A 100,988-nucleotide genomic window follows, 5' to 3' on the forward strand; every position below is an offset into this window, starting at 1 on the left:
GGCACAAATTAAAAAGTTCAGAATCTTCAAACTAGGTGAGGTGAGGTGAGGTGAAATTGGGTTTAACGTCGCGTCCAAGATTGTGCACTTATATAGCGACGTGCATGCACGTGTGTGTGTGTGGCTGCTTGTACTAGTCCGGATGCCGATTTATAGTGCTAGCTCACTGAGATACCATGCCGCAGTTTAACATGAATACCCCACTCAGACACAGTATACTGACTCCGAGCCGACCAGTCCTTGTTTTAGCCCCCTAATGTCGAGCGCCAGACAGGGTAACAACAAATACCATCTTTTAACGTCTTTTGGTATGACGCGGCCGGGGATCGAACCCCGGACCTTCCGCTCTCTGGGCGGATCTTCAAACTAGCAAAAGGCACAAGTACTCATTGTGGTAAATGTGTGTAGCAAGTTTGGTGAAGCTAGGGTGCATGGTTAAAAAGTTATGGGCCGTACAAAAGCTCGGACGTAAGGACAGACGGAAGTACGGACAGACGGAACGCTATAATAAATATGTGGCCTGAGTGAAGTCTGTTCAAACCCAACTCCTTCAATCATACATCACGGCGAGACTCACTTAGGATGATTTTACTGCAGCTTCCTAAAGGTAGAATCCTTCACTATTGTGAACCTCAGATGTCCTCTTCATGACCCAGCCATCTTACTTTGTAAGACCTTGTGATGTGTTAAACATGTCCCTTGTAAATATTTAGCAAATATACAACTCAAAAGAAGTTAAGGTTCACTTGATTCTTTCATATTACTATGGTTAATCTGTCATGTCATGCCATGCCTTCACAGATTAACAATAGTAATATGAAAGAATTGAGTGATCCTTGACTTCTTTTGAGTAGTGTTGTACCTCCTTCTTACATTCATCAGATTGTGTTAGTTTAGTGATATAGCGAGAACAAGATCTGATTTTAATGAGATTGAACGTAAAGACAATCCTATTTCCCATACCTGAACAAAGACAATCGTAATTCCCATACTGTAACAAGATTTGTCACAGTTGTAGCGCTAAGATTGATTTGTAGAATGGCACCCTGCATGGTTTTCTTCAGTTATTCAATTTGAAGTGTTATTTTTGCCTCGTTGTAGTACCAATGTTATTCTCAATCCTACGTTTGAAATAAAGTTATAAATCACAAAAAATCACAAATTACAATCAGTGTACATAAACAATGATCAGAAATAGATCTGAAGCTCATTAACGAGGAATCATATCACAAACAATATAATATTTTCAAAACAACCTTTATTATAGTGATGTTCAACCGAAACTCACAGGATTCTGGATTTAAAAAATGTGGTGAAACTTTGTAACAAGACACTATGCTGCACCACAACCTTGTCAGAGTGTAAGCACATTCGTGACCAATTCGTGTTATTCCGGGACAAGCCGAACAGCGACTCATGTCCCACTCATGGCCATTTTTGCGACCGGGTTCCGTCTTAGCACAAACAGGCACACCTAAAACAATTGTCAACTCATTGCGTAATGGTTCACATATATTTCCCCATATATTATAAATATTTCAGATGCAATCTAAAGCACATCTGGACATGCGGAATTATACAGTATGATTGAACACATTTAACTGTGTCTGGGTTATATTTTTAGATGCAAGACATATGTAAAATCAAAAATTATTTCTGAGGGATTCTTTGACCAAGAACTTGAAATGATACGCGCATTTTGATTGGGTTGTCGTATTTTCGCACATAACATTCATCGATAGGGGGACTAGTCTTCTTGCAGGTTACGGAAAAGGGCGAGTGGTGACGAATGAGTGTAAGCAATGAAGATAGTACCAAGGCACTGAGGCTCACCTGACCCAAGATTCTGAAATGTGGAAAATTTCTAATATACAAAATTATTTATAGATATCAAACATAAGAGAAGGTCCAAACAACAATATTAATAAATGGCAGTCATACTGAGTCAATCATTCAAAAATGTCGCAATCTTAGTTCGTAAACATCACAAGAATAACTTCAAAATAGAAAGTTGTAAATAAAGATGTTCCAATATTTAAATGGTGAATACACTGCTTTGTTCACAAACTTTATTGACGTAAACAGTAATTTTGAAGTGGCCTTGACTTTTGATAGATCTTAAATAACTTTGTTTATTAGTTTTGGAGAAAGGCGTTTAATAAACTCGCTGTTAAGCGATAGACAACATATGGATGGTATTAACACAAACTAGGAAGGTACAAAAATATATATACCGTATTCGACGTAATAAGAGCTCAGGGCGCACTCAAAATTAGTAATAGGGGGCTCTTATTAGAATATTACTTTGGTGAAAAAAACAGCGTTGAAAGATAAATTTCGTGGTTTATGCTGACAGCCTGAAATGTTTATATACAACATATATTTTTCAGAATTTAATTGCCCATAATTAAGGGTGCATGTAGCACACGAGTGCGTATTATACGTGAATAAATAAGTCTTGTGTACATTGATCAATCGGAAGGGGTGCTAAATGAGATTGTTCACTAGCCAATATATAAGCAAATATCGCTGTGGGCGCTTATTAGAGCAGAGCGCATATTACATCGAATGAGTTAATTGGATTCTCATTTGTGTTATAGTGCAGCTGCCCAAATGCATGATTAGAATTATCAAGGAACAAGATCCCATGAAGCACAGGGCAAACAGATGTGAAGTCCTGCTCTGTGGCAACATTGCTGCGAGATAAACCTCTCATGCTCTTGTGGCATAGACACTCTTCAATAATCTAATACTATAAAAAAAAATGCAAACAAAACATTCAATAGAAGCCAGATTATGACCCAAACAAGACAATGAGACAAAATAATATATCATACTATGATACATCTAATGTTTCACACTGATTCTTTAAAGGGGGACTCTGATCACCAGGGTGGTGCCTCCCATGTTCAGTGTAGGTCTAGATGTGTTAAGGTTGTCATTAAGTGATTAATTGAAATACATAATAAATTTGACTTACCAGATAACAAAATGTATTTCTTGAAGGCCTTAATAAAAATGCTAGGAGAGCCAAATTGCCCTAGTATCTCTCTTAGGGCGACCTATGTTTGGGTGTCAACAGACAGTTTGTAATGACAGGATTGAAGCAATACTCTGGAAGTAATATGATTATTCATATCTCAAATATAATTAAAAGTCAATTTTTTATAGAAAATTTATTTTAGATAGTATTACCTTAGGTGGGCTTATTATGTTTTATTGATGTAAATGAAAAACCATAAAAATATAGAAAAAATAATTGACTGGACAATCTATTCATTTATTTGGTGATATAAACATTAAATGGTAGTTATTATTTCGATTCTGCATCAGAATGTGTCGAAAGTTGATGTTTTTCATTCATCAGAAGATAAATTGCATAATGTAGAGCCAACATTCTTGTAAACCAGTTAATAAGAAAATAGGCTGAAATAGTAAGAAAATAGATGTTCCTAAATCCATCAACCTCCCGTAGTGGGATGACTGCATAGACTGGGGCTCTGAGGTTTTCTTAACAACACCGGGTTTGATTTAGAGAAATGGTGCTAAGTCAATATCATATAAAGTCAATTAATTTTTTTCAACTTGACAAGAGAGAAATAAAATACTTAATAACACAACCAAACTATCATTTTTCTTCCTCCAAAAAGAAGCAAAAGTTTTCAACCAATTGCATACTCACTTGCTGTAAGTCTGTCCAATAAAAGTAACTCAAAAGTTCTAGATGAGCAAATATTCAAAGTAAGACATGATAAAAATATTTTTTGTAAAAATGCACCCATCCATAAACTAAAAACTGGTCCACAGAGATATGAAGCTATGAAAGACCCAGTTTGGTAAGAACTCAACAACAGATACCATAACAGAATACAGCACCATAATGCAAATAATCAGAATTCTCAAAATTGAAAAGAAGGATATCTTAGAGTAAAAGAATGAATTACGTAAATGCATGTGCTTTAGTGAGAATGACACGGATGAAGCAATATGATGTTGCAGTGCTGACTTGTGCTTAAGTAAGAATGACATGGATGAAACAATATGATGTTGCAGTGCTGACATGTGCTTAAGTGAGAATGACATGGATGAAGCAATATGATTTTGCAGTGCTGACATGTGCTTAAGTGAGAATGACATGGATTAAATAATGTGATGTTGCAGTGCTGATATGTGCTTAAGTGAGAATGACATGGACGAAACAATGTGATGTTGCAGTGCCATCATGTGCTTAAGTGAGAATGACATGGATGAAACAATGACCTGGGTAAAGCTATACAATGTTGCTGTGATGACATGTTCGTGAGACTGTGACCTGGGTAAAGCTATACAATGTTGCAGTGATGACATGTTTGTGAGACTGGGACCTAGGTCAAGCTATACAATGTTGCAGTGATGACATGTTCGTGAGACTGGGACCTAGGTCAAGCTATACAATGTTGCAGTGATGACATGTTCGTGAGACTGTGACCATCTTCCCGAGGCAAGGGTGTTAACTGACTATGAAAGTCCAGTTTCCACCCTTGCCGAAATACATTGGAACTCCAGGCATGATCGTAGCGCCACCATTGGCTATTAGGAGTTATGTCTCTTCTATGTTCCACCCATTGACCAATCAGATTCCATCTCTCATATCACTTGCATTTGCTTCAAAGAAAATGGCGGATTGGACTAAGCAAAGACTCGTTAGTCCAGCCAAAATGTAACTCCATAATTGCAGCACAGTTCGGCAAGGGAACTTGACTTTTATAGTCAGTTAACTCCCTTGCCTCGGGAAGATGGACTGTGACATGGGTAAAGCTATACAATGTTGCAGTGATGACATGTACAGGTTATTTGATTCTTCAAACTCAACAACAAATTTCAACAAATACAAAATACTAACAAACAACAACTTCCTTTTTCATAGCATTTAACCTTCATATACAGATAAATATCTATTCTGCATAAACTACTGTCAGAAATAATAAATATTAACAACAGTATTAACAACTAGTGTTTTGTGAAAACAGTGTTGTGTAATTTGATGAAACCTTAAAGGGCAAGTAAAGCTGAAAAAAATAATTGCAAATATCAACTTCCTTGATACATTAAGTTAAATTCCAAGAGAAAAAAGTTCATAACATTTGTAGAAAGTACAAGTCTAAATGAAAGTGCTGAAATCCCACGCTCTATAATAGTCTTAAAAAACAAACCTATTTCAGGGCGTGGTATAAAGTTATCAGCGCAGAAGAGCATGACAAATGTTTTTAGTGGTTGATACGTAGACTTGGTTGCGGTGTCTGCGGTGGATATTTTTCATTTGGGTGGCGATTTAGCCTATGTTTTTTTAGCGTCTGTTTTATGCTTTTTCAAGTTTGATTTGTCAAGCGTTTGTGATGAAGTATTAAAATCTGCACAGCTGCTAAGTTCAGATTATTTGCCCTTTGAAATATCATTCACCAAAGTAAACTAGGATTCCTTTGTACAGAAACTATGCAGTCATAGGACTTTGCAATTGCAATAACTGATAAATCTAATTGTACGTTCTCAAGGACAAATAACAGCTCTTGACTAAACCACAAGGTCACTGCCCTGCTGTACATTAGGTGGATGCGATACTATGTGCATATTGTGAAGATCAAACAGTCCTTGATCAGATCATATATGACAACATGAAATAAACACATGTACATCAGATCTTGCAGTTACACAACAGAGACAAAAAATTACAATCACAATCTTGTATCACAAAATCAAGCTCTCATACATACACTGCTCTATATCTCCTAGTACTGGCATTATGACCATTTATCTCACAACATGACGCCAACATTTAATACAATCTGTTAGAGGAGAGATATTTCTGAAAGGTTCAGTCCAAGGAGTATTTATTTACAGTGCTTGTACATGTTTGTACAAAACAGAGAACAATCAGTCTCGATGATCAAATGATCGATGACAAAACAATTAAGTGAATCATAGTGAGGTTTTACGCCGCTTTTAGCAATATTCCAACAATATCATGGCGGGGGACACCAGAAATGGGTTTCACACATTGTACCCATGTTGGGAATAGAACCCGAGCCTTCAGCGTGACGAGCGAACACTTTAACCACTCGGCTACCCGACTGCCCCAACTGAATCATAAGTTCTTACATTGAATATCACAGATATTTGGAGACTGTGTTTAAGGGCTAGCTGGCATTTTGATGGTTCTGGGTGTTTTTAAATCATGCATGAGAGTGTGACGCCACACCTTTAGGTCATGCATGATCCAATTCCGGAACCAAAACAATAGAGCTCCTCCGCACAGTGACACCGACAGCCAAAGTGCCTTGCAGAATAAACTGGCTTCGGCCATTAGAGGCCAATTAAAGAGAAAGTGTTTGTTTTCATTCAGATGAGTTACAAAATACTAATTGCCAGCTTGATTGGATTAGTGTATACCAAAGCCTAGATTACACTATAAATGCCTCGATCGTGTGAAGCAAATCACGTTGCAGATACAAGACGGGCATTCCCTGGAAAGAAGGGCTTTCTGACCTGATAATGAGTTTATACCTGCAGTGTGATCTCTCTCGTGGGATACAGAGAGCCGATCAGAGTAAGGTCAGGGGTTATCTGCTATTGTTTGCAAACATTGTTTTAGAATGGTTGAGGTCTAAAACCTAAAAAAAAGCAGACGGATGGAATGAAAACCTTCTGGGAAACAGAATATGGCAGCTAGAAGTATATTTTTAGCCTAGATAAAACAAAACAATAAAACATGCCAAATTTCATTAGATACTGACCTGAAATTGATATGGTTAGAAAAACACTAAAAAATCAATCACCATTCTGACAGTAATAATTTGATGAAAAAAGGCCTTTTCAACTTCAACCATGAATTCCTACTTTCATTCAATGATCAGTAAATAGGGAAAAGTGTCCTTCAATAATAAAAATAGATACAGGTCGATTCGGAGGCAACAGTACAATAACACATGTCTAAATACACAAACATTTGGTTATGTCATCACGCTTCAACAAGTGGCCAAGCATCAAAGATGCCATAAAAAGCAGTGCTGGCCTCATACAATATGGAAGTCATCTGTAGGCCTCAACGACATGTACATGTAATCCCCGTTAACATACGGCAGGTCTGGGGCTATACAGCTGGCTTTTACAGGGCCTTGTAAAAATGGGTTGGGGTGGGAGTCATTCTTTACAGCAATACAGTTGAGTCACTATGTGACAGTGCGGCAGAAGACATTCCTAGGACCCGGTTACATTATTTTGCCTCAAAGTGAGATTGACCAATCAGAGAGCAGAACTACTGACCCCCACATGAGCCCATATACCATCAGTAAAAATCCAAGATGGTTGATAATGATCTAATATGAGACCGTATACCGTCAGTAACAGCCATCTTGGATTTTCCAACACCCACCTCACATATTTCACATGGAAATGCTGGTACCGAAATTTGTTACTTGACACTTTTGTGTTTTACAATCTTTTATTGTGATATGCAAAGACATTAATCTGTTTTTTAGATCATCTTTGTGACTTTATTGATAAAGATTATAGTTAAACTTTTCCACAAGGTTTGGCCTCTAAGGTTTGAAGAGTGGTCTCCCTTTGACATCAGCAATGGCTGTCAAATGCTTTGCTAGTAGCACCGATGAGGAAATCTCTGACAAAAGGCAAAATTTGCAATGTGGATACCAGAGAGTGTAACCTTTTCGGCATAATATATTTGTTATGATGTCTTTATTTGCCATTTATGGTGTCATATTAGGTTGGCAGAAAAATATTTTTCTGCTAACCTAATATGACACCGTATATATGGCAATTAAAGACACCATAACTAATAATATTCCTGTACATACACAGTCATATCATACTTTCATATGAAACGCAAACAGCACTGAAGTACTCTAACATCCATAAAAAGCAAGAACATAACATGTATGAATACTTAAACATGCAACAATCTGAGTCTTGGAAATAAACGTGTTAGCCACGCCTTCATCTTGTTCTGCAACGTTTAAAACAATTAACTGAGGAGCAGCCTTACCTGCTACGGTTACTTTCCATATGGTGATCATGTTTCCATTGTTTCAATAAAATACCAGCAATAGGCTGTCTGTATTAAACAAAGATTATTTTCAACAATAACAAAAGAACTGTACTTCTTTGGATATAGTTCATAAATAAAAAAATGAAAGCAAAATTTACAGTTATCACAAGTATATATTTCATCTGGGGTGTTTGTAGTTTACAAAGTTTCATGTTCGTGAACGTCTGATCACACAGATCCTGCATGTACCTCCAGTAATTTTTCCCTATGAGTAAGACTCTTCAGATTATACCAAATTCCAGTACCGGTACTTAGGACAGGCCAAAGTAATTTGGACATGTCAAAGCAAACGGGATGTCAGCTTTTATTCTCCTGACTGACAACTGAAAACATCTGATGAGGTTTAACGAGGGTACTCATGTCGTATTTTCCCTTCTTATGACAATAAATCCTACAGCTGTTTTCCTAAGCACTGTTCTTCAGAGCGTTGATGGTCTTCCAGCTAATGGTCATCCAGAAGATGTTGTCCTGCACATTCATGATCTTCTCTTTCAGCTGGGCCATGAGGTCGCCTCGGTTCCTGATCTTTGGCGAGGGCAGCATGACTGTCTCTGGAGCACAGAAAGCAAGAATGAACCTTGAAGCAAAGTCTTGATCTGGAACAAGGGCCATTCATGCATTTCCAGGTTGAACCTTGAAGCAAAGTCAGTATCCAGAACATGGGCCATACATGCATTGCTAGGATTAACCTTGAAGCAAAGTCTTGATCTAGAACAAGGGACATGCAGAGGCACACACACATGTATCTAATGCCAGAAGTCTGTTTATTCATTGGTATATAGTATCACTCTAATCATTCATTATGAAACACTTTACATCTGCAAATACAAGGATTGTGAGTTGAATCATCTTGAAGGTTTACTTCCTACATTTAATCTCCATGTGGATGGTCTGTACTTGTGACCAATGTCTTGCTGTGTATAGATTGATAAAACAATGGTGCCATTATACAACATGAAACAATTACCACTATGAAGTGACCATTTGGATGGCGCCATCTCCTTGTCACACTGCACATCATGAAATTCCGGGCCAAATATGTCCCTGAAGCAAAAAACAGCTGAATCAGCTAATTGTTGAGGATGCAATAGCAGCTGTATCACCAAACTATCAAGATGCAATAACAGCCAAATCACCAAAGATGCATTTATAGCAGTATCACCTAATCGTAAAAGTTGCAATAACATCTGTATCACCATACGATCAAACATGCAAAAACAGCTGTATCACCATACCATCAAATATGCAATAACATCTGTATCACCTCACTGTTGAAGAACCCCAAAAGAGCTGTATCATCCAACTGTCAAATATGCAACATCTATATCCCCTTACCATAAAAAATGCAAAAACATCTGTATCACCAAATCATCAAAGATGCATAAACAGCTGTATCACCCAAATGTCAAATATGCATCAACATCTATATCCCCTTACAATAAAAAATGCAAAAACATCTGTATCACCAAACCGTCAAAGATGCATAAACAGCTGTATCGCCTAACTGTCAAAGATGCAATAACAGCTGGGGATTCTGGGTTAGCATTGGTCCCCCGCAACGTATGCTTGTAAAGTTACCACTGAGAGGATCAGGTGGTTAGTCTTGATGACTTGGTTGATTACAGTGATTGATATCATGAGTTTGACATGCATCAACTAAGTCAGGGAGTCTGACCATCCAATCCTCTTTCCTCTAACAACATGCATACGTTGCTGAAGACCAATTCTAACCTGGGACAATAACACAAGATAACAATAACAGTCAAGAAAGGTGGTACCGGTACAAAAAAGTGAAAGGTAGTAGCTTGATATGCCCCAAAAGATAATATATGTTATTCCAAAAAATATATATGATACATGCTGTACATCATATTTCATAATGACACATGCAGAAGTAACAGCCAAAATGGACAATGTATGGTCTCTGTTGCAGCCATGTTGGAAATTTTAGACCAGATTTCTCTGATCAAGTTTGAGAGACACCATAGCTCATATCATTCATACAAAGTCTTTAAGTCCATAGGCCTTGTAGTTCCAGAGAAGAGGTAAAAAATACCCCCAGACAGATGACGGGCAACGTGTCATAATATAAGCTCACATGACCTTTCAATTTGACCAGCTAAAAGTGTCTAATAGTCTAAATTAATCTCAGACTGTTGATCATAATTTGTGAAGGAAATCAAGGGCAACACAAGACTTCCCAAAACATAACCTGACAAACATCACAGTGGAATTCTGTTAGGGATGGGATGGTAAACACAGGTACTCGGGTCGGGTGTGTACTCAGTAGGACCTGGGTACCAAAACGACTACCCGGACCTCTGGTTAGTACCGTGATATATTGTTTAATCACAAATATGATATGATAACTCCATGGTTATACAAATAGCTACTATTTGCATTTCTTTCTGACTATGCACGAATTCCTTCTGACTTTTCTGACTATGCACGAATTCCTTCTGACTTTTATATGTTTGAAATAAAGATAAGCTTCAGTCAACTTCAGATAAATGGAATGTGTATAACTATGTGATCTTTTTTACATGAAGGAGATAATAAACTAAAAGAACTGTAGTTGTACACCGGGAGAGATGTCCCCACCTGAGCTGTTCCTGGCAGTCATCGGACATCAGTTTGATGTTGATGACGATGTAGCGATGCTGGTCGCGGTCCGACTGATGGCTGATGCCCCAACAGGGCATGATGGTGTGGCGGAGCTGCAGAATAAATAAATAAGGAATATGGCTGGAGTGAGTGAGTGAGTGAGTGAGTGAGTGAGTGAGTGAGTGAGTTTGGATTAACGCCCCTTTTAACAGTATTCCTGTTATATCACGGCATGTCAGCTTAATGTGGGAGGAAAGCCCGAAGTTATGCGAGTCTCAGACGTTTACCACTTCGGTGAAACCAACGAGCACGGGTATGGTGCTGAAGGTGAGTGTAGTTGCTGTACAACATGTACCATCTTTACATCTACAACAGCCATCAATCCACACATCAATCCTTTATGATGCTGTTTCATGCTGGTCACATGTCACACATTACAATCACCTGACCTTCATTTTAGTGTGCGAATTAAAAAAGCATGAATCGATTCTGACCTGGAATCCCCAAATAAGACAATCATGAAGTACGTTGTGGGGCTTGGAAAGGTAACTTGGGTCGGGTGGGTCCTGAGTAGGACCTGGTTACCCTCAGGACAACCCAGACCCGGGGTTAGTCATGTGATATATTGTTTAATGACAAAAACTCACTATAGCTCAGTGGTTACACTACAAGTCGGTAATGTTCGCATTTCTTTCTGACTTGTCTATGTTTGATAAAGCTTCACTGAATTTAGTGTATGCATGATCTGATCGTTTGATACATGAATAGTTTTTGCCAGGGCTGTGGTAAAATAATTCCCAATCAGACATTTTATTCCCAACTCTTGAGACCTACAGCAGGTACCCAGGTCGGGTCGGATAATAGGAGGTAGGGTACTCGGGTAGTAAATTTGGACTCATCCCAGCCCTAGTACTTTGGATTCTGTTCTAGTGACCTACTCTTCTCAGGAGACAATTATGAGACACTGGGGACATATTCTAATCAGAATCCCCTCAAGAAGCAAGCATGAGGACCTTCCCCACTGGGAGACAATGAAGTATACAGCACTCACCAGATCACACATCTCTCGCCAGTTTTGCCGCTGATCTGTGAAAGAATCAAAGTACGACATTAAACAGGCAGGTGGAGCATGTTCCAGGAGACTATCACTAAGGAGACAATCTCGCATATGTTCTTTCAGCAATATTACTGAATTCATGATGTACTAAAGTGATAGTAAATGAAAGCGACAAAAACATTTCCATAATCATAAGAATCTCTAATAAAAACATAGTCCATTGTACGAATCACACAAAATCATAAGCAGGTTTTTATGAATGATTATGAAAGGCCATGTGTGGGTGAGTGAGGTGATCTGCTAACAGAACTCGTTTCCATCAGGGGATACAACAAACTGGCTTCTCAAATTGTTCCATTATGTTCTAGTGGTCTAGTGGTAGAGCATCCGCCTGGAGAGAGGAAGGTCCGGGGTTCGATTCCCGGACACGTCATACCAAAAGACATTTAAAAGATGGTACTTGTTGTTACCCTGTCTGGCGTTTAGCATTAAGGGGCTAAAACAAGGATTGGTCTGAGTGGGGTATTCATGTTAAAACTGCGGCATGGTATCTCAGCAGGCTAGTACTATAAATCGGCATCAGTCCAGACTAATTTCACCACATAAAACTCCGTAGATGTGATAGCGGTGTCTTTATCTTCTCATGCTAAAAATAGGCCAAGTTCAAAGGTTACGATCTCGTGAAACGAGAGCGAGACCTAATTACCCATAAGCCCTTCTTCATCATGGCCTCATGCTAATAACACGTACGTATATCGCTGGAGATTTTTTTGGGTGAATATACAAAGTAATATGAGTAGTACTCAATCTAATATCATGGGGATCATGACAAACCTCCCGAAAGTGGAGCAGTCAGTCAAGTGTCGTTAAATCTGGCCAGTACGAGCCATGATGACGACCACGTGGGTCCGAAGGTTAGATCTACTAACCGGGGTACGTCGCAGGGCGTCAGTAGCGCAGGCAAACTAGATCAGTTACCTAAAGGTTATAGGATTCCTAGAAAAAGGAGAATTAACCACAGGATTGAACATGATATCTCAGACTGGTCTAGCTCGAGCGAGTCAAGTTCGAGTGACAGTTCGACTGATAGTGACGAGTGCGATGTGGTTGATAGTTATCATCCGCCTGGCACGTTTTCGGGGCCGGGTGCGGACGACTATATCGAACCCTCACAAAAGAGAGGTCGATTTTCAAACGTTTGTATCAATAAACTTGATAAACCCCGCTCTGAAAATGGTCCTGTAACTGTAGCCGGTTCAGCTGAACCAGTAGATGAATATGTCCCTTTTTCGATCACACAGGCAGAATCAGATTCTTGGTCCTTGCCAAGCCATCTGTCTAATCATCTCAATACTCAGTTCTCTACCTTCAAAAAAGATAATGTGTTGAATGAGAACATTCTTGATGATCACCCCATACCTGATGAGCATTGTTTGACTGCTCCCCAACTGGATGGGTATTTAGATGATCTTTTTGAAGCGCGGGACAGGTCATTTGAGAAAAAAACAGATTTCTCTTTGCAGTTTATTCAAAAGAGAATGTTAAATGTCATGGGTCCTTTGTCCCATTTATGGGGTAATCTTGACAAAATCAGACGCAGGGAGGCTTCACCTGATTTAGACATTTATGAACTTCTTGACATTGTAGAAAAGTCAGTCTGCCTTGTGGGACAAGCTAACTTGTCGATCAATTTCCACAGGCGGCTTTCAATTTTATCCAAACTGGTTAAGGATCCAAAGAAAGCCAAAAAGTTGCTTTACAAGTATGAGGGTACCTTGCTGATGCTAAAGGGAAGCTCTTCGGAGACCCCTTTTACAACACGCTACTCGCCGAGGTAAAGCATAAGCAAAAGGCCAGGGATATTCTTGGTGGGCGGCATTCGGCTCCTAAGAAAAAGATTAATTTCTTTAGAAACCAGCCTTTCTCGCAGCAGCCCTTTCATGGAGAGCCCTCAGGTAAGCCCAGTTCGTCTGGGGGCGGATTCAGAGTTCAGGCATCCTTCAATCCCAGGAGAGGAGGGAAAGACCGTGGTGGCAAAAGAGGAAGATCCTCAAGACCATATAGGTTTGTATCACTCTCTTTCAACAAATACCGATGCCGTGAAGCGCGGCATAAGTTCAAGTCCCTTGAATCTGAATGCTCAAAATCCAGAACATCCAGACAGTATGTTACCAGAAATAGAAGATCTAAAATTAGAAAGCATTCCTTTCCCGGAAAATATTTTGGGGGGCAGAATAACACATTTCTACACCAATTGGGCAAAAATTACTCTAGACCCATGGATTCTTCAGACCGTTCAGGGCTTTCAAATCGAATTCATTCAAAAGCCTATCCAGAGAAAACCACCTCCACCGTTACCTCTTTCTCAGGTGAACCAGGTTGTTCTGGACAAGGAGATTGGGAACATGATGATGAAAGGGGCGATAGAAGAGATTCTTCCGGGTGTGAATCTGGAGGATTCTCAATCTCAGTTTTTGAGTCCCATGTTCGTAGTTCCCAAAAAAGACGGGGGTCAGAGACCAATACTCAATGTGAAAAAACTGAATGCTTTCATTCCATACAATCATTTCAAGATGGAAAGCCTTTCACTCCTGAAGGATGTCATTCAGGAAAACGATTATATGTGCAAACTGGACCTGAAGGATGCATACTTCAGCATCCCAATTGCCAGGCACCAGAGGAAATTCCTCCGCTTTCAATGGAAAGGGCGATTGTTTCAGTTTCTCTGCCTTCCATTTGGCCTAGCGCCAGCTCCACGGACGTTCACCAAATTGCTGAAACCTGTGGTAAGCATTGCACGCAGAGCAGGTATTCGGTTGATCATATACCTAGACGATATGATTCTCTTTGCCCGCAGCCCAGAGAGTCTAGTTCGTTGCCGAGAGAGTCTCTTGTATCTTTTGAAGAACCTAGGTTTCGTTATCAACAAAGAGAAATCAGTTCTTGTTCCGTGTCAGAACCTCAACTTCCTGGGTTTCGAGATAGATTCTCAGTGTCTCACTCTAACACTTCCCCAGAAGAAAGTGACAGACATCCTTCAAAGATGTCACAGGATACTGAAGCTACCAGTGGTAAAGATTCGAACACTGGCCACTTTGTTGGGAAAGCTTTCAGCACCAATGAGAGCTATTGTTCCAGCCCAGTGACACTGCCGGTTCCTACAAATGCAATCATCATGGGAACTATTGGAACACCAGAGCTACAAACACAGGATCAAACTTTCCAGGAAGTGTGTGCAAGAAATTCACTGGTGGGTAGACAATCTGTCGACCTTCAACGGCAAACCCATTTCAGCAATCCACCCAGATCTGATATTACAAACAGATGCTTCCAATCTGGGATGGGGGGCAGTTTGCAATCAAGACCGGACTGGAGGTCGGTGGAGTCTGGAGGAGAGCAAATTCCATATCAATGCTCTCGAACTGAAAGCAGTTCTACTGGCTCTTCAGTGTTTCTGCAAAAGTCAGTCAGGCATGTCCCTTCTGGTCCAGGTAGACAACCGCACAGCAGTCTCTTATGTGAATCGTCAGGGGGGGACAAAGTCTCATGTTCTAGTCACAATAGCCAAAGAAATATGGGACTTCTGTCTCCAGAGAAAGATAACTCTGGAAGCACAGTATCTACCGGGCAAGGAGAACATCATTGCAGACTGGGAGAGTCGCCATTTTGCAGATTCGAGCGAATGGCTCTTGAATCGCAAGGTGTTCAACCAGTGCAATCAGAGACTTGGCCCTCACTTGATAGATCTTTTTGCATCCCGCCTATCACATCAACTGGAGAAGTATGTCAGTTGGAGACCAGATCCCCAGGCAACTTACATAGATGCATTTCGGTTGGAATGGAAGGGGGCGAGAGGTTATGCCTTTCCCCCGTTCTCCATGATCGGGAGATGTCTGTGGAAAGTAAGGAGGGAGAGGGCAGAACTGACCTTGATAACTCCAGTGTGGCAGGGCCAGGCGTGGTACCCTGTCCTGTTGGAGATGTCAGTGGAGTGTCCAATACTTCTACCAGTGTGGGCCGACTTGCTGGAATCACCACAAGGTCAAACACACCCTCTGGTAGCAAACGGGACACTGCTATTAGCGGCCTGGAGGGTTTCAGGAATCTGGTCACTTCAGGAGGCATTTCGCAAAAAACTGCCGAGCTTTTGTCACACCAGTGGAGACCAGGGACGCAAGGAGCTTATAATTCCTCCTGGAAGAGGTGGTCTTGCTGGTGTGTGGAACGGCAAATCAATCCCTTTTCAGCCTCTTTGGAACATATCCTAGAGTATCTAACCCACATGTATGAAAGTGGATCTGAATACAGAACCGTTAACACTAGCAGATCAGCTTTGTCTGCTTTTCATCCCCACATACATGGCTACCCAGTTGGTCAACATCCTTTGACCAAGAAACTTATGACAGCTATTTTCAATCAGAAACCTCCATGTCCTCGATACCACCAAACTTGGAATGTAGACGTGGTCCTGGACCATATTGGTAATATGCCTGAAAATGGTAAATTATCAGATAAGCATCTGACAGAGAAACTGGCTATTTTGTTGATGCTTACATCAGCAAGTCGCGCAGCTGAACTTACTTCCATGAACGTAAAGTTCACATCTGACAAGGGAGACAAGGTGGTCTTTCTTTTGACAAAGCCCACAAAGGTCTCTAAGCCTGGGTCAGAACCTCATAAGTTGACCATACAAGCCTATCCTAAGAATCCTTTGCTCTGTGTAGTGCAGTGTATCAGAGACTACCTTGACCGCACACTCCTGTGGAGAAAGGATGGGGATAGAGATAAGTTATTACTCAGTTATGTGAAACCCCTCAAACCTGTATCCGCAGCTACAGTTGCTAGATGGGTAACTAATGTGATGAAGGATGCAGGGATCAATGTTACAGTGTATAGGGCACACTCTGTCCGGGGGGCTTCTACATCAAAAGCTTACACTAAAGGTGCTTCGATCACTGAAATTTTAGAACTGGGAAACTGGTCTAGAGCATCTACTTTCAAGCAGTTTTACTTGAGGGAGACTAAAGAATGTGGAATCCAGTTTAAAATACTTAACTAGACCTTTAAAGCACCGCTATCACATCTACGGAGTTTTATGTGGTGAAATTGTTAATTTCATAAGCACATGTAATGTGTGAATTGAAATTATAATTTCATTAATAAAACGAAGTAGATGTGATAGCCCCACCCTTGAATTTCCCTCCCGAGCTTGTATTTTGACTGAATTGTATCTCTTTACAGAGGACGCCATTAGGAGGAGACCTGGCTGAAACTCCCACATTCCAGATGTCCAGCTTGGACCAAGATTATCCGTCCGGTTGCTGTCTTAGTTGAGACAGTTTTTGTAGTTCGCGTTCGCATTCGGGTTACTTGTCACCTTAATTTGGGACATCCCAAATAAATGTTTGATTGAAGCTCTTTTCTTAGTTGTTCTTTTAGCACTTCGGCATAATGAAGAAGGGCTTATGGGTAATTAGGTCTCGCTCTCGTTTCACGAGATCGTAACCTTTGAACTTGGCCTATTTTTAGCATGAGAAGATGAAGACACCGCTATCACATCTACTTCGTTTTATTAATGAAATTATAATTTCAATTCACACATTACATGTGCTTATGAAATTAACAATTAATACAAGCAACCACATACACACACGCGTGCATGCATGTTGCTATGTAAGTGTAATAATCTTGGATGCGACGTTAAGCCCCATCTCACCTATTATGAGAAACAAACACTGAACTTTCTGCATTAGAAACAAACACTGCATCCTGGGTACCACAAGCAGGACTTACTCTTTGTGACTGGTTTCTTGATGGTTGTGGCCCACTCATCAGCCTCGGCCACCAGGATGTCCAAGATGGCGTCCACAAGGCCTCTCTGGCCGCTCAGGAGGACTGGCAGCTTCATCAATGCTAAAAAAACACGTAGGAAAACATGATAGTTAGATGGTAACAGCCTTAGTATCTGTAATCACATTCATGGCTACTTCTTGACCCTTCATCAAAGTTGCCATTATGCATAAAGTTTCATATCCTTTGTTGAATCAACTTTTTCTAGCGTTTCACAGTACGTCTGGGGTACAATGTGTGATACACTGATGGCATAGATGTTGTGTGATTATATCATTACACAACAGTTTTAACTGTGAGCTGAATGCATAAACTGGACCAGCAAACACCTCAAGACAATAGTCATAACGCTGGATTTGAAATGTACTTAAAGACAATTGTCTATTTTGAAATTATGTACTGAGATTTGAAAACACATTTAGCTTTATAAACCTCATTTTTGGCTACATACAATCAATATTTATTTGACTTATCATCATAATCATTACAATTATTATCAATCAGCAACTGGATGGGAAAATGGCTAGAACAGCTGAGCTTACTTTGGCATTCTGTTAAAACACATCTGCTTTATCATGAAGAACATCTTTCAACCATTTTATCACAATAGTAATCTAATAAACGCGAAAATAGTTGGCTGGGACGGGTAACTCGGGTACTCGGGGCGGATGGGTACTGAGAAGGACCTGGGTACCCACAGGACTACCCGGACCCGTGGTTAGTAATGTGATATATTGTTTAATGACAAAAATGATCTAGAACTATATGGTTCCACTAAAAGTCCCTAATGTTCGCATTTCTTTCTCACTGTGCACCCATTCCTTCTGACCTTTATAGGTTTGAATAAAGATAAATCTTCAGTCAACTTCAGTGTATGCATGACTAGATCATTTTATATATGTGTATCTAAATACATTTCTACTAGGGCTACGGTCAAACTATTCCCAATCGGACATTTTACACCCATGTCTTGAGTCATATAGCGGGTGTCTGGGTAGGGTTGAGTAATATGGGGTTGGGTCCCCAGGTAGTAAATTTAGACTCGTCCCAGCCCTACCACAATATAATGATTATCTGGATATTTCTGTCCTCCAATCCAGCACCTTCACATTACACTCAATCTATGACAATGCTTTACCTTGGAGCGGAGCAATGACTGTGTACGGGCTATCTGCAACAGCAACAGAAACACAGTCTCAACACACGTTTGTATCTGAAGAGTGCCGCCGTAAGTTCAAGTCTCACACAATGTGTCTGGTGGGGTTTTATACTTTGGGGCCCTAGCGCTATGATATCTTGTTGGAATGGGTTTGTTTTAGCTTTCAGCTGTAATAACATAATCTGTTCATATTTTATAGGCACACCATTTTTGGGAGCTTTTGGCCATGTCTGTTACTAAATTGAAGTAGTTGCCAGTGATAGTGGGCCTCATCAAAGTGGCAAATGTCTACGCCTGCATCACTTAGGCTTTCCTCTCACTTCAAGCTGACATGGTCCATATATAACTGAAATACACTCAGGCAGTCACTCACTCACTCACTCACTCACTCACTCACTCACTGAAGCACTATGGCAAGAGTATTCCATGTGTTTGAATGAGACAGCAATGGTTGCCATCATTCAGTCCTGACCTGAGGTCAGTTCATTTGTCTACCATTATCACAAATATAAATGTCATCACAATACCATTTAGAATGAAGTCAAATGTAACAAATGTTATATTTGGGATAACACTTTCCGAGTAAAGTACAGATTCTCAGACTTTTTTGGGTTGAGTCCCGTCCGTGATAACATTTGAAACAAACAAACAAACAAATATCACAAATATAAAACAAGTCTTAAAGTGCATGATAACATACAAGATAGCGATTAAGGTGCAGCCCATCCTACTGACAACACATTACAAGGTGAGGCACCCCAGCATGTGTCCAGGTGTGTCTAGCAGCACTCCGTGGTGCATGGTGGTACTCACAGTCTCTGCTTCTGATGGCATCCCGGCGAACTATCAGCCCTTTATTACCCTGAGGTTCCGGAGTTATCACCCCTTGAGAGGAGCGCCGTGTGCACATCTTGGCTCTGCCAGCAGATGAAGTCTCCATTTCAAAACAGTCATAGATAGACATCGTATTGCTTGTAATAAGTGATGACAGTTTATTAACATTGGTGACTGATAACACGTTACCATTTACAATGTACAGACATATCATAAAAATACCATGATAATGGACAGCCTCATATGACTTCTTGTAAGACACATTGCCAGACTTATAATAAAAAGTACCAAAAGAAATGATTTTAGTTCAAAGTAATTTTGAAAATCTGTATATATTTCACTACTAATAAGTGGAATGCAGTAAAAACTATGGTTAACAAGTAAAAGGGACCACTAATTTTAGTTTGTTATAATCAAAGTTCATAATGAGCAACTATACAGCATATATACAGCAAATGGTCAGGACATTATATCCATCAGTTCGTTATAAGCGTGTTTGTTATAAAAGTAGATTACTGTATTATAATTCCTGGCAAAACAATCTTGACCTTACAGTTCATAGTCTGGCACAATCCCTGAGGCCCTCCCTTTCATGTGGTGGCCGGACGTGGGCTCGACCTTGCTGACCAGGAAGAAGGTCGGCTTGAGGATGTCGCTGATGTAGAGGAACTCCCCCTCCTGGATGGGGATGCTGCCATCCTTGGTCTGGTCCTCCCATGTCACATTTGATCTGAGGCAGCAACATCAACATTATCAGCATATACTATTTGAGACTATCATCCGGCTAGTCTCTCTTATATACAAATCCATTTTATTTATCAAGAAACAATTATACGTAGAACCTTGTGACCTCTCCAAATGGAAGACAAGCTACAGCCCACCTGATGTAGAAGTTCTTCATGTTCAGTTTGGCCATATTTTCTTCTGAATCTGAAAGTGGACAGATAGCCATTCAAAATGTTCAAGATGCAAATATATCCCATAATTATATCAAATAGAGTTTGTTTGTTTGTTTGTTGTTAAACGCCGCACTCAGCAGTATTCCAGCTATATGACGGCGGTCTGGACCAGACAATCCAGTGATTGACATCATGAGCATCGATCCATGCAATTGGGATATGATGACATGAATCGACAAAGTCAGCGAGCCTGACCACCCAATCCTGTTAGTCGCCTTTTACGACACGCATAGTTGCCTTTTGCGGCAAGCATGGGTTGCTGAAGACCTATTCTACCCTCTAACCTGTGGTAGGCAGTTTAAGCTATATTCTAGAATTATTCTTCCAATAATCATTAATTAACCAAACACTTCCCTGTACACACTGGTCATACAGTATCCTGTAGGAAGCCTCTTGGTAACTGGGATAAGCACAACGGTCACCGGTGGAGAGAAATTAATTCACAGACTTGATTTTGGAACTGCTTAGTAGTCTTGGCTTCACCATGCTTCGCTATTTGACAGAGCACATGTTCTTATGCACAAACAGGCTTCCAAGTTACCTGAGACATTCTTCTGTTCCCCTCCATCAGTCTCCATAGTTGACATGCCGGCCTGTGGGTCAAACCTGCGACAGAACACAACACAACATTGTACACAGAGCAAGGGTTCTATGAACACACACCCCAGAACACAACACAACAAACCTGCACCAGAACACAACTCAACATTGTACACAGAGCAAGGGTTCTATGAACACATACACCAGGGGACAACACAATATTGTACACAGAGCAAGGGTTCCACAAACACACACACATCAGAGCACAACACAATGTTGCATACCGAGCAAAAGCGCTTCTACAAACACACACGACAGAACACAAAACAACAAACTAGCACACCAGAGCACAACACAATATTGCATACAGGGCAAGGGTGCTTCTGTAAACACACCAGAACATAACGAAATATTGTACACAGAGCAAGGGTTCTATGAACACACATACCAGAGCACAACACAATATTGTACACAGAGCAAGGGTTGTATGAACACACACACTAGAACACAACACAATATTGCACACAGAGCAAGGGTTCTATGAACACACACCAGAACAAAACACAATATTGCACACAGAGCAAGGGTTCTATGAACACACACACCAGGACACAACACAATATTGTACACAGAGCAAGGGTTCTATGAACACACACACACCAGGACACAACACAATATTGCATACAGAGCAAGAGTTCTATGAACACACAAACCAGAACACAACACAATATTGTACACAGAGCAAGAGTTCTATGAACACACACACCAGGACACAACACAATATTGTACACAGAGCAAGGGTTCTATGAACACACACACCAGAACACAACACAATATTGCACACAGAGCAAGGGTTCTATGAACACACACACCAGAACACAACACAATATTGTACACAGAGCAAGGGTTCTATGAACACCAACACACCAGGACACAACACAATATTGTACACAGAGCAAGGGTTCTATGAACACACACACCAGAACACAACACAATATTGCATACAGAGCAAGGGTTCTATGAACACACACACCAGGACACAACACAATATTGTACAGAGCAAGGGTTCTATGAACACACACACACCAGGACACAACACAATATTGCACACAGAGCAAGGGTTCTATGAACACACACACTAGAGCACAACACAATATTGTACACAGAGCAAGGGTTCTATGAACACACACACCAGAACACAACACAATATTGTACACAGAGCAAGGGTTCTATGAACACACACACACCAGGACACAACACAATATTGCATACAGAGAAAGAGTTCTATGAACACACACACCAGAACACAACACAATATTGTACACAGAGCAAGGGTTCTATGAACACACACACCAGAACACAACACAATATTGCATACAGAGCAAGGGTTCTATGAACACACACACCAGAACACAACACAATATTGTACACAGAGCAAGGGTTCTATGAACACACACACCAGAACACAACACAATATTGCACACAGAGCAAGGGTTCTATGAACACACACACACCAGGACACAACACAATATTGTACACAGAGCAAGGGTTCTATGAACACACACACACCAGGACACAACACAATATTGCATACAGAGCAAGAGTTCTATGAACACACACACCAGAACACAACACAATATTGTACACAGAGCAAGAGTTCTATGAACACACACACCAGGACACAACACAATATTGTACACAGAGCAAGGGTTCTATGAACACACACACCAGAACACAACACAATATTGCACACAGAGCAAGGGTTCTATGAACACACACACCAGAACACAACACAATATTGCACACAGAGCAAGGGTTCTATGAACACCAACACACCAGGACACAACACAATATTGTACACCGAGCAAGGGTTCTATGAACACACACACCAGAACACAACACAATATTGCATACAGAGCAAGGGTTCTATGAACACACACACCAGGACACAACACAATATTGTACAGAGCAAGGGTTCTATGAACACACACACACCAGGACACAACACAATATTGTACACAGAGCAAGGGTTCTATGAACACACACACCAGAACACAACACAATATTGCACACAGAGCAAGGGTTCTATGAACACACACACTAGAGCACAACACAATATTGTACACAGAGCAAGAGTTCTATGAACACACACACCAGAACACAACACAATATTGTACACAGAGCAAGGGTTCTATGAACACACACACACCAGGACACAACACAATATTGCATACAGAGCAAGAGTTCTATGAACACACACACCAGAACACAACACAATATTGTACACAGAGCAAGGGTTCTATGAACACACACACCAGAACACAACACAATATTGCATACAGAGCAAGGGTTCTATGAACACACACACCAGAACACAACACAATATTGTACACAGAGCAAGGGTTCTATGAACACACACACCAGAACACAACACAATATTGCACACAGAGCAAGGGTTCTATGAACACACACACACCAGGACACAACATAATATTGTACACAGAGCAAGGGTTCTATGAACACACACACCAGAACACAACACAATATTGCACACAGAGCAAGGGTTCTATAAATTCACACACTAGAGCACAACACAATATTGTACACAGAGCAAGAGTTCTATGAACACACACACCAGAACACAACACAATATTGTACACAGAGCAAGGGTTCTATGAACACACACACACCAGGACACAACACAATATTGCATACAGAGCAAGAGTTCTATGAACACACACACCAGAACACAACACAATATTGTACACAGAGCAAGAGTTCTATGAACACACACACCAGGACACAACACAATATTGCACACAGAGCAAGAGTTCTATGAACACACACACCAGGACTCAACACAATATTGCACACAGAGCAAGGGTTCTATGAACACACACACTAGAGCACAACACAATATTGTACACAGAGCAAGAGTTCTATGAACACACACCCCAGAACACAACACAATATTGTACACAGAGCAAGGGTTCTATGAACACACACACACCAGGACACAACACAATATTGCATACAGAGCAAGAGTTCTATGAACACACACACCAGAACACAACACAATATTGTACACAGAGCAAGGGTTCTATGAACACACACACCAGAACACAACACAATATTGCATACAGAGCAAGGGTTCTATGAACACACACACCAGAACACAACACAATATTGTACACAGAGCAAGGGTTCTATGAACACACACACCAGAACACAACACAATATTGCACACAGAGCAAGGGTTCTATGAACACACACACCAGGACACAACACAATATTGTACACAGAGCAAGGGTTCTATGAACACACACACACCAGGACACAACACAATATTGCATACAGAGCAAGAGTTCTATGAACACACACACCAGAACACAACACAATATTGTACACAGAGCAAGAGTTCTATGAACACACACACCAGGACACAACACAATATTGTACACAGAGCAAGGGTTCTATGAACACACACACCAGAACACAACACAATATTGCACACAGAGCAAGGGTTCTATGAACACACACACCAGAACACAACACAATATTGCACACAGAGCAAGGGTTCTATGAACACCAACACACCAGGACACAACACAATATTGTACACCGAGCAAGGGTTCTATGAACACACATACAAGAACACAACACAATACTGTACACAGAGCAGGACTCCTTATGACTGAAATACTTCAAACTACAGGTAGGTAGATTAGTAGCTACTTGATATTTCAATAGCAATAGTCTGTGAAACTTTGTCGTGTTTTAACAGGCAAAAAGCATTTTTCTAGCATTTCCAACAGTACTTCAGTGAGTGTTTCCTTTCTTGTGGCTACTCTGAACACATTATGTCAAGGACATTTGAAGAAGTCCTTCATAAGATAGACACTGTTGCAAAAAAGACATTAATAATACCAGTTTCTACAGTCAAATTCATATAAAGCCTTCAAGGCAACCAACTCCTGGTTTAAGGGAGGTGTGCTTTCCATGCAGAGGAATGGAGTGAAAGCTTTACAAAGAACAAAAGTACAAACACAAACACATAATGATAACTATACTGAACAAAACAAGTCAGGGACTACAAATATTTTTAGGGCCATATTTATGCCATCTTCCCCAGGCAAGGGAGTTAACTGACTTTCAAAGTCCACACCCTAGTTATATTTTGGCTGGACTAAAGAGTTCTGTATAGTTCAATCAAAATCATGAAATGAAATCGACATCCGGTTCGTAAACTGCCGTACAGATTTCGGTCGATTGCAGGATTTGCAGAGCATCTGTACCGCCAGTTTGGCATCAACAGATATTTTCCAAATCTTTTCATTTTTAAAATCAAGGTGCTCATGTGATTTGAAGAACTTCGCGAAGTAAGACCCTTTTAATTACAATATAGATTTTGTTTATCGATCAGATCATCTTGACTGGGCACCGCCATTTTGTTTGAAGCAAATGGAAGTGATATGAGAGGTGGAATCTAATTCGTCAATGGGAAGGACATAGAAGGGACATAACTCATAATGGCCACTGGTGGCACTACAATCAAGCCCAGAAATTCCAGCCTGTTTCGGCAAGGATGGAAACTGGACTTTTATAGTCAGTTGACTCCCTTGCCTCAGGAAGATGTATTTATGCAATTGTGTGCTCAGACAGCTACAAAAAAAAATCTGTAGAGTTGTATTCTTTGGGCATACCAGAAACCCATGACTGTGGGTTCAAATCCCCATTCGCTCCAATAATGTTTCTAGTTTTTTCAACACCATATCCATGCTCTCAGGTTTCACCAAAGTGGAAGCATTCCTTCCACAATAAGCTGACACACTGTGATACTGAATACTGTTAAAATCAGCGTTAAACTTACCTCACTCACTCACCACACAAAAATAACCCCAAAAATATTCATGACCCCTTACTTATTTGTTCAGTATGTTGACTAAATAGAACATGAATAAAAAATCAGTGATGAAACAAGGTCTTTGATAAATATTGTAACCTAAAGAAACATAAGTTGCAGTGTGAAAGTCAATGAAGATGTACCAGCGTAGGTATGGGGAGTCTCCAGGCAGGAGGTTGCTGCGGATACAGTAGACATCCGTGTCCTGCTGCACATCCGATGACCCAGATGATGACGTTTCTTGATCGATGCTGAATCCACCAGCTGAAACCATAACACATATGAGTCACCAGTGCATCTCCCAACAACATCAATAGTACATGTAACTACAGGCCATCCAAACAGTCAGCATTGGCAAGGCAAACATCAGTCCATCAGTACATGTAACTACAGGCCATCCAAACAGTCAGCATGGGCAAGGCAAACATCAGTCCATCAGTACATGTAACTACAGGCCATCCAAACAGTCAGCATGGGCAAGGCAAACATCAGTCCACCAGTACATGTAACTACATGCCATCCCAACATGTCAGTCAGCATGGGCAAGGCAAACATCAGTAGTAATGTAACTACAGGCCAACCCAACATGTCAGTCAGCATGGGCAAGGCAAACATCAGTCCACCAGTACATGTAACTACAGGCCATCACAACATGTCAGTCAGCATGGGCAAGGCAAACATCAGTAGTACATGTAACTACAGGCCATCCCAACATGTCAGTCAGCATGGGCAAGGCAAACATCAGTCCACCAGTACATGTAACTACAGGCCATCACAACATGTCAGTCAGCATGGGCAAGGCAAACATCAGTCCACCAGTACATGTAACTACAGGCCATCCCAACATGTCAGTCAGCATGGGCAAGGCAAACATCAGTAGTACATGTAACTACAGGCCATCCCAACATGTCAGTCAGCATGGGCAAGGCAAACATCAGTCCACCAGTACATGTAACTACAGGCCATCACAACATGTCAGTCAGCATGGGCAAGGCAAACATCAGTCCACCAGTACATGTAACTACAGGCCATCCAAACATGTCAGTCAGCATGGGCAAGGCAAACATCAGTAGTACATGTAACTACAGGCCATCCCAACATGTCAGTCAGCATGGGCAAGGCAAACATCAGTAGTACATGTAACTACAGGCCATCACAACATGTCAGTCATCATGGGCAAGGCAAACATCAGTCCACCAGTACATGTAACTACAGGCCATCACAACATGTCAGTCAGCATGGGCAAGGCAAACATCAGTCCACCAGTACATGTAACTACAGGCCATCACAACATGTCAGTCAGCATGGGCAAGGCAAACATCAGTAGTACATGTAACTACAGGCCATCCCAACATGTCAGTCAGCATGGGCAAGGCAAACATCAGTCCACCAGTACATGTAACTACAGGCCATCCAAACAGTCAGCATGGGCAAAGCAAACATCAGTCCACTAGTACATGTAACTACAGGCCATCACAACATGTCAGTCAGCATGGGCAAGGCAAACATCAGTAGTACATGTAACTACAGGCCATCACAACATGTCAGTCAGCATGGGCAAGGCAAACATCAGTAGTACATGTAACTACAGGCCATCCCAACATGTCAGTCAGCATTGGCAAGGCAAACATCAGTCCACCAGTACATGTAGCTACAGGCCATCCCAACCTGTCAGTCAGCATGGGCAAGGCAAACATCAGTCCACCAGTACATGTAACTACAGGCCATCACAACATGTCAGTCAGCATGGGAAAGGCAAACATCAGTAGTACATGTAACTACAGGCCATCCCAACATGTCAGTCAGCATGGGCAAGGCAAACATCAGTCCACCAGTACATGTAACTACAGGCCATCACAACATGTCAGTCAGCATGGGCAAGGCAAACATCAGTCCACCAGTACATGTAACTACAGGCCATCCCAACATGTCAGTCAGCATGGGCAAGGCAAACATCAGTAGTACATGTAACTACAGGCCATCCCAACATGTCAGTCAGCATGGGCAAGGCAAACATCAGTCCACCAGTACATGTAACTACAGGCCATCACAACATGTCAGTCAGCATGGGCAAGGCAAACATCAGTCCACCAGTACATGTAACTACAGGCCATCCAAACATGTCAGTCAGCATGGGCAAGGCAAACATCAGTAGTACATGTAACTACAGGCCATCCCAACATGTCAGTCAGCATGGGCAAGGCAAACATCAGTAGTACATGTAACTACAGGCCATCACAACATGTCAGTCAGCATGGGCAAGGCAAACATCAGTCCACCAGTACATGTAACTACAGGCCATCACAACATGTCAGTCAGCATGGGCAAGGCAAACATCAGTCCACCAGTACATGTAACTACAGGCCATCACAACATGTCAGTCAGCATGGGCAAGGCAAACATCAGTAGTACATGTAACTACAGGCCATCCCAACATGTCAGTCAGCATGGGCAAGGCAAACATCAGTCCACCAGTACATGTAACTACAGGCCATCACAACATGTCAGTCAGCATGGGCAAGGCAAACATCAGTCCACCAGTACATGTAACTACAGGCCATCCAAACAGTCAGCATGGGCAAAGCAAACATCAGTCCACTAGTACATGTAACTACAGGCCATCCCAACATGTCAGTCAGCATGGGCAAGGCAAACATCAGTCCACCAGTACATGTAACTACAGGCCATCACAACATGTCAGTCAGCATGGGCAAGGCAAACATCAGTCCACCAGTACATGTAACTACAGGCCATCACAACATGTCAGTCAGCATGGGCAAGGCAAACATCAGTAGTACATGTAACTACAGGCCATCACAACATGTCAGTCAGCATGGGCAAGGCAAACATCAGTCCACCAGTACATGTAGCTACAGGCCATCCCAACATGTCAGTCAGCATGGGCAAGGCAAACATCAGTCCACCAGTACATGTAGCTACAGGCCATCACAACATGTCAGTCAGCATGGGCAAGGCAAACATCAGTAGTACATGTAACTACAGGCCATCACAACATGTCAGTCAGCATGGGCAAGGCAAACATCAGTCCACCAGTACATGTAACTACAGGCCATCACAACATGTCAGTCAGCATGGGCAAGGCAAACATCAGTCCACCAGTACATGTAACTACAGGCCATCACAACATGTCAGTCAGCATGGGCAAGGCAAACATCAGTCCACCAGTACATGTAACTAAAGGCCATCACAACATGTCAGTCAGCATGGGCAAGGCAAACATCAGTAGTACATGTACCTACAGGCCATCACAACATGTCAGTCAGCATGGGCAAGGCAAACATCAGTCCACCAGTACATGTAGCTACAGGCCATCCCAACATGTCAGTCAGCATGGGCAAGGCAAACATCAGTCCACCAGGACATGTAGCTACAGGCCATCACAACATGTCAGACAGCATGGGCAAGGCAAACATCAGTCCACCAGTACATGTAACTACAGTCCATCACAACATGTCAGTCAGCATGGGCAAGGCAAACATCAGTCCACCAGTACATGTAACTACAGGCCATCACAACATGTCAGTCAGCATGGGCAAGGCAAACATCAGTCCACCAGTACATGTAACTAAAGGCCATCCCAACATGTCAGTCAGCATGGGCAAGGCAAACATCAGTAGTACATGTACCTACAGGCCATCACAACATGTCAGTCAGCATGGGCAAGGCAAACATCAGTCCACCAGTACATGTAGCTACAGGCCATCCCAACATGTCAGTCAGCATGGGCAAGGCAAACATCAGTCCACCAGTACATGTAACTACAGGCCATCCCAACATGTCAGTCAGCATGGGCAAGGCAAACATCAGTCCACCAGTACATGTAACTACAGGCCATCACAACATGTCAGTCAGCATGGGCAAGGCAAACATCAGTAGTACATGTAACTACAGGCCATCACAACATGTTAGTCAGCATGGGCAAGGCAAACATCAGTCCACCAGTACATGTAACTACAGGCCATCACAACATGTCAGTCAGCATGGGCAAGGCAAACATCAGTCCACCAGTACATGTAGCTACAGGCCATCCCAACATGTCAGTCAGCATGGGCAAGGCAAACATCAGGCCACCAGTACATGTAACTACAGGCCATCACAACATGTCAGTCAGCATGGGCAAGGCAAACATCAGTAGTACATGTAACTACAGGCCATCACAACATGTCAGTCAGCATGGGCAAGGCAAACATTAGTCCATCAGTACATGTAACTACAGGCCATCCCAACATGTCAGTCAGCATGGGCAAGGCAAACATCAGTCCACCAGTACATGTAACTACAGGCCATCACAACATGTCAGTCAGCATGGGCAAGGCAAACATCAGTCCACCAGTACATGTAACTACAGGCCATCACAACATGTCAGTCAGCATGGGCAAGGCAAACATCAGTCTACCAGTACATGTAACTACAGGCCATCACAACATGTCAGTCAGCATGGGCAAGGCAAACATCAGTAGTACATGTAACTACAGGCCATCACAACATGTCAGTCAGCATGGGCAAGGCAAACATCAGTCCACCAGTACATGTAACTACAGGCCATCACAACATGTCAGTCAGCATGGGCAAGGCAAACATCAGTCCACCAGTACATGTAGCTACAGGCCATCACAACATGTCAGTCAGCATGGGCAAGGCAAACATCAGTAGTACATGTAGCTACAGGCCATCACAACATGTCAGTCAGCATGGGCAAGGCAAACATCAGTCCACCAGTACATGTAGCTACAGGCCATCCCAACATGTCAGTCAGCATGGGCAAGGCAAACATCAGTCCACCAGTACATGTAGCTACAGGCCATCCCAACATGTCAGTCAGCATGGGCAAGGCAAACATCAGTCCATCAGTACATGTAGCTACAGGCCATCCCAACATGTCAGTCAGCATGGGCAAGGCAAACATCAGGCCACCAGTACATGTAACTACAGGCCATCCCAACATGTCAGTCAGCATGGGCAAGGCAAACATCAGTAGTACATGTAACTACAGGCCATCCCAACATGTCAGTCAGCATGGGCAAGGCAAACATCAGGCCACCAGTACATGTAACTACAGGCCATCACAACATGTCAGTCAGCATGGGCAAGGCAAACATCAGTAGTACATGTAACTACAGGCCATCCCAACATGTCAGTCAGCATGGGCAAGGCAAACATCAGTCCACCAGTACATGTAACTACAGGCCATCACAACATGTCAGTCAGCATGGGCAAGGCAAACATCAGTCCATCAGTACATGTAACTACAGGCCATCACAACATGTCAGTCAGCATGGGCAAGGCAAACATCAGTCCACCAGTACATGTAACTACAGGCCATCCCAACATGTCAGTCAGCATGGGCAAGGCAAACATCAGTCCATCAGTACATGTAACTACAGGCCATCACAACATGTCAGTCAGCAAACATCAGTCCACCAGTACATGTAACTACAGGCCATCACAACATGTTAGTCAGCATGGGCAAGGCAAACATCAGTCCACCAGAACATGTAGCTACAGGCCATCACAACATGTCAGTCAGCATGGGCAAGGCAAACATCACTAGTACATGTAACTACAGGCCATCCCAACATGTCAGTCAGCATGGGCAAGGCAAACATTAGTCCATCAGTACATGTAACTACAGGCCATCCCAACATGTCAGTCAGCATGGGCAAGGCAAACATCAGTCCACCAGTACATGTAACTACAGGCCATCACAACATGTCAGTCAGCATGGGCAAGGCAAACATCAGTCCACCAGTACATGTAACTACAGGCCATCACAACATGTCAGTCAGCATGGGCAAGGCAAACATCAGTCTACCAGTACATGTAACTACAGGCCATCACAACATGTCAGTCAGCATGGGCAAGGCAAACATCAGTAGTACATGTAACTACAGGCCATCTCAACATGTCAGTCAGCATGGGCAAGGCAAACATCAGTCCACCAGTACATGTAGCTACAGGCCATCACAACATGTCAGTCAGCATGGGCAAGGCAAACATCAGTCCACCAGTACATGTAACTACAGGCCATCACAACATGTCCGCCAGCATGGGCAAGGCAAACATCAGGCCACCAGTACATGTAACTACAGGCCATCCCAACATGTCAGTCAGCATGGGCAAGGCAAACATCAGTCCACCAGTACATGTAACTACAGGCCATCACAACATGTCAGCCAGCATGGGCAAGGCAAACATCAGGCCACCAGTACATGTAACTACAGGCCATCCCAACATGTCAGCCAGCATGGGCAAGGCAAACATCAGTCCACTAGTAGAACATGCAGAACACGCACATGAACACCACACAGCAGGGCCATGCACTCTCTACATGTCACAATCAGAATAAATACAGGCCATGCACTCTCTACATGTCACAATCAGTATAAATATAGGCTGCTTTTGTTTGTTGCTCAACACAATGCTCAGCAATATTCCCGCTTTTCCTGCATATACTCAAGTCTGGGACAGACAAATCACTGATCCATTTTCTGAGCAACATTATACTACTTACAAGAAGTGATGGACCACCCAATTTTTTTCATATTACTGTAGTTAATCTGTCATGGCAGGGTCACGGTATGGTTTTTAACACCTTTTGACTAGTATATATGTGCACTCTGGCCGACCTGCAATTTCAGCATTGGACATTTGTAGAACATGACCGTGGAAGACTTGTAGCTTTGTATCAGCGACCAAGAGACAGAGAGAAAAACGTAGCCATTATTTCGCAGACAAAGATATTGTATCAAGGCTGGACAACCAGTTAACCTACAAATAGTTGTTATCCTTGCGGAATCCAGGACAAAGAACACTTGCTGAACTGTCAGTATTGAATAAGCATACATGCGGACATGCTTGGCTAAATCCAAAGATCAGGCGTACATGCTTGTGTGGCCCTTAACCTGGTGATGAGGTGATGTTCCAGAGGAAGAATACAGCTCTATAAGTTGCAGTTACAAGATGCAGTATCAGTGATGACAGGATTGACTTATGGCTTTCAGCTTCTTTTATTTTGTTCCATTGCATGTTTGAAGAAGATAATCATATCTGTAATAAAGCGTCAAATTGAAAATAATGAAAGAAAATAATCCTGTCATCTTTGGTCTAAATAGGTGTGGTGTTGGTGTCTTGTTGAAAGTAATACCCATGGTTATCAACTATGTCCACCTAAATAAGATATCCCTACATTATTTACTGATTTTTTCACAAATAAACTTAAAATTTGTTTCATTCACAATAAATAGAACAAATTATTTGTTTAGCATAACACTCATCCACATGGCAATAGAAATAGGCATTAGTCATATGGTCCTTGCAAAACTGCCCATAAGGACTAGGAGAAATTTGCCATTTTTAATGGTTTTGCTGTATGTTATCATTATAAGGTCTAGTGGATGAAAACTGTTAGTTTCTGTCACTGTCCACATAAATTTACATTTTGCTTTGCGCAATGTTGTGAACAGGTAATATAAATACACACAATCTTACAGCAAAGTATTCAGCACAATAAACACAATCAGCATTTATATTTACACACAAAACAAAAGTATATGCCCCCCAAAATGATTAATTATTATAAAATATTGAGCTAAACAAATTTATTGGTATAATATTTATCTACACACCTAACCAAACGCCAACAAATATTCATACATTCAGTACACAAATTCAATTGTATCATATTAATCTCCCAAAGCTAATTCTTCAGCAAAACTTCAGAGAACCCAAAATAGTAAGGAATTTGAGTCTAGATTGCAATGTTTATATCTGTAGTACACAGATATTCACTAAGGCTGTACCGCTCAGGTTTTATTTGTCAGTGGATAGCATGTCTGTTTGTTGTTTACGCCGCACTCAGCAATATTCCAGCTATAGAACGGTGGTCCGTAAATATTCGATTCTAGACCAGACAATCCAGTGATTGATATTATGAGCATTGATCTACACAATTGGGATACGCAATGACATACAGCAACCAAGTCAGCGAGCCTGACCAACCGATCCCATTAGTCGCCTCGTACGACAAGCATAGTCGCCATTTACAACAAGCATGGGTTGCTGAAGACCTATTCTACCCCGGATCTTCACAGGTTGAAGTCTCAGGTCGTTGTTAGGCAATATGGTTGTAGAAGTGAAGGATTACAGGGAATCAGAGGACAAGACAGGGTAGGTGAGGGAGTTAATGGGACTTGAACTGAAGAGGAGAACTGATTTGAGGGAAGGTTCATAACATAATGAAAGCGTGACTCACTGATTGCTGCAGATGCTATGAGCACTTCCAGTTTTTGCTTTGTGGTGTAGAAGACAATTGTATATAGATTGAATATCACTGAGTTGGGTTTTAAACCACTTTGAACTGTATTTCTGAAATATTTGTTTTGTTTGTTTGTTTGTTTGTTTGTTTGTTTGTTACATGCCACACTCAGTAATTTCCAACTATAGAACGGTGGTCTGTAAATAATCGTGTCTGGACCCCAAAAAATCCAGTGATTGAAATCATGAGCATCGATTTATGCAATTGGGATACGATGATATGTATTATCCAAGTCAGTGAGCCTGACCACCCAACAACGTTAGTCATCTCTTACAACAAGCATAGTTGCCTGGGTTGCTGAAGACCTGTTCTTACCCAGATCTTCACGGTTCCGACTTACAGTGACAAAGTAAAGATGTTTACCAATTTGGTACAACTCCAAAAGCATGGGTTTTGACGTGACAACCAAATATCATAATCGATGCAAATCTTGGATATGAACCCCTGATCAGCAGATCCTGATACAACTAAGGGATGCAACTCAGCACAGCAAATTTTGGTGCCTTAGATGGCATGGCCACTGATGCACTCTCCAGTTGAATGTGTTATCACTTACCCATCAGTCTCTAGATGATTTATTAAAGGTGGATATGAACAACACTCCAATGCCAACAGAGCCTGACATGGTATCCTAAAGTTTATCCCGAGCAGACAATCAGTGATAGAGTCCATCCATGCCTTCAGAGTACCATGGCATACTTAATAAGGTCCAGGGTTGAAACAATCTTAGCACTATGAGTAGAAGTTGTAGTAACGGCTCCTCCAAGATGCTTGATGATGACAACATAATGTTAAACCTATTTTTCTGTCCTACAATGGCTAATGGCTCCTTTGTCTCACAGTCCCTGAGCCATATTATTTTCCCTTCCACCCAGCCCTTTCCATAATGCTAAAACCCTAAATGAAACAAGTCTAGATTTTCTTCAGATTCTGAATCTTCCATCTCACTGGTGCTCCTTTTCAATATAAATGGAGTTATTTGTTTCTATCACAATTATATATTTTCAGAGACTGAGTGTTAGTCCAATGGCTCCTCCATGATGGTCCATGATTACAATGTAATGTGAAACCTGAATGTTTCTGTTGTACAATGGCCACTGCCAAAATAACTAGCCTGGTCCATCACCTACATTAAGACTGACTTTGCCGAACTCACATATTTAACAGATTATGCAGATTCTTACAAAAACTTCGTATTTTCTATTCACAAACCAATGAACCGAAAATTATTTAGTCATCATATAAATATCAGGGCCCCGTTCCACAAAGCGATCTTAGCGCTACGACTATCGTAAGCCAGTGTTAAAGTATGGGAGGTACGATCACCTTTGCGCTAAGATGGCTTTATGGAACGGGCCCAGAATATATCACAAAATCTGAATTTGTTCCCTACGACACTTCCAGACAAAGATACCTCTCAGATAAAGTCACACACCTGGGCCCAGTTCCACAAAGCCGATCGTAGCGCTAAGATGATCGTAACTCCCATACTTTAACATAGACTTACGACAGTCGTAGCTCTAAGATGATCTTAACTCCCATACTTTAACATAGACTTACGACAGTCGTAGCGCTAAGATGATCGTAACTCCCATACTTTAACATAGACTTACGACAGTCGTAGCGCTAAGATGATCGTAACTCCCATACTTTAAGATAGACTTTCCAACAGTCGTAGCTCTACAATTGCTTTGTGTAACGAGGCCCTGAACTTTAACAACAACATAAGAAAATGTAGTCTTAATTTTTATTTACACATCTTTATTTCTGCAAATGCACATCTTGATATCAAAATGAGTTAGCTTGTGTTAAATATTTGTGAGTTACATACACAATCAGCTCTAGTGTAAATGAATATCTGTTGTGTATATAAATTATCGTGTATTGAGACAATGGAGTGAGTGAGCAAGTATGGTTTTACACCGCTTTTAGCAATATTCCAGCAATCTCACAGCAGGGGAAACCTGAAAAGGGCCTCGCACATTGTACCCATGTAGGGAATCGAACCCGGGGCTTCAGCATGACAAGGAAAAACTTTAACCACGAGGCTTCCTCACAGCCCTTTGTGGTATCTGCTCACACTCTTTTACCCCGGCATCTGGGTTCAGTGCCACTTGGAACAGTAATTCATTTTAACTTACCGTATTCGTCGTATTAAGCACCCTGCTCCAAAAAGCAACCCCTGACCAACTTCGAGGCCAATCTGTAGGTAATCTTTATAAGCACCCTCTACTAAGACAGAACATTTACATGACAGTCCGTATTTTCTTGTGAATATAATACTTTTTTTTTAAAAAACAGCATCGCAGAAGGGGTTTATATTTCCCAGTAACTACCGGTATTATCAAAACTATTATTGCCACCAACATATGAACTTTGTTCACTAGTGCTCGATATCTGACAAAACATTAATTCGCAGTGTATGGTTTTAAGCTAGTCCCTCCCTTTGTAAATTTTCTAAGTGCCCAGGGTGCTTACTATGGTGAATACGGTGTATGGCACACTGTAGACATAAAGCCCATGGAGCGCCCATTTTAAAAATGGCTTAGTGTACACTTTGTGTAAAAACAGCCAAGGCCTCTACAATATTTACTCAAATACTTTTTAGTTTTGTGAGATACATTCAACCAAGAGTGAGTGAGTGAGTGAGTTTGGTTTAACGCTGCTTTTAACAGTTTTCCAGTTACCCGGCGTGTATATCACGGCGTGTCAGCTTAATGTGGGAGGAAAGCACGAAGTGATGCAGGTCTCAGACGTGTACCACTTCGATGAAACCCACGAGCACGGGTATGGTGCTGACAAACCTAGAAACATAATCGGGGCGAACCGGGATTCGAACCCACAATCATAGGTTTCTGGCGTGCCCAAGGGACGCAACTCTGCACAGTGAATTGCGGCGCCTTAGATGACTGGGCCACCTGTGCCCCCCATTCAACCAAGATGTTGTCCTGCTGAAATGTTACTGCATGCCTGTCTGCGAAGACTCGACGTCTACCCATGAGACAAGTGATGTAGGTTACGCACAGACGTTGGCGAAGCCTACAAACATTGGATCATTATCAGCGTGATTCAAACTCACAGTTAGATTCCCTTGGCACAATCGACTCTGCACAGTAAATTGTTATACTAGAGGGGAAAAATCATACACCTTTAAGAATTCTTGTTTTAGGTACTATCATTTGAATTATTGATTGTCATCTTTTTTCCTCACTTTAGTACATATTTCATCCTAAAGGATTTGCTACTAAATTGTATATTTAATTAATATTGTGGCCTGGAATGTTGGTTTCAGACAGAATCTTTTCCTGTCCAAGATTCAAAAAAATATTTTGCTCTGATAGGAGGAGCTAAACAAGGTTGGCACAATTTATTAACAACAGCTTCTTTATAATATATAAATATGGTCTACTGTGTGGTCTCTATTTATAACATATAAGTGTGTCTACTTTGTCATCCATCAACTTCTAAAAAATGCCTCTGAAAGAAGTTATTATTTTGGACCTAAAACTCTATATTTGTAAGACCATGGCCAGTGAACAATCTCTTTCTGTGGGAAAAACCTGACGACAGATCCATTTTATCCCAGCACTTTTGGGGCAGATTACTGATTTCAAAACAATTCCAGGCCTCCCTCAGAACATCAAATGGCCAGTCACTAAGGGAGGCAACTCAGGGAGATGGCATACACCTGTCACACCAGGGATCTACCGGGGATTCCAAACTAAGCACAATTGGCAGTCAAATTTGGAAGAAATCAAATTTTTGTTAAAAACTGTGATTTAAATTTTATTTTGTACTTTTTTCTCATATTTTCAAAGGTATACAACAATGCATTCAAAACAATAGTTTAGAATTAAGCATGCTAGCCTCTTCCTTTTCATTGGACCTGTTATCATGCAGTGATATACAAGTAACCTCTACAAAACCATTACATTAGTTACAAGTAAAATGAATGTCTACTGACATTTGCCGCCGACTTTGGGCAAAGTATCTGCTCTGAGCAGCTCCAGAGACAACCCATCTTCCCGAGGCAAGGGAGTTAACTGACTATAAAAGTCCAGTTTCCACCCTTTCCGAACTAGGCTGGAATTATGGAGTTATATTTTGGCTGGACTAACGAGTCTATGCATAGTCCAATCACAATCAAGCAATGAAATCAAAATCCAGTTCATAAATTGTCATGCAGATTTTGGTCGATTGCAGGATTTGCAAAGCATTTGCACCATCAACTCGTTGTCAACAGATATTTTCAAAATCTTTTCATGTTTTTAATCAAGGTGATCACGTGATTTGATGCACTTTGCAATGTTAGAACCATTTTATCAAAATATAGATGTTGATTATCGAGGGCGGGCGCTGACGTTTTGTTTGAAGCAAATGCAAGTGATATGAGAGGAGGAATCTGATTGGTAAATAGGAGAGGCACAGAATTAAGGGACATAACTCGAAATAGTCACTGGTGGTGAGCCCAGGAATTTCAGCCTAGTTCAGCAAGGGTGGAAACTGGATTTTTAAAGTCAGTTAACTCTCTTGCCTCGGGAAGATGGAGGCATCCATTGAGAGTAATCCACCTATTCCATCATCCTAAGAAATACATTACACAAGATCAATCATGACACGTGCTGTGAAGACAAATTAAATGCAATCTCCTTAAATATGCATAAATATGCATGATGCAGTATGTCAAAAATCGTCAAGAAAAATATGAATAATAATGTATGGTGGACGAAATAATTTTTTTCAACTGTTATTCTGGTAACTGTTGTTCTCACCTTGATAGTAATTAAATGCTGGTATGACAATTTCATTTGCATTATAAACATACCGCTTCCCCCAACAATCACAAGAAGCAACATTATCAATAACAAACACCAACTAAACATCACACCGATGTGAGAAAAGCAAACACCTGCACAAGCAACATGCGCTGCATGCAAGGCAAGCTGAGCACGAGCAACAATAAATAACTGTCATATAATTTCACACGTTTTAAGAGATAACTTCCTATATTCTAATGATGAAGAGAGAGTCAGGCTTACTTTCAATGGGCTTAGAGTTTTGCCATAGGTGCCAACATAATACATTTGGTCAGGTCACTAAAAGGTCAAACTCATATAAAGTGAGTGAGTGAGTATTGTTTTACACATACTTTAGCAATATTTCAGCCATATCACAGCACACACATAAAAGATGTCTAAATTGTTAGTGACAGATGGACAGAAATGAATGTCAAACACATGCCATATCATAAGCACTACACCACTCAAAAAGAATAAATCATATTGATCTCTCCTTTAAGGTTTCTTAGTTATAAATATGAATATTTAAATGTTTGATTTCAAACCTCCTGTAATTTGATAATCTCAATTCTTTGATATTATATATATGTAGAATCTATATCATGAAATTGTATTGAGAAACCAACTGATAATCTTGTAGAGTTTGATTAAATGCCAAATACCTCTTATCCCTGATTAGAATATAACACAAACACTTTATAATGTTGTTTTGTTAGTTTATCAATGGCATTTATGTGCTCATATAGTGCAGCCCTACAGATCAGGCACTGTTAGTATAGGGTATAGCTAGTCACTCTCTAGGGCATGGTGCTTGCACATGCTATCAGGAAAACAAAGTACCACTCTGATTGTCATCATCATTATCATAATCATCGTCACTCCGACATGTTGGATCACTGTCATCATCAGCAGCAGGACTCTGGGTAATGCGAACTTTTTTCATTGATGCAGAGATATGAACGACCATGGAGTCGGTGCGAACGTTCGGTCCTGGTTTTCTTGCAATCGGTGGGCTACATCCTTTTGTTGCAGCATCACGTGATGGACTCGTGTCATCTTTTCGGAGACTGAAGGTCTGCTGAAGCATCATGGTATCATTTGTCTGGTCATCGCACTCTGTTCTGAACGTAGCCGGCAAAGTACAAACTCCAGGTTGTCGTTGGTGTGAGAGTGAGGCTCCATCCTGTGTTGCCAGGAGATCTGTGTCTGATAACACAGAGAAAATGGACATTCTCAGAAGGAGTCTCTCAGAAAGTTGTGTCAGTCATCAAGATGCTTCTAGCCATTCTTGAATGGAGCTTTTTAGGAAAGTTTTTTCTTGTTCATGATAGTAAGCAGTTTGTGCTGAATAACTTGAAAGTGCTTGCAGGACTCACACAAAGTGATGTATGCTGTCTTTACTGACAGGATATCATGGAAAGTGATGTGTGTCTAGTTTACTGGCAGTGATCACATAAAGTGATGTGTGTCGTGTTTACTGGCAGGGATCACAAAGTGATGTGTGTCATGTTTACTGACACGGATCACATAAAGTGATGTCTGTTGTGTTTACTGACAGTGATCACATAAAGTGATGTGTGTTGTGTTTACTGACAGTGATCACTTCAAGTGATGTGTGTTGTATTTACTGATAGTGATCACATAAAGTGATGTGTGTCGTGTTTACTGGCAAGGATCACATAACGTGATGTGTGTTGTGTTTACTGATAGTGATCACATAAAGTGTTGTGTGTTGCGTTTACTGACAGTGATCACATAAAGTGATGTGTGTTGTGTTTACTGATAGTGATCACATAAAGTGATGTGTGTTGCGCTTACTGGCAGGGATCACATCAAGTGATGTGTGTTGTATTTACTGATAGTGATCACATAAAGTGATGTGTGTCGTGTTTACTGGCAAGGATCACATAACATGATGTGTGTTGTGTTTACTGACAGTGATCACATAAAGTGATGTGTGTTGTGTTTACTGACAGTGATCACATAAAGTGATGTGTGTTGCGCTTACTGGCAGGGATCACATCAAGTGATGTGTGTTGTATTTACTGATAGTGATCACATGAAGTGATGTGTGTTGTGTTTACTGACAGTGATCACATAAAGTGATGTGTGTTGTGTTTACTGACAGTGATCACATGAAGTGATGTGTGTTGTGTTTACTGACAGTGATCACATAAAGTGATGTGTGTTGTGTTACTGACAGTGATCACATAAAGTGATGTGTGTTGTGTTTACAGATTAGGATCACATAAAGTGATGTGTGTTGTGTTTACTGACAGTGATCACATAAAGTGATGTGTGTTGTGTTTACTGACAAGGATCACAAAAAGTGATATGTGTTGTGTTTACTGGCAAGGATCACATAACGTGATGTGTGTTGTGTTTACTGATAGTGATCACATAAAGTGTTGTGTGTTGCGTTTACTGACAGTGATCACATAAAGTGATGTGTGTTGTGTTTACTGATAGTGATCACATAAAGTGATGTGTGTTGCGCTTACTGGCAGGGATCACATCAAGTGATGTGTGTTGTATTTACTGATAGTGATCACATAAAGTGATGTGTGTCGTGTTTACTGGCAAGGATCACATAACATGATGTGTGTTGTGTTTACTGACAGTGATCACATAAAGTGATGTGTGTTGTGTTTACTGACAGTGATCACATAAAGTGATGTGTGTTGCGCTTACTGGCAGGGATCACATCAAGTGATGTGTGTTGTATTTACTGATAGTGATCACATGAAGTGATGTGTGTTGTGTTTACTGACAGTGATCACATAAAGTGATGTGTGTTGTGTTTACTGACAGTGATCACATGAAGTGATGTGTGTTGTGTTTACTGACAGTGATCACATAAAGTGATGTGTGTTGTGTTACTGACAGTGATCACATAAAGTGATGTGTGTTGTGTTTACAGATTAGGATCACATAAAGTGATGTGTGTTGTGTTTACTGACAGTGATCACATAAAGTGATGTGTGTTGTGTTTACTGACAAGGATCACAAAAAGTGATATGTGTTGTGTTTACTGACAAGGATCACATAAAGTTATGTGTTGCGTTTACAGATTTGGATCACATAAAGTGATGTGTGTTGTGTATACAGAATAGGATCACATAAAGTGATGCATGTTGTATTTACTGATAGTGATCACATAAAGTGATGTGTGTTGTGTTTACTGGCAGGGATCACATAAAGTGATGTGTGGTGTATTTCCTGACAAGGATCACATAAAGTTATGTGTGTTGCGTTTACAGACTGGGATCACATAAAGTGATGTGTGTTGTGTATACAGAATAGGATCAGATAAAGTGATGTGTTTTGTGCTTACTGGCAGGGATCACATAAAGTGATGTGTGTTGTGTTTACTGACAGTGATCACATAAAGTGATGTGTGTTGTGTTACTGACAGTGATCACATAAAGTGATGTGTAGTGTTTACAGATTGGGATCACATAAAGTGATGTGTGTTGTGTTTACTGACAGTGATCACATAAAGTGATGTGTGTTGTGTTTACTGGCAGGGATCACATAAAGTGATGTGTAGTGTTTACTGGCAGGGATCACATCAAGTGATGTGTGTTGTATTTACTGATAGTGATCACATAAAGTGATGTGTGTCGTGTTTACTGGCAAGGATCACATAACATGATGTGTGTTGTGTTTACTGACAGTGATCACATAAAGTGATGTGTGTTGTGTTTACTGACAGTGATCACATAAAGTGATGTGTGTTGCGCTTACTGGCAGGGATCACATCAAGTGATGTGTGTTGTATTTACTGATAGTGATCACATGAAGTGATGTGTGTTGTGTTTACTGACAGTGATCACATAAAGTGATGTGTGTTGTGTTTACTGACAGTGATCACATGAAGTGATGTGTGTTGTGTTTACTGACAGTGATCACATAAAGTGATGTGTGTTGTGTTACTGACAGTGATCACATAAAGTGATGTGTGTTGTGTTTACAGATTAGGATCACATAAAGTGATGTGTGTTGTGTTTACTGACAGTGATCACATAAAGTGATGTGTGTTGTGTTTACTGACAAGGATCACAAAAAGTGATATGTGTTGTGTTTACTGACAAGGATCACATAAAGTTATGTGTTGCGTTTACAGATTTGGATCACATAAAGTGATGTGTGTTGTGTATACAGAATAGGATCACATAAAGTGATGCATGTTGTATTTACTGATAGTGATCACATAAAGTGATGTGTGTTGTGTTTACTGGCAGGGATCACATAAAGTGATGTGTGGTGTATTTCCTGACAAGGATCACATAAAGTTATGTGTGTTGCGTTTACAGACTGGGATCACATAAAGTGATGTGTGTTGTGTATACAGAATAGGATCAGATAAAGTGATGTGTTTTGTGCTTACTGGCAGGGATCACATAAAGTGATGTGTGTTGTGTTTACTGACAGTGATCACATAAAGTGATGTGTGTTGTGTTACTGACAGTGATCACATAAAGTGATGTGTAGTGTTTACAGATTGGGATCACATAAAGTGATGTGTGTTGTGTTTACTGACAGTGATCACATAAAGTGATGTGTGTTGTGTTTACTGGCAGGGATCACATAAAGTGATGTGTAGTGTTTACTGGCAGGGATCACATAAAGTGATGTGTGTTGTGTTTACTGGCAAGGATCACATAAAGTGATGTGTGTTGCGTTTACAGATTGGGATCACATAAAGTGATGTGTGTTGTGTATACAGAATAGGATCAGATAAAGTGATGTGTTTTGTGCTTACTGGCAGGGATCACATAAAGTGATGTGTGTTGTGTTTACTGACAGTGATCACATAAAGTGATGTGTGTTGTGTTTACCGACAGTGATCACATAAAGTGATGTGTGTTGTTTACTGACAGTGATCACATAAAGTGATGTGTGTTGTGTTTACTGGCAAGGATCACATAAAGTGATGTGTGTTGCGTTTACAGATTGGGATCACATAAAGTGATGTGTGTTGTGTATACAGAATAGGATCAGATAAAGTGATGTGTTTTGTGCTTACTGGCAGGGATCACATAAAGTGATGTGTGTTGTGCTTACTGACAGTGATCACATAAAGTGATGTGTGTTGTGTTTACCGACAGTGATCACATAAAGTGATGTGTGTTGTTTACTGACAGTGATCACATAAAGTGATGTGTGTTGTGTTTACTGGCAAGGATCACATAAAGTGATGTGTAGTGTTTACAGATTGGGATCACATAAAGTGATGTGTGTTGTGTTTACTGGCAGGGATCACATAAAGTGATGTGTAGTGTTTACAGATTGGGATCACATAAAGTGATGTGTAGTGTTTACTGGCAGGGATCACATAAAGTGATGTGTGTTGTGTTTACTGGCAGGGATCACATAAAGTGATGTGTAGAGTGTTTGCAGGTAGCAATGTAAGGTGTTTTATACATACTGTACATCCATTTCAATTTGACTCTATGCAGGAAAGAGATCCTGCACCAGGAACACATAACACCCATGTCATTATACTGTAACCTGGTGAGATGTCATATCCCTAGTTTACTGCTACAGGATATGGCTATACATGTAATTCTCAGATCTTATAATTTCTCTTGATTAGTACTATAAATCTGGGGAATTTTGTTTTCTTGGCAATGCAGACATGATTGAAGGCAGGAATTTAGTTTCCAAAATATTTAAGGTATTTAGTTTTTGTCAGTTTCACAGAACTCGCATTGAGATTAAAAGGCACAGAGCAGGAAACATATGAAGCGAGGTTGGGTTTGCACAGGAAATGAAGCTAGCAACAGCAAGATTGACAGGAATCTATTATAATATAACCTCTCCATAATGAATTCGAGTCGTATGTGTTTCAAATCTGTGTACATGATCAAGGTTCGTCACGATATGGCTGAAATATTGCCGATGTGACGTAAAGCATTAACTCACTCACTCACATGATCAAGGTATTTTGGAGTTTATTCATGGAAATCTCATTTAGTGTGAATATTACAACGGGCATGTGTGTGACATCATGAGTGCCATCAGATCTAGAAATGAAGCTTGTATGACAAGTAACATACTGCTCTTCGTGTTTTCAAAAGTATTACAAACTGACTAAGATAAACAACACATAAATAAATAATTCAGTGTATAAATCAAAATACACTTTTGATCAAGAAAACATAACTGATCTATGATATATCACTGAAGTACATGGTGTTTCAACATGACGGCCATATCTTTCTGATATTGGCAATATGGCTGTCTTCAGCCACGCACTATCTGCAAAGAGTGTTGTTCCTAAGCTGAATATTGAGTGAGTGAGATGGGTTTAATGCCGCTTTGAACAGTATTCCAGTATCAGCATGGCAAACCTAGAAGCATTATTGGGATGAACCGTGATTTTCTGGCAGGCCCAAGGGAAACAACTTTTCACAGCCTTAGACGACTGGACCACCTGTGCCCCCTTCAGCTGAAGGATACAGGTAGTCTCAATGCATGACAGACTTAGACAATGATTAGGATTTGAATTATTTCAAAGTAATTCCACACATTTTCATCCTAAACCATGTCTATCTATCGATATATTCAAGACCAGCTGAGGAACATGTTAATATAGCTTAGCATCATTTAATGTCACAACCATAGGGAATATCCATGCTATTTATGTATAAATTAAGCCAAAGGGTTTTAGAAGAGGCGCTGTATTAATAAGCATCTCTGACCGACTTCTACACAAATATGTAGTAATCTCTATAAGAACAACCCCACTAAGACCAAAAGTGATTCCTACATTGAATGCAGTATCTGTGCTATAAATCATGATTGACACTGAATGAGTGCGTTAATAAATAGAGAATCTCACCCGAGTGTCTTTTGATATCAAATATATCAACACGAGTTGATAAAAGTGGAAAAATTCCAAGGCTTGGCGAGGATTTTTGCCACTTTTATCAACGAGTGTGAGATATTTGATCTCAAAAGACACTCGGGTGAGATTCTCTATTTATTAACTCACTCACGAGGGTGAGATTTTATTTATCATCCAACATCATTCTTTCAACTTTTTCAATTTGTAGACAGTAATTAGCAGTGTCTTCAGTGTAAAAAGTACTGCAAACAGCTTCAGTAGCAGAGCCATTAGTGATGTCATTTGATTGTGACGTCATCATGGGCGGATACAGCTTTTTTGAAAAGGGGGGGTGCACATTTAAAATCTATTTATTGTCTTTGGTGGTAATTTATACAGAAATAAAGATTTTTTTCGAAATATCCGCCCATGCATCATGGTAACCAACGACGTCACAATGGTCTGCAAAGCATTGTGATTTAATTTCATTGCAGCGATATCTACAGTTTAGATATGGCTTGATCTCATCCAAGCGATATCTCCTGTGGGAGCCAGTTTTGGATGATAAAATACTATTACGTCTTGCTATGAGTTGTCATGATTATCCACCACTGAGTGAGTCAATATGACAGCATAATGAAGAGGAGAGACGCCTCCATGGTCTAGAGGTAGAGCATCCGCCTGGAGAGAGGAAGGTCCAGGGTTTGATCCCCGGCCGCGTCACATCGAAGATATTAACAGATGGTACTTGTTGTTACCCTGTCTGGCGCTCAGCATTAAGGGGCTAAAACAAGGACTGGTCAGCTCGGAGTCAGTATACTGTGTCTGAGTGGGGTATTCATGTTAAACTGCGGTATGGTATCTCAGTGGGCTAGCACTATAGATTGGACTGGTACAAGTGCACACATGCACGCACGAACGCCGCTATATAAGTGCAATAATCTTGGACGCGGTGTTAAACCCCATTTCACCTCACCTCACCTATGAAAAGGATGGTCTACATATCAATGAGGATGCCACTATTTCACAAATCGTAGTTCTGCCAGTCTCCAAAGTCTATGGTTAAGAGTGGGATTTGGGACAGTCAAGTCATGCTGGATTAAAAGGCAATAGACAAAGTTCGAAGGTTTATAATGCAATTGTTAGAATGAGTCATGAGGCAGTGATTGGATTTCCACCAGCCTTGTGTGTCAATGTGTCAATGTGCATCCTGTTGTTTGGTAAACTACTGCCTGGTAGAGGCAAGATAGACTATCAACATCTGATTCATTGTATTTTAGATTTCCTTGTTGGCACCATCAACATATTTGTCACCTCTAGTAAATGCCTGGGACAATATCAGCTCTACAATGGCCCCCACAGACCAGGCTATGAGGAAGGGAAAACATCTGTTCACAAGGAACAGACAATCCGTAATTCCTTGTTTGTTTGTTGTTTAACATCGCACTCAGCAATATTCCAGCTATATGACATCAGTCTGTAAATAATAAGTCTGGACGAGACAATCCAGTGATTGACGCCATGAGCATCGATCTACGCAATTGGGATACAATGACATGCATCAACCAAGTCAGCAAGCCTTGACCACCCGGTCCCGTTAGTCGCCTCTTACTACAAGCATAATTACCTCTTACGACATTCATAGTAGCCTTTTACGGCAAGTATGGGTTGCTAAAGACCTAATTCTGACTTTGAGTTATTTATTGGTAACATTTAAAATTTTATTTGCAACATTTGACTATTATTGCGTACTTTCTCCTTTATTTCAACTTCGTATACATATGTCTCGTTTACAATTAAAGTCATGAATAATAAAGTATGAAATATGAAACCTAAGAGTGAGTGAGTGAGTGAGTGAGTGAGTGAGTGAGTGAGTGAGGGAGTGAGTGAGGGAGTGAGTGAGTGAGGGAGTGAGGGAGCGAGCGAGTATGGTTTTATGCTGCTTTCAGCAATATGCCAGCAATATCATGGCAGGAGACAAAAGAAATGAGCTTCACACGTTGTACCCATGTGGGAAATGAACCCAGACCTGTGGGTATTTGTTGCTTTGGGCCGCTTAATTACAGATTAGTTTTCATCCAATATGACCAGTCACGTGATGTTGATTTGGATTAAATGTGTAAACAAATAAAGTGTTATAAATCCATCAATATTTGATTCCATTCCGAAGCCAGTCCCAGGCCATAAAAGGCATTGTCATGTGACATGTGGTTCAGTTAATATTGAACCTAACCTGAATTTAAATATCATATGTTTATGTTAAAACTTCCTGAATATTTGTTGAAATTATTTTAGGAATTCTTTTCCAAGCCAATTTTGATCTGATAATCATTCATTCATCTGTCTTGTTGGACATGGAAATGAAAATGGACCTGTTTACCAGTGAGTCATCTACACAATGAATCTGGTCACAATCCATCAACGTGACCCACCAGGAGATAAGGGACCTTTTGGGTGAAAAATCACATTTTGACTTCTCGTTATATTTCAAAACAAACAGGATCTTAGGAACACAAATATTCACTTCACAAGCTTCCATACATTTTATTGCAGAGATACTTGACATCAAACATTTGGACTCATTTTCCACAAAGTTCCATTTTCCAACTTGTAACTGTTTGTGTAATGATTGCAGGTTTTACATATAACATTTGATAAAATTAAAGTAGACATTTATGCTGAAATCTTTTGAAATAATGTTTCATTACATTACGAACTGACGAGAGAAAAATATATTTTTGTACAGTCCACACACATTGTGAATTTTACGGAAGTGAGTTGACGTCAAACGTCTTTCTTTATGACGTCACAGAACAATTGTGTCCTAGCACCCATAAGGCCTCTTTTCTCCAGGCGAGTCACCAATATTAAGTCAACCTGTTAAGGGGAAGGTGTCCTAAGTTGGAGAACTTGTACCCGAACCCATTCACTTTTTGAGAACTAAATATGTTTAAACCTACTAGGGGAGCAATGATACAGACCATGATACAATATATACTGTGATACACTGGTCTCAATATGATACGTATCTCGATACGCCAGAATAAAAATACAAAGGTTACGAACAGAACGATATATATATATTATTGAAACAATGAAGATAGACTACTTCTTCCTTGTTAACATTTCCGAGGCAATCAAATGTATCAGGGGAGCCTAAATCATCCCAAATCTACGATATACAGGACGTAGGCAGGAGGCCTTTCAAGATCACATTTAAGATGATGATGTTTGTTGTTTAACGCCGCACTCAGCAATATTACAGCTAAATGACAGCGGTCTGTAAATAATCGAGTCTGGACCAGACAATCCAGTGATTGACATCATGAGCATCGATCCACCCAATTGGGATACGATGACATGCATCAACCAAGTCAGCGAGCCTGACCACCCGATCCCGTTAGTCGCCTCTTACAACAAGCACAGTCGCCTTCTCCGGCAAGTATGGGTTGCTGAAGACCTATTCTACCCCGGATCAAGATCACATTTATCCCTATTTAGATATGGTTATTCTCTTGTGAAGAGAGTTAATATAAGTATTTTGTATCATGTATCGTGATACAGGTATATTCTATATATTGTGTATCGCATTGAAGTCACGTGTCACGGTGCATTGAGATTCATCATTTCACCTTTACAAGAAACTAGAAGCTTTGATTGTTGAAATGACATTCGACCAGGATTGATATAGCTCACTTTCCAATTTGCCCTGGGATATATTAGGGACTGATAAAAAAGTAATAACCGTATTCGACGTAATAAGCACCCCACTATAATTAGCACCAACGGCGATATTTGCTAATACAGTAAACTACGGTTATAACGAACACGCTTATAACGAACTGACGGATATAACGAACTAATTTTTTAGTCCCGACTGTTTGCTGTAGTTATGCTGTATATATGCTTATAACGAATTACGGTTATAACGAACTAAAATTAGTAGTCCCTTTGAGTTCGTTATAAACGTAGTTTACTGTATATTGGCTAGTGAACAATCCCAATTAGCACCCCTTCCAATTGATCAATGTACATAAGACTTATTTATTCGCGTATAATACGCACTCGTGTGTTATATGCACCATTAATTATGGGCAATTAAATTCTGGAAAAATATATCTGTCGTACATAAACATTTCAGGCTGTCAGCATAAACCACAAATTTTATCTTTCAACTGTTTCTTTTCACCAAAATAATATTCTAATAAGAGCCTATTTCTAATTTTCAGAGCACCCAGGGCGCTTATTACGTCGAAGATGGTATGTGTTCAAGTTATTGGCTCAAACCAAGAGTGGTTCTGACGAAGCATGTCAGTATAACAGCGTAAACATTCTAATGGTCTACAACCATTTGAGATAATAATTCAATACTGTATTATCGGAAAGAATTGAAATGTGAACTGATTTACTTAGACATGTAAACTTTAGGGATATGTTTGGGTGTGAAAGTATAGACAATTCAGGGTTCACTATACATAGCATGTATGTGTCGTAAGCTTGCATTGATACACCTGGGTCCACTTGCACAAAGGGATCTTAGTGCTACGACTATTGTAAGCCTATGTTAAAGTATGAGAGTTACGATCATCTTAGTGCTAAGATCGCTTTGTGCAAGTGGGCCCAGGGACCCGTTCCACAAAGCGATCGTAGCGCTAAGACGAACGTAACTCCTATACTTTAACATAGACTTACGACTGTCGTAGCGCTTCGATAGCTTTGTGGAATAGGGCCCTGGTTTGAAAGTCTGGGACTACAGTGGGGAGGCTACAGGCTACAGTGGGGAGGCTACAGGCTACAGTGGGGAGGCTACAGTGAGAGGCACAGTACCATGGCTGGGAACCATACCTTCATGTGTCTTTAGCAGGGTAAGGTGCGGGGGCCGGTAAGACACCGGGGATAATCTCTGAAAGGTAGAATCATTTTGTAAATGTTCCCTGTTCTCACAAATACAGTCACAGTATTATCAAATGTTTCTAAGTAACAGTTTATATAACAGATTGCACAATAGGGCATACTAACTTAGACATGAAACTTGTTTTGGACAACAACCTCTATAATGTTTGTAACCATGTTTAAGGGGTAATTTTTGCCCTTTCATCAGGTGAAAGCTTCATGGTTTCATGTTCTGCAAATCAAAAATGTCAATAAAAATTCAATGCCAGATATAAATCAATAATCAACTGAAACACTTAATTATTTTCGTATATTTACAATAGTAACTTAGAAATGATAATTACAAGTTCGTAAAATGGATTGAACAGCAAATTTAGACAAATATAGCCTGTTTACTTACATGGCGAGTGAATGTGTCAACGCCACCATCAACAGCTTCCTGTAACAAACAAACGCATAGTTTCCTGAAACATTACGGGAGGTCATGACTATCAAGAGATATCAAGGTGAATATCTTGTGATATCAAGGAGAATACCTAGTCATATCAAGGAGAATATCCAGTTATATCAAGGAGAATATCTAGTCATATGAAGATGAATATCCAGTAATATCAAGGAGAATATCTAGTCATATTAAGGAGCATATCCAGTCATATCAAGGAGAATATCTAGTCATATCAAGGAGAATATCCAGTAATATCAAGGTGAATATCTCGTCATATTAAGATGATTATCTAGTCATATCAAGAAGATTCTCTAATCATATCAAGGCGAATATCCAGTCATTTCAAGGAGAATATCTAGTCATATTAAGGAGCATATCCAGTCATATTAAGGTGAAATCTAGTCATATCAAGGAGAATATCTAGTCATATCAAGCTTAAAGCATAATATTTGGAAGCCACATCACACTCAACCTAACAGGCATATGAACCAGAATCAATTACAAAATAGTAACAAATTGTTGTACCTCTACTTTCAACCGACAATCATTTCGTACTCGTTCATAGTTTTGCCGTAACCTGTCGTATTTCTGTTCTAGGTTGTGTTTGGCCACGAACAGTCTCTGCTTCTGGTCCGAAATGTCCCAGCACTTCTGTTGGGCCAATATCTTCTCCTCCTCCGCCTGTAAATAGATAACTGTATGACGTGAGATGGGGCGTCAGTGTCGCCCCATGGTCACGGGCACATTGCTGTCCTGCTTGGCTAGATGGCAGTATAGTCATGCACTGTCCTGCTTGGCTAGATGGCAGTATAGACATGCACTGTCCTGCTTGGCTAGATGGTCAACAAACATCAGGCTTCTTTTCCGCCCCAGCCACCCGATCCACACTTTAGTAGGTCAACAAACATCAGGTCTATTCTGTCCCAGCTACCCGATCCACACTTTAGTAAGTCAATAAACATCAGGTCTATTCTGCCCCAGCCTCAAGATCCACACTTCAATAAGTCAACAAACATCGGGTCTATTCCGCCCCAGCCATCTGATCCACACTTCAGTAAGTCAACAAACATCGGATCTATTCTGCCCTAGCTACTCAATTCACACTTAAGTAAATCAACAAACATCGGACCTATTCTGCCCCAGCCACCAGATCCACACTTAAGTAAGTCAACAAACATCGGATCTATTCTGCCCCAGCTACTCGATCCACACTTAAGTAAGTCAACAAACATTGGATCAACCTACCTTCCTCTTTTCCTTCTCCAGCTCCTGGATTGTCTTGAAGTACTGGTCGTTCTTCCTCTCTGCATGTTTCAGGAACAGCTGGGTCTGGTCACACTCTCGCTGCAGCTTCAGCTTCTCACAACGCAGCTGGAACAACAGCAGATGTAACAACAGCAGATGTAACAACAGCAGATGTAACAACAGCAGATGTAACAACAGCAGCTGGAACAACAGCAGATGTAACAACAGCAGCTGGAACAACAGCAGCTGGAACAACAGCAGATGTAACAACAGCAGATGTAACAACAGCAGCTGGAACAACAGCAGATGTAACAACAGCAGATGTAACAACAGCAGATGTAACAACAGATGGGACAACATACAAAAGGTGTTCCAGTTTATCTGGGAGGAGCTGTCACAAGACAATATACGCTTTAATTGAAAACATCAATCAGATCATCAGTGCAAAGTTAATTCATCACAGGCTCACAAAGAAAAGACTATGCATAAGTTCCAATATAAGACAGCTATGCGATAAATCACAAAGAACAATTAAACACGAAGCGTGGTTTATTTCACGATAAAACATTGTCCTATCATTGTTCGTCATTTCTGGAGATTCGAACATGCGCTTGGAACTTGACTTGACGTCATAAATTGGACAACGTTATGTTTGAGAGGGAAGTGTCGAGTGAGTTGTTCCCCATTGGGCAACATAGATAAACACAATTGCCGAACGATCGTTTCCAAAAGTTAGAGAGATATGACAATCGGCATTGGGAAAAAAGTAACAGATAATCGACATGAAAATTGTGAGTATACACAGGAAAGACCAAACCCTGTTCATAAAATGGACTTGTCCATCATTGTGGCAGTCATTCTATTCAGGGAGTCATCATTATTATATACAGGAAAATATTTTTAAAGTGTCTTCTTTTTATTAACATCCTTAAAGAGGCTGTACATAATGTTGATATCTCATATAAGAAATAAACGACTCGTGGTCGTTGTTCATCTTACAATAAAACACTGCAGGGAGAATAAACCATGAGGGGCGCAAATTTATTCTCCCTTCAGAGTCGTTTATTTCTTAAGCAAATTGAATGCAGCCCCTCATGGTTTATTCTCCCTGCAGTGTTTTATTGTACAATAAACAACTCCCCCTTGTGGTATATTTCTTAAGCAAATTGAATGTTTCTGCTATCAAGTACATATGGGATGAATGATTTTATCAGAAATCTTGAGTGCTGGCAGACTAGGCCATCATGTTTGCTCCAAGTCGCCATGCAAAGTTCAAACCTCACTCACAGTTTCAGGAGCGGCGCAGATAACCAACCAGCCTTCAGACAAAGTCTTTCACATACATGTAGCAGTATGCTTGTAAATAGAATATTGTTAGATTTTAAAGTATGATCATAGTAACCAAACATGAATTAAATTAATAAGCTAACCTAAATATTTAACATTTATTTTACTAAATACTTGTGTTAACTTCAACACTTGCACAAAAACTACTAATTCACAGGTAAGCTAGTTCTGTATATAGCTTGGGTAGTTCAGCCATTTCTTTCTTGGCTATTGTCAATGCGTCGGTCACAGGCTTGGCCTGTGATTAGGTGCTCTTTGTGATCTAGCTTTGTTGCATGTTCTCTGCAATTATGTGGGGACACTGATCACACTTCTACTGAGCAGTCAGGACATACTTTCTTAACACGTTCTCAACACGTTCTCTGCACTGAATCATATAGGGTAAGTTCATTTAATTATTACTTTATTTATCTGGAAGCTTAGGTTATGTATTTTAATCATTGTTGTTGGATATAGTATTTTGGCTAGCATTGTATTATGACATTTTAATGTATTCTTAATTCAACTTAACTGTGTATTTTACTGAGATAATAGCCAAATGTACATTTAATTAAATAGACTTAAACTGGTTAGAAGTGATATATGTATATGTATTATGTATATATGTATAGTATTTTGTAGAATTTATAATGCTTGTATTCCATACATGCAAGTGTAACTGTGGCTATGTGATATATTTATATGTAGTATACTTATATGTAGTATACTTATTTGTGCAGGGCTATTTCACTGCACATCTCTATATAAGAGAGTTTCCAGCCTGCGTCCCTGAGACGAGGTATGCTATTTATGTTTTATTAATTATGTATGATTAACTATATATATATAGAGAGAGTGTAATTTGTTTTATCTGGAAGGATTTGTTAATATATATATATGCCAAAAGTAAGGAATTATAGATTTAAATGTATAATTAGTATTGTTGTTATATAGTGCCTTTATAATGATACCCATGATATTTATATCAAATTATGTATGTTTTAGGGCAAATCCGGACTACCGTGTAGTTCTCTACGCCCATTGAAAATAAATCCCTTGAACCCAACAAGTACTCTCTTATCTTTGAGAGGACCAGAGTACCGCTGTTACATACACATACACATACACATACACATACACATACACATACACATACACATACACATACAATAACTGAAGGGATGTCCTGGAAATTCATAGCTGTTGCAGTTCTACTTTATCTGTTTACTACTGGTGGACAGATGATCTGTATCTTCCATCTCAGAAACTCAGAATATGTTACTCACATACCATATACTTGCTGCAATTAAAATTTCAATATACACAAAGAAATGGTGGAGAAATGGCGGAGAAATGGTCAAAAGTGTCTTGTTTAATATGGTCACCACGTCATGCATGTTTAAAATTGGATCAGAATTCTGTGAATACTTTGAGACACTATAGCAGGGATCTTTCATAGTTTCAGCTCCATAGGCCTACAAGTATCATGATATACATGCCCTTAGTACTCAAGTATTAGAATAGGGCATTACCTCAGTACGCTTTACCAACACTCATTCCATGGTCAACTTGCTCAATACTAGAAATGTACAATAAAACATCTTTTTCAATTACGAGCTCTCATGTGACCACCCATATTGTCATGTCAAACTGCACTTTAGCCATGTGTCCGTTCTTATGAATAAATCTCTACAAAGTTTCAGAGGAGAGGTCAAAATGAAAATCAGACAACAGCAGACAATGACCCACAACATAAGCTCACCTAACTGTCAGTCAGGTGAGCTAAAAACAGATAAAACTTTGGGGACTGTTCAGACCTACTACAGATGTACCCACTACAAACCAAATTGCATGTAAATGCATGAAATAATGGCATTTAATGATTCCAATAGGGAACGATTTCGGGGTGCAAGATCAGAATTGACATTTCTTGTAATTTTTAAATCGAAAGACATCAGGGTGCCGTTGTACAAAGCTATCTTAGCGCAAAGATGATCGTAACTCCCATACCTTAACATAGACTTACGACAGTTGTAGCGCTAAGGTGTTTTGTATAATGGCATCCTGGCCTTGAACAAAAGGGGTACTCCACCTCAAGTATCAGTTTCATTGCATGTTAATGAAGATTGTGTGTTTTCCATTTCATCAAACATATCTAAATGATTTTTATTTCTTTTTCCAAATTCTCATGCTAAATAAATACCATATTATACTATATGTCAAATCCGATTTTGCACCATATAACAAAAGCTGAAGTAAGTACTGACTGCTTCGGATGCCTGCCTCTCACTGGTCAAGTCGGCCTGTGTCATATCCAAGGTTTCGATCATCTCTTTCACCTTGTCTCTCTCTGCCTCAAGGTCGCACTGAAGGATCTCTATCTTCGTCTTAAAATTCTGAGCACGTGGCCGATCCGACTGTTTACAACAAAACAGATTTTCACAACGACAACATCATAGTTTCTGTAACAGCCAGTAATAAAACAGTACCTGGAAGTTTAATGTCTTGAATAAACTAGAGAGAATAAAATCCAACAATCCTACCCTCTACTGCTATCTCCATATTGTAATCTTTTCAGTGAACAATCCTATAAGTTTCATTTCAGCTGTTTCCTGGATTACACTAATTATTGGTGACCCGTGAAGATTCGGTGTAGGATAGGTCTTCAGCAACCCAGGCTTGTGCTTAAAAGTTGACTAACGGGATCGGGTGGTCAGGCTCGCTGACTTGATTGATGCATGTCATCTTGTCCCAATTGCATAGGACCCGTGAAGATCCGGGGTAGAATAGGTCTTCAGCAACCCATGCTTGCCGTAAAAGGGAACTATGCTTGTCGTAAAAGTCGACTGACGTGGTCGAGTGGTCAGGCTCGCTGACTTGGTTGATGCATGTCATCATATCACAATTGCATGGATCGATGCTCATGATGTCAGTGACTGAGAATTGTCTGGTCCAGACTTGATTATTTACAGACAGTTGTCATATAGCTGAAATATTGCTGAGTGCGGCGTTAAACAATAAACAAACAAACATTTCAGTTGTGTGCATCAGGGGTTATTCATTACGAACACACAAGTAACAAGTGTTGATCTGCTATTTTCAAGTTGATAATTATTGAATAGTGCTAGTGATTTTGTTTTCCCACTTCGCAATATTTCATAATTCCTGCACCTGAAACTTAGGAATGGCTTATTTCGCTAAATATATAGGATATATTTCCCTTAGTATGTAGGAGGGGGTGGTGGGGTAGCCTAGTGGTTAAAGCGTTTGCTCTTCACAACGAAGGCCTGGGTTTGATTCCCCACATGGGTACTTGTGTGAAGCCCATTTTTGGGGTATTGCTGGAATATTGATAAAAGTGCTGTAAAACCATACTCATTCACTCACTCATCTGTATGTAGGTTAGGTGAAGGTGAGGTGAAAATAGGGTTTAACGTCGCGTCCAAGATTATTGCACACATATAGCGATGTGCATGCACATGTATGTGTGTGTGGCTGCTTGTACTAGTCCGGACTGATGCCGATTTATAGTGCAAGCACACTGAGATATCATGCCGCAGTTTAACATGAGTACCCCACTCAGACACAGTATACTGACTCCGAGCCGACCAGTCCTTGTTTTAGCCCCTTAATCCCGAGCGCCAGACAGGGTAACAACAAGTACCATCTTTTAACGTCTTTTTGTATGACATGGCTGGGGATCGAACCCCGGACCTTCCGCTCTCTAGGCGGACGCTCTACCATTAGACCACGGAGGCGGTCTGTATGTAGGTTATATTTCCCTAGCTACAAAGAAGAATGAGATACCAATAACTTGAGAACTAGCCCAACTCTGCCTCAATTAGTCAAAACACCTGTTCACAATGTTTTACCTAACCTCTATGTCAGAATGCTGAGATCTGATTGTTTCACATGATCTTGACAAAATACTACTGGGCGAGAAACAAATTTCTGAGAGGGGAATAAATCCTTTTTTTCCCAAAACAAAGAAACCAGGCTGCACATGGAATTTTGAGTGGGACAATAAATCTCTTGCTCCCCACTATGGATAAAAAAGAAGCTGCTTGCTTTTTATGAGTCAATGAAAGTCACGTGACAAAGCACGTGTTAACCACAGTTCAATCGAACAGCTGTTTTCTATCAAATTTTAATTTGTGTTAATTTTTTTTACAATGGCAGGTTGAAACATGTCGGCAAGATAAAAAGTATCACTAAGAGTATATGTGGTTTTTATGCATCCCTCGTTAGGTTTTATTTTGGCTCGGGGTAAAAAACGTAATGCGGGGTGCATAAAACCACATATACCCCTTGTGATCCTGCTACACCTTATATCATGACTGATATGGACTTTTTCTGTATGTGCTGTGTGGAGTTTATTTGGGAGGCTACGTTCTCACATGCTCTTGATATAAGTCATGAACTACACTGCAGCAAACACAGACAAACTTTTGACCTTCATCACATTACATAATTGTTTGTACCTTATTCTTAATCCCACTAACATTTTTTCACATGTAAACTCTCCCTGCTTAAGTATGTGTTTGTTTGTTTGTTTGTTGTCTAACGCCCGCACTCAGCAATATTCCAGCTATATGACTGCGGTCTGTAAATAATCGAGTCGGGACCAGACAATCCAGTGATTGATGTCATGAGCATCGATCCACACAATTGGGATCGATGACATGCATCAACCAAGAGAGCGAGCCTGACCACCCGATCCCGTTGGTTGCCTCATACAACAAGCATAGTCGCCTTTTAGGGCAAGCATGGGTTGCTGAAGACCTACTTTACCCAGATCTTCACGAGTCCCCTGCTTAAGTAAACCACAAACTGATGGTGTAACAGAAATGACAATTATCCGTATTGTCTGTGACAAGGAGAAAAGCCTACATTGTCATCTGTATGTCTTTCTCTACGAGTTGCTATGTTGATGAGTCGCTGAGATTTCTTTCGCTCTTCTTCAAACTTCTCTGTAACAAATGTAAAAGAAACAAAGGTTAGAAAACGACTTTGGGTGGACACTGTTGAGTAAAGTTGAAGACGTTCTATTCAGTCTGGTCTTCCCAATAAAGGCTCTGCATGCAGCACTCCGCTGGGTACTTGTTACTGGGACAGTGTGAGTGAGTGAGTGAGTGAGTGACTTGAAGACTGTTGTATCTCTCTGTACCAAATATACCCACCTATCAGCACATCCTGTGATTGGTTCATTTCTCCACACCAACTATAGTCACTTATTAGCAAATGTTGTGATTGGTTTTATCTTTTGTACCAACATTCTCTCTGTACCAAGTATACTCACATAGCAGCACAGCCAGTGATTGGTTCATTCTCTCTGTACCAAGTATACTTGCCTCTCAGCACAGCCAGTGATTGGTTCATTCTCTCTGTACCAAGTATACTTGCCTCTCAGCACAGCCAGTGATTGGTTCATTCCCTCTGTACCAAGTATACTCACATAGAAGCACAGCCAGTGATTGGTTCATTCTCTCTGTACCAAGTATACTCACATAGCAGCAGAGCCAGTGATTTGTTCATTCTCTCTGTACCAAGTATACTTGCCTCTCAGCACAGCCAGTGATTGGTTCATTCTCTCTGTACCAAGTATACACACATAGCAGCACAGCCAGTGATTGGTTCATTCTCTCTGTACCAAGGATACCTACCTATCAACACATCCAGTTATTGGTCCATTCTCTCTGTACCAAATATACTCGCCTCTCAGCACAGTCTGTGATTGGTTCTTTCTCTCCCCACCAAGTACACTCATCTATTAACACACCCTGTGATTGGTTCATTCTCTCTGTCCAAATATACTCGACTCTCAGCACAGCCTGTGATTGGTACTTTCTCTCCCCACCAAGTATACTCATCTATTAACACACCCTGTGATTGGTTCATTCTCTCTGTCCAAATATACTCGACTCTCAGCACAGCCTGTGATTGGTTCTTTCTCTCCCCACCAAGTATACTCATCTATTAACACACCCTGTGATTGGTTCATTCTCTCTGTCCAAATATACTCGCCTCTCAGCACAGCCTGTGATTGGTTCTTTCTCTCCCCACCAAGTATACTCATCTATTAACACACCCTGTGATTGGTTCATTCTCTCTGTCCAGATATACTCACCTCTCAGCACAGCTGAGAGTAGTTCATTCTCTCCCCACCAAGTATACCCACCTATCAGCACATCCTGTGATTGGTTCATCCTCTCCAGCTCATTGTTTCTCTCCTTCAGTTTATTCTCCAGGTCCTCCCTGTCTATCAGCAGCTCATCGATGCGGCTCATCTGGCGCTCCACATCGTCTCGGTACTGAATGTTCTTTCTCATGAATTCTCCTGTAATACAACTTCAGACCCTCAGAAACAGGAAACTAGCCATGAACACACAATGCCATCGAGAAAGAGGTCACATGTAACAAAAGCTAAATCAGGATAACAGTTTCTAAGTAATGCTTAGATTCTAGTACTTTTTTTTGGTTGAGTCCCGTCCAGGATTACAGCCCACACTGCCAGAGTGAGGCACCTATTCGCCAGCACACACCTACTTGTCTTCAAGTGCAGCAGCTTAAGCAAAGAAACATATGATTGTGTCATCTGTTTTAATTGTTTTTCACATGGTTTTCAGTTCCTGTTATGGGCAATAACCATGCCTAACTGTCTACATTTCAGCTTATTTCAGCACACTACTTACTGTTTTCATCCTTGAGGTTGCGGATCTCCTTGTCAGCTTCCATCTGTTTCTCCAGCAGTTGCTGGTTGTCCATTGCATAGGGTCTCAATGAGGTGATCTCACGCTGAAACACAACACCAGAGAATACAGTGCAGTTATTTCATGCTGAATATAACTCATCAGGGAATACAGTGTAGGTACCTCACGCTGAAACAGATAAGGGAATATGAAACATAACATATCTGGAAATACATTGTAGGTATAAAATGCTGAAACATATATAAGGGGAAGGTTGGTTGAAGAAGCAAAGGAGAAGGTATCCAAGGTCAAAGAAGCAAACACTGGTTGAAGAAGCAAAGGAGAAGGTATCCAAGGTCAATGAAGCAAACACTGGTTGAAGAAGCAAAGGAGAAGGTATCCAAGGTCAATGAAGCTGACACAGGTTGAAGAAGCAAAGAAGGTACCCAAGGTCAAGGAAGCTAACACTGGTTGAAGAAGCAAAGGAGAAGGTACCCAAGGTCAATGAAGCTGACATGGGTTGAAGAAGCAAAGGAGAAGGTACCCAAGGTCAATGAAGCTGACATGGGTTGAAGAAGCAAAGGAGAAGGTACCCAAGGTCAATGAAGCAAACACTGGTTGAAGAAGCAAAGGAGAAGGTATCCAAGGTCAATGAAGCTGACACAGGTTGAAGAAGCAAAGAAGGTACCCAAGGTCAAGGAAGCTAACACTGGTTGAAGAAGCAAAGGAGAAGGTACCCAAGGTCAATGAAGCTGACATGGGTTGAAGAAGCAAAGGAGAAGGTACCCAAGGTCCATGAAGCAGACACGGGTTGAAGAAGCAAAAGAGAAGGTATCCAAGGTCAATGAAGCTGACACGGGTTGAAGAAGCAAAGGTGAAGATGCCGTTGGTCAAAGAAGCTAATACCGGCTGAGGAGGCAAAGGAGAAGGTACCCAAGGTCCATGAAGCAGACACGGGTTGAAGAAGCAAAAGAGAAAGTTTTCCCAGGTCAATGAAGCTAACACTGGTTGAAGAAGCAAAGGAAAAATGTTCCATCAGGACAATGAAGCTGACACGGGTTGACGAAGCAAAGGAGAAGGTACCCAAGGTCCATGAAGCAGACACGGTTGAAGAAGCAAAGGAGAAGGTACCCAAGCTCAAAGAAGCTGACACGGGTTGACGAAGCAAAGGAGAAGGTACCCAAGGTCAATGAAGCTGACACTGCTGGATAAAGCAAAGGTGAAAGGTTAACAAAAGTTAATTCTGGCATATATTAAAAGACATTTAAGATAAGTTGGCACCTCCAAGTCTTTGTTCTCCTTCTCGGCATACTCCAGCATGCTCTGTAGCTCCTCCAGCTGGTTGAACAGATCATTCTTCTGGTTGTTGAGGTTTGCCATGCGGAACCCCATCCGAGAAAACTCCTCCAGGTTCTGAGAGATACGACCCTCATTATGCCGCTCATAGCCTGTAGGGATGTAAAGAGTGATCAAAATTAGCAATGCATCTCAACTGTCCATAGACAATGACAAAATATAATATCAATATTGGTAGTTAACATCAATGATGAGCTACACTTGTACTATCAATATTATGTCAAGTGTAATAAAATTAATAATATACTGTTATCACTAATTTTTTCATTTGTTTCGATCTCAAATACACCTTGACTGAGGATGAATGTGGATATCCATTCAGAAAATATTTATATCCAACAATAACCAGAGATACTTGGGGGAATGGATGGGTGTGTTGAGAGGGGAGGCATGAAAAAATGACACAGTAAAATGGGGTTCACCAAAATTTATGACAACTATATAGGGTGATGGGCAAGGCCAATAAAAAATGGCAAAGTTCTATTTTCTATTTTTTCAAATAAAAAAATTATAAATATGAACACCATTTAGGGTCTGGTCATTTTTTTTAGGGAAGAGGAGGATGAAAAGAAATGTTACATGTATTGGAGGGGGGTGGGTGTAGGGGTGGTTAACATAACTAAACTCTATCTATGATGTGCTCGGGGCAGTCGGGTAGACTAGTGGTTATAGTGTTCGCTCGTCACGCCGAAGACCTGGGTTCGATTCCCGACATGGGTACAATGTGTGAAGCCCATTTCTGGTGTCCCCCGTCGTGATATTGCTTGAATATTGCTAAAAGCGGCGTAAAACCATACTCACTCACTCACTATGATGTGCTCACTAACAGGTCATTGTCATCCTCGTTAACCAGTCTAAGTTTAAGTCTTGCTTGTGACCTTCAGTCTTCATATTGACCTAACTATCTGGGTATCAAATTTGACCTGTTATATCATATAACATCTCAACAGACTAATTTTGTTCATATTTGTTAAATTGATCATCCGGAAACCAGTTTAAGCTATGATCAACACAACTCCCACCTCATATGAACTGCGTTGGTTACTTATTGGTTGCAACCTGTCTTTCATTGGCAACCATCAACAAGCAAAACAACAAGGTATAAGGGTCCTTTTTGGTACACTAGATCAGCATAATTTATGAAACGAGGAAAAGATTTACAAATCATTATGAAATTTATCAGATGTGTCCATATGAATGAGACTTAGATTTTGTTCATTTCAACACTTGCGTGTTTAGGTTTTATGATAACACTGATTTAATACGTACTGGCCAGAGACCAGTTATTGCCGAGGACCAATCATCGCTAACTCCCTGTTATAGCTTGCACCTGATCGCATCTTGTTTTACTTTTGTTCATTTTCATTAGGCGTGAAAAATATTTATCTGAAAATGTTGAACAAACCTGACTCTTGTGAGAAAATATTAAAAATAACGCCATATAATCACCTAGCTCAAATACAACTTTAGAAAAGACACACGTTGCATGTGACTAATTCACCCATAAACAAAAATCAAACAACACAATGATGTACATTCAGTTCTGTCAATGCTTACAATGTGTCTGCCATTTCTTCCCCAAAATACAAGCCCAAAACCTCATTGAGCTATTTTTCCCAAAATGCATAACCTGTAAATATAGCAAACTCCATAGTACATCGTGTTATTGATAAGCATATTAAGATCGAGTTTGGAGAATATTGGTTGATGTCAGCTTGCAGACGACAAATTGATAAAAGCATTTCTTATTAATTTTAATGAACACAAAAACTGAGCGTCACACCAGAGATAATAAAAAATGTAATTTATATAACTGAAGCAGTACGCAGGTGCTGTTTTGACAATGGCGATAACTGGTACAGTTGGTCTATGGGAAACGTCTATTTCTACTGTTTTGATTCCCTATCGCCGCATATTACAGAAATCTACTGAAACTTTTTCAACTGACAGTGCTCACAGTTTCACAAATTCAATGTTATTGGCACAGTCAACTTTGTACACGGTATATTTCAGGTGATAACTGGTTGGTGACCAGTAAGGCTAAAATGGGTCACAAAGGCTGATTTTAGAGTCTTTCAGGAAGTGTTTTTCTGATAAATAAACATGAGCAACTCTTTGACCCAAACTGAATTCAAGACCTTCTATAGTACATAATGAGTGTTGCTCGTGCAAAGATCAATAAAATCAATATCACTTGTCATGTTGCACACATTCATTGCCTTGTCACCCGTATATGTGCAGGACTTGACACATCCAAACAGCGTACATGTACAACATATTTATATACAACAGGAAGTGGGGGAAGCTGAAGCAAGATTCACATGTTGCACACATTCACTGCCTTGTCACCCGTATATGTGCAGGACTTGACACATCCACACAGCGTACATGTACAACATATATACAACAGGAAGTGGGGGAAGCTGAAGCAAGATTCACATGTTGCACACATTCATTGCCTTGTCACCCGTATATGTGCAGGACTTGACACATCCACACAGCGTACATGTACAACATATATACAACAGGAAGTGGGGGAAGCTGAAGCAAGATTCACATGTTGCACACATTCACTGCCTTGTCACCCGTTTATGTGCAGGACTTGACACATCCAAACAGCATACTTGTACAACATATATACAACAGGAAGTGGGGGAAGCTGAAGCAAGATTCACATGTTGCACACATTCACTGCCTTGTCACCCGTATATGTGCAGGACTTGACACATCCAAACAGCGTACATGTACAACATATATACAACAGGAAGTGGGGGAAGCTGAAGCAAGATTCACATGTTGCACACATTCATTGCCTTGTCACCCGTATATGTGCAGGACTTGACACATCCAAACAGCGTACATGTACAACATATATACAACAGGAAGTGGGGGAAGCTGAAGCAAGATTCACATGTTGCACACATTCATTGCCTTGTCACCCGTATATGTGCAGGACTTGACACATCCGCACAGCGTACATGTACAACATATATACAACAGGAAGTGGGGGAAGCTGAAGCAAGATTCACATGTTGCACACATTCACTGCCTTGTCACCCGTATATGTGCAGGACTTGACACATCCAAACAGCGTACATGTACAACATATATACAACAGGAAATGGGGGAAGCTGAAGCAAGATTCACATGTTGCACACATTCACTGCCTTGTCACCCGTATATGTGCAGGACTTGACACATCCAAACAGCGTACATGTACAACATATATACAACAGGAAGTGGGGGAAGCTGAAGCAAGATTCACATGTTGCACACATTCACTGCCTTGTCACCCGTATATTTGCAGGACTTGACACATCCAAACAGCATACTTGTACAACATATTTATATACAACAGGAAGTGGGGGAAGCTGAAGCAAGATTCACATGTTGCAATTTTCCTCAAACTTACAATAAATGTCACGACAAGCACCTATACTTTCCTTCTCTACATGCCCTCTAATTACAACATTACCGTAATGATAAGAACCTATTGAAATGTTCAAACCAGGTGATAAATTGCTGATGAAAACCACTTGAAGAATTGATAAAGGATTTTAAAGTAATAAAAGTGCCAAGGGCAGGCAAACTTCGGGGAATTTTTTTCTTTCTTAAAAGTTTGGACTTTATTAAAGTTGACCTAGTAGGGGGAAATATTTCTGCCTAAAGTGCAGGATTTTTTATAGTTTTTCAGTAACATGAACATGTTCATACATTTGTTATCTTAATAAGAGGTTTGCAGTGGTCTGAGAACACATTAAATACATTTAATCAAATATTATTTAGAAGAATTATTATTATGTGAACTTTGTTTGCATTTTGTTGTATATTTCACTTTTTCTGATCTATCACCAATGAAAAATAATTGGCTCGTGACAGTTGAATGCATCTTCCCAAGGCAAGTGAGTTAACTGACTATAAAAGTCCAGTTTCCACCCTTGTCGAACTAGGCTGGTATTATGGAGTTACATTTTGGCTGGACTAACTAGTCTATGCATAGTCCAATCAAAATCTCGCACCAAAATCGAAATCCGGTTCATAAAGTGTCATGCATAGTTCGGTCGACTGCAGGATTTGCAAAGCATGTGCACCGCTAACTCGTTGTCAACAGATATTTTCCAAATCTTTTCATGCTTTTAATCGAGGCGCTACGATCGAGCCCAGGAATTCCAGCCTAGTTCGGCAAGGGTGGAAACTGGACTTTTAAAGTCAGTTAACTCACTTGCCTCGGGAAGATGGTTGAATGTGATTACTTAATATAATGGAGTATCTGGTCCAGATTTATTATTTACAGACCCTCGTCATATAGCTGGAATATTGCTGAGAGCGGCATTAAAGAAACAAACAAACAAAATCTAAACTATATAGAAACACCCAATGTGCTTGGTTATAGGGGACGCGAACAGCTGATGCAATCAGTGCCTCATGTTAGTAAATACTGTAGACAGAGCACAGGAATATTAACTAGGATCCCATGACGAGAAGCAAAGAAAAAAATTGAGATGGTTCCACATGAGCGATTAAACGACACCTTGTGTACACAGCAAACAGGGCGGGGAGCTACATTTCCTTGCTTCCTACCTGTGTTTCACAACACGATCCCGGACATCGCCTCTTATCACAACCCAGCTGAGGTACACTTGACATCTGTACAGTGACACCATGTCAGAAAACCCCTTAGTCCAGAAACCTCGCCTTTAGGACAATGTACAGATGAGTCATTTCTACATATTTAAAGGCAGTTTCCTCTATCACCTGTGAATATGTATTGCTGCTATGAGGTGTAGCGCTATTTTAACAAGTAAATCAAGCCTCAGTCAGATTCCAACATGGGCATTCTTGTGAGTTCTCTGGCCAATAATCATTGTGGCACGTGGTCCTGTGTGCTAGGGCTGGATGATTCCAAATTTACTACCCGGATACCCGACCCCCTATTACCCGAGTCCCTATTATCCAACCCTAACCCAGGTACCCACTGTAGGTCTCAAGATGTTGGAACAAAATGTCTGATTGGGAATTGTTTTACCACAGCCCTGGCAAAACTGTTCACATACATCAAACGATCAGTTGACTGAAGCTTTATCTTTACTCAAACATATACAAGTCAAAAGGAATTTGTGCATCGTCAGAAAGAAATGCGAACATTAGCGGCTTGTAGTGTAACCACTGAGCTATAGTGAGCTTTTGTCATTAAAAAAAATATCACGTGACTAACCATGCGTCCGGGAATTACTGTGGGTACCTGGGTCCAACTCTGGACCCACCTGACCTGAGTACCCGAGTTATCCGTCCCAGCCATACTGTGTACATTGCACAAGGTGGCAAATCATGCAAAATTAAGTAGAAAGTAGTTGGATGGGCAACCAAATTTGGCAGGTTGACTCCTGAGAGTTTCTAAGAGTGTAATCCTCATTATAGAAGTGCCTCACTGAAACACATGTTGCACATTTCTGCTTAGACAAATGACTTTGCTCAAAATATGCCACCCAGCCCTGAATGGGTACGAGGTGGGATGAGATGAGATTTTATGTGACCCTTAACTGTCTAGTGCCTCATAGGGTTGTATACTCCCCAGGGAGCTGAGAATGTGAATCATGTGCACACTGATCCATTAACTACAGTAATAATGTAGAGCTCTGACCATGCTTCAGGGGGCAGTGAGACCATCACTACCTCTTATCACCATTTTTCTCGCTGATCATACAGCAACAATTAAAGAGCCTATTCTTAACAGGCGTTCTGCGTAGATTCCAACCTTGTACACACTAACCCTGGGATATATATAATCAAATCAGGATTCTGTCTAAACTGAACTTTTACCTTGAAAGTTGATTTCATGAGTATTACGAGAACACAGGTGGAGGGATATTGCTGACATTGATCCTTTTTTTCATTTATGAAAGACATGTGTAATTTGATTGGACAGCTTTTTAAAGGAAGACAATGATACACTTGATAATCAAGGATGTTTGCTAAGCAACAATATGTATTCACAGGTGATGGAGGAACACATGAATACACGCCCGTGAGGCAGTGACATTGATTTAAAGGGCCATAAATAACCATAATGGCGCCTCCAGAAGACTGTACTCAGCACATAACCTTCCAGGTTTAAGAGTTGCCCTGTTGAAAAGTTTAGGTAGAATGTTTGTTACAGGTAAACACCATTGTGTCGAACTTATGCAGTCTTGAAGTAAAAGCTTAGTCCCTGCGTATTCCTTCTTTATTCATCATTTTCGGTTGTGTCGAACCTCGGATAACTCGAAGTATTTACGCAGGTCCCTTCAACTTCGACACAATGGTGTTTGACTGTACATTCAATCCCAATTAGCATGGTCAGATATATACAGCACTCTGAAAGAGCAGGAAAATTAGAAATGTGTTTTTCTTTGACCCAATATCCATTAAAAAAGCATCTATCTTCCCCAGTCTGTTGAGAATGCATCTTCAGAAAAAGTTGTGCATATCTATAATGTGCTCAATCTACCCCCTAAAGTAAGTGAGTGAGTATGGTTTTACGCCGCTTTTAGCAATATTCAAGCAATATCATGGCGGGGGACACCAGAAATGGGCTTCACACATTGTACCCATGTCGGGAATCGAACCCGGGTCTTCGGCGTGACGAGCGAACGCTTTAACCACTAGGCTACCCGACCGCCCCTACACCCTAAAGCATGATCAAAGTGCTATAATATTACCCTGATCAATTGATCACCCATTCACTGCTGGGTGAACAGAGGCACATTTCGAACAAAGTCACTTGACTAGAGAGACACCACATGTGCTTCAGCATGTTCAGTGGACCAAGACCCAAGAAACTCCCAGGAGTCAAGCAGCTGAAACACAGTCACCCATCCAACTACTCTGGGCAACCAACGCTGCTTGACTTCTGTGTGTCAAAGTCATAAACAGTCTACATGACACAAGGAAACTCAATATCTAACCAGGAAAACATCTCTGATTGGTCAAGTGTTCTACAAACGAAGCTGTTTTAGACGGTGATATGATCCCTCCAAGGACTGAATGAATTATTTACAACTTGAAGGATGAGTGAGTGTGAAACTCATACCTTGACTGATGTCATCTCTGTGTATTCCACTGAGACTTTACAAGCAGGAACAATGTGATACAGGCGTAGAAGTGCACGATGAAATTCCAAACCACACGAGGGATTATGTATTGTCCTAAAATGCCTATATTATTTGATTAGTGTCATATAGAGTCTGAAACTAAAGATCTTTTCATTCTGCTTGATATATTTTCAGATGCACAGTAAGTGCATTTGAGCATGGGTACTCGAGTGCTGGATATGGGTACTCGAGTGCTGGCACTGAGACATTGGTACTTGAGTGCTGGCATTGAGACATGGGTACTCGAGTGCTGGCACTGAGACATGGGTACTTGAGTGCTGGCACTGAGACATGGGTACTCGAGTGCTGGCACTGAGACATGGATACTCGAGTGCTGGCACTGAGACATGGGTACTCGAGTGCTGGCACTGAGACATGGATACTCGAGTGCTGGTACTGAGACATGGGTACTCGAGTGCTGGCATTGAGACATGGGTACTCGAGTGCTGGCACTGAGACATGGGTACACTATTGCTGGCACTGAGAAATGGGTACTCGAGTGCTTGCATTGAGACATGGGTACTCGAGTGCTGGCACTGAGACATGGGTACTCGAGTGCTGGCACTGAGACATGGGTACTCGAGTGCTGGCACTGAGACATGGATACTCGAGTGCTGGCACTGAGACATGGATACTCGAGTGCTGGTACTGAGACATGTATACAGAGACAAGGGTACTCAAATCCTGGTACCGAGACATGGGTACTCAAGTCCTGGTCTAGTGAATACCTAACCGTGGAGTTAATGACATAAAAAAAAGAGCATCTCACATTTTTTTCCACTTTTCCAGCAGATACTAAAACCTCTTTGTAAAAAACAAATTATTGCCTTAGTACTTGAGTAAATAGCATCTGCTATTTCCTTCACCACTATCAAATGACACTTATCAAGTATGCTCCACAGTTGAGGGCAACTTCCTCCCTCCTGATCCTCCTCAAGAACAGCTGATACAACATGGCAGCTACAGTGGGCAACAGAAGGGCAACAGAAGGGCAACAGAAGAGTGTTCGTGAGAATGTACTCAGACACCCTCCCAAACTGTCTGGTCAATGCCCATCCAGTGACACCAAAGCTTGAAAGTTACACAAATATGCATATTCTTGATGTGCTGGACAATCACCAACAAGGCAACAAATGGTAACTGAACCATCAACAGTTGACCCTTCTGGCCCTAACCAACCCTGGCCAATCAGCCTTCCCTTCACCCACCAGTCCCTACTCCCATACTCAACCCTCTCATTCACTGCTCCACACAACACCTGCATCATCAGCCCCCAGCCCACCCTTCACCCACCAGTCCCTACTCCCATACTCAACCCCCTCATTCACTGCACACACAACGCCTGCATCAACAGCCCCCCCCTCCCTTCACCCACCCGTCCCTACTTCCATACTCAACCCCCCTCATTCACTGCACGCACAACACCTGCATCAACAGACCCCCCTCCCTTCACCCACATGTCCCTACTCCCATACTCAACCCCCTCATTCACTGCACACACAACACCTGCATCAACAGACCCCCCTCCCTTCACCCACCCGTCCCTACTCCCATACTCAACCCCCTCATTCACTGCTCCACACAACACCTGCATCATCAGCCCCCAGCCCTCCCTTCACCCACCCGTCCCTACTCCCATACTCAACCCTCTCATTCACTGCTCCACACAACACCTGCATCATCAGCCCCCAGCCCTCCCTTCACCCACCCGTCCCTACTCCCATACTCAACCCCCTCATTCACTGCTCCACACAACACCTGCATCATCAGCCCCCAGCCCTCCCTTCACCCACCCGTCCCTACTCCCATACTCAACCCCCTCATTCACTGCTCCACACAACACCTGCATCATCAGCCCCCAGCCCTCCCTTCACCCACCCGTCCCTACTCCCATACTCAACCCCCCCTCATTCACTGCTCTGTACAACACCTGCATCATCAGCCCCCAGCCCTCCCTTCACCCACCCGTCCCTACTCCCATACTCAACCCCCCCTCATTCACTGCTCTGTACAACACCTGCATCATCAGCCGCCAGCCTTCCCTTCACCCACCCATCCATACTCCCATACTCAACCCCCTCATTCACTGCACACACAACGCCTGCATCAACAGCCCCCCCCTCCCTTCACCTACCCATCCATACTCCCATACTCAACCCCCTCATTCACTGCTCCGTACAACACCTGCATCATCAGCCGCCAGCCTTCCCTTCACCTACCCATCCATACTCCCATACTCAACCCCCTCATTCACTGCAACACTGCACACACAACACCTGCATCATCAGCCGCCAGCCTTCCCTTCACCTACCCATCCATACTCCCATACTCACCCCCCCCTCATTCACTGCACACACAACGCCTGTATCAACAGCCCCCCCTCCCTTCACCCACCCGTCCCTACTCCCATACTCAACCCTCTCATTCACTGCACCACTGCACCACCCATCCCATAGATGGGATCACAGCCCTCAGCTAGCAGCCTTGTTAACAGTCAGATGACATGTGAGAGAGAACTGACTCACCTGAGGGTGGTTTTTTAGCAACTCTGTTTGTGATCTTCTGGAACACATGAGGGTACTCGTATTCTAAACATTCCATAAACATCTTGAACGCATCCAGTCCTTTTGTCAGCAGCACATTAAGGAATGTTCCTGCAACAAAACAAACATGCATCTAGTGATGGGTAACCAACCATGATGAGAACCTTACCTAGCACAGACTAGATACAGAACCTTACCTAGCACAGACTAGATACTCGAAACTTACCTAGCACAGACAGATACAGAACCTTACCTAGCACAGACTAGATACACGAAACTTATCTAGCACAGACTAGATACAGAACCTTATCTAGCACAGACTAAATACAGAACCTTATCTAGCACAGACTAGATACAGAACCTTACCTAGCACAGACTAGATACACGAAACTTATCTAGCACAGACTAGATACAGAACCTTATCTAGCACAGACTAGATACAGAACCTTATCTAGCACAGACTAAATACAGAACCTTATCTAGCACAGACAGATACAGAACCTTACCTAGCACAGACTAGATACACGAAACTTACCTAGCACAGACTAGATACACGAAACTTACCTAGCACAGACTAGATACACGAAACTTACCTAGCACAGACAGATACAGAACCTTACCTAGCACAGACTAGATACTGAACCTAAACTAGCACAGACTAGATACTGAACCTAAACTAGCACAGACTAAATACAGAACCTTACCTAGCACAGACTAGATACTGAACCTAAACTAGCACAGACTAGATACTGAACCTAAACTAGCACAGACTAAATACAGAACCTTACCTAGCACAGACTAGATACTCGAAACTTACCTAGCACAGACTAGATACTGAACCTAAACTAGCACAGACTAGATACTGAACCTAAACTAGCACAGACTAAATACAGAACCTTACCTAGCACAGACTAGATACTCGAAACTTACCTAGCACAGACAGATACAGAACCTTACCTAGCACAGACAGATACAGAACCTAAACTAGCACAGACTAGATACAGAACCTACACTAGCACAGACTAGATACAGAACCTACACTAGGACAGACTAGATACAGAACCTTACCTAGCACAGACAGATACAGAACCTTACCTAGCACAGACTAGATACTGAACCTAAACTAGCACAGACTAGATACTGAACCTAAACTAGCACAGACTAAATACAGAACCTTATCTAGCACAGACTAGATACAGAAACTAACCTAGCACAGACAGATACAGAACCTTACCTAGCACAGACTAGATACTGAACCTAAACTAGCACAGACTAGATACTGAACCTAAACTAGCACAGACTAAATACAGAACCTTACCTAGCACAGACTAGATACTGAACCTAAACTAGCACAGACTAGATACTGAACCTAAACTAGCACAGACTAAATACAGAACCTTATCTAGCACAGACAGATACAGAACCTAACCTAGCACAGACAGATACAGAACCTTACCTAGCACAGACTAGATACTGAACCTAAACTAGCACAGACTAGATACTGAACCTAAACTAGCACAGACTAAATACAGAACCTTATCTAGCACAGACTAGATACAGAAACTAACCTAGCACAGACTAGATACAGAACCTACACTAGGACAGACTAGATACAGAACCTTACCTAGCACAGACTAAATACAGAACCTTACCTAGCACAGACTAGATACTGAACCTAAACTAGCACAGACTAGATACTGAACCTAAACTAGCACAGACTAAATACAGAACCTTATCTAGCACAGACTAGATACAGAAACTAACCTAGCACAGACTAGATACAGAACCTACACTAGGACAGACTAGATACAGAACCTTACCTAGCACAGACTAGATACAGAACCTAAACTAGCAGACTAGATACAGAACCTTATCTAGCACAGACTAGATACAGAACCTTATCTAGCATAGACTAGATACAGAACTTAAACTACCACAGACTAGATACAGAACCTAAACTACCACAGACTAGATACAGAACCTTACCTACCATAGACTAGATACAAAACCTTACTTAGCACAGACTAGATACAGATCCTGTCCTAGCACAGACTAGATACAGAAACTAACCTAGCACAGACTAGATACAGAACCTACACTAGGACAGACTAGATACAGAACCTTACCTAGCACAGACTAGATACAGAACCTTATCTAGCATAGACTAGATACAGAACTTAAACTACCACAGACTAGATACAGAACCTAAACTACCACAGACTAGATACAGAACCTTACCTACCATAAAACCTTGCACAGACTAGATACAGATCCTGTCCTAGCACAGACTAGATACAGAACCTTATCTAGCACAGCCTAGATACAGATCCTTACCTAGCACAGACTAGATACAGAACCTTATCTAGCACAGACTAGATACAGAACCTTATCTAGCACAGACTAGATACAGAACTCTATCTAGCATAGACTAGATACAGAACCTTATCTAGCACAGACTAGATACAGAACTCTATCTAGCATAGATTAGATACAGAACCTTATCTAGCACAGACTAGATACAGAACTCTATCTAGCATTGACTAGATACAGAACCTTACCTACCACAGACTAGATACAGAACCTTATCTAGCAGACTAGATACAGCACCTTTTCTAGCATAGGCTTAGATACAGAACCTTATCTAGCACAGACTAGATACAGAACCTTATCTAGCAGAGACAAGATACAAAACCTTACTTAGCACAGACTAGATACAGAACCTTATCTAGCATAGACTACATACAGAACCTTATCTAGCATAGACTAGATACAAAACCTTACTTAGCACAGACAAGATACAGAACCTTATCTAGCATAGACTACATACAGAACTTTATCTAGCATAGACAAGATACAGATAAAAGACAGTGATCATGTGACACAGAATGATATCAGTGTCGTAATGAGTTACTAAATGATATCAGTAATCACGTGACACAGCATGATATAGCACCAATATTTCATACTCACTTGCACGGGCTCTCCGTGTTGGGTGACAGTAGAAGTTGTTGATTTCATCACAGTCACTTTCACTGAGGACTCGAGCGCTGCGCAGCTGTCCGAAGAACACCGGCGGAGAGATGAAGCGAATAATGTCATTGAAGTGGTCCTCCAGGAAATCACAATAATTGTCTTCTGTCAAGGAACCATAATCCATCTGGAACAGAGAGAGAGATCCAAATAGAGCAAAGTCATGTGAAGTATCACTGTACTTGGTTTATAAAGCAGTCTTGGATGGTGTTATCGATGCGATAAACCAGTCCGATAACTTGTATCATGATCCAATGAATATGCAAATGAGATCTACTGCATGTGTCCGAAATGTTTTGGATAGAGGTTTCCTGATGTGGGAGTTTGTAATATCAGGCCACCAGCTTGATTTTTCCAAGTAACCAAGTGGCGACTGCTTAAATAATATTGGTCACCAAGTTGAAATTTCAATCGCCATGGCGACCAAAATAGTATCCACACTTTGAGGCCTGTTAATACAAATATAACAGCTTAATTCCTTGTTTGTAATGTAATATCATGTATAAGTTTGACACTTAAAAGTGATACACATAATGAAGAAAATTTATGGATGTCAACTTCTTTGTTATAAGAAACACAATGTTTTGGAGTATATACTTACTCTTTAAGATAGGGGAAATGATGAAGGAATAAATATATACTCCAAAACATTGTGTTCCTCATGATAAAAAAGTTGACATCCATAAATTCTCTTCCTTTCAACTGTGTATCAATTTTTTTTAATGCTTATTCAAAGAAATTATTTTTTAAAATGATATCAATAGCTGCATTAATTCCTAAACGTATATACACATTTTCTGTGTCCGAATGGATGCATTCTGAATTTTTTTGCATCCATTTGGAACTTTTATGCAGACACGAGGGCAGGTCAAAAAGTTCTGATATGCAGACACGAGGGCAGGTCAAAAAGTTCTGATATGCAGACACGAGGGCAGGTCAAAAAGTTCTGATATGCAGACACGAGGGCAGGTCAAAAAGTTCTGATATGCAGACACGAGGGCAGGTCAAAAAGTTCTGATATGCAGACACGAGGGCAGGTCAAAAAGTTCTGATATGCAGACACGAGGGCAGGTCAAAAAGTTCTGATATGCAGACACGAGGGCAGGTCAAAAAGTTCTGATAAGCAGACACGAGGGCAGGTCAAAAAGTTCTGATATGCAGACACGAGGGCAGGTCAAAAAGTTCTGATATGCAGACACGAGGGCAGGTAAAAAAGTTCTGATATGCAGACACGAGGGCAGGTCAAAAAGTTCTGATATGCAGACACGAGGGCAGGTCAAAAAGTTCTGATATGCAGACACGAGGGCAGGTCAAAAAGTTCTGATATGCAGACACGAGGGCAGGTCAAAAAGTTCTGATATGCAGACACGAGGGCAGGTCAAAAAGTTCTGATATGCAGACACGAGGGCAGGTCAAAAAGTTCTGATATGCAGACACGAGGGCAGGTCAAAAAGTTCTGATATGCAGACACGAGGGCAGGTCAAAAAGTTCTGATATGCAGACACGAGGGCAGGTCAAAAAGTTCTGAGCCGAACAAATAAAACCAACAAAAGTGAAAGTGTTCTTAATTTTATTTTTCAACATAATCTCCCTGCTTTTCAATACACTTCTCATATCGATAGTGAAGCTTTTCAATTCAAGTCAGGAAGGAGTTTTCTGAAGCCACCCTGAAAAACCCATTCACAGTAGCTTTGAGGTCATCGTTGTCGTCATAGCGCTTTCCACCAAGGTGTTGTTTCAGTTTAGGAAACAGGAGGAAATCATTTGGTGCCAGGTGTGGTGAGTATGGAGGGTAAGGAAGCTTGAACCCACATTGTCGCACAGCAGAATCTCTCAGGCTATGCAGCAAATCAGGATAGTAGGCACAGGTCTTTTGACTTTCTCAGTAATCAACAAGGATCACACTCTTTGCATCCCAGAATACAGTGGCCATAACTTACTTCACTGATCTTGAAGACTTGATTTTCATGGTGCCGGAGAAGTGGAATGGTTTCATTCCATGGATTGACATTTTGACGCGGGATCATAGTGGTAGACCCGTGTTTCATCACCTGTTGCTAATCTCTTTTTGAATTTGACGAAATCCTCCTTAATTAGCTCTAAATTTTCTCTGACAATGTCAGTTCTTTTTTCCTTAAGATCAGAATTTGGAAACTTTGGCACCCAACAAGCAGCTATCTTAATCATCTGTAAATGTTCATGAATAATACTATCAATGGATCCATGGCTTAGACCTGTGTCTTCCTCAAGTTCAGCAATGGTAATATGTCTATCTGACAGTATAAGTTTTTCTATCTCCTTGATTGAAGCTTTGGAGCCAAACTCTGTACCCAAATGTTTTTGAGGTCAAAGTTTTGACAAACAAAAGTATTGTAAGTGTTGACAAACAATGAAGTATCACATTCTTCCAACTGCGGATTGTCAGGCAATTGCATCATACAATATTCAGTAATGAATTGGGGTTCCTTGTCGGCATAGCAGCTACACCCAAAAGGGAGTACGATCGAAGGAATACTGGTGCTGATCGAACCATTCTGTGTGGTTTTTTAATTTGTAAAAAAAGGAAATTCAAAATTGAGGTGGTAAAGAAACGAAGCCAAATCATTTTAGAAAGCTGACATCTGATTGGCTCAAGTAATCACTCATCCTCCATTTTGACTAGGCGGTCAAATTCGCTTCAGGTTAATCTATTGCAGTCTTCTATTGAGGTGTCCTTAGAACTTGATGAAGAAAGATATCATCTTGAAGTGGAAGATCTTATTATGAAGACATAGAGTTAGTTTGTTTGTTATTTAACGCCGCCCTCAGCAATATTCCAGCTATATGACGGCGGTCTGTAAATTATCTTGTCTCGACAAGACAATCCAGTGACTGATATCATGAGCATCGATCCACGTAATTCGGATATTACATGCATCAACCAAGTCAACAAGCCTCATCACCCGATCCCGTTAGTTGCCTCTTACAACAGACATAGGCACCTTTTGCAGCAAGCATGTGTTGCTGAAGACCTATTCTACATAGAGACGAGACATAGAGACGTGCATAGAGAGGTCGTGGTGGTTCAGTTATCATGTGTGGGCTGGCATCACCTACAGCTCATCCACAGGGCTTTGCTATCATTTTGAGGTCTTGTGTACCCTTTGCAAACACCATTAGTTATCAGTTTAAATTCCAACAGGATTATGCCTGCCCCAAAACACGTTGTGAGTTGATGGATTTGTTTAGGAATGGAACATCCGGGTACCATACTGGCCAGCTGAAAGTCACAACCTCAACTGAACATTTATGGGTTGAACTTGGATGCTAATTGTGCTACCCTCCTGTAGAGCCTGGCAACCTAGTCCTCTGAGACCCATTCCACAAAGCAATCTTAGCGATAAGAGGATCACGACAACCTTAATTTAACTCGGACTTACGACAGTTATAGTGCTTAGATTGCTTTGTCAGCTACCAGGATAGCCTTATAAGGAAATACTAGCAGTCTGACCCATTGTCAGCAGGATAGCCTTACGAGGAAACACAACTCATCCAACCCACTGTCAATTAGCAGTCCAAACTAACGAGGAAACATGAGCAGTTCGACCCACTATCAATGAGCAGGATAGCCTTACGAGGAAACACAACTCATCCAACCCACTGTCAATTAGCAGTCCAAACTAACGAGGAAACATGAGCAGTTCGACCCACTATCAATGAGCAGGATAGCCTTACGAGGAAACACAACTCATCCAACCCACTGTCAATTAGCAGTCCAAACTAACGAGGAAACATGAGCAGTTCGACCCACTATCAATGAGCAGGATAGCCTTACGAGGAAACACAACTCATCCAACCCACTGTCAATTAGCAGTCCAAACTAACGAGGAAACATGAGCAGTTCGACCCACTATCAATGAGCAGGATAGCCTTACGAGGAAACACAACTCATCCAACCCACTGTCAATTAGCAGTCCAAACTAACGAGGAAACATGAGCAGTTCGACCCACTATCAATGAGCAGGATAGCCTTACGAGGAAACACAACTCATCCAACCCACTGTCAATTAGCAGTCCAAACTAACGAGGAAACATGAGCAGTTCGACCCACTATCAATGAGCAGGATAGCCTTACGAGGAAACACAACTCATCCAACCCACTGTCAATTAGCAGTCCAAACTAACGAGGAAACATGAGCAGTTCGACCCACTATCAATGAGCAGGATAGCCTTACGAGGAAACACAACTCATCCAACCCACTGTCAATTAGCAGTCCAAACTAACGAGGAAACATGAGCAGTTCGACCCACTATCAATGAGCAGGATAGCCTTACGAGGAAACACAACTCATCCAACCCACTGTCAATTAGCAGTCCAAACTAACGAGGAAACATGAGCAGTTCGACCCACTATCAATGAGCAGGATAGCCTTACGAGGAAACACAACTCATCCAACCCACTGTCAATTAGCAGTCCAAACTAACGAGGAAACATGAGCAGTTCGACCCACTATCAATGAGCAGGATAGCCTAACGAGGAAACACAACTCATCCAACCCACTGTCAATTAGCAGTCCAAACTAACGAGGAAACATGAGCAGTTCGACCCACTATCAATGAGCAGGATAGCCTAACGAGGAAACACAAGCAATCCAACCCACTATCAATTAGCAGGATAGCCTAACGAGGAAACACAACCAGCCCAACCCACAGTCAATAGACCGATCCAGCCTGTCAATCAAAATTGGCGCATGCAACACTAAATGTTTCATGGTACAACATCCACCTGGTATAAAACTTAGCTTGTTGGCTCTTTGTATAGGACATAATAATTTCTTTTTAAATAATATATTTTTTAAAAAAGATAGTGTTGAAAGTGATTACCAGTATCATAATGCATGATACTTATTTCAAGATACACAGAATTTGTAAAAACAAAGACACTATCTCTTTGTCACACCCTGATCAGGCATTATCCAGAGTGCCTGATCAATTCTGATACAGAATATATTATATAATTCTTAATACATTTCTTATATATCTGTGATGAATATTGAAATGTATTTAACCCAAAATGTACTTCTTTACCATGATTAGAGGAGATTGTCAATATTTGAAAATTGAGCAAGAACTAGTGTTTATTAAGGATGATGGTTATTTACATATTGTTCAAGTTTTGATTATGATTATGTTGAGAATGAGCTTCATATTTACTTTACAGTGATTTTGCTGGCTTCAGGATATTTTCAAGTTGGGTTTTTATCTTTTGATATGAATTTACAAAATTTTAGAACAACTTTAGGACATTATGGATGACAATCAGTCAGTATCCTAGAAAAGGAACTGGTCTGAATCCCTGTTTGTGTATATTTTTATCATTTAAGGAAAATTCATGTTCACACCAATATCTGTGAGGCATACTTGGGATATATGTTTAAATATCTAATGAACTCCAGGTGTCCAACTACCTGATATTTGCATTTGAATGTATGTTGCTTCATGCATAAGTAATTCTTGTCAATTCACATGTGATTTGTTAAATAAAATAGATATTATTTACTGTTATGTCCTAATTATTTCTTCTTACTAAGTAACAATCATGATGTCAACAGGTAATTTTGTTGATAAAAGCTTTGAACGTATGACATATTTAAGTCTTTGGATGGCATTGAGAAGTGATACACACAAGGAAGAGAAATTAAAGATGGTGGTGTCGCTCATAATTACAGTTGACTTCCATTAATTCTCTTCCTTGTGAGATATTTGTTGTACTTAATTTACATGTTTAGTTGTTAACAGTAATAATTCTTGGATTCATGACAAGTCTTTAGAATAAAAGATCATACCGTATTCGACGTAATAAGCGCCCAGGGTGCTCTCAAAATTAGAAATAGGGGGCTCTTATTGGAATATTATTTTGTCCAAAAAAAAAGAGTTGAAAGATAAATTTCGTCGTTTATGCTGACAGCCTGAAATGTTTATATACGAGAGATATATTTTTCCAGAATTTAATTGTCCATAATTAAGGGTGCATATAACACACGAGTGCGTATTATACGCGAATAAATAAGTATTGTGTACCTTGATCAATCGGAAAGGGAGCTAATTGGGATTGTTTACGAGCCAAAATATTAGCAAATGTCGCTGTGGGCGCTTATTAGAGCGGGGCACTTATTACGTCGAATACGGTATATGAATTTTAATTTGTTGTATATTTTATCATTGAAAGTTAATTGATGGGAAGTACTGCAGAGCGTGTCTTCAGATACTTTTGCCAGGTTTCCCTTTTCTGGAACATGGATGATTGATTTGCCATAACCATGGCAGTTACAGGTGCTCATTTTATCTTGGATCCTCTCAATGTTTTCCACTGTTCTCACATACATGCACCTAATTACTGGCTGCTTATTAAGTCCAATATTCTGGAAGTTTGACCTGGCATTTTTATCTAAATTTAGAATTCCAAACTAAGTGCCATATGCAAATAGACTGGGGTAAAAACTAATAAGGTATACTTTCCTTACATTCTGCATTATTTTAGGATGGCATAGATATGTTAAAATCTTTAAAGAGGGACAGTTTACTGACGTCTGCTGCAGATTTGGGGCTGAATATCAGCCTCTGAGCAGGTCTAGATTTATCCCTGGTGACATGCCCGACCCCATGTTCCAGATGCCCAAATAAAAAATATGTTATGATTCATTTATTACATAATAAAACCAATGTAGCAGTGAGGGAAGATAATGTACTGCTCTAATTTTATTAACTATTCTTTCATGTTTATTCATGAAAAGGACCCACTAACTCTATGCCTTTCAGGTTATATTGGTTTTTTTATTTGTAACTCGTGCTTGTGTTTACGTTTTCCAGTACTTTCCGTGCACTTAAATTACGATGGAAAGTAAAAACAAACTTTAGTTAATCCACCCTTGGATGAATAATATATTACTGACATGCTGTAAATTGACAATATAGTATGCTCTGCCTGACATGAGTGCTTCAAAGTAGTGCACGCTTCTAACTATCAGCCATGGTGACTTCCTCATTGACCGATACACCATTACATCGGACTTATGACTCATTCTCAACCCCGATATGCAATTTGACAACTAAAAGAGAACCCAAAACAGATCATGTATAACTCTCTTCAGATATTTTTTACACACGACTGGTAACAAAGCATCCTGAGCCAAATTCATCGCCCACGCATTCAAGTTTCGCCGGCTGTGACTAGGGCTGGGACGAGTCCAAATTTACTACCCGGGTATCCACCCTGCTATTACCCAATCCTACCCGGGTACCCGCTACAGGTCGCAAGAGTTTGGTACAAACTGTCCGATTGGAAATAGTTTGAGCGTAGTCCTGGTAAAATGTATTTAAATATATGTATAAAACGATCTGATCATGCATACACTGAAGTTGACTGAAGTGTTATTTTTATTTAAAGCTATAAAGGTCAGAAGCAATGGTGCTTAGTCAGAAAGAAATGCGAGCATTAGTGACTTGTTCTGTAACCATCGAGTTCTAGATATTTTTAATCATTAAACAACATATCACATAACTAACCACGGGTCCGGGTAGTCCTGTGGGTACCCACGTTCTACTCAGTACCCATCCGACCCGAGTTACCTGAGTTACCTGTCCCAGCCCTAGCTGTGACGCCATAGCGAATAGCCAGTGGTTTTCCCCCTAACTTAAAACGAGGACAGCAGCTTGTGGGCGGGGCTTATCGGTCGGGACTGGATCGGTCTATTAGCAGGATAGCCTAACAAGGAAACACAACCAGCCCAACCCACTGTCAATTAGCAGGAGAGCCTAATGAGGAAACACAACCAGCCCAACCCACTGTCAATTAGCAGGATAGCCTAACGAGGAAACACAACTAGCCCTGTCAATTAGCAGGATAGCCTGACGAGGAAACACAACCAGCCCAACCCACTATCAATTTGCAGGATAGCCTAACGAGGAAACACAACCAGCCCTGTCAATTTGCAGGATAGCCCGTAACCGGGTACCCTACCTCCTAATACCCAACCCTACGTGGGTACCCTACCTCGTAATACCCAACCCTATGTGGGTATCGTACCTCCTAATAACCGACCTGACCCGGGTACTCTACCTCCTAATACCCAACCCTACGTGGGTCCCCCATCTCCTAATAACCGACCTGACCCGGGTACCATACCTCCTATTACCCAACCCTACGTGGGTACCCTACCTACTAATACCCGACCTGACCCGGGTACCCTACCTCTTATTGCCCGACCCTACCAAGGTACCCTACCTCCTAAAAACCCAACCTAACTCGGGTACCCTACCTCCCATTGCCCGACCCTACCAAGGTACCTTACCTCCTAATACCCAACCTAACTCGGGTACCCTACCTCTTATTGCCCGACCCTACCAAGGTACCCTACCTCCTAATAACCGACCTGACCTGGGTACCCTCCCTCCTAATACCCAACCCTACCTGGGTACCCTACCTCCTAATAACCGACCTGACCCGGGTACCCTACCTCCAAATACCCGACCCTACCTCCTATTACCAAATCCTACGTGGGTACCCTAATAACCGACCTGACCCGGGTACTCTACCTCCTAATACCCAACCCTACGTGGGTACCCTACCTCGTAATACCCAACCCTACATGGGTACCCTAATAACCGACCTGACCCGGGTTCTCTACCTCCTAATTCCAGATCTGACTCAGGTACTCTTCCTCATAATACCCGACCTGACCCACGTACCCTACCTCCCATTGCCCAACCCTACCAAGGGTACCCTACCTCCTAATACCCGACCTGACCCATGTACCCTACCTCCTAATACCCGACCCTACCTCCTAATATCCGACCTGACCAACGTACCCTACCTCCTACTACCCGACCCTACCTCCTAATACCCGACCTGACCCATGTACCCTACCTCCTAATACCCGACCCTACCTCCTAATACCCGACCCTACCTCCTAATACCCGACCTCCTAATACCCGCCCCTACCTCCTAATACCCGACCTGACCAAGGTACCCTACCTCCTAAGACCTGGCCCTACCTCCTAATACCCAACCCTACCAAGGTACCCGACCTGATCCGCGTATCCTACCTCCTAATACCCGCCCCTACCTCCTAATACCCGACCTGATCCGCGTATTCTACCTCCTAATACCCGCCCCTACCTCCTAATACCTGACCCTACCAAGGTACCCTGCCTCCTAATACCCGACCTGATCCGCGTACCCTACCTCCTAATACCTGACCCTACCAAGGTACCCTACCTCCTAATTCCCGACCCTACCTCCTAATACCAGACCCAACCAAGGTACCCTACCTCCTAATACCTGACCTGATCCGCGTACCCTACCTCCTATTGCCCGACCCTACCTGGGTAACCACTGTAGGTCTTAAGAGTTGGGTACAAAATGTCTGATTGGGAATTGTTTTACTGGAGTCCTGGCAAAAACTATTTAGATAACTGTATAAAACAATCTGGTCATGCATACACTGAAGTTGACTCAAGCTTTGTTCTTACACAAATGTCAGAAAGAATGCATGAAAAGTCATATGGAGATATGAACATTAGTGACTTGTAGTGTAACCATGGAGTGACTATTTATCCCTGTTAAACAATATTATCACGTGACTAACCATGTGGGTTGTCCAATACCCAATATTTCCTATTCCTTTCTACCTGTCCTGCGTGGATCCTGGAGATGCAATTCAACTCCAGGTTATTAAGAACAGACTTCTAACGAATCACCTCCGTCTTCACAGTTTGATATGCAGATCAATACAAATCACAGTTTTACACAAAAGGAAGTCAATGACAAACCAATATTAATCTGTTACATGTGAAACAATGCCAAACCTAGGCACTGTCATGTGACAACCAACTATTTTGAGGAAACATATTTCATAAACCATCCATATATCTCTTCCTTAATATTTCTGGCTAGCAGGAAATTTCAACAACTTTCCATTGGCTGTTCAAAAATATTTTAATTGAGGAAAGTTGGCTATCCTTCGTATTGTTTGAACAATGATAATGGTTTTGCATTGAGAGAAACAGGGATGTGAAGATCATGATATGTTTAAATTGATACTGTAATATTAGCTTGTAGGCGGGGATAGCGTCAAGCCTCAAGAGTGGTACAAACTTGATTAAACTTCTGATTTTTTTTAATACAATAACTGACCTGCTCAATAACTTGTCTACTTCTATTTAATGCCAACATTAATTCCTGGAAAAAATAACTTTCATCTGCCAATTAAAAGGGCAGATCCAGCAATTTTCAAAAGGGAGGGGCCCAAAATATCAAAATCCTATCTCAGATAATTTTACTTCCTAGAACATACTAAATTTGGTTTTCAAAAGGGGGGTGGGGAGGTCCGGACCCCCTGGACCCCTCTGGATCCACATATGAAGGCAAGAGCAGATCAAGCATTTTTAACAGGGAGGGTCAAAAATATCAAAATCCTATCTCAGATAAATTTTACTGCCTACAACATACTACATTTGGTTTTTAAAACAGGAGGGATCCAGGACCTCCTGGACCTATGACCTACATTTTTAATGCCCTTGCTACTAATACAATAGTATTGCTATTCATGTAGTGTTCCCATTATTTGTTATTCATACATGAAATGTAAAATTATGAAACAATCATGATTTCACTAGCAATTCTCATTGAATTTTGAAATAACCATGCTCAACCATCGCTGTGTCTTTGATGACCATGGTCTACAATGGCCATGTCTGAGTTGACCATGGTCAACCATGGTTTACCATGGTCACATATGAAGGTGTAGCATGGTATATCAAGGTTATACCATGGTGCACAGTTCACCTGGATAGCAATCCTACTTACCAAGCAAGTTTACCTGGAACTAGAGCATGTATACATGGGCTTTTCAGTTGTCCATAACTAAATTTCAGCTAAAAGTAAAAAAATATCATATTCCTTTGGTTCTTATCTAGTCCATTATGAACTTGTCCACTTGACCTCTTTGAACCTGTCTGCTTAAATCATAAACTTCAAACTAACTAAAGGGTTCAAGGAAGAGAATTTATGGATGTCAACTTCTTTTATGAGGAACACAACGTTTAGGAGTACACACTTACTCCTTCATCAGGTGATGGAGGAGTAAGCATATATACTCCAAAATGTTGTGTTCCTCATAATAAAGCAGTTGACATCCATAAATTCTCTTCCTTATGTGTATCGTTTCGAAATGCCTTTCAAAGACTCGAATGGGCTATCCCAAAAAACATATTTCATATAAGAATGGGTGTTTCATTCAAAATCCATTAATTTATACTTTTTTTATTTTCGTTAACGCCACATTTGAATGATTTTACTGACTGGCCATATGTAGCTGGACCACAGTCAAGGACACAGCAATGTACTGATATCCCTGAAGAGAAAAACACATTGCTCAGTAATGTTAATTTGTATTTTTAAATAAAAAGCCTGCTTTTATGTGGTCCTCACAGTGCACAGATCACAAATCAGGCGAAGTTTAAAGCTGAGCGTTGGTTGCAGAGAGTAGATTGATGGGTGACCATGGTCGGCGGCTTGACTCCTGAGAGTTTCTAGGCCTTCAGGGGGCAGTTGGGTAGCCTTGTGGTTAAAGCGTTCGCTCGTCACGCCGAAGACCCGGGTTCGATTCCCGACATGGGTACAATGTGTGAAGCCCATTTCTGGTGTCCCCCCGCCGTGATATTGCTGGAATATTGCTGGAATATTGCTAAAAGCGGCGTAAAATCAAACTCACTCACTCACTCACTAGGCCTTCAGTCATGCTTAGGCAAGTGACCATATTCGAAATAGGCCTCTATTCATCCAGCTGTTAATGGGTACCCGGTAGGATGAGATGCAGATTGACACGGTAAAACAATCAACATCCGCGAGTAGAGAGCCGGAAGTACCGGTAAGCATTTGCATATTGCACATGTGACCTAACATGTGATAACCGGTGAAGCTGAAATCAATTCCCGCTGTTTTTACAGTTGTATTAACAAGTGTTGGAGACGGTGTGTACAAGTGATTGTGGAATAAACACGCTGAATGTGAAGCAAACATAAGCCTAGTTAGTTACAACATAGTTAATTGGCGATTAAATTACTCACCATTGTCTCTTATATGTTATTACTTCATAAATGAATTTTATTTTACGGGCCCCAATTTGGTGTCGTACCGTGTAAACACAAAATGGCTACGTGTGCTGGAGTTACACGCGCGACCTATCGTTGTAGAAAAAAAACAACGCAAGATAAACATATTTTTATTGCATATATAAGGTTTGTGTGCGCACTTGTGATGTGTGCGAAATACGCATCAGTCGGAAAGCGCACGTTAAATCTCCAAAGTAACTAACTAACTTCTGATGTCCGTGTGCGAAATACGCTACAGTCGGAAAGCGCACGTTAATCTTCTATATCAGTCAGACTTGTGATATGTTTCATTCCCGGTCGCCTTATACACGGAGTATAGGATTTTGGGTTGATTTTTAAGGCGTGTACAGGGGGGTCGTCTTATACGTGGGGTCGCCTTATACACAGCGATATACGGTAACCTTCTAGCGTTTCACATGCTGCTTGTGTTGTATACTCCCCAGGTTTAGGTGAAATGAGCTGAAATGGGGTTTAACATCGTGTTCAAGATTTAATTGCACTTTTATAGCAATAAGTATGCATGTGTGTTTGTGTGTATGTGTGTGGGTGCTTGAACTCGCCCAGACAAATGGCGATTTCATAGTGATAGCCTACTGCGATACCATGCTACAGTTTAATATGAATACCCGACTCAGACACAGTATACTGACTCCGAGCCGACCAGTCCTTGTTTTAGCCCCTTAATGCTGAACGCCAGACAGGGTAACAACAAGTTCCATCTTTTAACATCTTTTGGTATGACCATGATGACGTGGCCAGTAATCGAACATCCGTACTTCTGCTCTCCGGGTAGACGCTCTACCACTAGACCACGGAATATTTCCCAGAGAGTTGAAAAAGAAAATTGAGCGCAAACTGATCCATTGACAGAAATAATAAAGCATGTGTGCTTTGAGCTTTGAGAATACACTAGTATGGAGTTTAGCACTGTATAAGAAGCTTTAGCAGAAGAAGTGGAGGGTCAATAGAGGTAATTAACCATTTTGACATCTCACTCCAAAACAACACATAATTTCTTATTTTACCCAACTAACAATTCTTTTCAGAAATAATACTTCTCCCCATGTCCAACCTATCATCCTACATTTTTAAGGAAAGAAATGTACACCAAGTGACAAACAAAGAGGCCTAATGCTTTGAAGATGGGAAATCAACCGTCAGCTCTTGTCATATGTACTTGTCACAATCCTCAAACTGCAGGATATTTACACTTCCTCCAAGAGAGGGAGTTTCCGGGTATTCTCCACTTCATGAAATCTAGATTCCCATGCCCCGGCCAATGTAACTACCAGGGCTCCAGATTGTTAGTCGCGGAACTGAGTATGTACTCACAACTAGCAGTCACACTAGGTACTTATCAATGTGTGTTTATTCAAGATATTGTTACTGCCTTGAATTCTACCTGTTGTGTACTTAAACACTGTAGCATTATCGCTGATTAGGGTAAAACCCAGTCTATATTAAGAGTTAGCTCCCCTACATATATGTTTGCGTATCATGTCATCAAGTGACGCCATGGATAAGTGCATGTGGACTCAAATGGACGCCATGCTGGCTGTCACATGTAACTCCGGGCAATAAATTGTGTTCAAAAGAACCCTAGTCTTAGTGTCGACGTAACACAACAGACACCAATGTGCTGGCATTTTTTGTAATGATTCTGCTTAAATGCTGTTGCAGATGACTTCTAATCTGTGTTTGACTGTGTGCTGCCCCAAGTGTGTAATGTACAACTCACAACAGCGTTATTCATGTCCAATTAACAATAAGCAAGATGTGGACCCTTGTTTATGCATTATATGCAGACCTTTATAGTGATATTGTATGTAGGTATGCTGTAAAGTTTACCAGCAATATAATGCAATAAATGAAACAAAAAGGATTGTGGATGAAAATAGGGCGTGGTGTGGATGGCGCTGACGGGACAGTATGCGTGAGCAGCATAGTTGTGGCCCTCCAGACGGTCATAGGAATAGGATCTTTGTACTCCCTCCTGCTGAAACAGCAGATATTGATATGCTGTCCTGCCGGCACCATGCCCGCCGCACCTAGTTTATTGTATGAATTGTTATATGTACAAGGAGTTTAAGAAACTGTACAATATATGAGGTATGTTCCTCCTTCTCCTCCTCCTCCTCCCCTCCCCCCCCTACTTTTACAGGGAGGAATGTTAAGGCAGAACTTAACAATTGTTCACCAAGGCAGGGTTTAACAATATACGCTAAGGCAGGGTTTATCAATTATTCGCTAAGGCAGGGTTTAACAATTGTCTGCAAAAACAACTGAAACGTTGCTATCACACAAGGAAGGTGTTACAGTGGGTAAATAAATCAGTTTTTCACATGCTTATCAGACTATCACCATATCCTGGCCACAGAAACTGTTAGTCACATATGTGATAAATATATGGGATCCAGAAATCTTGGGAAAAAACACTTCCATTTGTACCATCTGTTGTGTGACATTTGAGGTCAAATAGCATAAATCAAGATTGTTACACAAGTGTTTGTGTCATTTTACGAAACAATCATCAGAATGTTTTTATTATCCTAGCATGGGCTGGAGCTTATAAAAACAACAGGATACACCCAGTTATGTAATAATCTTTTTACCAGCCCGTCCAAAACTTGCAGCAGTGAAGGAATAGTGATAATATTGAAAACCACCTCGAGAAGCTAACAGCGTCTATATGACGTCAAAAATGATATGCACTGATTAAACTATATGTCAACAAATTGGAGGGCAGGTGAGTTTTTTTAAACTTGCTTATCTTGTACACTGATCACAAAAACAGTTGAAGTGAGTTAGTGAACCTGCCTGTCAGCGTTATTCCAGCACGTACCTCTTTGGCTACAGAACACAAAAAGCAAGCATTCACACTTTAAAATCATTACAAAAATAAAATAAAACAATGCAAAAAGTGAGAAGGGCTCCCTAATATCCCCCGAGAATGACTCCAACATATTTCAAAACATGTTTAAAGATCAAAATATGAAAAAATATATAACTACACCCTTTTAGGTTTGGGGTATAAAAAGGTTTTTCAAATATGTACTATAACGTGTTCTTTTAGTGGTTTGTTAGAGTTGCCTGATCTTGGTTAATTTACAGGTTTACCCAGCTACCAGTGTGAAAATTGTCTTTGATGAGTTGGTTCGATACTGTTGTGTTCACTAAATGTTGCATAAAATGTTGAGGATATCTGGGTTTGATCACAATGATCAAACGTGGTAGGAATACCTTTGTGATATCTCTGTTTTAGTTATATGATGAGGACTTTTGTGTGTTTGATCTGTGTTTGACATCCACAGGCATTAATCTCGGATTTTAAACTACCAGTAAGTGCCCTTGGCAAGCAAATGGGGGAAAATCGTGACATTGTTCAAAACTGGATTTTTTAAATATTCTTATTTTTGTAAATTGCAAGGAATTGGAATTTTTAAAATTTAAAACGGAAATTTTTACTGTCATTTACTGCAGACTAGGGGCTGAGTATCAGGTCGAGATAAAAGAATTAAATGTACATTAACATGTCTGCTTAAATTATAATTTCCCCTAGATACCTTAAAGAGCATGCCTGGGCACGTCAATCCACGTTTACAGCTAGCATGAACAACAGTTAATGCCATCGGAGTACAACACCACAAAGTCAGGACTAACATTGTTAGCATGGGGGTCATGGGGACTGTTGAAGCTGCAGGATCCACCCAGAGCTATAGGGAATGAATTCTCACAAATATCAAACTGACATATTTCTCATTAAACAAAAATTCCTTGTTTGCAAACTGGTTGTAATCAAGGAGGACAATGGCAGGAAGTCGACTAATAGGACCAGGTAATCTCCTAGTGAAAGCTTTTTTACTCAACACACAATCTGAATGTTGAAAGTAAAACAGAAGGGGTAAAGTGTCAAAAATCTTCCCCATACACCAAACAAACTTGGACATCAACCCCTGTGTACGTCTCCTGTTATTCAATGGACTCTTTCCCCAAGTCATGTATATAATCACTTGTGAATGCATATTTTCGAACTCTTTGAATGATTATACAGAAACAAAAATAGTCAATAATAAGCCGCCACGATGACAAACTTCAAGGTTAACCTCAGGTGTTGTTTTGTAAGACTTGTCATTGGATGCAGGTTATCCATCTCTTTGAACTGTGAATCTCTTGAAAGAAAATATTCCCGCTAAGAAATGCCATTGAGGCGTTATTTTCTCAAACTTTTATGAATCAATCATTCTTATCAGACAATGCTTATTGCTGTGATTTTCAATTCTGGTGACCTTTACCTTTGACTGTCAACCAAAATCTGACTGTCTGCAGACCCTGCTCAGAAGACTGTGTATGTTGACACAGTATGTGACTATCTAGTCATTAACTCATCTATCATGCTTCCATATCAGAGCCGTGATATAACTGGAATACTGTTAAAAGTGGCGTTAAACCCAACTCACTCACTCACTCATTCCATATCAGAATGATAATCTGATCGGTCCACGTGATCTTGATAAAATACTATGTATCCCGCCTTGGAGGGAAATACATTTCTCAGCGGGAGAATATATCCCTTATACCCCACCATGAGCTTCAGGCTTCACGTTGACTTCTGAGCGACAGAATAAATCCTTTATACCCTGCTTCAAAGCAAAAAGCTGCAAGCTTTTTGAGAGTCAATGGAAGTCACGTTAAAAGATGGTACTTGTTGTTACCCTGTCTGGCACTCAGCATTAAGGGGCTAAAACAAGGACTGGTCGGCTCGGAGTCAGTATACTGTGTCTGAGTGGGATATTCATGTTAAACTGCGGCATGGTATCTCAGTGAGCTAGCACTATAAATCGGCATCAGTCCGGACAAGTACAAGCAGCCACACAAACACACACACGTTCATGCACGTCGCTATATAAGTGCAATAATCTTGGACGCGACGTTAAACCCAATTTCACCTCACCTCACCTTCTATCAATTTTGAATTTGTTTAAATCATTTACAATGTCATATCAAAGCATGTTGGTAAGATAGATTCGTTGCAGCAGGATCACTCGGGATACATACGGTTTTATGCGTCCAGCTTGCATAAAACCTAATGCAGGACTCATAAAACCTACCGGTATGTACCCCTCATGATCCAGCTACAACTTATATTATACTCTTGTTGTATGCTCTGATATTTTGGATGTTACCTTCACATTCAACATCAGCTAATCATACGTCAGAAATATGAGTGTATTGAATTTAGAAAAAAGTATGAGTGCAGGGAGAATAAACCACAAGGGCACAGTGTTTTATTGTACGACAAACTACCATTAGTCTTTAATTTATTATATGAGATTTCAACATTATGTACAGCCTCTTTAAGAATGTTAATACCATGGATAATATTTACCTGTATTTAAATAATGACGACTCTCTAAATACGATCAGACCTCAGCAATGTCGGACAAGTCCATTTTATGAACAGGGGTTAAGTTTGGTATTTACTGAATATTCTCACAATTTTCACTTTGATTTTCTGTACCTTTTTTACTAATACCAGTTGTCTTATTTCTTTCACTTTTGGATGCAAAGTCAGCCATTTATCCAAATTTTCCTGCTCAGTCTATGGAAAACGAGTCACGAGACACTTCCCTATAAAAAATAACATCACCCAATTTATTATGTCAGGAAGTTGCAAGGGAATGTTGGAATCTCCAGAAATGACGTCATGATAGAGCAACGTTTTATCATGAATTAAACCATGCTTCGTTCTTCATTGTTCTTTGCAATTTATGGCATAGCTCTGTTATATTGATCCTAAGCGTACATTGCAAAGTTTCGATTGGTCGATGTCAATACATGAATGACTTTATAAGTTACAGGGTTACAGTTAACATGGACATTAAGCAAGACTGTCAATGTGTTTCAATTAAAAAAATAAATTAGGTTTTATCAAAACCTCTATTCATGTTTTGAATGAGAAATATTCATAACATTACATGTATGCCATGATTTCATCCCTTAAAACCCAGTGTGACAAACTCCCACGCTGTCTAGGGTGTCTAATAGGGCTGGGACGAGTCCAAATTTACCACCCAGGTACTCACCCCGCTATTACCCGACCCCACCCGGGTACCTGCTGTTGGTCTTAAGAGATAAAGTGGTAAACATCTGATACCTGCATCACTTGGGGCTTTCCTCCCACATTAAGCTGACACGCCGCGATATAACTGGAATACTGTTAAAAGGGGCGTTAAACCCAACTCACTCACTCACTCTTAAGAGATAGTTACAAACTGTCCTATTGGGAAAAGTGTGTCCATAAGCTACGTAGCCCTGGCAAAATGTATTTCGATCCATGTATGATACGATCTGGTTAAACATACACTGAAGTTGACTGAAGCTTTATCTTTATGAAAACATGTAAAGTCAGCAGAAATGGATGCATAGTCAGAAAGAAATATGAACATTAGTGACTTGTTGTGTAACCATAGAGCTCTAGATAATTAAAAAAATATATCACATGACTAACCATGTGTTCATGTGGGTACCCAGGTCCTACTCAGTACCCGCCCGACCTGAGTACCGAGTTACCCATCCCAGCCCTAGTGTTTCATGATAATCAATATATAAGCTGAATCAGTTATTGTTTGACGTGTTTTGAGATAACAACATGCATGGATGAAGCCCTATGGTATTGCCTGACACAGACCTGTCTACTGAGGCCTCAAAAGACGATGTGAATAACATAAGCCTGTTTCACAAACATGTGTAATACAAAACCACGTCTGTGGTTTTGTCACCCTAAGAGGATTAGCTTACAAACATTAAGCCATTATGATGACTTGATGCGCAGTTGCAGTTGATTCTAAGGAAGGAATTCGCTGGCTAGTTCGCCCATGTTGTGAAAAGAAAACTGACGCAACTACTTCTCATGGTTTCTCAATTACATAATATCTTCAACTGAATATCCTGAATATTAAAATTATTTAGTGTTTAGTATAGAGTATAGAGAATCACTCTATCCATGCACTGACAGTGGTGACTGAATCACCCTATATATGCACTTGCAGTGGTGACTGAATCACTCTATATATGCACTGACAGTGGTGACTGAATCACTCTATATATGCACTGACAGTGGTGACTGAATCACTCTATCCATGCACTGACAGTGGTGACTGAATCACTCTATATATGCACTGACAGTGGTGACTGAATCACTCTATTCATGCACTGACAGTGGTGACTGAATCACTCTATATATGCACTGACAGTGGTGACTGAATCACTCTATATATGCACTGACAGTGGTGACTGAATCACTCTATCCATGCACTGACAGTGGTGACTGAATCACTCTATATATGCACTGACAGTGGTGACTGAATCACTCTATATATGCACTGACAGTGGTGACTGAATCACTCTATATATGCACTGACAGTGGTGACTGAATCACTCTATATATGCACTGACAGTGGTGACTGAATCACTCTATCCATGCACTGGCAGTGGTGACTGAATCACTCTATCCATGCACTGACAGTGGTGACTGAATCACCCTATATATGCACTGACAGTGGTGACTGAATCACCCTATATATGCACTGGCAGTGGTGACTGAATCACTCTATATATGCACTGACAGTGGTGACTGAATCACTCTATCCATGCACTGGCAGTGGTGACTGAATCACTTTATCCATGCACTGACAGTGGTGACTGAATCACTCTATATATGCACTGACAGTGGTGACTGAATCACCCTATATATGCACTGGCAGTGGTGACTGAATCACTCTATATATGCACTGACAGTGGTGACTGAATCACTCTATTCATGCACTGACAGTGGTGACTGAATCACTCTATATATGCACTGACAGTGGTGACTGAATCACTCTATATATGCACTGACAGTGGTGACTGAATCACTCTATATATGCACTGACAGTGGTGACTGAATCACTCTATCCATGCACTGGCAGTGGTGACTGAATCACTCTATTCATGCACTGACAGTGGTGACTGAATCACCCTATATATGCACTGGCAGTGGTGACTGAATCACCCTATGTATGCACTGGCAGTGGTGACTGAATCACTCTATATATGCACTGACAGTGATCACTGAATCACTCTATCCATGCACTGGCAGTGGTGACTGAATCACTCTATCCATGCACTGACAGTGGTGACTGAATCACCCTATATATGCACTGACAGTGGTGACTGAATCACTCTATATATGCACTGACAGTGGTGACTGAATCACTCTATTCATGCACTGACAGTAGTGACTGAATCACTCTATATATGCACTGACAGTGGTGACTGAATCACTCTATCCATGCACTGACAGTGGTGTCCGAATCACTCTATCCATGCACTGACAGTGGTGACTGAATCACTCTATCCAAGCACTGACAGTGGTGACTGAATCACTCTATCCATGCACTGACAGTGGTCACAGACTGAATCACTCTATCCAAGCACTGACAGTGGTCACAGACTGAATCACTCTATCCATGCACTGACAGAGGTGACTGAATCACTCTATCCATGCACTGACAGTGGTCACAGACTGAATCACTCTATCCTTGCACTGACAGAGGTGACTGAATCACTCTATCCAAGCACTGACAGTGGTGACTGAATCACTCTATCCAAGCACTGACAGTGGTGACTGAATCACTCTATCCAAGCACTGACAGAGGTGACTGAATTACTCTATCCATGCACTGACAGTGGTGACTGAATAATGGCTCTGATAATATAGATATTGGTTGAAACTTTTAAAAATGTAATAGGCTACCAAGGAAATGTTATGAAAGGATATGATGTTGTAATAAGAAAACCAAGGTAAAGGCAACTGAAAACATTGTAGAGGAGAATCACTTATAAATACAAATTCACTGTATTCATGTGGCTATGTATTGGGGCTGGGATGAGTCCAAATGTACCACCCGGGTACCCACATCCTTATTAGCTGACCCTACCCGGGTACCTGCTGTTGGTTTCAAGAGATAGGTACAAAATGTCCGATTGGCAAAAGTTTGACAGCAGCCCTAGCAAAATGTATTTTATTTAGATACACGTATAAAACCATCTGGTCAGGCATACACTGAAGTTGACTGAAGTTTTATTTGTATTCAAACATATCAGAAGGAATGGGTGCACAGTCATGAAGAAATGCGAACATTAGAGACTTGTGTAACCATGAAGTTATAGTGATATTTTGTCATGAAACAATATATCACGTGACTAACTACGGGTCCGGGTAGTCCTGTGGGTACCCGGATCCTACTCAGTACCCACCCGACCTGAGTACCTGAGTTACCCATCCAAGCCCCAGTTCCCAGGTCCTACTCAGTACCCACCTGACCTGAGTACCCGAGTTACTCATCCCAGCCCTGGTACCCAGGTCCTACTCAGTACCTACCCGATCCGAGTACCCGAGTTACCCGTCCCAACCCTAGTACCCAGGTCCTACTCAGTACCCACCTGACCTGAGTACCCGAGTTACTCATCCCAGCCCTGGTACCCAGGTCCTACTCAGTACCTACCCGATCCGAGTACCCGAGTTACCCGTCCCAACCCTAGTACCCAGGTCCTACTCAGTACCCACCTGACCTGAGTACCCGAGTTACTCATCCCAGCCCTGGTACCCAGGTCCTACTCAGTACCCACCCGATCCGAGTACCCGAGTTACCCGTCCCAACCCTAGTACCCAGGTCCTACTCAGTACCCACCCGACCCGAGTACCCGAGTTACTCATCCCAGCCCAGGTACCCAGGTCCTACTCAGTACCCACCTGACCTGAGTACCCGAGTTACCCGTCCCAACCCTAGTACCCAGGTCCTACTCAGTACCCACCCGACCCGAGTACCCGAGTTACCCATCCCAGCCCTGGTAACCAGGTCCTACTCAGTACCCACCTGACCTGAGTACCCGAGTTACCCGTCCCAGCCCTGGTACCCAGGTCATACTCGGTACCCACCCGACCCGAGTACCCGAGTTACCCATCCCAGCCCTGGTAACCAGGTCCTACTCAGTACCCACCTGACCTGAGTACCCGAGTTACCCGTCCCAGCCCTGGTACCCAGGTCATACTCAGTACCCACCCGACCCGAGTACCCGAGTTACTCATCCCAGCCCTGGTACCCAGGTCCTACTCAGTACCTACCCGATCCGAGTACCCGAGTTACCCGTCCCAACCCTAGTACCCAGGTCCTACTCAGTACCCACCTGACCTGAGTACCCGAGTTACTCATCCCAGCCCTGGTACCCAGGTCCTACTCAGTACCTACCCGATCCGAGTACCCGAGTTACCCGTCCCAACCCTAGTACCCAGGTCCTACTCAGTACCCACCTGACCTGAGTACCCGAGTTACTCATCCCAGCCCTGGTACCCAGGTCCTACTCAGTACCTACCCGATCCGAGTACCCGAGTTACCCGTCCCAACCCTAGTACCCAGGTCCTACTCAGTACCCACCTGACCCGAGTACCCGAGTTACTCATCCCAGCCCAGGTACCCAGGTCCTACTCAGTACCCACCTGACCTGAGTACCCGAGTTACCCGTCCCAACCCTAGTACCCAGGTCCTACTCAGTACCCACCCGACCCGAGTACCCGAGTTACCCATCCCAGCCCTGGTAACCAGGTCCTACTCAGTACCCACCTGACCTGAGTACCCGAGTTACCCGTCCCAGCCCTGGTACCCAGGTCATACTCAGTACCCACCCGACCCGAGTACCCGAGTTACTCATCCCAGCCCTGGTACCCAGGTCATACTCAGTACCCACCTGACCCAAGGACCCGAGTTACCCGTCCCAGCCCTGCTATGTATGTTTGGAGTAATTAGTGCACATAAAGTCAAACTATTTTTATATCAGCTTCAAACATCAAAGATGTGTACTTGTGAAGGTGGACCATATCATTATTGGTTTCAAGGAAATGCCACTCCTAGTATAAGTCCTATATGTCTGTACTGAGTGCTACCTTACTTAAACAAATTCCCTTTCACTAAGTGAGATCAAAAGTATTAATGTCGGCACACTTAAATTCTTAAGGCCACACCCATAATCTTCAGGAGCACCCTGTGGCAAACTTTCAGAACTATACACTACTATTCCTGCACAGCATTGTGGTAAATAATTAGCCTGTCGCTACCTGCTTTCATGAAAATATTCAAATTGAATAATAAACATGTATGCCCTGAGGATACAGTTATTATTCTGGATGCAGGTTCAAGATAGCTTGATGACAAACATATTTCATTCCTTTGCATCTTTTTTCCACATAATATACTCAAAACCTTAATAATATTTATGAATTGCTTCACTTAAATAACAAAGAGAGGCTTTGATTGTTTATTTGGTTGTTTGTTGTTTAACGCCGCACTCCGCAATATTCCAGCTATATGACGGCGGTCTGTAAATAATCAAGTCTGGGCCTGACAATCCATTGATTGACATCATGAGTATCGAACCACGCGATCGGGATATGATGACATGAATCAGCCAAGTCAGCGAGTCTGACCACCCGATCCTGTTAGTCGCCTCTTACGACAAGCATAGTTGCCTTTTACGACAAGCATGGGTTGCTGAAGACCTGTTCTACCCCGGATCTTCACAGGTCATGATATTTCATCATATTACCACAAGATAAAACACAAAAGAAAATGAATTGCCTTAACATATATGCAGATGTTAATAAACTTATAACTTCCAATAAGTTCCACGTATACCTATGAATCAATGCATTTCTTTGTCATTTCACGCCATGTTTTCTCTACAAGCATGATAAACCTGTATCAATTTTCAATATTTGTTTCTTCAAATGAGTTTAAAAACTAAATTTATTTGAGTGTCACCTTTGTTTTTTCAGCCACGGTGTCGTCCATATCTGCTTGCTGCATGTTGTCCATTTTGTCAGTGTCATGTCACTCCCAGAAGGAATCAGCTGTCATACTGTTTGCACGTGCGTTGAGTTAAACGAGTAAGCGTGATCAGTCGGCTTGGGCCATTGCCAACTCGTTCACTGACAGCAAGTCTCCGCCGTTTCCTGGGGAGTGCAGGTTATTAGCTTAAGTCCGTACAGTGATCCCGCGGGTTGTGCCACGGTGGGGTGAAGGCTTCTCTCGTATTAACAAGAAACTATTTACTTCCTGGTTTCACACGCGTGGTTTGTTGATAAGTGACGTGATTCGACAGGAATCTAGCCAATCAACGTGCTTTATTCTGAATGCGGCGTCGTGCTGTTCACAGCCCGCCCAGGGAGGTGGCTTTTTAAAAAAAAGAAATAATCAACCAACAATCAACTTAACTTTACAAGAAATTCATGCATGATATAAAACATATGTCAAATACATAAACGTAGTATTTCACGTATTGATATGAATAACCTGTAGAATCGTTGAAAGAAAACAATTATTTAAATATTCACGTGCGCAACCGAGACATGATGCTCCCTTGACGGTGTTTGCTTCCCATGAAATTTGGAACACGGCGCGCAGACAAGAGAGACAGATTTTGTGTACAGCGATATTTTAACATCTTGATATTCATTCTTGGTGAAAAAGGTATTTTCATAAACTGGATTAGTTTGTCGAACGAATTATATTCCCCTCCGATAAGGGATATAGATACAGAGGATTTGGAACACATTTGTATATTGATTATACGGTAGATGACAGATTTTTCAGATTTTCCGTGGAACAATTTCAGTCACACTTCCGATCTCACTCCTAGTTCCCCCAGTGACCTGTATCAAATGAAACACTGACAGAAGATAAGAGAAGATGAATTCAATAATTTAACACTTTCTTCACTCTTTTCACATTACTTCTTTGAGAGACAATTAGAATTTGGAATACGAAGTAAGGATCAGAATGTACGGATGAATAACTTCTTTATTACAATTAAGAGCAACGTTTTTCGGTGTAGGTTCTAACACCGTTATCAAGGAAGTTTTAGAACCTACACCGAAACGTCGCTCATAATTGTAATAAAGAAGTTGTTCATCAATATATTATCCTTACCCATTTCACATTGTTGACATTACCGTAAAAAATGTTAATTCGTGAAATATATTTGCGTTAAACATTTTATTTAACATTTGTTCCAACATTTGTTCCAACATTTGTTCCAATAGATGAATGAAATTGTTTAGGCATCACATTTGAACAATCGTATAATACAACCCTCCAAAGACGTATACTGTATTCGACGTAATAAGCACCCAGGGCGCTCTCAAAAATAGAAATAAGGTGCTCTTATTAGAATATTATTTTGGTGAAAAAAAGTGTTGAAAAGATCATTTTGAGTTGAAAGATAAATTTCGTGGTTTACGCTGACAGCCTGAAATGTTTCTTTTCCACCGATGTATTTTTCCAGAATTTAATTGCCCATAATTAAGGGTGCATAAATAAGTCTTGTGTACATTGATCAATCGGAAGGGGTGCTAATTGGGATTGTTCATTAGCCAATATATCAGCAAATATCGCCGTGGGCGCTTATTAGAGTGGGGCGCTTATTACGTCGAATACGGTATATATACTCTGTACGCCTTTGAAACGATTTATCAGGACACCCCTTTTCTGACAAAAGCGTGTCTGATACAAGGAATTACTGGACCAATACAAAGCCAATGTTGGGTCTAACTGTAGGTTGTGGGAAGTGATAACAAGTGCTTGGCAGTTGAGCACAGATTTGGTTGGCCATGATGGGTTGCGAAAAAATACGATTCTTCGGCATATCTGTTGCAACTGGGATGTCCTCACGGAAAAGGATTTTAGATAAACCAGCAATTTTACACATCGTAACATGTTCGTTCCTTCTGAGACCCCTGCTATTAATCATTTGTTTACAGCTCTTGTTTCTAAAAACGTATTATGTCGGTGGTCGAAATAACAAAGAAGTGTATTAAAGAAAGAAAATATTTAACTAGAAAGTAAGTAAGAGCGTGCTTTTGGAAATGACAGGTCATAGGGTCACTTCGCCTCCAACACCTGGCCGATCATTAAGTGTTCAATGCTGTAGTTAATAAACAGAATCGATGGGAAGGAAAACAACCCATTCTCCAATTTTGCATTATATTCCACATGTTTTATGTATATTCCGGACACCGGCGCGATTTTAATATTCGCAAGAGATTCAAAGCGTTCAGTGTAGCAAATATGAAAGCAAGGGAAATACGCCCCACTTCCCACAGTGATCTCATAA

General features: G+C 41.1%; 1 protein-coding gene across 2 annotated transcripts; it reads right to left on the reverse strand.

Annotated features, from left to right (window-relative positions):
• Nucleotides 1–3,206: 3,206 nt before the first annotated feature.
• On the reverse strand, nt 3,207–98,961 carry LOC124137263. 2 transcript variants are annotated; one of them, XM_046503495.2, is made up of 24 exons: nt 98,639–98,961; nt 74,571–74,757; nt 71,583–71,711; nt 61,853–62,019; nt 60,575–60,677; nt 60,061–60,219; nt 58,773–58,852; nt 56,150–56,299; nt 52,557–52,682; nt 51,837–51,992; nt 51,267–51,305; nt 50,819–50,876; nt 39,982–40,347; nt 26,151–26,271; nt 21,106–21,170; nt 20,487–20,535; nt 20,159–20,335; nt 19,585–19,688; nt 18,751–18,783; nt 17,556–17,675; nt 11,757–11,791; nt 10,703–10,818; nt 9,069–9,145; nt 3,207–8,652 (listed from the first exon to the last, which is right to left on the reverse strand). In XM_046503495.2, the coding sequence occupies exons 1-24, from the start codon at nt 98,690–98,692 to the stop codon at nt 8,507–8,509; spliced, it is 2,817 nt and encodes a 938-aa protein (XP_046359451.2). In that variant the 5' UTR covers nt 98,693–98,961; the 3' UTR covers nt 3,207–8,506. The 2 variants fall into 2 exon arrangements, with proteins under 2 accessions (XP_046359451.2, XP_046359452.2); XM_046503496.2 differs by lacking the exon at nt 39,982–40,347 and having other exon boundaries at nt 98,639–98,960.
• Between the last annotated feature and the right edge of the window lie 2,027 nt (nt 98,962–100,988).

This window comes from Haliotis rufescens, unplaced genomic scaffold (genome assembly GCF_023055435.1).
Source record: "Haliotis rufescens isolate VD_foot unplaced genomic scaffold, xgHalRufe1.0.p SCAF_11, whole genome shotgun sequence".
Lineage (NCBI taxonomy): Eukaryota > Metazoa > Mollusca > Gastropoda > Lepetellida > Haliotidae > Haliotis > Haliotis rufescens.

Bases quoted from the DNA above. Each gene is read 5' to 3' on its own strand.
- LOC124137263 (XM_046503495.2), bottom strand. From the start codon at position 98,692: ATGGACAACATGCAGCAAGCAGATATGGACGACACCGTGGCTGAAAAA. The intron at 58,853-60,060 runs GTGGGTATACTT...CATTTGTTACAG, and splicing joins ATCACAGGATGTGCTGATAG to AGAAGTTTGAAGAAGAGCGA. The intron at 11,792-17,555 runs GTAAGTCCTGCT...ATTCTTTCACAG, and splicing joins CAAGAAACCAGTCACAAAGA to ATCAGCGGCAAAACTGGCGA.